Below are 139,927 nucleotides of genomic sequence, written 5' to 3' on the forward strand. Positions count from 1 at the left end.
TTGTGTTGTGTGTGTAATTTAGTTCTGGTACAAGCAGCGAAGAGACGCAGAGAAGAGTTAGCTCTTTAACGGACGGGAGGGCAGCGCAGCAGGGCCACTCGGCCCGACTGGGAGACGTGTTTGTATGTTGTATAGTTTTATTAATTACACTGATTTTAAAGCTGCCCTATTTTATAATGCAGGACTTTTGTAACATTGATTAAATGAGGAAAAACTAGTGTTGTGAATTTTCTGATTGTTTGTATCGAGGCCACATTACTAGAACTGGTTTGGTTTGTTTTCTGGGAACTGGATTTAAGTTGAAAACTTTCCTGTTTCCTTATTTTCTTTATTTTTCTTTATTTGCTTTCCTTTTTTGTATGTATTTAAGGACATTTCCTCTTTGATGGTATAGCATATTCCTGTACTTAAAAAGTATAGGGCGCTGTGGTGATAAGACCATTGTAAATGGATGTTACAGTATGCTCTATGTTTGAAGGTTATTTGTTGCATCAGTGTTGATGAAGCTAAATCTAGGTAATTCTGAGGAAAATTGGTAAGAAAAGCGAGCGTTTTTTATGCATTTTAAAAATTTAGTTTTAGGCAGGAGACAATGACATAGCCAGCCAAAGGATGCCCCTACTATAAATGCATCTAGGCATCTTTTTTTGTGTTCACCATTCCATGCAGGAAAATAAACAGCTTGATTATGCAACATGATTCTTTTTCTTTTCCATCTGTTTCTTTCTTCACTGGCCCACGAGATCACCTCCTCCTCCTCCTCCTCCTCCTCCTCCTCCTCCTCACCCAGCCCTCCCCCCCTGAGCCTGGAGGTCCACTCTGATCTCCGTCCATCCACACATCCACTGCTGCTCATCACAGCATCACATGCATGGAGCAGATAATCAGCCGAGGAACGACAAGTCGACAGGACGAAGGACGAGTTCGAGTGAGATCAGAGTTTCTGCTCATTTCTCAGATATATTTACCTGAGATGACCTGTTGGCTGAGTTTGTCTATAGTATTGCTGTGAAGTAAGAAGTATCTTTTGGCAGCGCTCACGACCCCAAAATACAATCGGTGCAAAAAATAGACCTGGTGTGTAGAAGTACATTTAGCGTTTGCAGGTTCGCCTGTAGCTCCCACGTGAAATCCAGGCCGTTTGACAAAAACAGCTTCACCTCCAGTTCTATTTTTATTTTGGAGTTACACGATCCTCAGCACGATCCTCGCTGCAGAGATTCAGAGGATTCCTCTTTTGTTGTCGACTCACAACCTAAATTTCAAAGTTCAATCTCGACCCTGGAAACAGCAGCTGCCCAAAAACAATCTCACCTCGACCTCGTACTTTTATTTATTTACTGTTGTTTCTGTCGACCCGTCGAGAACAAACCGTATGCAGTTTTGCTAATGAAAACTGAAGTATATGTCAATAATTTGTTCAAATCCAAGAAATATAATCGAGCCCTGAGATGGTTGGTGGTAAAAACCCAGCTGAAATTTATCCAATGTAGACAAACCCAAAGAACTTAATGTTAAATTTGAGTAAAGCTTTTATCGACTCTGAGCCCAATAAGATTTTAATACTTCCTTGTCCGGATGACATATTGTCCTGTGATCACATTAACGCGATCTGCATTCAAGATAACTGCTGCACATGAGCTGTGGATTTATTGAAAACAAGATAATAATTCGTATGGCAAAGTTAAAAATATTAATTTCTGAAATTCCAGTCTCGACAAGATATAGTGTCGACCTGAGCATCAAGAAAACTGAGAACATGCAAACGTTCTCCTCAAAATCCACACGAGTGTAAATGAGACAATCACGCAGCGTTTTTACAAATTTTACTCGTCAACAGGTAAAACCCCTTTATTTTAAATTCGAGTAAAGTTTTTTTGTCAACATTTCATTCTGTGTTCACATTAACACTTTGTGTATTCAAGATAACTATCGCTAGTGAAAACACGATAATAACTCGTACGGACAATTTAAAATATTCAGAAACAGAATATGTTGTTGTTGTTTCAAACCCTTTTCTCTACATTTAAAGAAATGTTAGTAAGTTTATGTTAAAGAGCGTGTTGCTTTGGTTTGTGGTTGGATCTTATTGTGGAGTCTAGGGTCAAATTAAAGAACGAATAAATGAACGAATGCAAAGAAACGAGCAGAAACTCAAATCCCACTGGAGCTGGAGTCCTTAAAGGGAAGATGTGGTGTTATTTTAAAGCTGTGGAGAGCCCCAGTTCACCGGGTGGTGGTGGTGGCGGTGGAGGCTGGGGGAGGGGCTGAATGTGAAGCTCGCTGCATGATCTCCTCCAACAAACCAAGTCAAAGCTGAGGCTGAGAGAGCGATGAGCCCATAAGGCCAAACGCTGCGTCCAACAAACACCAGCAGGGACAAAAACCGTCATGAATTTACCTGAACCCTCCTCCGCCACCAAAAACCAAACCTCTGAGCTTCTACGCCCGCTGAATCCTGCAGCTTCCTCCACCCACCCCAAAATCTAGAGACTCCAAAGTTTGTTCAACCAGCAATATGACAGAGCTGGAGACAAAGACTGTCTTAAAAACTCCACTTGCATTCGCCTCCCCTCCTCTTCCCTCCTCCCTCCTCTTGCTTCACCCACCGCCTCCCCCCCTTCCTCTCCTCCCCTCCCTGCCAAGAGTTGATTTTTGGATTTTGACTTTGAGGAATTCTGCCGCTCCGTCAGGAAACAGGGTTGAATGAAGGCCGGGGCTTTTTATGCTAACGCCTTTGTTGTCTTCACGTTTGTCCAAATTCTCCTGGGCAGAGATAATCCCCCCCTCCATCTCTCCCTCCCTCACCCTTACCCTCCCCCCTTCAGCACCACCACCACCACCTGAGATACAAATCCATCAGACCGGACTGCTGTGCGAGTCTGCGATGTGGAGGGGGGTCGGAGATAATCGAATTTGAACGGCTTGTCATGAAGAGGGGCAGAATTCTTCAGGCTTAGACCAGGGTATTTTTAATCTGCCCCGAGATGAAGTAACTCTCAATCACTTTAGAGACCTGAGTATGTGAATTATAGTGACGCTGAACTGATCTGAACTGAACAGTACTTGTAGAAACAATCGTGCAAGGAAACCGGAGAGAACGAGCTTCAGCGACACCTGAAATCAACCTCCTGCAGCTTTTTAATTCGCTGTAGAAAAACACTGCCGTTTCCCCCCGTCGCTTTTCTTCTCGGGCACTGAATCAGAGCCGAGAGCGGAGCCTGAAGGAAGACGTCCTTCACCGTGGTCTCGGCCGTTCCCGGAGTGCGACGCCGGGGGGAAATGAGTACAAATGGCATCACTTTAGAGAGATGAAGGAAAGTCATTTGGACGAGGAGGCAGGTAACGCTGAAGCTGCTCTCCCGGTGCTCAACTGTAATGAATTACAGTGTCACTGCTCCTTTGCAAAGATATTTATTTATCCTGTTGCAAAACCATTACATGGTGCTAAGTGTTAAATCAAGCCAGTGAAGGGGAGGTAAGCTGGAAAATGTGACAATTTGAACTTACTATCATGCTTCCCGACAGCGTATCAAAGCATAGCAGTCTAATCTGCATGAGAACTATGCACTGACTAAAAACAAACATCCACCCACGTGCACGCGGGCGCAGCGGCAGCGTGGCGGCCTCACGTGGACTTTGGTATCTACTTTGTGAGTAAAAATTTCAGCCTCTGCCTTCTTTTACGATCGATCCTTCCGTTTTTTCCAGATCCCAGCTTCTACGGACCGAACGAGTCGAGTTATACGGAAAAATCTGAAAAAGAAATGAAAAATAAAAACAAAAAACCAGCATATTACATGATATATTGAAAAAGATCAAATGTAGTGCCTGTGAAAACCTGTATTATAATGCTCTTCTGAATACTGAATACAATAATTGTTTGTAATTGTTGAAATTTCTGAACACCAGTAGCCTTTGCTGTCTGTCAGGCCCCTCTGATTATAGCTAATGTACAATAATCATAAGATATAACTGCATGCTCTTCCATAATCGCCTAGTAAGCTGTTACAAAGACAACAAATGAGAAAAAAATTACAAAAACCAGATTGTTCTGTTACTGTTTTGGTTCCTCTCTTCTTTTTCTTACCTCCTCCCTTCTATGCCTCAAACTGTCTCACCTCCTCTCCTTCATCCTCCATCATCCTGGGACTCTTTTTTCATCCCGACATGAAAACACCACCCGGTTTTTCTACTGTGTTGTCAGTTTGTTGTCATTGATCTGATGGGTGTGCCACCATGATGGCTGCCCCAGGCCATCAGCGGACTGCTGCAGCCTCGCGGGGGGTTTAATCCGACAATCTCCAGCTAACTTTTAACATCAGCAAACACCCGGCTGGTCTGGCCTCCCCCCTCTCCTCCCCTCCTTCCTCCCCTCGCCTCCATTGACCAGCAGGCTGAGAAATCTCTGCATGGCTCTGGGTGAATCCTCCTCCTCCCCAGGCAGTTTCCTGCAGGAGACTGAATCGATGGCCTCTGCCTTTTTCTGCAGCGCTCAGCATTATCCAGGACAGAATCCCCCACCACCACCACCTCCACCACCTCCTTCCTCATCGAGCCTCTGCTGCGTCTCCCCTCCCGGCCAGGACTTCAAACGAGCCGCCGCTCCTCCAGGATGAGAAAGGTCTAGAAAGAGAAAGAGGTAGCCAGCACCTGGGAGACTCCCCCCCTCACCCCTTCTACCTCTCCCCCCTCCTCTCCCAGTCCCAGGCCAGCTGGGGTCGATTGGCTTGTCTAGCTCACCTCCAGTGGCTCCTCTCTGTTTTCGACTCGCAGCCTGTCGATGCAGCTCGGCTCTTTGAAACTAAACAGTTTCTTCGACTTGTGCATCTCTTTTAGAAAACTTTGGGTTGACAAACTTTGTTGATGATCAGACTGTTTTGTTAAAGGACGATGCCGGTGAATTTGAAAAGTTTTCTTCTCCACGTTACTGCTGAAGTTTTTCAAAGACATGCAGACGTGTTAGTGCTGGGTATCTAATGGTTGAATAACTGATTCTACTCTTTGCTAATTAATCTGTCAATAACTATTATTTTATCTGTAAAATGACAGAAAACCACGGAGCCCGGAAACGGACACAGAGAGAAAAAAGATCTGAAGGTTGAAATTTTAAAAAAGATGTACTTTTCCGAGATCCCGAGAAAGTTTCTTGAGCTCTCACAGAAGTAAGAGAATGTTTCTTGGAATCTCGCAAAAGTTAACTTCTTTATTTTTCAACCATCAGAACTTTTTTCCTCTTTGTCACCTCCTGAAACAACTTCCAAACCCAAAGACATTCGGTTTGTTTTCAAATATGTGAAAGAAAAGCAATAAATCTTCACATTTGAGAAGCTGGAACCAGAGAAAGTTTTCTGTGTTTTTGCTGGACACATATTCACTAATGTTGCTCATTAAAACAGACAAAAACACTGGCATTGTCCTTTAAAAGGTAGAATAGAGTAGAGACAATAGAAATCATAGCGTCAAATTTTCATCACTGTGTTCAAGTTGAAAACAAAACCAGGGATTCCCAGAACTGCCCGACACTCGTTCTCCAGCCTGTTGATGTTTTGAGTATTCGAGCCGATCACCGATATCGATAATCGATCAACTCGATTAGTTTGCCTTTCTTCCAGCCCTCTGGAGGCGACGCTAACCGTAGCTATCCCACGACAATCTCGAGGACGGAGAGCTTTATCTTTTATCTTTTACCTCCGCGAGCGTCGCCAGGCTGAGACCGCGACCTGGAGCAGTCTGAGTCACACATTCACATCATCATCATCATCATCATCATCGCATCCCATCATCCCCTGCTCACTGCCCGAAACACCACAGAGACCAGACCACGTCCTCATCCAGACCACCACCTGTTCGGTTCCTCCATCGTCGTCATCCGACCATCGACCTCCATCCTCACCCAGAACTGACTTAAACCTTGTGCCTCTACAACTCTTTTATGGAACAGGGCGGCGTTTTCTGCCGCCGCCGTCGTCACACCGGGTCCACGACCTGGTGTTACACTTTTGTTCAATGTTAACTAGTTTCCATTAGTTGTGTCCGGTGCCATTGTTTGTCCATCACGTTCTGAAGCTGTGATTTTGCACTGACTTCTCCGTCGTCCTCTCTGACTTACTGCTGTCAGTGCTTCTGTTGTCAGTCACTCTGTTGGTCTGTTTTTTTGTTTTCTTTCTGTTCTTCTCTTCTCCGACTGTTGTTTCTGTTGAACTGGTGAACTGTAGGCCCATCCCTTCTCGGCCCCATTAGTGACTTCATGTCCACGCAGATTCAATTTACTGGAAGCAAGATGTGCATTTCCTATGCAACAACGACAAAAAAATAAAGACGCTAATGCTCTATCGACCGTCTCTGAGTGTTTCTGTGTTGTGTTCATACGTGTACTTCTACATGTTTGTGTTGTTGCTGCTTTGTCCAGAATTTTATATTTTAGAATTAAAGAAAATTTACTTTTTGCTGCAGAACCACTGGGAATTTCTATGTAGTGTTCATGCCTTAGATTCAGAGATGATTCCTGTCTCTTTATTCATCCTCATCCTGAACCTTCCACAGAAATATGACAGAGGCCGGGAGGAGAAAGAAAGAACATACAAGGCTGTTCAGGAACACTTGTTTAGCAGAATTTGACAAAGCAAAAGCAAACCCAGTACTGGGGATGTAAAGGTGCCGTAAGCAAACTGGTATTTTAAAATTCTAACGTTATCTGTGCAGTAATAAAATCTGAAGTTTGTAAGGGTCCAGTCCTCAGACGGATTTGGTCTTTTATAGGTTTTGTTTGGGCTTTTCTCATCCCACAGAAAATTCAGGGCTAGACTTATAAGGACGAACGACTGATAAAGGAAGACTGGAAGATGGTGAAACTGCTCAGAGAAATTGGGAAGATCATTTAATAGCTTCAGGTAAAAAAGAGTCTGGATTTCTGTCCACCATGATGGACATCTCTGCTTCCAAGATGATGATGACATGATGAAGATAAATCAGTTTTGGTCAAAACTCCAGCAACATTTAAACTGTTAAAGACAACTTTATTTATTCAATACAAGGACCAGTTTTTATGACTTAGTCATAAAAGTTTCCTAAATTCTATTGTATTTATTTATATAACACAAAGATTTATTTAATTAGTTGCAGCAGCAAACAGGGATTGTAAAATAAAAGAAAGATCAATGTAAAAAAAAAAGTAATAAATATTAGAAAATGCAAAACAAGATATGAACAAAACAAGATATAAACAATATGGATAATATGAACAGGATTATATAAAGTTCAGTTTTTTTCACAGTTTTTAACTCAAACAAGTTTCCTGTCTGAAAATTATGTTTACTCATCATTAAGAATCAAAGGGAAATCAATGGGAAAAAATAGCAAATATAAAGAAAAGTCAGACAGATTCAAACAGATTTCCTGAAAGATGAACAGTCGGTTGATGTTGGATGTTTTCTGATGGAAAGCCTCTGGTGTTTGATGATCTCTGGACTGATCCCTGGCTGCCTGATGTAAACCCTCCCACCTCAGTTTGGTTTTATGTGATGTTTTCTGAAATCCAGGCAGAGTGAGACCTCTGTTTCCACTGTTCAATCTGCGTCGTAACAGAAACACTCTCGTTATAATCCGGCCTCTCGGCGGTCAGGAGTGCTGATTTCAGCAGTCCTCTGTGTGTGTGTGTGGTATCTTACTCTGTTTCACATCACGAGGATTTCTGGGATTTCACTGTCTCTCGTGGTTAAAGGGGAGAAACAAGGGACGAACGAGTGAGAGAGTTCACAGGTGAGTTCATTTATCACTGTATAAAAAGTTACATTAAAATCTCGATATTTCTTCAGAGGGACAGATGTTCACTAGTTATTAGGTTACAGTACATTTTTGTGGGAATTTGTCCAATAAGATTTGAGACCCGAGTTTAACCCCTGAAGTCCAGGTCCTTTGACTAGTATGATTGCTCTGTGCTGTGTTTGATCCCTAAAGTCCAACTCGTGACCAAACACAGTCGGACACTGGTGCAATGTGAGTTCACCCTGAAACCAGGTGCTGGTCTGAACTGAACTGGTCTGTTTCTGGTCTCCTGGTGATGAATGAGGCCGTTAATCCAGACTGACCAGAGAAACTGAACATGTTTTATATCACAACGATCAACAAACTGTTCAGCAACACACACGAGCCTCCTCTCTCTCCCTGTTAGTTTCCACAACCCCCACTCCCCCCCTCCTCCCGCCCTGGGTGCTGGGTGGAGGGTGGGAGCCGCCTCACCTTCTCCTCTCAGGTTTCAGGGAGGGAGACGACCGCAGAAGAGCGTGAATAATTCAGCCAGCCGCCAACATCGGGCATCGCCTTTCTACAACACACACACACACACACACACACACACACACACACACACAGCCGTGACCTGATATGCCCCCACAGCAAACAAGCTAAAGGTCAGGAGGTCAAATTGTGAACTTGAACTTGAGAGACGACCACACCCTGTCTCTGTACACGATAACTTCAGTTTTAATAATTTGAAACGACATAATTTTATAACTTTTACATTTTAAAAATCACATAAACTAAAGTTCCCTTTGAAAACAATGAAAACTATTTAAAAGTCTTCTTTCATTCTTTGATTAGTTTTTACTTTAACAAACATTCAGGGAAATAATTTTCCACAGAATCCTCTGTTTATAAATAAAACAGCTGCTGGAAATTTCTCCTCAGAGGTGAATTTATTCACCAGGTCATTGTTTGTCAAACACCACTAAACCTCAAAGAAGAAGAAGAAGCTCCGCCTCTGGCCACACCCACCCACACCTGAGTTTACTTCCTGGTCAGGTGGATGAGGAGTGGAAAGGCAGAGAGGAGGGAAAAAAGTTTGAAAAGAAGTAAAATGTCTGAACCAGTGAATCTTTGTCAGTAGTAAAAGTTTTAAGGTGGACTTGGAGTTTTAAGGTGGACTGATCCTGTCTGAGTCTGATCTACATCTACACCTGGTAAGATGACTCCATGTTTAATTATCTAATGTGATGATTTTAGAGGAACTTCTGTTGGGTTTATTTCTACGTAAAGTTTATTTAATACTTAATAAAAAACAATAGAAGAGAAGCAGCAGAAAGGCCGGTCCAGGCTTCTGCTGCTGGTGTCTCCAGATCTGGATCCAGTAGATCACCTGTGAACATGAATGTGCAGCTGACAAATCTACAGAAATGATGGTTCCTGGGTCTTTAGAGTTTAGAGAAACCAGGTTCCTGCAGTTTAAACCTCGGTAAAGTTCCTGAGTTCATAAAATCGTTTCTATAAAAGTTCCCTCCGTAACTCACCCTGACAGTTTTGACGGTGGAGTCGAGGAGCCGGTAAATAACGAGCTGACAGGAGGATTTACGGGGTTAATGAGGGAGCCGGGGCTGCTGGGATACGAGCGGCCCCAGGTGACGACACGCCTGACGGACTCGTGGCTGCAGGCGGTGCTGCGAGGCGTGGAAACAACCGAGGAGGGAAAAACAAACACAGACCTGATCAGCTTCTGTTTCTGTTTCTGTTGAAACTGGTTCTTTATTCTCTCAGCTTGTTTTAGTGGAGCAGACTGTTAAATTAAAATCACTCAGGACAGCATCAGAATGAGTCTCCAGTGCTCCCCCTCAAAATGACTGATTTTAAAAAAGGATAAGGAAAGAAAGAGACGGATTTGAAATAGTAACGGATTATTACTTCAATTACAGTTACTCATTTCAACATAAAAGTAATCAGAGTACTCTGATGCTGTGACTTGTAGTGTGTTACCCTGAACACCGTCTCTATGGAAATAAACACAGCATTTCAGTTTGTAAAGATAAACAGGTCTGTCATCAGCGCTACGAAGAAATAAAAATTCACTCATTTGAAAAAGATGAAAATATTTCCAGTTTGTTATGAAACTGTGGTGGATAAATCAGACAGTGTCCGGATGATGGTGCAGAATTCCTTCTTTCTTAAAACCCTGCAGCTGTGAACTGTCCAGGTGTAGCGTAGCGTAACGTTTGAGGCTGCGCCGAGAAACAAACGTCCAGACTTCCTCTGGTTCTCAAAGTTTATGATCTTTTGAGCGGTTGAGGAGAAAGTCGAGGGACAGACGGAGATTCATTCATACTTTAATGCAAAGTCCACAAACTTAAAGACCTGAGTTCGGTTCCTGTTTGAACTCGACAGTTGAACCTAACCTGGTTGTTTTTATGCCTGAACCATGACGACAGAGCTCCGATACACCTGCTGCCAGGTCGTATCTGAGGGTAAGAACAGGTGACCTGTGTGGTCGTTCAGGTCCGAGGACCTGTTGGACTCGTTTACCTGTCAGGACCTGGACCTGGTTGAGTCTCTCTGCTCTCATGTCGTCTCTGCAGGTTGAAGAAACTTCAGGACTTTTCCTCCTGCAGTTTAAATGAATAAAAGTTTGTGTGTGTGTGTGTGTGTGTGTGTGTGTGGAGGGGGGGTGATGCGGCGTCCTGCCGGTCTCCTCATCCATTCACATCGAGCCGCGATAACCACGGTGACACCACCCTTAACGAAGGGCCACGGACACGCCCCCTGATACCCCTCAGCCATAATAAAAGACCAATTAGAGAAGAGGATTAAGGCGCTCCACGTCCACACACAAATTAGCATTAATCAAAGAGTGTGTGTGTGTGTGTGTGTGTGTGTGTGTGTGTGTGTGTGTTCTCCACAGTGAATAGTGATGAGCTCCAGACTCAGTATGAAGTCGTATAATTGCTGCTGGTGTTTCTGATCAATACCACACCCACCACCGCGCTCAGCCAATGGGAGCAGGCGTCCAGCAGGAGTGTGTGTGTGTGTGTGTGTGTGTGTGTGTGTGTGTGTGTGTGTGTGTTGGTGGCTGATCAATGCATCAACTTATTTTTTGCAGCGGTAATAAAAACAGGAGCGTCTGTTCTCGCTGGAAAAGTTGTTCAGAAACGACAGAACTAAGTTAAAACTCTGCAGTGAAAACCTGTCAGATTGTTCTCAGTCTGACAGCATCAGGACAGGATTCCTCCAGAGACAGAGCTTTTTATTAAAGAGGAAGATCCTTTACTTTAACCAGAAACATTGTTATCATGTGTTACTGTGTGACTTTCAGTGCTGGAAGAAGTAATCAGATACTTTACTGCAGTAAAAGTACCACACAGTAACACAGACACAGTAACAGATGGAGGCAGTGGTATTCCAGCAGCTCCTGGTTAAATCCCTGTTTTTCTCTATGGAGTCTGGTGGCTGTGAACAGAGGCCCCAGATTAAAAAATCCCAGGATTATCTTTTAAGTATTTGAGTAAATGAAGTATTTTTAGTTTTGTCAGTGGAGCAGAAACTTCACTCACACACTTGGTGTCCGTCATGATTGATTCTCTGACAGCAGTGGTGTGAGATGTGAACTGATGCGATCGGTGTGTGTGAATCCTGAAGGTGCAGCTGCAGAGATATTTCACTTTAACTCCACTGAACCAGTAGAAAAGAAAGAAAAGAAAGTCTCCAGTTGCTCTGAAAGTTTCCTGAAAGTTTCCTGAAACCTCATTAATGCTCCGTCACGTGTCGTAGTTAAAGTCTGACCGTGACCTTTTCATGTCAGCGAGTTATTCAGGTCAGGATCAGGTTTTTAAAGTTTACATTCAAATCATTTCAAAGAATCCAGGACTTCTGATCTGTGTAAACTCTGCAGGACGTGGATATATTACTTCAGTAAAAGTAGTGTAGAAATACTCTGTTACAAGTACTCAGAAGTAGAAAAGTTTTAGCATCATACTTAAAGTACCAAGAGTAAAAATACTGATTAATTTCTTATTTAAAGATTTTATATTAATCAGAATCTGCAAAGTAATCAGTAACTAAAGTAATCAGAGGAATGTAATGGAGTAAAAAGTTTGATAAAGGAGCAGAAAATGTAAAATACTCCAGTAAAGTACGAGTAACTCCAAACTGTAATTAACTAGGTCACAGTACTTAGTTACTTTCCATCTCTCTGAGTACTCAGACTCTCAGTAATCTGATTACAGCTCGTTCAGGTGAGATGTGATGAGTTAAAGAGCAGAATACGACAGGAGGAGTTTGCTGATGAAGAGCTAATGACCCCCCCTTCCTCCTCCTCCCTCCCCCTCCTCCCTCCCCCATCCTCCCTCCTCCTCCCTCCCCCCTCCTCCCTCCTCCTCCCCCCTCGTCTCCTTCAAGGTTCTTCAAACAGAGCGCTGGTCGAGGATTTAAAGCGTCTGATCTTTAAATATGATTTTATCTCCCTGCAGAGGAGACATTTACTCTGACAGGTCGACGTCTCCCCTGAGGAGGAAACTTTCCCTCCTCCTCCCCCTCCTCCCCCTCCTCCCTCACCTCCTCCTCTCTTATTATCTCATGTCATCTCTCCTCCACATCCTCTCATCTCTCTTCATCAGCTCATCTCTTCTTCTTCTTCTTCTTCACCTCATTTCTCCTCTCTCCTGTACTTACAGTGATTTACAGGCTGACTCACCCCCTCCCTCCCCCCTCCCTCACCCCTCTCTCCCTCTCTTTATGTATTTCTGTAGACTGACTCAGGATCAGTTTGTCGTCTCATAAACACAAGCAGCTCAGGTTACTGAGGAAACGTCTGTGAAACTTTTTAAGCTGCTTCAGTTACACTGATCGTCCTGAAGGGGGCGCTGACAAATATTTCACTCTTTTTATTTTTCATTTCTTTCTTTGTTTTTTGTCTCTTTTTCTCCTCCTGTGCAGAAACAGACGGTAAAAACTAAATACGACCAGTGTTACAGTCGTTTCAAATGAGAGGAGCTACGGAAACTCAGGAGGGACAGAAAAGGCAAAGTGCAACGTTGTCGTTTCTGACAAAAAGAACTCAATGAGATAAAATAACATCACAAAAATAAATCAGGAATGATTTTTATTCATGTGCACACACACACACACACACACACACACACACACACACACACAGCTGAGCCCAGTAATAGGCCGAGTGTGAATATTGAACTGACTTATCTGGTTACACACCAGGTCTGACCGTCCAAATTAACACACACACACACTCAGGGATTATAGAGACAGAGAAAGACCAGAGCTCTGGGATTTCTTTATTTAGTCGAACCCCCCAACACACACACACACACACACACACACACACACACACACACACACAGTTTGATGAAGGTTTGCGTGAAGCCTCCGTCTTATCGGTAAAGTTTCCTCCTGTGCTTCGTTCCGACTGACGCAACTGTAATTTCATGCCTTCTGTGTTTCCCACTCTGTTTGTGTGTGTGTGTGTGTGTGTGTGTGTGTGTGTGTGTGTTTGGAGAGGACTCCCCCTTTCCTCCCTCCCTCCCCTATCACCCACCCAGGATGTAAACCAGGTTGATTATTATTCTAATGTTTTGTCTGAACACGACAAACACGACGAGGGAAATAATTAAAAAACAAAACAAAAACACGTTTCACTGAAATTAAACCGACAAAAAAACATGAATGACTGAGGTGAAGGTCTGAGGTGTTTAAACCAATCAGAAGCCTCCTCTGACGAAGCTGCAGTTCCTCTAACGTCCACTAGATGCTGCTGTGAACAAACTGATTCTACAAATACACATTTATTTAGTTTATCTAACGGTTATTTACAGACATACAAACATGAAGTAACAGCCACAGGATTTAAAGCTTCACTCTGTCTATAATTTTAAAATACGTAAAATTAATCGAAAACACAAACGATGCTAAAATAAAGTGACCGTAAAACAGACTGATCCACTTTAAATCTGTTCAACTTGATCTAAATGATCCAGTCGTCATCCAGTTTGAGTTCATGTTAAACCTGAACTGAAAAATACATTTGTCCGACTGAGGATTTACTAAAGGGCTCCTTACTGAAACCCTGAGAGGAACCAGCATCTCACTGAGAATCTGAGTCTGATTATTTAGACTTTCATTTAATGAAATGATTAAAACTTGACATGATTTATTTGTTAGGTGTGTTATTAACTTCTTGACCAATATCATCAAAACGCAGATGAAACAAAGTTTAATTTATACACCTAAAAATAAATTTAAAAAAACGCTGAGTTGTTGAGACTCAAACTTTGCCTTTTAGAGAAAGGGGAAACTCCATGAGTCGGCTCTTTGAGTAAAAATGATTAGTTTCTGATCCAAAATCATGAAAACAAATTAAACAAAGCTCAAATGTAATTTATACGTCTAAAAAACTTTAAAAATCAAATCAAAAAAATTTTAAAGAGATACAAAATTTCACAGATGTGTAGACCCAAACTTTACCTTTAAGAAAAAGAGAAAACAGAAACCAAAATCCATGGGTTGACTCCTTCAGTACGTTATTGGCTTCACACACACACACACACACACTGTCCAAAATCATGAGAAGTATAGTATGTAATTTATACACTGAAAAAATTTGTAGTAAATTGTTTTTTTAAATTAAGTTTCCCAGGTGTTTAGACCTAAATTTCACCTTCTAGAAAAAAGAAAACAGAATCCAAACTCCATGAGTCAGCTCCATAACATCGTTTAATTTTGAAATTGAAAATGAAGAAACTTAAATAGTCCACAGAAACTTTAACGAGCTGAAACGGGACATTATTGTTTTTTACAACTAAATCTGAATAAAATCAGCGTTTGTTTTATTGTGGAGCTTTTCGAAACTTTTTCAAAGCAACAACCAGCAGAGGGCGACGTAACCTGTAGACTCATCGAGTTACATCTCCCTCTGCTGGCCTGGAGTGGTACTGCATCTTCAGTTGTTTTTGCAGATCATGGTGAACGCAGAACTGTTTTCAGAACTGAGGGTCTGAGGTTAAGATTCAGGTCCAGGTCCAGGTTCAGGTTCTGGTCTAGTCTCCAGTAAATGAACATAAGTCAGTGTAATGTCCTCTGAAGTGATGGAAACACAACTGTGTGTTTCTGTGTGTGTTTCTGTGTGTCCTGTGAAGCGTGGTTCAGTATGATAATTGAATTTTGATGAAAGCCACATGGCTGCTACACAAACACACACACACACACACAAACACACACACACACACACACACTCAGTATCTGGTTCCTGTGTTTGTGGATAATAATTAAACAGAAGAAAAAACAGTCGCTGCTCGTTAGAAAAACTTCAACCACAGCTGGAGTTTAAACAGTCTGTCTCATGATTAAAGTCGACGTCAGGAAACAACCTTTAAATAACCTTTAACTAAACACATATAAACTCACTGCTTCAACAAGTTTCCTGTTCAAATTTTCAGACAATAAACCTGAATTCAAGGCTCATTGTCTCATTTAACTTCAGTTTTATTGATATTAATATTAATCTTGTTCTACACTCTTAGTTTTCAGTCGTATTCAGTTTAGTCTGTCTGAAACGTCCTGCTCCGATCTACTGTGAAAAAAATCTAAATTTACCAGTAATCATTTTTAAAAAGTTACAGAGCTCAGAAGTTATTTTCCTGATAATTACTGACAGTCAATGAAAATGCATCATCTTAAAAAAACCCGACTGTTACAGAGACAACTCAACTGATCAAAAATAAAAAGGTAACAGCAGATCAGTTCTCATAACACTGTTGTTTTTTTGTTTGTTTTTTTTAAATAGGGTGATTGGTTTTCATTGACTATGTGTTGAAAACTACTACTACCAATAATACTTCCATATACTACAGGTCCCTGTAAATCACAAATGTTCTTGCTCTTGTTGTTTGACACATGAAAACATCAACATCTTTTCGTTTTACAGATTGAGACGTCGTCGTCACACAGCTGCTCTGTCTGGATCAGAAAAGGTAAAAACAAAAAGTAAACAGGATTTTATTGGTCCTGTAAATCCATGTTAAACTGAGGTAAATGTTTTTAAAGATCATTTTAAAAAATATTTCTTAACTCTGAGACATGAAAATGTTTATTCTTATTATCTTATATTATTCTTTAACCCTGAAACCAGGAAGTCAGTTAGCATGTTAGCATGTTAGCTCTTCCTGTTCCTCGTCCAGAGTCAGTGTGTTTCTGGTTAAATGTCTGAAATAAGGTCTGTGGTTTTAACACAAGCTCAAGACATTTTCAGGTTTTGATTCTCCGACATAAAATGGGTCAGTAAATCCCCCACTCCTGATGTTTGAAGCTTTTACGTGTCTTAAAAAAGGCGGTTGCTAACGAGTGTCTAAATGAGACTACAGAGGTTGTCAGGGACGTTAACATGAAAACCAATAATTAACGGCCACATTAAAAATAACGAGCAGGTTTCATACGTGGATCATCACAAAAAGAAACTTTATTTACATAGAAACATCATAACTTAAAGACACGACAGCAGTGAAACAGCATGTTCCAATGAAAATCGGAATAAATATATCAACAGAAAACACACAAGAGACTGAACAGCCGGACAGATGTGAGGATAGAAACGTGACCTGAGGACTACTGTATTTAAATGTTTGATTTGAGTAGATGAAGCGAAACTAAAGGAGCTCAGTGTAAAATCTGATGAATGATTTGGAAACCAATCGTCAGGAATGTGAAGGTTTACAGGAAAACAAACAGAACGGCCCTTTAAACGTCTTCTGATCGGTCGTGTTGATGCAGGTTTGAATGAATTGTTGTTTAACTCCTCTGTTTGTTGATGTTCAGACTCAGAGTGTCGATAAAGATTTCAAAGCATATCCTCAGCTCTTAAATGCTTATGGAGAGACCTGAAGAAAGACAGGAAGAGAGAGAGCGAGAGGATTAATACATTAATATATTATCACTCTGTATCAAACTAAGATGTTAAAGATAAAATATAAAAATTAAAACTACATCCATCCAGGAGGACGAGAGACAGAGCTTTTTATTAAAGAGGAAGATCCTTTTAGTTTAACCAGAAACATCTCTATATATCTCTACCAGACTCCATTGACAAAAACAGGTATTTAACCAGGAGCTGCTGGAATACCACTGCCTCCAATCTGTTAGTGTGTCTGTGGGACTCTCAGTGGTGGAGGAAGTAATCAGATACTTTACTGAAGTAAAAGTACCACACAGTAACACAGACACACTAACAGATGGAGGCAGTGGTATTCCAGCAGCTCCTGGTTAAATCCCTGTTTTTGTCAATGGAGTCTGGTGGCTGTGAACAGAGGCCCAGGTTCAATAATTCTGGAGTTATCCTTTAAGTCTTTGAGTAAATGAAGTATTTTTGGTCTCGTCAGTCGACCAAACTTTCAAACAAGACTCGGACATTCAGAGAAAAGTTTGTCTTTTCTCTCACCTGTGTTCCTGTGTGTCCAGGTGTGTTCACAGAGACAGGTGAGGCTTCCTGTACGTCTGGTTGGTGATGGAGAGGCGGGTCAGCCGGGCGCCGTAATAATCCACGATGTAGTTTGATCCGTCTGCTGGACCCACAATCTGCAGGACGACACAACAACAGGTGACGTTTAATAAGAGGAAACTACAGCTGAGTCAGAGCTGAACCTTCAATTCATGTCAGTCATGTGGAATTTAATCGATTCGTTCATATCAGCGAGGTTGAGTCAAGAGTTGGAACCGTTATTGGATCAATAAAGTATATCTATTGATATCTGAAAGTTAAACACAGGTGCTGAGCAGCTGCAAGCAACTGTTTCCCTTTAGAAATGCTTGTTACAACTTTCCTCAACCCAAAGTGACGTCTTCAGCCGTAGGTAGAGTCTGTAAGAACCAGAAAAAATTCATATCTGAGAATCAGAACAGGAACATTTGACTCAGATAATAACGCTTTAATTTTGTGGAGAAAATAAATCGTTTGTGGACTTTGGTTAATTGATTCCATTAGCTGCTGTCACAGTCGTTCTTCTCACCAACAGAGAAGTTTAAAACTCTGCGATCCGTCAAACGTCGACCGTCCACTCGCATCATGTCCAGGTTTAAACAGGCCATTAGTCCGACCGACCATCCATCCATCCATCCATCCATCCATCCATCCATCGCTGATCCCCTTCACACCTTCCCCTGATGGATTTCCAGCCTCTATTATCTAAAACACTTCAACAGGAAGGAGTGATTCGTCCCTTCGTCTCCGGTCTCCCCTCGCTCCATCCGTCTGCCTCCGTCCTCTCTCAGAGTCCATTAGAAACTTCTGGAGGCATCATTCATCCCGAAGGCCTGAGAGAGACGCAGCGCTGCGCGATGGATGGGCGTAAATAATAATCAGACGGCCGACGCCTGTTTATTCATCAGCCCCGCCGCTCCTCCCCCCCACGACCGGGCAGTTAGACGCTAAAATATGAGGCTCCGCCGCCGCGTGCCGCGCTGAAATGGATCCTCCGGGAAACAAGGAACTGTTCATCACAGGTGTCACTCCTTAAGAGGACATGAAGGCGTCTGTGAGGAGCGTAAAGAGGTGAAACCACTGATCTCAGATCAGTTTAAACAGTCAGGACTCCAACTAAACTCATTCTTTCCATAAAGGCTGGGTGATTTTTTTCTCCATATTGATCGTTATCAGTATTTTCGGTCCAGTGGCTCATTAGTTAAAAGACTAATTAATTTATTAACAAAAACAGATCTGCTTTAACTAAAAATTAAAAATAAACTTCTCTTGTAACTGATCAAAAAACGTGAATAAAACAAAGGCTCCTGCTGTGGACGGACAAACAGCATCTTCATCCTCTGTGTGGTCGCTGAGATGAAACCTTTCCAGCTGGTTCTGAAGATGTGTTGTGTTTCCGTCTTTGTTGGTACCGACCGGCGACATGTCAGACCAGAAACCAAACCACTTCCATATAATCGGCAATCCTCCTCGAGAATGAAAATACCAATGACAGCAATTATTTTTCTGTTGATCAACTAATCAATTCAACTCTACCTTTAAGTATTGATCGACTATCAAAACAGTTGCAGATTAATTTTGTTTTTAAATCAATTGATCGAGATGACTTGTAAGTAAAGTACTGTTTTACTGGTGATGTTTGCTTCAACATCTGACTCAGACTGATTCTCTGTGTACTCTGTTCACAGATGAAGATGTGGCTGAAAGATCTGACAAAAGGCACTAAATGGACCTTAACTTAGGAGCTTTTCATCAGCTGCCAGGTCAGTGTGAAGTGGCGTTTTAACTAATATAACATTAATTACTGAGCTTTAGAGGAGCTGTGGGTTTGTTTTCTTACCTTCAGACAGAGACAGGCTAACAGACAAACTATTCCTTTATTCTGCTCTTTGGCTCAAGATTCTTTAATGTGAAGATTTTCAGTTTTTCTTTGGTTTTTATCTCAAAAAAATCTTTGTATTTTAGATTTAAAAAGACCTTTAAAGACGTCTAATGTTTTACCTGTTTTCTGACATTTACGGACATTTCTTTAGAGAGGAGTCCTGAAAGATGAGACAGGCAATGACCTCTGTTTATAAACTGGATGTTGACCAGTACCTGACCGGGGTTGGCTCTCACCTGCATGGCGATCAGTATGAAGTCGATCAGAGTGCCGATTCCACAGAAACCAACGGTGCAGAACTTCAACAATCCTGAGAGGCAAAGAGAGCTGTGGTGAGTTCGTATGACAGGGTTCTGCTCTGTAAAATTGCTGGTTTTGTCAATGGAGTCTGGTATTGTTAAACGGCTAAAATAAGGTCCAGGTGCAAAAATATTATTTAACAGAGTTAAAGGATTGTTGGAGCTGCCAGAACTCTGCAACCCTCGGCCATTCCTGCACCAAGCACTCAGTGATCACCCCACAACAGGAAATATTGAACATCGATCATCTTCAGAGCAGATCACGGAGGGTAAAATCAGTGTGAACACACCTCACACCACAGGAGAATCTGACAAGATCATCTTTACAACCATCAGATAATCATCAGACCTGAGGACTCTAATCAGGGGGGGGGGGGGGACAACTCCACATTAGTTTACAAACTGTAGTTTCAAATTGTCTGATTTGCTCCTGAACTGATAAATCATTCACTTCAGGGTCAAGCCAAAACCTCCACTTTTACACAAGAAGTATAAAAATCTAATGCAGAAATGTCCTGATCATGTTCCTGCTCCTCAGAGGATAAATCCTTTAGGTGTTAATGATCCTACGACTGTTCCTCAGTACAGTAGAACTTAACGTAGGAAAATTTATATCTGGATGTTGTGTCTGTAGTTACCTCTGCAGCCTGTAGGGGGCGCTAACTGTTAAATATTATTTAGCCTCTTCTCTGTTTGTTTATTCTGTGCAGCTCTGTAACAAAGCTGCCTGTAATATGATTTTTTTAGAAATTAATCTGACTTGGCTCGGCTCAGCTTGGCTCGGCCCGGACCAACCTGTGCCAAATCAGGCCAGGTGTTCGTCAGCGCAGCTGTCCCCCATCCAAACCCCCCCCCCCCCCCAGTACTCACCCCCACCCCCCCTCCAGCCTTTCAGCCTTTGTGGTGTTGCAGGTGTCTCATTAAAAGAAGGATGAGAGGGGACTCGGTCTGCTGATAATAACTCGTCCTTGTTGTGGAAATCATAACTGTTATTCTTGGGGTTATTATCGTCCATTGTGTGTAGATCAGTCACAAACAAACACTAATTGGATTCGGTTTGAATTCAGGCTGGAAAAAACATAAAATGTGGAAACGGTTAAAGGGCGACGCCGCCTCATTTTCATCAGTACATTCAGAGTTTCTGAGAGTTCAGCTCGAGGAGGAGGAAACAGGAAAGCAGCAGCTGGAGGAGTTTTCAGCTGCTGTTCCTCTACTGTCCACTGGGTGTCACTGTGATGAAACTCTGACTGTGTTGAAGCAAATGGAAAAACCTTGACTTCCTTCTACAGATAAAATTATGGTGCGTTCCAGTTTAAACCAGAAGTCTGAATTTTGAGTTCCCAGTCAGAAGTTTGAACCTGAACGCCTCCTTGAATTCGGAGCAACTCCACCAACCCCGACATCAGAATCCAAGATGGCTGCTCCTCATCAGCAGCAGTGAACTCTCTGCTAATGTTCCTGTTTATAGCAGCTCAGTCTCATTAGTTTCACATGAAGTCAGTCAGACACAGAGAACTGTTCAGGTTTTATCTGTCGTCATGTTGCTACGCGGCTTTTTACACAAAAATCTCGCTGATAAACTGACGAACGTTCTCCAGCCGCAGCTGTTCTGGAGCTTTCGATCACATCACATGATCTTCCTCAGCAGATTGGTGATTTTTCCTGTTTGTTTTTCTGACAACTTTAAAGGATAATGCTGGTATTTTTGAACCTGAACCTTATTTTCCATGTTTTTGGGTTTAAATGATTAATCAGGACAAAACTCAATCGTCCACGTCAAAGTCCGTCCACTAAAGTTCTTATTCTTGTCTGACAGACTCAGATTGTTGTTCTCAGAGTCTGACAGCATGATGATGGGATTCCTACAGAGACAGAGCTTTTTATTGAAGAGTCAGATCCTGTTAATTTAACCAGAAACATCTCTATATATCTCTACCAGACTCCATAGAGAAAAACAGGGATTTAACCAGGAGCTGCTGGAATACCACTGCCTCCATCTGTTAGTGTGTCTGTGTTACTGTGTGACTTTCAGTGGTGGAGGAAGTAATCAGATACTTTACTGAAGTAAAAGTACCACACAGTAAATACCTAGAGCAGGATATCCCAGGTAGAAGCGATCCGCCCCGAGCCAGCCCAGAAACAGAGACAACGCCACGGCGACTTTATAGGAATAACCACTCCTGAGAGAAAATACACAGTCTATTATTCTAATCAATATATCAATATGATTGATATATCTTATAATCAATCACAACAGCCATGTGTGAGTGAGTGTGAGCACTCACACGTTCCTGCAGGAGATGGTTTTGTTGAAGCCGACCTCCCTCCCACTGAACCTGAACTCCGTCCCGTTGGAGAGTCGACAGCTGATGTTCGGAGCTGGGAGGCACTCCACTGAAAACACACATGCTTTTATTTTGAAATCCAGATGTACTTCCTGCTGTGATCTGCAGCAGTTTTAAAGTGGCCGACTTCCACAGATCAAACTGTGTCTAAGTTATGATACACGTGAGATTCTTCTTCAGCTGAGGATGTAACGTTGACGTCGGTGTCGTACTCACCCCAGGCCGTCGTGTCCCTGCAGTTCTCCGGCTCCTGAGTGGCTTCGTCGATCTTTGGATCGTTACAGAGATACGTGAACAGAGTGAAGGAGTCCAGACGTAAACACACAGTAAACCAACAGCAGGCACAGTTTAATATCATCAGAGAAAACTGGACCCAACCAGGACTAAATACTGGACCCGAACCAGGACTAAATACTGGACTGAAACCAGGACTAAATACTGGACCTGAACCAGGACTAAATACTGGACCGAACCAGGACTAAATACTGGACCGAACCAGGACTAAATACTGGACTGAAACAGGACTAAATACTGGACTGAAACAGGACTAAATACTGGACCCAACCAGGACTAAATACTGGACTGAACCAGGACTAAATACTGGACTGAAACAGGACTAAATACTGGACCGAACCAGGACTAAATACTGGACTGAACCAGGACTACTGTTTACTCTGTTCTTAAAGCTGAACATTTTAAATATCAACATCACAACCACCGACCAAACACATGTACTTTATGCTTGTATACTTCATCTACTCCACTACATCCCTCTTGATTTGTACTGTGGTCCCTCAGAGTCTCTGTCACATCAGAGATTATTTTATCTCATTAACGTTAGAAACAGATACAAACAGATCTGTACAGGGAGTTTGTTTTTACATTTATCATCTCATGATGATCTGTTGGCCCTTTCCAGAGGCCAATAATCAATAATCTTACATATAATAACACAATAAACAATAAATATCACAGGACATTTTACTGCTGTACTTTTACTTTGGATAATTTAAGTACATTTATGTGGGAATACTTCTGTACTTGTACTGGAGTATGATGCAGGACTTTTACCTGTAACAGAGTACTTTTAGATTGTTGTCTCCATCAGACTCAGTTTAGAAACATCTGAGGAAGCATGAGTGTCCAAACAGATCATAAATAGTTAATAAGTGGTTTATAACGTAAATATACCTCTGAGTACACACAGTAACTGCAGTATTACACTGGTATATATGAGTATTTATAAGGTTTTAGCTGCTAACATTAAGCTAACAGTAAGCTAGCAGCCGTTAGCCGCCTCCTTCAGGTGATTTATCTCCCTGTAAATCAGAGTTACGCTGGTAAATATTAATTGAAAGGATATTGTCCGAGTCTCAGGTTTTCGCAGCTCTGAACCTCCTCAGTCAGAACCGGCTTCAGATGAGAGTAAACACAGTAAAACAACAGGCTCCACATCCCGGAGCGTAAACAAACCAGCCGTCTCCGGGAGGACGCCATGACTGAGTCCGGCTCTGTCACGTGACGGGGTGCTACCTTCACGACGCGGCGAGAAATGGTGATTCAGAGTTCTGTAGCTCTGAGTTGTGTTCTGAGAGGTGAAACTGTTTTATTTATTTATTTAAGCTCTTAAGCCTTTATACTTTTTATATCTTTATACCTTGATCTAATGATAATTGTTGATGTGATATTAAGTCGAAAGCTTTGCAAAAAATGGGTAAAATGAACCTTGATTTTATATTTCTGTTTCCAGATGAACTTTTCAGATTGTTCCGTTTCTTTTAGTTTTATCTTTATATTTTGTTTTTGTTATTTCACTGACTTTTAACACCTTTACTTTTGTTGTTATCACTTAAAAGTCAAATATACATCGTTAAACAAAAAAAACTTTATTTAGCAGCAAAAGTTTCCCACATCACCCGAGGTCGCTAAACACACTGTGAAAGTTACTATTTCCGACAGCACTCGAACGCAGCATTAAAGCGACACTGGTGCCAAACTGGATCCAGTTGATGTGAGTTTTTCCACCAGTTCAGAACCCGTTTACATCGCGGTGTGTTTGATGAGTTCACCGCTGACAGGCTCCTTCATCCTTCGGCTGTTTGTCCCGCGGAAATAAAACCACACGAGAGGTTTTATTTTTTCTTCTTCTGACGCTGTTTGAGAAGCTACGTTAGCATGCTAGCGGCTAGCGCGGGTGTTAGCGGACGGTTGAGTTGCCGTGAAGTTGTGAAGCTGATGGAGCAGAAGTTGTTTTAACGTCGTTTCGGTGAAGTTACCGGTCGTAAAGACGCGGAGCAGCGGGGTTTGGTGTCGTCGCTGAGGGGATAAAGTGAGTTTCGAAGCTGTCGCAGCAGGTTGGAGCTGGTTTTTTCTCTGTTTTTAAACTTTGATGCACCTGTTGCGAGTTGAACCTGTCGACGGATTTAAACCTCCTGATTAAAAACCTTTTTAAAATAAACACGACACACAAACTGGTGGATTATTTATTGATTTAATTCCACATTTGGTTTCACCCCCCCACCCCACTCTGAGCTGCTGAGTTTCACTTCCTGTTTTCTCAGGTGAGCTCACAGGTGAGTGTCCCCCCTCCCTCCGCTCACAGTCAGTGATTTAACGCAGTGAGACCTTGAGGCTGGTTTCTGTCTCGCTGTTTGAGGGACAGGTGCGGGAATGCGGTGCTGTGTGTTTTCCTCTGTATGTGCTGATAAAGCTAACAGGCTGATAACAGGCTGAGACACACCTGAACGCAGCACGGGGCGGGGTGGGTCACACCGTTAGGCACGAGCTCTGAGCACAAGTTAAACTAACACACACATGATTTATAGTCTCAGTTTAATAAAATAATATTACAGATTACTGCCATTAAATGTAATCTGTAATCTCAAAGTAATGTAGTTTAAATACTTAGATTACTTCAACATTGTCTTACATTATTATTAAATACACCACAAATAAAACTCGGTGGATTTACAGTCACAGAACATTTAGTTTCCACTGCTGTTTTCATTCTTTCAGAATAAAAAAATAAAATACTGTTTTTACTTTGAAATGAGTGAAAATATTTAAATAACAACATGAAATCATGTGAATCTGCTGCAGAGTGAAGAGGCTCAGATACTAAAACAGTTGTTTTAAAAGTCAAACCCAGACCTTTAGGAAGGTATATTTATGTTACTGCATATAAATAATGTAGTTCACATCATGCGTGTTGTAAAGTGGCTGCACTCAGCTCTGTGGTTGGTTTGTTTGTCAGACCTGCTCAACGAGTTAGTTTGTGGTTTAGAGTCTCTGTTTGTTTTTCTGTCTCTGTGGTGGTTTAGTGTCTCTGTGGTAGTTTAGAGTCTGTTGTGGTGGTTTAGAGTCTCTGTTGTGGTTTAGTGTCTCTGTGGTGGTTTAGTGTCTCTGTGGTGGTTTAGAGTCTCTGTTGTGGTTTAGAGTCTCTGTGGTAGTTTAGAGTCACTTTGTGGTGGTTTAGTGTCTCTGTTGTGGTGGTTTAGAGTCTCTGTTGTGGTTTAGTGTCTCTGTTGTGGTTTAGAGTCTCTTTGTGGTGGTTTAGAGTCTTTTTGTGGTGGTTTAGAGTCTCTTTGTGGTGGTTTAGAGTCTTTTTGTGGTGGTTTAGTGTCTCTTTGTGGTGGTTTAGTGTCTCTTTGTGGTGGTTTAGAGTCTCTTTGTGGTGGTTTAGAGTCTCTGTTGTGGTTTAGTGTGTCTTTGTGGTGGTTTAGAGTCTTTTTGTGGTGGTTTAGAGTCTCTGTTGTGGTTTAGTGTCTCTTTGTGGTGGTTTAGAGTCTCTGTTGTGGTTTAGTGTCTCTTTGTGGTAGTTTAGTGTCTCTGTTGTGGTTTAGTGTGTCTTTGTGGTGGTTTAGAGTCTCTGTTGTGGTTTAGTGTCTCTGTGGTGGTTTAGAGTCTCTTTGTGGTAGTTTAGTGTCTCTGTTGTGGTTTAGAGTCTCTGTTGTGGTTTAGTGTCTCTGTTGTGGTTTAGTGTCTCTGTGGTGGTTTAGAGTCTTTGTGGTGGTTTAGTGTCTCTGTGGTGGTTTAGAGTCTTTGTGGTGGTGGTTTAGTCTCTCTGTGGTGGTTTAGAGTCTTTGTGGTGGTTTAGAGTCTCTGTTGTGGTTTAGTGTCTCTTTGTGGTGGTTTAGTGTCTCTGTGGTGGTTTAGTCTCTCTGTGGTGGTTTAGAGTCTTTGTGGTGGTTTAGAGTCTCTGTTGTGGTTTAGTGTCTCTTTGTGGTGGTTTAGTGTCTCTGTGGTGGTTTAGTGTCTCTGTGGTGGTTTAGAGTCTTTGTGGTGGTTTAGTGTCTCTGTGGTGGTTTAGAGTCTTTGTGGTGGTTTAGTCTCTCTGTGGTGGTGGTTTAGAGTCTTTTAGTTGCTGTCTCATAATATTTCTTGGTAGAACGTTCTCCACTGAGTCATTCCAGCACAGATGATTAATGGTGTCCAGTATAAATAAAAGTGAAATAATGTAATTGTGTTTGTTCAGACTGATCCAGAAGGACAGACAGAGGCAGAGGGACGACGATGTTTGAAAATGTCCCGACAGGTAAAACTGATGTTTCCTCTTTGTTTACATTCACTGTGGTTGTTGCCTCCACGTGATGAAGGTGTGTGTTTGTGTTCAGTGTCGTCGGTGGAGCGTCAGCAGGTCCTGGGGGCTCTGGACCGTCTGCACTCCAAACTGGTCCAGAGGGAGGAGTGGACCCACAGCGACACCCTGGGGAACCTGAGGGACACCCTGCAGAGTCCTCTGTTCAGCCACATCCTGACCCTGCAGCACTCCATCAAGCAGCTGCGAAACCAGGTGAGAAACACCTGTAACTCTGTGGTACTCAGAGCCCAGAGATTTTATTTTGGCGTTCTCAGGCGTCTGCGTCCACAAATCCACCGGCTGTCGGCCAATAAGATCTCTCCTTCCTTCTGATCCTTCAGAACAACCGCAGAGAAATAATTATTGTTGGTTACAAAGAGAGAGATTGTTGACGTGTGTCATAGCAACAGTGATGTGATCCAAGGTAGCGGTGCATTCAAGTTCCTCTCTGAAGTCTGATTTTCGAGTTACCAGTCAGAAGTTTGAACCTGAACGTCCACAACCTTTTTTTATTTCACACATTGTTCAGTGTCTTTCTCCCCTTCTGCATCAACACAGCGCTGCATTCAGGTGCATTTCCACTGATCACAGCAGTGCAGTCGGTCTTCTTCAGACAGTCTGAGAACCTCTGTCGTTCTTGTCAAGATTTGTTTGTGGGCCAGAACTTTCAGTGTGAGCCGACTCTGTCTTGATGAAGAATGAAACATCTTTCTTTGGTCTTTTTCTTTATCAGTGGAGACCAGTTCTGCTCTTATTCTGAGTCCTCGATCATTTCCAACAGTTTGTTCAGTTTGTTGAATGTCTTCAGAAGTTGTTGATGTGCAGGACGTTCATCGTCTTGGACGTCCTCTCTGCCTTCACTAAATCTTCTGTGCCATTCAAACACACATGCACATGACATGCAGTGTTCCTCGTACGACGTAAGAAAAGATTCAGCTGCTGTTTTGTTCAATTTCACCAAAAAATTTCAAGTTTTAACACGTTGCTCAACTTTTTAGCAAAAACCAGTTCACTCAACCTTTAATGTATACCTCTCAGTGTGACTGTGAACCAGGTGGTTTTATTTAGAAGCTCAGTCTCATTATTTAGTAGCCATAACCTTCAGTGAAGACCTGTTGGGTCCAGGTTGTTAAACCACAGGACGTAGTGAAGTCTGAGAGCTTCGTCTTTTGAACATGACTGTTGAGTCTAAAATGAACCTGAACTCTTCAAAGTTTCAGCAGGACGTTGTTTTCTCTGTGTTTCATGTTGAACCGGACTCATCGATCGGCCTGGTTCGTGGTTTCTTTCTGACACATAATCTGGAGTTTGTCCTCCTCTGGTCACACAGTGTAAATGTATATTAGTGTTTTACCAGCTGTGTTTAACATCAGCGCCGCAGAGTTAATGAACGTTTCCCATCAGATCTGACATGTGGAACTCCGCCCAGGTGTCGACAGCCTATCAGGTGCCGGCGTTCCTGCCGCCTCCTGTCCGGCACGGTGACCTGGGACGTCGAATCCCCCCCCTCCACCACCCTCCCTCTCTCTCTGCATCGCCATCTGTATTCAGCTCCAGCTCGTACTGACGTGGAGCCTTTACAATAAACAATCTGCAGGCCAAATTAAGATAATGGCAATAACCGACGCTGGGCTTCATATTCTAAGTGCTGCGAAGGTCAGAGCTGAGTCTATGAATGCGTCGGTGGAAGCCGGTGGAGGGTATATGAAGCAGGGACTTCTCTCTCTTTCTTTATTTATTTTCCCTCCCCTCCCTCCCCCGGCTCTCTGCGGATCTATCAAGCTTTAATATCTAGTGTCTTGGTTTGAGTAACGGCCTTGTCGAGGCGGTATTGATGAAATGGCTCGGGATCCTGCTCCGTCAGCCTGGCCTAAATAAGCCGCAGACTGATAAGTTTCCACAATGTGAGTGTAAAGGTCATTAATACATTACCTGTTCAGAGAGAGAGAGCCTGCAGAGGAATCTATTGATTTTTTTTTCCCTTTCTCCTCCCCACTTACCCCCCGGCCTCTCCGCTTCATTTTTTTTCCTCCATGTCTTTCTTTCTTGTCGACAGCGTCCTTGCATATAAGGGCGCCTCCCCATCTCTCTCTGTTCTCTGTCTCTCTGTCCGTCCCCTCTCGCTTTATCAGCGCTGGATCTTTGTTTTTGTTTTGGTCGTAAAACCCTGAACGCAGGTGGAAGTTCGTGGCACAAGTTCCTACATGGACTTCACACTTGGTGATCACAGGAAAATAAAACACACTGTGGTCAAACGTTTGTGGCTGGGACTCAGATTGTTGTTCAGAGTGACTGACAACATTATGGAGAGGATTCCTGCAGAGATAAATCTTTTATTAAAGAGGAAGATCCTTTTAGTTTAACCAGAAACATCATTATTATATTAATACCAGACTCCATTGACAAAAACAGGGATTTAACCAGGAGCTGCTGGAATACCACTGCCTCCATCTGTTAGTGTGTTTGTGTTACTGTGTGGTACTTTTACTTCAGTAAAGTATCTGATTACTTCTTCCACCACTGAAAGTCACACAGTAACACAGACACACTAACAGATGGAGGCAGTGGTATTCCAGCAGCTCCTGGTTAAATCCCTGTTTTTGTCAATGGAGTCTGGTAGAGAGATATAGAGATGTTTCTGGTTAAACTAAAAGGATTAATGATGATGATGATATTAAAATGTGGAACAGAGATTAGAGTAACTGCAACCAGAGAATCAGAGAGTGTCTCCTCAACAGCTGATATAATTTATGGTCAAATTTTATTCAGATATTTTCACAATTTTGAATCTTTTCTGCAAAAAAAAAAAAAAGTTTGCAAAAGAAGTTGAGCTGCAACTAATGATAATTTTCATTACTGATTAATCTGCAGATTCTTTTCTTGATGAATTAGTTTGTCTATAAAATGTTAGATAACAGTGAAAGGTCCTGAGATAGAAAAAATAGATATAGACTTTATTGTTCGGTAGCTCACAGAGAAACCAGCAGCAATAAAGGAAATGTAATTAGAAATATAAAAGATACAAAAATACTCCAGTAAAAGTATGTGTCTTCAAACTGACTGTTTTATTAAACGAACTAATAAAATAAAGAAGAAAAGCAGCAAATCCTCACATTTCAGAAGCTTCAACTAATAAACGTTTCATTTATTAATAAAATAGTTGATGAAATAAATCAAAGAATAAGAGAAGAAGAAGATAACAGAAAAAAAAAGTCTTAATTGTGCTTTAAACTCATTGATCGGCACCAAAACTAATCAATATGTGCGTCGTTATCATCAGTTTCAGATAATCAGATGTTTTAATGAGTTCATTTACAGTTTTATATGTTTCAGGTCTAAACCAGTTTTATTGTAACACTCGTCCACAGCAGCTCTGCAGAGCATGTATCACCTCCTATCTGACAATCTCCTCCTCCTCCTCCTCCTCCTCCTCCTCCTCCTCCTCCTCCTCCTCCTCTGTAGCTGAGCAGTATGCCTCCAGACTCCTGCAGCGAGTTCAGTTTCTCCAAAAAGGGTCAGCTGATCATGAGCGCCGTCGATCGCGCTGGCAGCTCGGCCCCGCCCACCCTGTCTGCCTCCTCCTCCGTCCTGACCAATGGCTCGTCTCCGCCCGTCCACCAGACTCCGCCCCCGTCTGACCTCCTCCAGAAGTGGATCCTCACCACTGCCAAGGTGGGCGGAGCCACGACACACCCACAGAACACACTGCATGCATATTAAACAAACAAACTACAGCGTGAACAGAATATCAACACACGACCAAACCCTGTGTGTGTGTGTGTGTGTGTGTGTGTGTGTGTGTGTGTGTGTGTGTGTGTGTGTGTGTGTGTGTGCGCAGGGCCGTCAGACGGAGCTGGTCAGTCTGACCCGGCCTCTCTCCGGAGGTCTGGGCTTCAGTGTGGTTGGTCTGAATCCTGCAGGAAGCAGCAGTCAGGGAGTCTTCGTCAAACACATCCAACCTGGAGGCATCGCACACAGGTTCAGCTAACACGTCTTTGTTTCCTCCTGCTCGAGCAGAGGGTCGTCATGTGACCATGTGTAGACGTCATGTGATCAAAGAGACACATCAGTCACATTAGCATTAGTATATCAGTCTGGTTTTGTCAGTTAAAGGTGCTGTATGCAGATTTTTGCTATTGATACATAGCTAGCATTAGCATTAGCAGCTGTTTCCTCACCAGTCTTCAGAAACTTAATTCCTTTACTCACCAAGAGTTTGCCTCCAGAGGTCCAAAGTTTAGCTTCTATTTCTATCGCTTCCTGTTTTTGCCTGAAGTTAGCATGCTAACAGCTAGCCCTGTCCCGCTTGTCTCGTAATGCCACTTTGCTACAGTGAGTCACTGTAGTGAGTCTGTCCTCAGTCCAACGACGAAGCAGCTCTGCTCAGAGGATATAATCTAACTTCTTGTGTTGTAAACACAATGATGCGTGAGGCTCTTAGTAAAAAAGCAGCTGTTAATGCTAACATTAGCTATGTAGCAATAGCAGAAGTGTACATACAGCACATTTAAGATCTGATTGACATTAAAAAGCAATGCAGTGAAATGAAAAATATAAAAATTTGGTTCTTTGGTTCACTCTCTCAGCTCTCAGCGTCGTTTCAGCTGTTAGCAGCATGTTATCATTTAACAGCGGCTGTACACAGCTAGCTAATTAGCTTTTAGCCTCCTAGCTTCAGAGTAATAAAGGGTTAGCTAGCTGGTTAGCGTGACTGATATTGGGTCATGTCTGCAGGGATGGGCGTCTCCAGGAGCGGGACCAAATCCTGGTGATAAACGGCAGCCCTCTGGAGACGGGGATCAGCCAGCAGCAGGCCCTGACCCTGCTGCAGCAGCCCGGGGAGACGGTGGAACTGGTGGTGGCCAGGGAGCGCCCGCCCAACGCATCGTCACCCACCGCGCCCATCAACACGGTAAGAAGTCTGATGTTCATCCTCAGAGACCAAACTGTGGTAGGTTTTATAATAATGTTGTTCGTCAAAGTCTGAACCTTTTGTGATGAATTCTTTGATCAGTGATCTATATTTTTTTCGTCATGGAGACAGTTAGCTTACTCAGCAGATGCTAGCAGCAGATTGTTTTATCTGGAATAAAAAATGCAGTATAACTCCAGATGGAAGGTGCTCGACTGATACTAAAGTTTTACTACCAGTTGTTGAGAGAAACAGAGGAAAACAAGAAAGGGTCATGAAATCAAACATCACACATGTTTAACCAGAAACATCTCTATATATCACTACCAGACTCCATTGACAAAAACAGGGATTTTACTGGGAGCTGCTGGAATACCACTGCCTCCATCTGTTAGTGTGTTTGGTTATCCGGTGACTTTCAGTGGTGGAAAAAGTAATCAGATACTTTATATAAAGTAAGAGTACCACACAGTAACACAAACTAACTAACAGATAGAGGCAGCAGCTCCTATGTTCTGTTTGGTAAAATTCCTGATTTTGTCAATGGAGTCTGGTATTGATCAATACTGTGCTGATTCCAGAGATTTTTGTCCCTATCAGTCATTTAAACCCAAATCCATGAGAAAAAAGGCTGAAAAACACCTGAATTATCCTTTAAATTCAGGCTGAGTTTAGCACATTTGTTCGTGGTTTGGTTTTATAGCTCAGTATGAAATTATCTTTAAGGCCTGATCCTAAAACAGCAGCAGCGGTGCAGAGGAGCATCGCTGAAATCAGCTTTATCCTGCAGTGTGTGTTCAGCCACACACACATATATACATCATCCAGCATCTTGGCTGTCACTCAAAACAAGCATTGCTGAGAGGGCGTCAATCATAACTGGAGGTCACTTTGAGGCCACGCCTCTGTATCAGAGTGAGACCTCCTGTTTTATGACGAGCTGTAAGTCTGCTGACATTGACTCGGATGATTTTTATGACCTTAAAGCCTATAGGAAATCAAGTTAGTGCTCCACTTGCAGCATCGCTCCTGACAATATGTATTTAAGTCTGAGAGGAGCTGCGATCAATGAATGTCGACATGACGTGGGGGAGGGAGGGAGAGAGGGAGAGAGGGAGGGAGGGGGGAGGCAGAGACAGAGATAAAGAGACAATGGCATCCCCACCTGTGTCTGTCCTATCAGAGGTGAAAGGTCAGAGGGTCAGATAATATCACCTGCAGTGTATTTAGAAGACGGAGATGAGACAGAGACGAGTGAGCAAGGTGTTCTCCCTGCAAAGCATTCTGGGTATTGGAGTCTAATGTTTGAATTCTGAGTTTGTACAGTTATTCTTCTTCTGTTTTCCCAGATTTCTCTGATCTGGTTCCAGACCTCAGAGCGGTTCTCAGGTCTTGTTTTATGCTCATTGGCAGCTTTTTAATTATTTGAAATTCATGATGATTATGAGGCTGAGATCTCACATTAGAGAGCTCCCAACGAGCCGACTGGCTGCCAAGTAAAGTCCGGTTTTATTTATTTAATCCTCAGAGGGCCTCACAATCTGCACAGCCTACAACACCTTCTGTCCTTAAAGCTGTGTTCAGATACATAAACTCGACAGTGATTCCCACCGAGGGTTTTACTTTCTCGTTTATTCTGGTTCACTTGATATGTAAATTATGTACAAGTCGTGTCCTCCTCCTTCCTCCGCTGCCATTTTCACAAGTTACGTTAGTGGTGCTTCCTCTTCTGCTACGTAGCCAAGATGGCGACTGTTATGGTTGGGAAGCGTCCGTCATTCCTCACTCAAAATCCTGGTTCTTATACAGAGCTGCAGGAATCAGTGAGGACTTAAGACCAAAGATTGAGGACTAAAGACTGACGACTGACAACTGAAGACTGAGGACTGAAGACTGAGGATTGAAGACTGAGGATTGAAGACTGACGACTGAGGACTAAGACTAAGACTGAAGACTGAGACTAAGACTGAAGACTAAAGACTGAAGACTAAAGACTGAAGACTAAAGACTAAGACTGAAGACTGAGGATTGAGGATTGAGCAGCAGAGTTTAAATAGAGGCTTTAAATGGTCAAACCCACTGAAAACACTTGTTAAAAATCTGTTTAAATGAAGCTGTTTGGAAGATGAGAGGTGCTGCTGGAGTTTCTCGTTTTAAAACAAAGGTTGGGAACAAACACTGCAGCTGAGCCAAAGTATTATTAAAAAAAAAAGTTAATGTCTGAGTTATTGGAGTGAATAACACGAGAGCGCTGACATTTAAATAACCAGGAGAGGAAATTTCAGGAAGAGAAACGACGTGGTGACGAAGCAGAGCAGGTCTGGACTGTTAATGTGAGCTGAGGATCACAGGTTAGCTGCAGCCGTAATGATTCTGCCCTGCTCTATTGTTGGGTCATTATCGCACAGAATTACACTGTCCCTCTTGTTTGTTACCCTCCTCCTCCTCCTCCTCCTCTCGGCTCGTTGGACCGGGGCCACGTCCTGAATACCAGGCCTCCGATCCTCCCGCTTTTGTTTTATTCATGTCCCGTTTCTATCGAGGTCACGTTTAATGGAGCTGAGGGCATAAAAAACACAACTCTGGACCAGGTTTTATTGCCGCTCGCCTCCTCAGGGCCCTGGCTAACTATCCGTCTCCCAACGCCAAGCCTCCTCCACCGAGGCAGATCCAGATCCAGATCCAGGCGACTCTGACCGAGGTGTCTCAGCTCCTGTTCCTGCTGGAGTCAGTCTGAAGCGTCGTCGCTGTAAAGTGTCTCATAAAGACAGGAATAAATCAGCCAGTCAGATATGATTTTTACAGCTTTTGTCTATTTAGTGAATATTATCCCTCGATCGATTAGGACAGTGTGTCGGAGAACGCACTCAGGAGTTTAGAGTTAATTTATGGCGCTCCTAAAAATGATGAAAAGCAGAGAGAACAGGGATAAAAAATAACAGATTGTCCAATTAAAGAAACCTGGAGGGGCCTTTAAAACTGCCTCAACTCACAGGAAATGAACTTAAAGCAGAAGTTAACTGGATGAAGTTGGAAAACTTCTGAACTCGTTATGATTCTGGTCACGTGACCCAGCCTCGTCCAATCAAAACGTCCAGGTTGAGTCACATCTGAGAAACTGACTCTTCACCTTTAATCTGCAGAGAAATATGTTTTTTTTAGTTGGGATGGAGGCAGGTGTCAGAGTCTGAATGATCACCTGATCCACCTGGCGAATCACACTCACCTGAACTTTGATTTTTACCTGGTTTTTCCTCCAAACCAGCCGTTTGATCCGGTTCTTTTTCTGCTTCCCAAACCTGTGCCTGTGGTTTTATTCATTATTTACGAATCTCACACACTCATTAGATCTTAACACTCATCAGCATCTGTAGAGAACATTTACTCCCTGAAAGATGATCTGATCAACCAAACCTGGAAGGATCAGAAACTTTAGTCGGTCTCAGTTTATTTTCTGGAATAATCCAAAACACAATGAAAAAATCCCACTGGTTTTTTGTGGAGGAACCAGGCTGATGCTGACTTCAGGTTGGACTACAGAAACACATCATCACTGACCGGATTCTTGACTTAATACCTGGGCTGTGGTCAAATACTCAAAAAAATCTCCTTTCCTCACCAATGTCATGAGGTGAAGGAGAGGTCAGACACATTTAGGAAAGGAGAACTGCAGTATTTAGAGAATCTGACTGCACTTACACTTTTAAAGTAACTTTATTTCTAACACATTGAAGACCTGTACAGAGGCTACAGTCCAACACATTTATCAGTTACTGACAGGAAACAACAACAAAATTAATACTGTTAAAAGTAAAAACAAACAGGATTGAAATGTTTCAATAAAATAATAACATGAGAGGAAAACACAAGCAGAGAAAGTTGAGTCATTAAAATAATGATTTAAGAAATGAGGAAATGTGCGACGGGTCCAGAATTAATTATATTCTGATTAAAGTATATAGAGTTTTGTATATGAGTTTTGTGCCTCTTTCCATTGGTTTCTGATCGTGTCTCAAACATAAAACAGGAGCTCTGTTGTGTTGACATGTTTGTGGATCTGCCGCCATGTGTCGCTTTAACGTTGCTGCTGCAAAGAATCATGGGACGTGATTCTCTCCTTTGGTAAAGGAAGGTCCAGTGTCTCCTCAGTCAGTGAGAGAAAGACTCGACCTTCTACATCCTTCCCTCATGTTTACCCACTAACCTCTGCTTCCTCCTGTGTCGACTTCATCTCAGCTGCAGGATGCTAGCAGCTAACACCGCAGCCTCAGGCTAACCAATCATCCAGACTCTGCAGGGGTCAAACCAAAGCTCTTCATCCATAACAAGCTGATGTTGCTGTGAACTCTGATCAAACTTCTTTCTCCTGGGTATTGATTTGAATTCAGCCCTGATTTACCTCTCTCCATATTTTCACCAAAACAAACTGGAGACCCAGGTGTTACCTTCCCCCACATTAACCTGAACAGAGCGTCGGCGGTAACGGATCCTCTCCTGTGAAAAGACCGAACTTCTATTGGAGAGCGGAGCATTCAACACATTCAACGAGTGAGTCGACTTTCATTAGACAGAGGAAGACCTCCTCTATCAGATCGGAGCCGTAATAAGAGACCACAGCCACCACCTCTGATTACAGCCACTTCATAAAGACAGCCTGAGAGTGTGTGTTAGCAGGTTTCTGCTGCAGCCTCTCATTGATCAGCAGCTGGTATCAGGGAAGAGGAAATGCTCTCAGCTGGTAATTACCTGCTGAGGTTCACTTTAACGACCTTTCACCTCAGGACAGATAGCAGAGAGTCTGCTGCTCTGCTCCCAGCAGAATAAAGTCAAAATAATTAAGAATGCAACGATTCAGTCATGATTTGTTTCATCTGCATCAAATCGTACTGAGAGAGGAAGAGGAGCTTTCATCTGTCCAACTGGAACATGTCCCAGTCAGACCTTATCTTTCAAGCTGAGTCTTATTTACAGCTGTTTTCTCACTCTGTTCAAAGCCACCAGACTCCATTGACAAAAACAGGAATTTTAACTGAGCAGAACACAGGAGCTGCTGGAATACCACTGCCTCCATCTGTTACTGTGTGACTTTCAGTGGTGGAAGAAGTAATCAGATACTTTATATAAAGTAAAAGTACCACACAGTACCACAGACACACTAACAGATGGAGGCAGTGGTATTCCAGCAGCTCCCAGTAAAATCCCTGTTTTTGTCAATGGAGTCTGGTAGTGATATATAGAGATGTCTCTGGTTAACTAAAGGATCTTCCTCTTTAATAAAAAGCTCTGTCTCTGGAGGAATCCTATCATCATGCTGTCAGACACTTGGGACACATTGTGAGTGTGTGTGTTGGATGGTTTATAAAGAACTGGTTCTGATTCTTTTTTTCTTAATCGTCCTGATGTAAATAAAGTCCTGTCCAACACTGATGTCTCTCTGTGTCCTCCTCTGTCCTGTGCTGCAGGATCAGTGGGGTCATGTTGAAGAGATCGAGCTGGTGAACGATGGATCGGGTCTGGGCTTCGGGATCGTCGGGGGGAAGACGACCGGGGTGGTCGTCAGGACGCTCATCCCAAACAGCGTGGCTGATAAGGTATCGTCACAATCAGCTGGTTAGATTTATATCAGAATATAAAACCTCTGGGTCAACGTCATGAGCTATAATCTAATCTGAAGCCACAGCAGCTACGTTTACAAAGCATTTCTCTGTTGTTTTTAAAGCTGAAGATCATTTGAAGTGAGGCTGTATGAGGTGTTTCTCCACAGTCAGTTTATTACCTGCAGTACATTTGGGTCGACGATCTCCCAGTTCAGAGACAAAGGCAGGAGCAGTGATCCCGTCCCCTGCTGTGGAGAAATGCCCGCCTGAGGAACCAGTATCAGTCTCAGTGTACGTTATATTCAGAGTATTTTTTCTGAGCAGCAGAAGAGGACAGAGCACAAAACTACAGGAGATGATGTGTTTAAATGTTGACTCCCATCTTCACGTCTCCAGCCCTTGAGCAAGGCACCACGGCCTGGTCTTCCTCTGTGGATCCGACGGCAGAAACGTGAGCTGTCGAAGCAGAAATCAGAGGCTGGTGGATGTTTCCTGCATAAATAACAGTGGAAACAGGAGCGGTACATTAGGACAGACAGCAGGCAGCAGCAGGATGAATCATCGCTTTGTAAAAGAGGATTAATTAGATCAATTAGATTAATTTCCCCGCAGAGAGGAGGGAAAAAGCTTTGACACTGATGTTTTTAACCACTCGGCTTTTCAACTCCCTTCCTCTCCATTTGTTCAAATAAAAACTCCTCCCTCCTCTTCTCCTCCTCTCTCTCTCTCTTTATGTTCATCCCTCTCTTCTTTTCCTCTTACTGTTTCCTCTTCTCTCTCCTCCATCTTTGTCTCGCTCTGTTTTCTGTCTCGTCCTCCTCTCATCTGTTTTACTCCCCCACAGCAGGTGTCAGACACCGACTGGATTCATTGGCTTGTAGCCGACGTTCATGTTTAGTTTGGTGTAAAATAAAACACTGGGAAATCAAAGTTTACTGAAGTACAGTCAAGGCTTCAGGTTATTTAAATCACCACAAAATCCAGTCGACAAGTACGAGCTGAATCTCGGGTTGTGAGGAGCTTGAACAAATAAAGTTATCTATGTTTTCAAAGCAGAAATCCTGTTACTTTGATTCAGCCAAGTCAGTAGTTTCTGTCTGGATGTTTTCTCTGCAGTATGACAGAGTCCAACAGTGATGATGTGTTTCTGTAGTCCAACCTGAAGTTAGCATCAGCCTGGTTTTGGATTATTCCAGGAAATAAACTGTGAGCCAGCTAAAGTTTCTGATCCTTCAGGTTTAGTTGATCAGATCATCTTCACAGATGAACACCACTGTTCTGATGTTTGAAGTAAGAAGCTAATGTTAGGCTATAAACCAACTACACCACGGTCACATGACGTCAACTCAAAAATAAAACTGAACTAAATCAAATGTTTTTAGTTCAGATTTACTAATGTCCAGTTTTTCAGACGTGATCAGGAAACATATGAAACTTTCCCTCTGACCGCCTCTTCTCCTCCAATCAGGACGGCCGTCTCCGCACAGGTGACCACATCCTTCGCATCGGGCCGACGCCCACCAGCGGCCTCACCAGCGACCAGGTGGTCAAGGTGCTGCAGGGGTGCGGGAGTCACGTGACCATGCTGATCGCCAGGGATCCGCGAGGTCAGAGGTCGACGGGTCCTCCTCCCCCGCCACCTCCAGACTCCGCCCCCGTCTCCTCTTTACCCCCACGACCCCCCGAACTGCCCGTCCAGCGCCCCGTCGTGGCCCCCCAGCGCCGGCTCAGCAAGACGGTGAGCAGGTTTTAAATCCTGGTCTCTGGAGAAGGAGTTTGTTTCCTGTCTCCTCTCAGACTCTGTTTGTGTTTTTCAGCCCAACCTGGAGGGATATGAGATCCACGAGGTTCCTCTGACCAAGAAGGACGGCCAGAGCCTCGGCATCTCCATCATCGGCTACAATCCTCTGACCAGCCAAGGTAGGAGAGGAAAGAAAAAAGTTTTTATTTTGAAGCAGCTTTGGGGCTTTTACTGTGAAGGGCTGATTTATGTGCATATTTTTCAACACTTTTTTTCTTGGTCTTTGTTGGGACTTTTTAAACATTTATTAATAAATAATTTCTAAATAAAATCATGAGTTGAAAAATCTTTGTTTTCTTTTTCCCGTTAAATTCCATCTCTCTCTCTCTCTGTTTCTCTCACTGTGTGTCGGTGTCTCTCGTCCCGTTCAGATGCAGTTGGTGTTTTTGTCAAACACGTGGTTCCGGGCAGCGCCGCAGATCAGAGCGGAAACATCCGAGTCCATGACCGACTGTTGGCCGTAAGAACGACATTAAAACCTGAGTCAGCATTCACTGACAAACTTCTTTTTAATCCTCAGAGTTTCGCTGCAGTTTTTAATGTTGATTTAACAAATTTAGATTTAATGTATTTCCAGCCCAGTCCTGAATCCATGATGTGTTTATCTTGTCTTCCTCTGCATCTTTCTCTCCTTTATTTCACAGTTGGACGGCGTCAGTCTTCACGGGATGACCAATCAGGAGGTGTTGGAGGTGATGAAGCAGACGGGTCAGACTGTGGTTCTCACTGTGGTCAGGAAGAAACCCAGAGCCCTGGAGAGATCCCTGGATAAAGGTAGAAACTTGTTCTGTAAAAAAACCCTGTGCAGCAAAGATGAGATGTTTACAGCTGTTTTACCACTCTGTTCAAAGACACCAGACTCCACTGACAAAAACAGGAATTTTACTGAGCAGAACACAGGAGCTGCTGCCTCCATCTGTTAGTGTGTCTGTGTTACTGTGTGGTACTTTTACTTCAGTAAAGTATCTGATTACTTCTTCCACCACTGAAAGTCACACAGTAACACAGACACACTAACAGATGGAGGCAGTGGTATTCCAGCAGCTCCTGGTTAAATCCCTGTTTTTCTCTATGGAGTCTGGTAGAGAGATATAGAGATGTTTCTGGTTAAACTAACAGGATCTTCCTCTTTAATAAAAACATGGAAAACATGACCCAGGTTCAAAAATACCAGAGTTATCCTTTAATATTTAGTATGTCGTACTTATTAATTAAGATCTGGTAATTTGATTGTTCACAGTTTTTAGTGTCTGCACAGTATAAACTGAAATAAATAATGACTTAAAATTCAAGAGAAAACCAGGTATCATCTTACAGTCTCTGCTAATGTGTTGGCAAGGCTGTATGACCACTAAAGCACAACATGCTCTGAAACAAACAGCAACACGTCGAACCTGCAGGTCTGAGCTTCAGGACTCTGTCCAGTTGATAATCCAGACTCAGCCCTGTGAAAAAATCCAGTGACAACTCAAGATTTTTCTCTTCAAACGCTTTCACAGTGATAAATATCTGTTCTGAAATACCAGCACGCTGCCTGTGATGGATGTTTTTCTCCCATAATGCATCATGTAGCAGAGGAGGAGGAACTGCTCCAATCTGTGAAAGAAATCAGTCAATTAATTCATTAAATACTGAGTTCATCTTTATTATTATGTTAATACATGATGGGAAACACTGATATCAAACAGTTGTGGAGTATAATATAAATTTACCTTCTATAGAGTCACATATCTCAGGCTAAAACGAGCTGAAGTGATTCTCTGTGAGTTCGTGATTACATGGTATTAAAACAATAATCTGCTGCTGTTAGAGAAGTTTTAACTCTGTTAAACTTATCAGAGCCGTGGTTCTTATTTCCTGCCCGAAGCCTCTCTGCCTCTGTCCTCTCACCCAGATTAAGATGACAAATTTGTTTACAACTCGGTGTAATTTTCCAGAACTCTCCACAAAGAGCCTGCAATTCCTCCTCCTCCTCCTCCTCCTCCTCCTCCTCCTCCTCCTCCTGCTCCTCCTGCTCCTGCTCTACCAGCAGCGTCCACAGAGATTAATACTCCCGGTTCAGGGTCATTTTTTTGTCTTGCGATCGGCCGGCGGCCTGCACCGGTCAGCCTCCGGGGGCCAGAGAGGAAACAAGTGATTTTTAAAGGAGAGCTGAAGGAGCATAGAGGCTCTTATCTCCTCCAGACGTCTTTTATTCCATTACTGAGAAAACACAGAGAACTGGAAACCAGCTGAGTTCAGCCTCAAGTTTTTAACTTCTTATATTCTGGTCATTTCTGCAGCTCTCTTATCTACACAGACTTTGGGATGAGTTAGAACGAGTCTGACAGGAAAATAAACTTCAGACCAGTAACGATCAGTCAGGAGGTCAAAGGTCAGAGCGCCCTCACTGTGCTCACATGCAGTTAAGAGTCTAAATTTCCACCTGCCTGAAGAAATTATTAACTGGACACAAACTAAACTTCAGTTTCACATTTTATTTATGCGTTTTTATTTCCATGTTTATACGTTTGAGGCTTGTTGAGAAGCTTCGGGTGAATCGATGGAGCACGAGACTGAAAGAACAATAATGATAATAAACTTTATTTACAAAGAGCTTAAAGGAGCAGTCTGTAGGATTTAGTGACATCTAGTGGTGAGAATGCAGATTACAGCCGAGTGTCCCCTGAACTTTGGCGTCAACAGAAGCATGGTGGACTCTGTGGAAGACCTGCTCCCTGTAGAGTTATAAACTGCTCATTCTCAGCAAACGAAAACACAATGACCAGTTTTAGGTGATTACACACTGATACAAACATGTTTTTGTAGATTAAATTCCATTTCTGCCCATAGATCCTGTCAATGTTCCACACTGGAGCTTTAACAGAAAGAAAAAGTGAATTTAAAAACAAAGACAAATAGAGAACAGAATAAAGTTAAATGGAAATATAAACTGTCAGAGTTTTAAAAGACACCAAAGGCTCAGTCAGAAGCCGAGCAGAAAGAGATGCATCTTCTTATATCTCCTCTTTGTGTTTGTGTGTCAGTGGAGAGGCAGTCGTCTCATGTGTCACTGCGGAGGTCCCTGGACATGAGGACTCACTCGTCTGGGTTTGGCTCCTCAACGATGAAGCTGGAACCGATGTACCCGAACGCAGCACAGCTGAGCAGAGCTGAGTCCACGTACTCGTACAGTTCAGACAGTGAGTAATAAGACACATCTGTGTGCTCCTCAGTCTCTCAGTTTTAGGATGTTAACGTCCCCGACAACCTCTGTAGTCTCATTTAGACGCTCGTTAGCAACCGCCTTTTTTAAGACACCTAAAAGGGTTATCTCCAGAATATAGGGGAATGATCTTCCAGCTGTTCCCAGCATCTCCTCCAACACAGGCTCCTTCCTAACTCACCTGTCTCCACACATTTTAACTTGGTGGAGTCACAAAATATCTGATCATCCACCAACTAAGCTCCCTCCAAAGAGTTGGTGGAGTTTTTCTCCCTGTGAGGAAACTTTATTTGGCTTTGTCATCTAATTAAAGAGCATGTAACTAAACGTACACACCTCCCTGAGAAACACATGCACAACAACCATGTACATTTACAAGTGAAACTGAAGACATATTGAACAACTCCTGAGGCCAAACAGTGTGTTACCTTTTAGAGATTAACTGCTGCTGTTATAAATGAATGTTTACAGCCACAGACACAACTTCTCTGCCAAGAGAAACACTTCTACCTTTTTATTTCTGCTTTATTTTTACAGGCCACTTTACTCATTAGTATTTAAACATTATTTACTCAGAAGATTAAGAAAAATTAAACATTTCCTAACAAGAGTGAACTGTAGGATTCACGGAAAGAGCTCCGACTAAAGTGTCCTTAAATCTAAAGCCATGATTATCAGTGTGTAAAAAAGTGTATATCCTGCAGACATGTCAACACAGGCCTCTAACAGCACTCCTGTCTGAATTATTTCCTCTCTTTTTATTCCTCATTAGCTTTACTAAGTGGCCAAAACGCCACGCTAACACTTAGCATGCCGCCTGCCTGCTCCTGGCCGACAGATGTAAAGTGTCTGAGCTGCCTGACAGCCTCGCAGCGATGTATTACCCTGTTTATTCAGCCAAACGCTGCAGATTAATTGCGCTGCGAAGGCCAGGGTTAGCAATGCTAATTTAATCAGAGGCTGTTGTTGTAACACCGCCAAGACCTGCTGCAAAATACCTCAACATGAGAGGAGATTTGTGAGAACATGGAGGTGTTTTTCTTGAGCTCAGCAGTGGCGGTTTCCTCCCTGAATCCAGCCCGAGGGGGTTCAGAGGGAGCAGACCGGCGACTGTTCAGCAGGTTTTTCTCACAGCGTCGGTCTGTAATCTGCTCCGACTGTCAGTGTTTCAGTCGCTCTGCTCCGGAAAACCCATTTATCCTTCTGAGATTTAAGATGGTATTGTTGCAGAGGCATTTTTGTGTGTGTGCGTGCATTAATGCAGTTAAACACACACATCCACAGTCTCCTCGGTTGAAGTTGCTTACTTTACACTTTAGATCTGAGTCATTTAGCTTTTTGCTTCTGACCAGTGAATTCCAATGAGGTGACCGTCGTCCTGGAGCAGAGACCAGCTGAACTGTTTATACTGCAGCAGAACCAGAGGAGAACCTGTTCTCTCTGGTTCTGCTGCAGCTGAGTAACAAACCAAATACTTTACTGTTAGTACTGTTCCTCCTGCTGAACTACTGCACAACTACATTTCATCTTTTCACCTCGACCCACCTCTGACTGATTCTGAGACATGAATGAACACATGAACATACAGAATGATCATGACGAGTTCAGGACCATATTTATTTAAGTTTCTGTTTTTTCTACTTTCTGCTTCAGATCCAGAGAGAATTATGGGATGAGGTGCTACTGTTATGATTTTTTTCTTTTGGGATATTTTAAAGATAATTTTTATTTGCTTGCAGTTTGGGTTATAAAGGGGTTGAAAGGTTTCCAGTAAATTTCCAGAAACTCTCCACGGGATGTTAAACTGGGGAATTTGGGAAATATTCCAAGTTGTTAACTTTCCATGGAAATTAACACAAATTAACAATAACTAAGGCAAATTCATTGGAATCAATGCAAATTATCAGAAATGATCAAAAATTAACATAAATTAATGCAAATTAATGTGAATTAAACTGAGATAACCTGAAATATGGGGTAATTTAGACAAACTGTGTCAGTTTAGTCTGCAAACTAATAAACATTTTAAAAATGACATTTTAGACTTTGATTTATTTGTGAGTAAAACTTTAATCACTGAACAAGAAAAAAACATGCTGAATCAAACTGTAACCTACAGTTTTGTATGAGAACAGAAAACTGGCAGAAGAAACCATTATAGTTCAGCTAGCACCATGCTAGCTAGCCTCTTAAACTGTCAGTGAACTGCTGTTAGCTTACATTTAGCATCTCTGATTTAGCAGCTAGCTGCTTTATAAACAGATATAGATGTATGTTGTTGCTGGTTAATCTTTAATATGACAGATCAGATATATTGATCAGTGTAATGTGACCCAGACTGACTGACTGGATGTAGTCTGTGGGCTCAGATACAGTAGTAGCAGGAGTCTTCTGTTCAGAGTCTTGAGTAAAACGCTGGAAACTCTGCAGAAAATGAAATGAAAACATTTGGAGCAAAGAATCTGAATCTGAATCAGCGAGAAACTCTGTAATCACAGTGGAGCTTTAGAGAAACCTGATTTCCCAGCCGTCCTTACAGGGAAATACAGTCAGAAATACCACGTCTTCTGTCCATGTACTTCTACACATACCACCACTGTACTACAGTATTCATTCATGCTGCAGTACTACTGGTTCATTTGTTACAGTGCTGGAGGTTTGAGTTGATGAGCTGCAGGAAGCTGCTGTGTTTTAATGGCTGAATTGTAATTTTGCATCTGTTCCACTGCTTACACAGGCTGTTCTCTATCTGTGTGTGTGTGTGTGTGTGTGTGTGTGTGTGCAGCTACAGAGGCAGAACTGAGAGCTAAATGGGATCAGGCTCTGGGACCACGGTACCAAGTCCTGGTGAGACCACACACAGACAAACACTTTCACTGATAACATCCATCTTGGATTATTGATTAAGTGTTACTCTATGATGTACGAGGTGAGATCAAAAAGTTCAGAGACTGCACCTTTAACAAGCAAACACCGTACCTGATATTTATTTAGCCACCTTTGTCTTCAAAGTAGCAGACCAAACAACATCAGGTGGTGGAATACAAACCCAAACATCAGCTACCTATAATACAGTCCTGAGATCCTTACTCAGACGGTTCAACTGCCATTCACACGTCGACCCATGTGATCCTAATGATTCACATGAGGACAGGGTGGGTTAACGACTCAGGACCACCTCCAAGAGGTTAAATACCTGGGACGCCCCAACCAGCTTTTAAAACTAAGGAGGCCTTTTGCAATGAGAGCTGAAACGTCTTCAGGTAAACTAAAAGAGGACCCGTTGCCTTCGACTCTACTCTTAGACTGCCATGATGCCTGGAAGCCCTGCTCTGAATGATGACCTTTCAGCTTGAATTTCATCTCAGGGGAGAGGAAGAAGTCGCAAGGAGCTGACCATCTGCTGCAGGACTCCTTGTTCTTCTTGTCTCTGAAGATAGTTCTTCATGTTTGGGCTCTTTGTCCTGCTGCAGAGTGAATCAGACGCCTCCTGTAGGGACTGATGATGGAGAAGAATCTGAACAACTAAAACCTTTGCACATTCGCTTTACTTCGTTTATAACACCACTTAGATTCAGATCCAGACCTTATACTGTGTGTGTGTGTGTTTTCAGGTGGTGAAGTTGGATCCTGTCATTGAAGATGATGCAGAGCTGCAGAAATCCTCCAAAGTGAGAAGTTCTCTTTTTCCAGTCTGATGACTGTTGGATTAAACTGTATGAGTGTGAGTTTGGCAGCTGAATCATACGATCTGATCCTGTACCTTGTATTTTATCACACAGCTGTTGCCCGTCCACACTCTGCGTCTCGGTGTGGAGTTGGACTCGTTCGATGGTCACCATTACATCTCCTCGGTGGTCCCCGGAGGCCCCGTGGATAAACATGGAGTGTTGAGACCAGAGGACGAACTCCTGGAGGTAAAAACATGTACACAGAAAAGAGTTGGATCCACTACAGTTTGGTGTTTATATTTGACCAGCAGAGGTCAGCACTGAGGATCATTGTGTGTTTGTAGGTGAATGATGTTCAGCTCTACGGTAAGTCTCGTCGAGAGGTGGTGTCGTTCCTTAAAGAAGTGCCTCCTCCGTTCACTCTGGTCTGCTGCCGACACCCGACCTCTGACCTGGAACCAGAACCAGAATCTGAACCAGAGTCCGAGCCTGAACCAGTGTTACAACCAGGACGTGGACCGGCAAGACCACGAGACCTCCAGCCCAGTGTGGAGGAGGTGAGGGCATCTGGGAACGTCGTTCATGATCATTCATAAGAGAAATGTTTGTTGATATAAACGGTGTCGTGTTTTTGTCAGATCGAGTTGAAGCTGTCGTCGATGCTCGGCGGTCAGACGGTCCTGAGAGACGACAGCGGTGAGCAGCAGCAGGCAGTCAGACAGGTAACACATCTCACCGGGCACCTGGTGTGTTTGTTTGATAACTGAATTTTGAATTTTGCTTTTAGAGCTTTAACCTAGTCTGACGGTCTCTGGTCATTTCTGTGCATTAGGAGCAGGTTTCTCCTGTGGAGGAGGTCCAGAAGGAGGAGAAGATTCAGTACAGCCGTGAGGAGGAAGAAGATGAGAAGCAGGATGAAGACGAGGATGAGGATGTGGATGAAGATGAAGAGGAGCTGGCTCTGTGGTCTCCAGACGTTCAGGTGTTGGAGCTGCAGAAGGAGAGCGATAAAGGCCTCGGCTTCAGCATCCTCGACTACCAGGTAACGACGACTCTGATCTCTTCCTCCTCCTCTTCCTCCTCCTGTCTGCCTCAGCTTTCTCTTTTTTTCCTTTTATGATGAATAGTTTTTACATTTCAGAAAAAACAACATGGATAATGCTCATATGAAATGAGTAGTTGGTTAATTGATTAGTCGACTGACCAAATGTCTGTTGGTTCCAGCTTCTCAATTGTGAGTTTCTGATGCTTTCTTTGGTACGTTACAGTAGGGAAGGGACGATTTTAATGCCCATCACCAAAATGCAGGGTGTGTAACCGTGCTGAGGAAAACACAACTATACTTGAACCAGGGACGTTCCTGAAGTGGAAGGCTCCTGATGTCTGTACAATATTTCAGAGTCTGTTCAGTACTTGTTGATATTTTCAGTCTGGACCAAAGTGGTGGTCAAAGTTTAGATGAGTCTGTTTCTTACACTTTAAACACTGTGTCCTCTGTGTGTGTGTGTGACAGGTACAAACTGAAATACACCCACACAGAGTTAATTACCTCCCTGTGGTTGTTTGGTGGTGAACACATGGCGAAGCTTGCCTGGCTCAGCTCGCCGGCTCTGTGGTCTGCCGATGGAAAATAAACCAAACCGAACGATCTCTGCAGAAAAGTACAGAGAGGTTTATGAGTGTCAGCTGTGGACAGCAGGACGGAGAGTGACTCATCTGCTCTCAGATCAGCAGGAACTGTTCTTCTTCTCTGTTTGTCTGCTGCTCTCAGCGTCACAACAGCTTCTGTGAAAACATGACACAACTTCATGTTTTCACTGGTTCTGCTGTTGTTTTTACTCAGTGTTACTCTGACTACAGAAAACAGTCAACACTTAGTTCATTGGATTTAACATTTAGCATCAAAGATGAAATAAATTCTCTGACACGTGATGTATAACATCACAGTCTGACACAATATAATAATCTGTAAGGCACACCTTTATTTTGAAATTATCCTGGCACGTGTTCTTTCAGTTTTCTTATATCGAATGTGAAAAATTAAATCTCAGAATGTGGCCCTTTATAGTGAACAGGATTTATCTATTTTTATCAAAAGAGAATTATGTTTCAGTTAAATGTCTGGTTGAGCTCAGGAATAAAAATGTCCGTTGATATTTTAGTTGTTTGTGATTGGATATGAATGGAAGTGATTGTGTTAAATCAGCAGATGATACTGTCTCATATCGATCACTGGCTCCTGAATCGAATCGAATCGAAATCATATCATAGCACAGTTTATGCAATCTGCAAAAGTCGAATCATTGTCCATTGAACTGATATAATGTTGTACCGGTTTAGATTAGATTTTGGAGGTCAAAGGTCACTGTGGGAATTCACATGCTGTTCCGTCAGTGTGATGGACGGCTTTAAATACAACAATACGCCGACGACTTCATATTAATAATTGCTAATTGTATGTTAAACTTTGGACAGCGGTTTCTCTCTGCTCTCAGTCTTTTTTCTGTTTATGAGATTTAACATTTCACCATCAGAAAGACAGAGTGTGAATGAGTGTGTTTCAGGAAATGTTGAACCCTTTAAAGTTTAATCTGATTCATGTGAAGTTAAATCATCTTGTTTTGTTAAACTGAACGTTTTCAGGGTTTGAGACGATCCCAGACTCCATCGCTGTCTGGGGAGTAAATTTGGGAAACCCTGGTCTGCTGTGTTTTTCTCCCCCCTCCACCCCTTCACTTTATCTCTAGGCACAGCTTCACCTCCCAAGACCTCTGCCTCCCCCTCGCCCCTCCTCCCTCCTTCTACTTCCTCCCCCTCAGTCAGATCCAGCTGAGGCGGTGCAGGGAGCTCCAGGTTAACTCCCTGTTGGTCCACATCCGTGTCAGCCTGCACATACAGTATCTTGCCCAGGAGGCCTGTGTGTGTGTGTGTGTGTGTGTGTGTGTGTGTGTGTGTGTGTGTGTGTGTGTGTGTGTGTGTGTGTGTGTTTGTTAGCAATATGGTGATTTCAAATTTTCAGGATAATAATGATAAACTCTCCTAAAATATTAAATATTGTGAATATTTTTTTAAAATAACTGTAGCTTCGAGTTTAACGAAGGCAGAAACAAACATCTGTCCTGACTCACTTCACTCCTCCTCCATCCATCCCTCACTTTCCTCCCTCCTTCCCTCACCTCCTGACAGTATGAAGGCAGAGCCGGTTGTGTAGCTGACCTCTGACCTCTGCTGTAGGAGGATCACAGTATCATGGAGGTCAGGATCAGGGTTGTGGCGGCAGACAGTCTGGCAGACTGAGCAGCTGTAGGTGTTCTGGGTCTAAGTGTTGGGGGGGCCTCCAGTGGGGGCCCATAACGGAGATAAATGAAGTGATGTTGTGATTTTGCAGCTGTGAAGCTTCATATCATCTCAGCTGGACAGGTCGGCATTTACTAGAACTCCCAGTCTGAACTGGGCTGTGGTTTCACAGGGAACCTGTTCAGATTTACCTTCAGGTCCAGGTCCAAGACCAGGATCAGGTTTAGGTTCAGGCTCCAGCTCAGGTTTAGATTTAGGTCCAGGTTCAGGTTCAGACTCAGGTTTGTTACCATTAGACGTTAGATTTATAGTCTAAATTAAGTGTCTGTGACGTCCTCTTGTTTAAACCACTTGCCGCCATCTTGGCTCTAACTGGAGTACAGAGGTTTTATTGTAGTTGTATTATTTTAAAATGTGTGTAGAGTTGTGAAGCCGTATCTCTGTCTGTCTGTGTGAACTCAGATCAGACGGCCAGTGTCTCAGCAGGAAACTCTTCCTCTAATCTGAGACAGTTAGCAGGAGAAGTTAAGGAGACAAGATGAGACGAGACGGGTAGAATATGGACGGACATATAGATGGATGGATGGATGTATTCAGATGGATGGTTGATGTAATCAGGACAGATTGTGGTGTTGTTGGGCTGTTGGCCGACAGCCCGGGCTCAAACAGCCGAAACTACTTTAACTCCACACAAAACCTGGACAGGTGGACTGTGGTGGGAGCTCAGGTGTAATTTTCTTTCAGTTTTATAATCCTTGGCGCCAAACCTTTTAAAGCATTAGGAGTATTTTTTATTTTATTTTACGTTAATGTTGCCTGAAAGGAATGGTTCGCCCCAAATCAAAGAACAACCAAATGTATATTTCCCCCCTTATCTCTGGTGGTGTCCAGCCATGTGGATAATTTACATTCTTTGGTTGAAGCTCTAATATCAGCTGCTGAGGTTTCTGTTGCCAAAACAACAACAAAAGAGCTGCACAGAATTTCATTTTCATTTTTAAAAAATGACAGTCTTAAATTTTTAGAGATATAATTATGTCCACTTTCTAAAAAGTTGTCACCTTTCTCACTTACAGCATCAAAGTTATTAGTTTTCCAGAACATTTCCAGAAATGATTCCACCTCACAAAAATCTCCTTTTTTTCTGCACTTTCTTTTTTCTTATTATTTTATTTAACCAGGAAGTCCTTTGAGATTAAATCTCTTTTTCAAAAGGAGGCCAAGACAGCACAGCATGTCCAGGTTACAAAAATGATAAAAGTAGAGCTCATTAAACAGAAACAGTTGAAAAGAATAGAGCATGTTCAGAACAAAGGAGAAGCAAAAGATACATGAAACAAAATGCCAGTTTAGGAACATTATTCTGCTTCTGCCTTTTAAAATATGTCTTCAGTTTTAGAAAATGTCACTGTTGTTCTCCACAACAAGACAAGATGAAAACTGTTTTTTGTAAAGGGTGTCGCTGACATAAAATATTGGCTTTTAATGTAAAATATCTCACACACAAAAGTGAGAATACTCTATAATAATAATAATCTAATTACTTTCATCACTTTAAATGAATAAAAAACTCAAAATAGCCAAGAAAATATTACTGCTTCTACCTCCCAGTAATGTCCTAAATTTCCAAAAATATCTTCACTTCCCATCATGTCCTTTACTTTCCAAAAATGTCCTCATGTTCCAAAATTGTTCGTACTTTCATCACTTTTCATCACTTAAATGAGAAGAATCAAAATAACCAATAAAATATGATCGTTTTACCTTCCAGAAATATCTTCTCCTGTCTCTTGAAATGTCCTTGTTTTCCTAAATTCTCCCCACTTTGCAAAAATTCTCCTCACTTTTGTCCTCAGTGTTTTTAAATGTCCTCACTAATGTTCTCATGCTCTAAAACTCACAAAGATAAAGTAGAAACACAAGAACCAAATCTCTTCTCTGAGATGGAGATTTTATTCATTTATTTCCACTCACTCTATCTTCTGTGTTAGTGGAGAGTGTACAACATGTACTAATGTTTCCACTGCATCATTGGCATATTTAACAAAACATTACTGTCTCAGAATAAGATGGAACAGACTTCTTGAATTTTTTGAAAAACACTAAATAAAACAAAATCTTTTAGCTGTGTTGTAATATTTAGATAAAAACAGAGTAAACAACAACAACAGTTCTGATCTGTTGTTGATTACATAAATAAAATACAGTCATAAAGACGTCTTAAAACTTTTCCTCCCAGTTTAAATTACATGAGGTTAAAAAAGAGTCAGAAACAGACTCGGGTTCATCTGAGTGAAACCGACCTGCAACACAAAATAAAGTGAATCAAGTTCTCTCACAAATCTTCACTGTCCTCCCCCTCTCTCCTCCCCTCTCTCCTCCCCTTCTCTCTCTCTCTCTCTCTCTTCTTTCCTCTATATCTCTCGCCCAAGGGCATGTCGGTGCGGTGTTCCTGCCAAAGTGTTTCCTGTTACTGACTCTGCGGCTGTCAGAGTTGAGTGAAAGATGGTTGGAGGCAATAAGAGAAGAGCTGATCTGATCTGTCTGTCTGGACTCAGGGGCTGAAAGTTTCCACTATAACCTGACACCTTTACAAAAAAAATGTGACCAGTTTCATACCTGAGAAATGGGTTTTCTTCTTTTCTGAGCGGACGAACGTCTGAAGAAATACTGATCATCAATAGGACAGGAATTGACTTGTTGGATCAGGTTTAGTTAGGTGGCTCAGGTCCATCCAGTGTCCGTTTTTAATGTTATCAGTTACACCTGTGGTTTACTTGCCAAAAATGTCTCCTGTGGGGCGGGTGGGAGCTCTTCTACAAAAGCCTTTCTTCTTAGAAAGTTAGTGATAGTCTGAAAGAGCGTGAGTAGAAACACAACGAGGCTGTAAAGGTGGACTGGTGAGTAGATGGGTTTTCATGTTAACGTCCCCGACAACCTCTGTAGTCTCATTTAGACACTCGTTAGCAACCGCCTTTTTTAAGACACGTAAAAGCTGATATCCAGCCAGGAAACTTTGAAAATATCAAGAATTAGAACCAGAGTTTTGTTTGTTACAGCCACAACACTTCCTGCTCCAGAAGCTGGGGATCATGGGTAATATACACTGTTTTTGGTCCCATTCAGATGCATTAGAGAGTCAGTGAGGTCCAGGACTAATGTTGGTGATCAGGTCTGAATCACAGTCTGTCAGTCAAGTTCCTCCACACTGAATTGGGAAAAACATTCCTTTATGGAGCTGGTCAAACACAAACTGTTTGCACAAAGCTAGAAGAACAGTATCATCTAAAACATCATTGTTCACTGAAGCAGTAAGAGTTCTTTGGAACCAAGAGGCTCAAACCTGTAGAAACAGACCTGGACTTAAGTTTTATTGACAGGAGTTTCTGAATATTTTTGCCCATAAATTGGATATTCATTATGAGAAAATGTAAAAAGTATTGGAAGCATTTTGTTAATCTTCTCAAAACTCAGAAGCTCAGAGATAAAAATATTAAATCTAAAGTTCAGTCTCAGAGCTCCTAAAAATACTTTGACTCTGTGTTTATTTCAGTTGTAAAATCAGAGTTTCCATCATAAAGGTCTTAAAAAGTCCAACTCTGTGTAGACACCCTGCAACCTACATATCAAAAAAAACAAAAAAAACAAAAAAACAACCCCAAAACGTCCTCATTGTTATCTGTACTTTTGGCAAAGTATGTTTTTAATTTCTTTTTTCACACTTTCTCCTACGTTTTTCTGATTTCTCCTCTCTCTGACAGCAGAGGCCTTTCTTTTTCCGGAGGATCTTGTAGGAGTAGAGGACTTGAGTTCTGACTCCTCACCACCTGTAGCCATGTTGCTCGGTCTAAAAATACAGCGTGGCTTTGTTCTGACAGCCTGAAACTTGGCACAGCAGCTCGTACTGCAGCGCGGGCGATGCCCAGGGTTCAACACTGGGGAATTCACAAAATGTACATCTACTCCAACCAGGAGAGGGTTTTGTGGTTGGTATATGAGTCTCTGAGGGGGTCTCTGGATTCTGGCAGGACTGGGCCGTCCTCATGGTTTCTCTGATTAAACAGACGAGTTTATCTGCTCACAATGTCAACTTCTGGATGAAGTTAGACAATCGTGACTTTGCTCCAGAGTTCTGGTATTTTAAAACTTCTGGACTTAAAAAAGACAAAACATATGCATTTAAAAAAGCTCAAACTAATGTCTAACAGAGGAAGAACAGTTTATTTTGCAGGTTTGTAAATTTATAATAATGGAGGTTTCAGGGAAACATCTCATTTGGTATAATTTATTATACAGCTGATGGATTAATGCCAAACTGTACAGTAGGTTGGTTGAACTTGCAAAAAAAAATGTCACTTCTAGAGGTCAGCATATGAAGAATAAAAGAAGAAGAAGAAATTCATGATGAATAGATATTTTCTTAGATTTAAATTTAGTCGTCTTTGAAGGAAGGTCCTCTAGAAATTAACAACTGCTGCGTCTCCTCAAAGTTAATTCAGTATTAGATGATCTTCTTTTTTTCAAGAAATTACAGAATAAAGCACCACCCAGTAAAACCAGAAGAAACATTACACTGTCTATGAGGTCTCACTGTCTGAGAGTCTGTCGACATTAAGCGTTGTCTTCTCTCTGACTAAAACTACCTTTTTTTTTCTCCGTCCTCTGCGGAGCTTTCCCAAAACGGCCTCCAGAGTCTCTGAGTCTTAAAACATCCAGCTCAGTGTTTCAGTTTGTTCTGGGTCAGTGGAGATTTTATAAAACAAGCTGTGGGACAGTAAAGTTTAGAAGACGAGCTTCAGTCCTCTCTGACTTTCTCTGTGATTGTTCAGGTTAATTGTTCTTGTAACAGAGCTGTGGTCATTCACCTGATTCATGTGGATTTCGTCAGACAACTCTGTGATTATTAAAAAAGGGATTTTATCAGCAGCGTAATTAAATAAGTATTAAATAAGTATTTCAAACAACAATAACAGAAAAATATCTAAATGAGAAGAACTATATATATAAAACAGAGAGAGCAGGAAAACTCTGAACACACATCTCCAACATTTTCTTCAAACATTCGTCAGCTGTCTCTCACTTCTGATGTTGGCTGTGATGCGGTTTTGTCTTTTTCCAACTGAAAAGAGGATGAAAAGGAAGAGATTTAACTGTTGTTCAGGTGTTTCACTGTGGACAGAGCTGAAACCATCAGGAATCACTGATGTGGAAACTGTTCAGTTTAAAATGTACATGCACACGACGTCGTCTTGAGTTTCAATTAGTTAATAACCTTTGTCGAGTTCATAGCAAATAACCAAGACGCTCTGAGTAATTTAAGACCCAAGTCTCAGGTTGAAGGTTGACAGTCTGTCGCACCTGTAACCACACCCAACCATCCAGGTGAGAAACCCCTGAAACTCAGTGAAAATAAGGTATTTAAATTGAGCTCTTTGAAGCTTCATCTATAATTTGAGTTTGGAAGTTCTGAGAATAATAATCCGAGCTGCTCGTATCAGTCATTCAGAGCTTTGAGCTGCATCTCAGTCTTTAGCAAACAGAAGTCAGAATCCACTGTTGTACAGAGACGAGGATTACGACTTTTACACAAGTGATGTGTAGACAGTACGCACAGAGACTGAAGGGTTTGTTTCTTCTGACTTCCTGATGATTGATTGTGCACAAAAGGAAAAAAAAACATGATAAAACATGTTACCACTCAGACAGATCAGATTTCTAATTATCCACAGCCTGAAACTTGAGTATATTGTGATATTAGATGTTATTTTAACCACTGAGAGCTGACGGGGAACAGGTTCTGTCATGCTGCGTTCGTGTCACATCAAACTCTGTTGTAGATACAAGTGTCTGACTGTGGCGGACATTCACATCGATCTCCTGCAGCTGAACCAGAGCTCAGTTTCACTGACGCAGCAGGAAACTGTGTCTTCACATGTTCCAGTCGCTGTTTTAAAGTCATGAAACTCTCCATGTCTCCAGCTGTTCGACAGACAGGAAAACTGCTGTTGTGCACTCACAGGTTTCAGTTTCACCATTTAAATTCGCCCTCTGAAGTCGCCTCCTGTCCTGTAGTTTCCTCCTCCTTCCACATCTCTGATTCCTCCATGTCTTGTTTAGGAGCTTTGATCTTTGACCCCCTCTGTGCAGTTGGTTGCTGCTAAATTGGATGATTAGAAAGTGAAGGATTTTCTTCCTCTGCATGTTTGTATGTGTGTTGTTGTGTGTTGTTGTAAATGGATTATCTGTCATTTTTCTGGTCTCTGTCTCCCCCTGCCTGTCTCTCTGCTGCTCTGCCTGAGATCTACCCTCTGGATGATGAAGAAGAGTATGTCCTCTTCCTCTCTCTCCCTGCTTTTCCTTTGTTGGTGGAGTGATGGGAGGAGCAGAGGTCATAATCTAAGACTAGTTGTTTATTTTTAATTTTAGTATTTTTTATTGATTCTGACTTTTCTCCCTCATTTAAATCTGTTTCTTGCTCTCTTTTTCTTTTTCTTTGTCTCGATTGTCAACATTGTTCAGATTATATTTGTTGTGTAAATGCTTTGTCACTATATCGCCAAAGATCCCTGGATCTTCAACCCTGATGAACCATGGGTCATCCACTCATCACACACGCCTGTTGTTTATTAAACTCTCTATATGTTTGTACAGTCTAGAATATTAACATTTGGTCTTTGGACTTGGGTTTGAATATTCCCCTCAGTGGCCATAGCTTAATGTGGTATGTGTCTGTTGGTGACATAGTTCAGGACTGTCCACCTGTAGGAAACGATGGTTGTTTTGTTGGACTTACTTAAAAGCCTCCACCTAATAAATACAATGTTCTTCATCTGTTCAGGATCCATTAGATCCCGGTCGCTGTGTGATGGTGATTCGTTCTCTGGTTCCTGGTGGTTCAGCTGAGCGTCACGGTGGACTCCTTCCTGGAGACCAGCTGGTTTCTGTCAACCAGACCCAGCTGGACCTGCTCACCCTGGCCCAGGCTGTGGAGGTCTTGAAGTCTGCCCCACCTGGAACAGTCCGTCTGGGTATCCGGAAGCCTTTGGTGGTATGTCTAGACCTTCTAGTTTCAGGTCCAGGTCTTATAATTGTATGTTTAAGACCTAAACCTTCTACGTCTTTGTTTGGGACTTCAAGGATGTTGGTCCAGACCTTCTAGTTTTAGGTCCAGAGTTTGAAGGTTTGGACCCAAATTAAGAAGGTCTGGACATAAAACCACAAATAGTGTATCCTGACCTTTGGGTGTTAGGTCCAGATCTTCTAGGTTTGGGTCCAAAACGCCTAGTTGTTGATAGAATCCATATAGGTCCAGAATTTCTAGCTGTTGGTCACAAACTTCTAGTTTTAGGTCCAGACCCAGTAGTGTTCGGTCCATTATAGTCCAACCTTTTCGTTGTAGCTATGGTCCTGTAGTTTCGGGTCCAGACATTCCAGCTGTACTTTAAGACATGTGGTCAACTAGTTGGGACGGGGAACACATATGATGGAGGTTTTATCCTACCAGGGAGATCAGAGACCGTGACTGAACCTGAGCAGCAGAGGAGTTGAACCTCCAGCTTCATGTGTTGAATTAACTCTGATCTGTGTCCTGTTGGTGCAGGTGGAGGGACCAGAGAGGAGGAGCGAGGACAGCAGCCAGGTGTCTCTCAACAACATTCACCTGTCCGTACCGAAGGTAACACACTCACCTGTAGACTAAGGACCAGATTAATGCCCACGTTTCTGGAACAATAACAACACGGATCTAATGTTGGTGTTGGGTTCAGTGTATGTGACAAAGTAGTCTCAACCAAAGGTGAACGAGCTTCTTCAGAGCTCTCACCTGTATTTCATGGTCTTCATCATGAATGGAACTAGCTCAGGTTTTCTCAGGATGAGTTTTTCCAGGATATAGAGGTATGTTGTAGACACTGTAAATACCTTTGGCGACAGTTTAAATAAAGTTGATTTGAGGACATTTATATCCAGACACCATCTTTACCCAGAGACTGTGGTCATCTGTCTCCATTCCTCTCTCTCTCTCTTTCTCTGAGATGTTAATCAAGTCCATCCACACTAATTGGACCATTAAGATTTTCTCCTCTATCACATCATTCACTCCCTGACTCCTCTGCTCCCCTGCTCCTCCCTCTTTCTCCTCCTACATCCTCCACTCTTAAATCTCTCATCTCTCTCTCTCTTTATCTCCTCTCTTCAGTTTGTTTTATTGGTGAGGATATCAGATGAACAGCGCTGCCAGAGTGTTTGACTATAAAGAAAAATAAATGGGAGAAATAAATAAATGTAAATAAATATGTAGGAGCGTGACGGGAGTGAAGAGGAACGGCTGCAGAGTGGATTTATCTCCAAACCTCCAACAGGTTCAGGGTGAATTTACACTGCTGTAAAACAACAGGAGAGAAAAAACAGATAACTGATGGAAGACGACCACTGATATGACAAATACAACTTGTTGTGTTTGTAGACTAATGTAGGTAGGGTGGACAAAATATTAGAAACACCTAGTATGATATGTAGAGTTGAATTAACACCTCTCTGAAACAGGAACTGAACATTAAAACATTACAGGACTGCTGACTCGGTCCCAGGGTTCCTAATGAACTGGACACTGACTGAGATGAAGGATTAGAATAAGATAAGAGAGTCAGGAAGTGTTTTGGTCGTTAGTCTACGAAGCTTGTGCAGCTGATCCTGAACAATTCTGGATTTTTGAGGAGGATTTAAATCTGATACCTGATGATCTGATGATATATCGTTTTTCTGCATAAACACTCAACATAAATGATCCTTTTTGATGAGGAGATTGTAAATTTGTTTAGTAAAAACACAGTTTTTACTGAGTATGACATTTTTCTAAGATAATTTTTGGCCTTCATTTCATAGTTTAATTGTGGAGACACAGGAAAGAAAACAAGTTAAATGTCGAATGTTCAGAGAAAAAATTAGTTTCAGAAGACAAAGTATGGTGAAGGTGATCTGTGGTGGGAAACACAAAAGTAAAAAAAAAATCCAAGGCTCTTCTGGCAAAAAAGTTAAAAGGCCTTGAATGCACCTTGAAGAAGGCTGTTTGTGCTGCCATGTGTTGTTACTCAGCTTTGTTAACATGTATGTGTCCTTGATTTCATGGATTTCATCGTGAAATAGCTGAATATCTGAATAAAGGCCCTTTAATGTTTTTGCCAGAAGAGTGCCTTAGGTTTTAGTTGCCGTGTGTCTGAAGCACGAAGCCGACCAGAAAAATAAACTCCTCACTTCTCTGTGTTGGACAAACTGTTTCTAAAAGACCTTAAACATATCTTAAACATTTTTGAACCAGGACTGAAGAACATGCAATACAAATCAGATTGTGATTATTTTGGCAGATGTTGTGATGTACCACAGTATTAGTCTGTTCACTCACATCTGGAGGGTGATTTATAGGCCAGATAACAACACAATGCTTCATTTAGAATTTATAATGTTGTGACACATTTTACCTTTTAGCAAAAAAAAAAAAAAAAAAACAAAACTGCCGCTCCTGAGAATTGGCTGTAGCACTTGGCCAAACTTCAATTTTCACAATATTTCGATTAATTCTCAGAGCCGCAGTTTGAGCTGTAGTCTTATTGTTACTTATCAGCCAACTTGTATACACTGGATGTATAACTGTGATGAGCTAAAACCAGCCAATAATATCTGCTGTGTCAATACACTGTTGAGTTTTCCTCCGTTACAGACTGACTCGACCTCCAGGGCCACGTTCACTTTAAAACAGGAGATTTGTTGGTGGCTGATCTTGGTAAACTTTGTTGATTTACTGAAGACAAATCTAAATTAAATAAGAACATGCCACACCTAAAGAAGTGAAAATTTAACTCTGTGTAGGTGGAAATGATGGCAGCATACAGTATGTAGATGGTGTTAAGTGTTGGACCAGTGCTTTCACTGAAAAAATGAAGCTCTGTGCTTCAACATTCAGGAAGTTTTAGCCACGTTTTTCTCTGTAAACGTCTGGTTCTGTTTTCTGCAACAGAAACTAATGAGTTCTTCTTCAGAGTCCATGAATCTCAGCAGAAATCTGTTGAGTATTTTCAGTGCGTGAGCAGTCGGAGAGAGGAGACTGAAATCTGAGTCTTTGTGGTGATAAATCAGTGTTTGTTCTGCAGGTCACAACAGACACGCTTCTCTTCAGGAAGCCATGTTTTCCCGTTTGAGAAGCTTCGTGTTTTATCTTCCATATTCTCTTCTTCATCTCTCCTCTCTCTTTCACCTCCTTCCCTCCCTCCCCTCCATCATCTCTCCTTCTCCCCTTCTCCTCTGTCTTTTCCCTCTCCTCTTTTATCTTCTTCTCTCCTCTCTTTCACCTTCTTTCACCCTCTCCTCTCCCTCCTCCTCCTCTCTGTCTCTGTGAAGCTGCTGACTCAGCTGGATGGTGGATGGTATAAAGTGCTCTATCAGCTCAACCAGCAGCATCTCTCTCTTAAGTGAGTCGGGGGGTGGAGAGGGGTTGGGGGGTACTCTGAGGACACTCCAGCATCAGTACACTCAGTACTGCAGTACCCACAGTAAATACTACTGCAGTACTGATGAGATGAGCTACAGTTTATTAAACTCTGAGTGAAGGTGGAAATCTGCAGCAACAATTATTAACTGCTAATTGTAACTATTACTTTTAGGTTTTTATTTGATTCTACTAAATCTACTTTCTGAAAACAGGTTTCAAAAATCCACACAGATGTACTGAGTCACTCTGTTATCGTCTCAGTTTTCAGTGTGTTGTGTTTTTATCTGAAGTCTCTGACCTCTCAGAGGATTTCTTTTCTTTTGTCCACATAAGATATTCATTTCTCCACATGCAAACTATCTTGTGCCAAAGCTCAAAAATTGTGCACTATGTTTGGGATAAAATCCAACAAGTTGTGTGATCCATGACTGTAATGGACGACATGAACCAGCTGAGGTTTAGAGGGTTTTATCACACTTATCCCACAGCTGCTTCCCAACAATCACTGTAAATAATTAAACTAGAAATATTCATAATTTACACACAATTCACTTTGATCTTGTTTTGTTATTCTAAATATCATATATCATCATATTTCCTCTCCGATCTTTTCTCCTTTCCCTCAGACTCAGGCTATCACCGTGGCTGTCTAATGGTTACAGAAATAACCGTAGCTCCAAGCTCTTTATCTGAGGCTCAACTGTTGCTACAGTTTAATTCAAACATCTACATCACAGGTGTTAATCCACACCTTTCCACCAATCAGAATCCAGAATTTTCAGGCCATAATATTATTTAGCCTAAAATAGATTATTTTTTAACCCTTGCACTCAGGTTTTTAAAATCCTGACTTAGTAAGATTCTTATCTCTTGAACTGAACATGTCTGTTAATGTGATAATAAGCTCAGGAGATAAAAGCTTCTTCCTTATCACACAAGATTCTTATCAACAGCCATGTTCTCTGCACACACTTTATCATCATCATTAAACATTATAATTTCTGTGCAAACTATTATTCTGTGGAAATAACCTGTGCACTCAGGTCACTGTGTCATTCTGCACATCCTGTGCATTGAGGTGATAATTTTACAACACAATAAGTTCTGCAAACAAATTTAAAACGACCTATAAACCTGAGTCTAACTAGAGTCTACTTCACTTTTACAGCAGCTTTTAAGAGCTGAGACGTCACAAAGTGTCTCTCAGAGGAGATAAAAACAGACATACAGGCGTTAAAACACACATCTTAAATCCAAGGGGAGAGAGCTCCAAAGTTTAGGAGCCACAACTTCAAATGCAAATTCACCTTTAGTTTTAATCTCGTTCTAGGAGCAACCAGCAAACCCTGATCAGACTGTAGAGACCTGCTGATAACACAGGGCTGCAGCAGATCTCTGATCATGTAGATCTCTGCAGGTGATCACAAGGACTTTGAGCAGGACTGGAAAAAAGGATTCAAACAAACATCTTATTGGACTTCACTGTTGTTCCACCATCATCAATACTCCTCGTCTGTAGTGTCTTCAGCTGAGCTCTACTGTACTCTGCTGAGCTCTACTGTACTCTGTTGTGTTCTGCCGTGTTACTTTCTGTCCTCCGTGCTGTATCTGCCGCGGCCCGTCCTCTGTGCTGCTGTTTTATTTCCTGTTTTATATGCAGCCCATTTGGCTGAAGAGGGTTTTTCACAGCCCACAGGTCTCTGATGGGTTTCCATAAAGACAGCCGGGTCGGCGCTGTCACTTCACCGCCCGATCGTTCTCTGTCACGCCAGCCCGCTGACCAGAGAGAGACCCCCGTTACACATCCACACCTCGTTAACTTTTAGAGGTCACACGTTAGAAGACGGGCTGCCGCTGTAGTTAGAGGCTGTCATCACATTATTCTGATCTGCTTTGTGCAGATAAAGAGCTGCTGTGACCACAGATCAAACTGATTAAAACATGAGTGCAGGAGGAAAAACAACAAGCTTTACAGTCAGCAAACGGCGCCTAGGTAGAGCTGGGACCACCACAACACAATAACACAGATGACCGGCTGATTCTTTAGACTGAAACGTCATCTGTTGTTACAGAATCTGTCCTCTCATCTGTCAATCTGACCTGACACTTGGCTGAAATAAGGTACAGAGTACAGGAGAACTGTAAACTGAGGTTTTAGAGTTACGGACTAAGACATAAACTCTGATTGATCCATCAAGTTTTCTGCTGCTTCCCCTGGTCTGGGTCCAGCTCTGGGATCCTGAGGTGTTCCCAGGCCAGATGGGATATACAGTAAAATCCCCTCTGGTTCTGTCCATCTTCTGAAGGGAGGTGTCCAGGCGGTGTACTGATGGACACCTGGACCACCTACAGAGCTCATCGGTGAGAGCTGGAATGTAGATCAACCAGGAAATAAAGAGCTTTCACGCCTTCAGCTAGCCTCTAAAAACCGCTAAGTTTAGTCTCCATTTTGAAGCCATCCAACAGTTTAATCTGCTGTGTTGGTTCTCTTCTTCTTCTTCTGTGGTGCCTTTTAAAGGCAGTTCTGTCTCCTCCTGTAACCTCCTCGTCAAGTATTTAGCAAAGAGCTTTGAAAATGAGGATTCAGAGATGTGTTTCCTCTGATGGTCTGAATATTTTCAGTCATCCAGGCTCCAGCGAGTGTACAGTCAGAAACAGCCGAGGAAGTGGACATGATGATGGACATGGAGGTTTATTCCTGTCACTGTTCAGTGACCTTTCTGATTAGGTTAGCTTAGCCTGCTAGCATTGTCACTGGCTCAAGAGCTCCCCATCAGTCTGAAGTGCTAATGTTGAAGGCAGCTGGACTTCTTTTTAGTTTTCCTGAAGACGTTTCATCTCTCATCCGAAAGGCTTCCTCAGTTCTAGAGACTTGTTGGGGAGTCCCAGGTATTTAACCTCCTGGAGGTGGTCCTCCATCAGTCAGTCATAGACCCGGGTCTTTTATGACATACTGGTCCCTCGTGATCTTCTGATGCTTTCTTTGTTTTTCCTAGTCTGGAGCTCTTATTTTGATTTTAGCTTGAGATATAGAGATAGAGTCAGGCGACCTTAACACAACATGGCCTGGTTTATTTTTATTTCTTTCTAAAAAATGTGTCAAAACTTTGAGAAAAACAATAAATAAATGGACAGAAGCTTTGTACTGTTGGTCGAACAAAACAAAAGATTAGAAGAAATCTGGGAAGTAAAACTGGATATTTTTCAGTGTTTTGAACTCAGACTAAAGCATTAACATCATCATTTCCTGATCACATGTGGAAATGGGATCTAGACCGTGACCAGGCACAGCTGTTCATCAATTATCATTTATTAACCTAAGAGTTGGACATTAGATTCCACATGTGCAGTCATCAAAAAAACATTAAATCACAGCATTTAGCAGTGGAATCTAGATCTATGAACCAGAATCCTTGGGTCCAGTTTGAACCTGAACGTCTCTGCAGCCTCCTGAGACGCTGCAGAAAGTCTGAACCAGCCGACTCGTCATCTCAACTGTCCTCATCGTCTAATGGCAGAGATATTAAATGACAACGTCTTTAAATCTTATGAATATGAGGCCAGGCAGTCACGGCCAATACACATCAGTCTGCAGAACATCCTGTTAGCGTTATGAGCTCTCTGCTGCTGCCGCCGTCTGCTCCTCACCTCCATTATATGGCTGTGATGGGCCGGCTTCCCAGGCCCAAATTAAAAGAAGAGGAACAGAGTCCTTGAAGATGAGGCTTCGTCGATGGAAATTAGCCTAAGTGTTGTCATTAATATTTCCCAGCGCGGGCTAATGTCTGCATCGTAATGTTAAGAACAGGATACCCCCTCAGTATCTGCTGAGGAAGGCTCTTTGGGGAGTTGGAGAAAACCTTTATGTGTTCAGAGATAAAGGCTAATGTTCAAAGTAAGTCGAGTCTTAGATTTAGTGCGAGCTGCGGTTTCTTCAGCGAGGAGACGAGCCGAAGGCAAACGGCTCAAAGTTTTACTGATTTACTGAGTCCATTCTCTTGATTTACCTGTCGCACAGGTGCAGAGGTGACCAAAGAATATAGAGAGCAAGATCCAGAGTGTTTTATTCAGTCCTTTTGACTTGTTTCCAGTTTGGTTTAAATCTCTCAAAGTCTCTTTTTTGATTCAGTGATATCAGACATACAGGTGTCTGACAGCATGATGATAGGATTCCTCCAGAGACAGAGCTTTTTATTAAAGAGTCAGTTAGTTTAACCAGAAACATCTCTATATCTCTCTACCAGACTCCATTGACAAAAACAGGGATTTAACCAGGAGCTGCTGGAATACCACTGCCTCCATCTGTTAGTGTGTCTGTGTCACTGTGTGACTTTCAGTGGTGGAAGAAGTAATCAGATACTTTACTGAAGTAAAAGTACCACACAGTAACACAGACACACTAACAGATGGAGGCAAAATTCATGTTTTTGTCAGTGGAGTCTGGTATTGATATAAAGTGATGTTTCTGTAACTCTGACATTTGTTTCAGTTACTTTGACCCTTGACCTTTGACCTTCTAACTGTTGGTTAATGCTGTATTGTTTGTTTGTGTCTCAGGGTTTCGGTGACGGCTCCATCTTGCCTGAAGACCTTCGACAAGGAGAGGAGGAGGAGGAGGAGCCGGAGCTGATCCTGGATGGAGGTCTGCCTCGCTACACCACCTCCTCTCTGACCTCTGACCCCCTGCCTGGAGAGGAGGGCAGGGAGATGGCTGTGGACGAGGAGGTGGAGGAGGTGAAGACAGAGGAGAGAGAGGAGGAGAGGATGAGCTCTCTCCCCAGGAAACCTCCTCCGTCGTGGGAGGAGTGGAAGCTCTCCTCCTCCAGCCGGGCCGGAGCAGAGGAGGTGAGTGTGGAGTTTTTGTTTTCAGTAAATGTTGTGATGTTATTTGTATAACCCCTGACGTGCAGTGTTGTTGTTGATCTGAGTGATTTCTTCTGTCAGAGCTGGAGACGAGAGAACAGGAGGAGCAGAGCGAAGACGACGACCTGCAGAGATCAGAGAGAGAGAGCATCGTTTCTGTAGGAAATCTGATCCTGGGTGAGACAGAGTCTGAGTCTTTATTACCACTTCTAAAATAACAGTTTGTACTGAGAGAAGAAATTTATCACTGCATCTGGTTTTAAAATACTTTAACACAACACATATAGAAAGTTTAAACAAAGTGCAGTGGTCGTTCATATATTTAATCATTTAACATTTAATCTTTGGTTCTGGAGAAACATTATCTGGTTTAAATATTAAAAAATCAAAAATCTGCAGCTTCTCAGCTTCAGTGAAGAAGGCCGTGTGATGAGGCTGAAAGCTCCGGTATCAGTCACAGTCTGAAAACTCTCAGATCACAGCTGGTGTTTAAACTTTAAACCTTTATTTTAGAAAAGAGTCACAGAGCAGGAGATGGCGTCAGCATGAACTCTGACCTCTGACCTCTGACCTCTGCCCTCTGCTGTGTGTGTGTGTGTGTAGGTCTTCCAGAGTCCAGAGACAGTGAAGCAGACTCTGAACTCACTCTGACCGACACCGACACAGAGTCAGTATCTGCTGCACCTCCTCTCCATCCTCCTCCTCCTCTTTTTCCTCTTCCTCCTTTTCCTCACCTTTTTCCCTTTCTTCTCATTCCTCCTCCTCTTTCATTTCTTCTTACTCTTCATGGTGTCCTCCTTCTTTTCTTCTTTTTATTCTTCTTCTCCTTCGTCTCCTCCAGGTGTTGTATCAAACATCTGTCCTGTGTCGCCCTCTGCTGGTCAGTTTTGTTGCAGCAGTTGATGTTTTCACAGATTGACTCCATCAGTAACGGTGTTAACGAGCTGTTACTCAGACTTTTAATGAGGGTGGAGTCTGAAGAAAGATTCATCTCAAAGTTTAATCTCTGATAGGAACTGTCGTCTCCTCCTGTGCAGGTCCATCAGGATGATTGACATGCAGCAGAGGAGGAAGAGGCGGAGCCAGGGAGGAGCCTCTCTGCCAATCAGAGGAGGCCACAGGTAGGAGACCTGCTCCACCTGCAGTCAGTTAAAACCTGCTGCTAACAGCTAACAGCTAACAGCTAACTCTGTCCACAGTGAGCTCCCTGAGAGAGAGGAGGGGGAGGGAGAGGAGACTCCGGCCTTCAGTCACTGGGGACCCCCCCGCAGGTAAAACTCTGAGGCTTCATCCTCACTGATGTGTTTTAGTTTTAAAACTCCAGGGTTGTGTAGCAGGTTTTTGGTGATTGACTTTATTTCATGTTTTCTGTCTGTGCACCAACACTATAGTTTGAATGTCCAGATAGAAGCAGCTCATCAGTTTAGTTCAGGAGAAGTAAAAACCTTAAAGATCATATTTTTTATCCTTCATATGTCGCCTCTTTTCTCTCTGCTGGTGATGTGGTGCCTCGAGTTTTTCATTCTTAGTCCGTGGTTCTCGATAAAATGTTCAGACCAACGTGTTTGGTTGAGTGTGTACAGGCCCACAGGTTTACAACAGTCTGACATGTTGAGGGTCAGATTTTTTAAATGAAAAACACAGAACAGCTGTGCAGGTTTTCCACAGTGAGTTTGAAATGTCTGATTGTGAGAACAGCTGGTAAAAGGTAAACGCCACCTTTCAGTTAGTTTTAGAATAAAGTGTGGATGAAGTCTGGTTTGACAGACTCTTGTTGGATGTTTTTATGCAAGACCTTCCCTCAAGACCTCAAATTCACAACTAATTCTGGGTCAGTTAAGACTTGTTTTAGGAAAACCATGCGTCCAGTTTGTTTCCCTTTAGAGTCTTCAGGGGTAATAAAGCGTCTCTCCTGCAGGGTGGAAGTGTGGGCGGAGGAGGATCAGTCTCTGGGTCTGAGCATCGTGGGCGGTCGTCACGTCATCAAGCGCCTGAGGAACGGAGAGGAGCTGAAGGGAATCTTCATCAAACAGGTTTTACCAAACAGTCCCGCCGCCAAGACTCGGTGTCTGAAGACCGGGGACAAGATCCTGGAGGTGGGGCTCGGTCTAATTCCTGCAGCGTTGCAGTCTTAGAAGGCGGGGTGAGGTCTTTGTCTGTAAGTCACGATGTGTTTCTGCAGGTGTCAGGTGTCGACCTCCGAGCTGCGAGTCACGAGGAGGCGGTCAGTGCCATTAAATCAGCTCCGAGCCCCGTCGTCTTCATCGTCCAGAGTCTGTCTGCGACGCCTCGGGTACAAACACACACACAGAATAAAACCACATTCACACAGGAAGGAACAGGACAAAGACTAAACCAAAGGCTCCTGCCTTTAACTTCAGTATCAGAGCTGTCTGAACATCCATGAATACAATTTTAACTTTTTCCATTTTCACATCAAAGTCAAATTTCACTCTGAAAACAGATCAGATCAGCTCACACACACATTTACACCTGCTGTTAAAATATTCTGGACCACATGAAAGTACAGGTGAGGTCAGAACTGGGAGTGAAAAACATGGACGCTCACAGGAAGTCTTTCAGAACTAATGTGCTCCACCTGAAGAACACCTCAGAGTCAGGGGGCGTTCAGGTTCAAACTTCAGACTAGGAACTCTGAAATTCAGACTTCTGAGTAGAACTGAAACGCACTGAGGACGGGCTGTGATCTGATTGGCTGAATGCGATAACGCATGTGTAAATGTAATCAGAATCATATCTAGATAATGTCTGTGATTATGATATGAATGGATGAAGGAGAGTGTAGATATACGTGAGAGTGGTAGAGTAGGTAGGTGGATGTGTTTAGTTTAATTTTAAAAAATCATCTAGATACTACGGAGCCCTGGAAGGGACATGGAGGAAAAAAAATCTGAAGGTGAAAAAAACAAGATGTACTTTTGAGAGATCTCACAAAAGTTTCTGGAGAAACTTTCTCAGGATTTTACTAAAGTATATCTGTTAACCTTCAGAACTGATTTCTCCTCCAGGACTCTGTAAGATACATATCGTCTGTAAATACAAACACATACTGTAAACATGGTTCATACTGAAGTCTCACAGTGTGTGTGTGTGTGTGTGTGTTTCAGCCTGTCTCTCTCACAGCTCCCAGCTACAACAAACACAAAGCAAAGAGGACAGAGTCTCCGGTAAGAACAGAAGATGGACGTAACATCTCCTCCTCTGTCTTTGTCTTTATATGTATCACCAACAAACCTGGTCTGACACTGGGTCTGAAGTCTGGTCTGTTCAGTAACGTCAGACTGAGAGTCCTGTAGAGTCCTGTAGGGTCCTGTAGAGTCCTGTAGGGTCCTGTAGAGTCCTGTAGAGTCCTGTAGAGTCCAGCAGGGGGCAGCACAGCCTCAGCACAGAGGACGACTGAGACACCAACACCTCACTAAAACTGTTTGTTTCTCTGCAGAATCCAGGAGTAAACCCACCTCCTCTGAGACAGCCCCCACCTTACAGACCCCCCAGCCAACAGGAGCATGAGCTGACCTCTGACCTGGAGCAGGCCAAAGGTCAGTAACACACACACACATGCAGCTGTCAGCAGGTTGTAGAGATGGAGCTGAGCTGATTCTAAAAGAACGAAAACACAACAATGATCAGTTTTAGGTTTTACACCCTGATTGTGTCGCTAACATCAGACATGTCTTTGTGTCACATTGACACTTTTCTCTGGGTTTACAATAAACCCACAGTTTGATCATGTGTGGATGCAAACTGTATCAAAAGACACTGAAATTTACCAATGTTTCATAAACGCCTCACTTGCAGGCTATTGGTAGACACTACAGTTTACAGATGTCCCTCAAATGCCTCACATGCAGACTGTATCAGTAGACACAACAATTTATCAAACACCTTACGTATTCCAGTGTCAGCAGACACAGGAATTTACAGATGTTTCCTTAATGCCTCACATGCAGATTATAGTTAGATGCTGCACTTACTGCTGTCCCCTACACTTCTCTGCTCCTCAGCAATTCACAGATGTTGTTTATTCAGTTCATTACGTTACTGCCTGATGATCCCTGATAAACCACCTGCTGTATCTGCAGGAAACCTGTTCATCGAGACTCTCGCAGAGCGAAGAGTAAAACTTTAGCTGCTGCACACACACAGTGTTTAACCCTCCATGTACAGAGTGATGGATCTCTGCCTCCTGATCCAGCACAGTGTGTTTCCATCCTCTTCTTTCTCCTCTTTAATATTTAGTTCAGGTTCAGTCTGTTCCTCCGTCTCTTCCTCAGTTTTACTCCACTGAGCTCAGCTCCTTAGAACCTGTCGACCTTTTTCTAAAATACACAGGAGGAATTTCTTTACTTTGTTCCAGTCCAGGATCAGATCTGATATTTATATTTTCCTTCATCACATTCTGAACATGAAAACCCATCTACTCACCAGTCCACCTTTACAGCCTCGTTGTGTTTCTACTCACGCTCTTTCAAACTCTCACTAACTTTCTAAGAAGAAAGGCTTTTGTAGAAGAGCTCAGAGACCGGGACTGTAGACATGAATCTGGTGCTGGTCCTGAGGACTGAACACTAAAGACTGAGGACTGAGGACTGATGAACTAAACCTGAAGGATCAGAAACGTTAGTCGGTCTCAGTTTATTTTCTGGAATAATCCAAAACACAATGAAAAAATCCCATTGGCTTTTTGTGGAGGAACCAGAGTGATGCTAACTTCAGGTTGGACTACAGAAACACATCATCACTGTTGGACTGCAAACTGAGGAGGATTATTTGCTTTGTGTGTGTGTGTGTGTGTGTGTGTGTGTGTGTGTGTGTGTGTGTGTGTGTGTGTTGACTCACTCAGCTTCAGACAGACTGAACGTGACCATCTGCCATGTTGGAGGAGAGAGAGAGACGTTTGTTGGTTGGTAAACACACACACAAGCTGCTTCCTGTGTGTGTGTGTGTGTGTGTGTGTGTGTGTGTGTGTGTGTGTTGATGCATTGCTCTTCTGCCAGATCTCAGTCAGTGTCTGTATAATTGGTGTCAGTTTTTCAGCTCCGTCCAAACTCACTCAGTTTCTCTTTGGCAGCGTTCGAACCATAAAACTCTGAAGTGACAGTGATGAAGAGGTTTCAGCCTCAGATCATCTCACAATCACCTCATCTAAGGTTTTCGATCTGTCTGGTAGATGGATATATCTACTGGTTCATCAGTAACACTTCATGTTATGACTCCTGTATTTTCCAGCTAATCCTACAAACTTTTTTCAGAATTTCCTACCAGTTTGGTGATATTCTGCTGCATATTCTAAACACATTTCTAAGAGAAGCTGATGCAGTTATGAAATTAAAGTATTAGCTGCTACAGAGATGAACTTCCTCCTCGTTAGGGTTTTTATCAGAGTAAAAACAAGGAAATAATGTGGAAGGTCAGTCAAAACAAAGAATTTACAGACTTTATCAGGTGTGTGAACAAGCATTACAGCAGCTCCATATAGAGGTAGATGGTTGATAACTTGTCCAATCAGAGGATGACAATTCTTTTTTTTCTTTAAAACACACCAACTGTGGATTAATCCGCCGCTGAAAATAGTCCCCAACAACAACAACAACAACAACAACAACTCTGTCTCCTCCTGTTTGTTCAGTTAAAAACTACAACGAGCAGCTGTTTTCTTTATGTTTGTGAGGTGTTTTAAAGTTTTACATCTTCAGTAGGAACCAATGGGCTTCGGGCTGAGAGCCACAGACAGGAAGTGTTGAAAGACGGACGAACACCCTGTTGGTTTGAGTCTGAACATTGGATTCGTTGACCGTAGTGGACAGAATCAGAGCTGCAGTGTTGGACTGTGTCTCTGTCCTTCCCTCATTGTTCCTCTCATTATTATGAGCAGGTTGTGTCTTTGTTTAATTCAAATCCATTGGTCCATTAGAGCGTTAAACAGCCGTGACGGCACCTTCCTCCATCGCTGTGTGTTTACTGAATCACAAAGCTCTTTTCCTGATGAGCTGGTTGAAGGAAATCAGAGCCATTTGTCATTTCCCTTGTTTGGTGGTTCAGTGTCATGCTCCAAGGCACTTCAGCAGCAGTGGTGTAGTAACAGGACAGTCTACGTGCTGTCTGAGTTAGCGTTAGCTTGGCTCAGATGTCAGCATTTTCTGGATTTATATCTGAACCAGCCTCTGAATCAGTCGTTACATGTCTCAGGTTCAAACCACACAAGTTTCTAAACCTGCAGAATATGAACAGACTGATATACACATGGGTATCTCAAAATATCTCAGTTTATCTCAAAATATCTCAGTTTATCTCAAAATATCTCAGTTTATCTCAAAATATCTCAGTTTATCTCAGTTTATCTCTAAAGAATCTCAGATTATTGAAGTTTTCCTCAGAGTATGTCGGGGTATCTCAGTATCTTCATCAGGATCTGAAAGCATCTCTGTTTATTTCAGTATCATATTCTATCTCTTCGTATTTTAAAGTATCTCATTTTCCATTAGAGTATCTCAGTATCTTGTTACATTGATCCATCCATCAGTATCTGAAAGTATCTCTTTACTTATTTCAGTTTATGTTAAAGAATCTCAGTGTGTCTCATTGCATCTCATTGTATCTAAGTGTTTAGTTTCAGAGTGTTTTGGTTTCTCTCTGATTATCTCATTTTATCTCAGTTTATCTTGATGCATGTGTGTGTTTTGCTGTTGCAGACAGGTTAGTGCAGGTCAGTGCAGCACTGTGTTAATGTGTGTGTTTCTGTCTTTGCAGGGCTTGTTTGAACCAGCGGCCTGTTACAGCACAGAGTGGAGGATTTCTTTTTGTTTTCATTTCTTATTCCTTCTGGCTCTCTCTCCAGTCGGTCTTTCTCTGGGTTTTGGGGTTTTCTTGCTGCCTCTGCCTCCCTCTGGGTTTGGGTGCGTTTGGTTTCGTGCGTTTGAAGCAGACGGACGGAGCTGTGGGGAGGTTCCTTCTTGTTTTTCCAGGCTGCTGGTTGGAGGGTTTTAGGTGTTTTGATGGAGGAACTGTATTTGCTGCTGGTATCAGTGGGATCTGGTGTTTGTGAGGTGGGATCTAAAGCCGCTGTCTCCTGGTCGGGTGCTTTTATATCAGCTTGTTGTTTCTCTGAGCTCGATTTATTTTACAAATAACATCTGTCCTGTTAAATCTACTTTTGTTCTGGTAGCACTCATATATCTGTCAATGAATAATGTACCAATTTATTTATTTTTCATCTAATCTTTTATTAGAATTTCAATTCCCTTGATTTCTTTCCTCGATTTTCCTGAGAAAAAGAAAATCATCATCTTTTCCCTTGAGGCTATAAGACACAGTCACAGATTATGTACAGCCAGTAAGGTTACAATTTAAATGCCCACTTTATTATTACTTATCCTCTATGTCTTTTGTTCATGCAGCAAAATGAAAGTCTGTATTCAAGTCACATTTACTGTCCAAATCCAAATTATTAACATTCATTTTTAAAAAGTATGAGCGATTTTCACAGTGAGCGGATAAAATGTTGTTAAATAATTTCCATTAAAGAGAAAAGCACGATAAAGTCAAGGATTCCTCAAAAGCAACTAATTATAAAGCCAGTTAAATGGGATATTGATTCACTCTGATTAGTACTGACAGATGATGTCTGTGTGACCTCTGTCTGAAATGTGTTTGGTCATTTTATGGAAGAATTTTTTAATTTAAAGAGATTGATATGATGATCTCTGACATGATTAGAAATCACAGGATGAGTCCAGCTAATGTTCGTCTCCTGAGAATAAGATGATTTACACCACAGTCACTAAACCCTCCACTGAAATGTAGTTACGTTTAAATTATGTCTGAATTCAACTTTATAGCACATTTAGTTTAAATGAATAAATGTGATTTGTTCAGTCAGAGCTGCAGCTAAAGTTTGTTTTAATTTGTTATTTTAAGGTGTTTGATTTGTAAAGTGTGAGTTAATTGTGATTAGTTGTGAGTTAATTATAGATTAAGACATTATAAAAGTGCCAACACAGAAATGAACACTTGTTTTTACTGAATAAAACTTCCTGTTAAAATCAACATTAACTTAAGTCTCCAGCAGATTCATTTTAGATGAACAATACTCATAAACATCCAGTTTTTAGCCTGAACTCTGGGACAGTTAGGGCTCAGTCTCTATGGTCTTCAGACTGGGACAACCAAAGCTTAGTCCCTTTGGTATTTATCCAGTTGTAGAGTCTTTATCCACAGTTTTAGACAAACTGATACTGGTCTGCAGCTTTTTGATTAAGTGTGTTCAGACTTTAACACAGATAATTTGACTGAGTCACAGCTGATTAAACATCTTCCAAACATATCATGTTTGGCATCATGAGGGAGGGAGCATCTGTCCCGAGGATTGCGCCAAAAGCACATTTTTATGGCTTGTTGTTGTGTTTCCTGCCAGCTGTCTGATTTTATGAGCTGATTTGTGACTTGATAGACGACAACAAACACATTTGTGAAATGTATGAGACTGGAATGGAGTACAGCTTCTTTGCCAGACATGTGGTTCCTGGTGGTGCTGAGGGATTTTTCTGACACAAATACAGTAAAGCCACTTGTTTGTGTCAGTGTGTGATACACTGGGAGGGAATGAAGTCGCCTCTCATTTCTCTGTTGATGATAAATCAGTGTTTGGTGATGGTGCTGATCAGTGCTGCTCGTCTCTCAGACCGTCTCCTCTTTTCTTTCGGTTTGTTGTCTTATTTATATTCCCCGTGAAAAATTATATTGGCCGCTGCAACAATAATAAATGATTCCATTTAATTCTGAATGCTGTTTGAGGTTTGTTTTCCTTAGAGCAGAAGCAGCAGAGCAGCAAATATCCAACAGTTTTTACTGTGCAGCAGCAGCTGCTGTCAGACTGTGTCAGGATGTGGCAGAAATAATTTTCCAAAAGTCATGTTTCCAGTTTACTGAATGTCTTGTAACTGAAGCTGAAATGTCTGATGCTACAGATTTCAACGTAAGACTGTTCAAACACCTGAAGTGACCTACGTTAACTGACGAGTCACCTCCACAGTATAATGTTTTTATAGAGCTTCAGAGTGGATGACTGAGCCAACAAAGTGCAACTTCTAGTTTATTTCCTCTGTGGAGATCTTCAATCCAAAATAAACTGGTGGAAAACCTGATGTGCATAAATTAATCTGATCTGAGGGGGGACTCAAGAATGGGGTTGCAGAGGGGCAGAAAATTTCTGCAGAATTACCAGAAACTTACCGTGGGAATTAATGGAAATGATTTGGAAATTTGGGGTAAATCTATACAAATGGTATCATATACAAACATAAATATAACAAATATACGAAAACAAATGTAAAGTCAGAGAAGAGCTGCAGACATCAACCTGTGAGGAGCAGAAAAACATCGCTGACGATCATCCTTTGATGGAATTAACTTAGTGATCGTGACTAAACCTGTGATCAGAGCTGATGATCAGGTCCATTGAACATACTGACCCAGAGACATGAGACTGGACCTGATTAGACTGAGTAGACTGGTCCAACTAACATAAACACCTCTATTTCCTATAGTCAACACTAATTTGATTACAATTATCCTGTCAATGATTTGATTTGATATCTCGACGCATGACGATGTGTTGCTTTCATCAGTGATTAAAAGCAGTCAGATAAATATGAACTCCCTTTTTATTATTTAGAAAAGAGCTTCAGAAATCAAGGTCATCAACGTCAAAATCAACAAGCAGTGTCAGGAAGCTGTAATCGATGATGATGTGTCACTGCATCGATGCAGAAAACACTCAACACTGGTTCCCTTTAACCATGACCAACACAATGCTACTGACAGGAGGTGGTTAGCTTAGCATAAAGACTGGAAACAGAGAAACACATTCACCTTCCAGCTCCTCTAAAGCTCCATCAGTGTTCATCTTCTGGGGACCACGAATGTCTGAACCAAACCTCTCAATCCGTCCAGTCGTGAAGATATTTTGCTCTTTAGCAAAGTTTTGGACGGACAGAGTTTTTCTGTCTTTACAGCTGCGTCACTGTTTGTAACAGAGCATGAAGGAAACACAACAGGAAACCAGAACATTAAATATCTACAGTTTCCAGCTGCAGCTTCACTTCATACAGCAGAGAAGGTAGACGACACACAGGCAGGTGGATAACAAGGTGTGTTACTGTGTGTGTTACTGTGTGTGTGTTTTGGAGGTTTCTTCGCTCCACTGCTCACAGTCTGGCGGATGATTGACAGCTCAGTGAGGAGCGAAAGGAGGAGAAAGATGTTTTTAAATGTTAAGGGAAGATGAAGAGGGTGAATAAGAAGAAAGAGAAGTCACACAGGAGCTTTAGAGGCTGTCTGAGTGTTGGGGGGTATTAACAGAGCTTTACCTCAGTGAGTTGCTGCCTGCTGAGCTGCAGTCAGACTGATGGATGGATCCAATCTGTTCCTTAATTATTAACTGAGATCTCTTCTCGTTAAAGACGTCATTGACCTTTCTCACTGTGGGTGTTAGTCAATGGTCCCACATCTCACTGAGACACATCCAGGACTTTACATGTGTTTTATCTGAAGGTCGGAGATAGAAGTAGTTTGTTTGGTTGCAACATCATGTTTCATCTGTAGGTTCAGGTTCCTTCAGTGTTGATGGTTCAGGATCTGAATCCTCCACAGAGGTCTCCTCCTCTCCACAACAAACAGACCAGCTGATTAAAACCAGTAAAAACAGTTTCAGGTTAAAAACTGAAGTTTCTCTGTGAGGATCAGGACGTGGAGAGCAGCTGTTAGCTCAGCTTGTTTCTCTGATTACTGAAGATCCAGACGTCTGACGACTAAAATCCTTCATCTGGTTTAAGATCAGAGTCAGAACATTAGAAAAAGAGACGGAGACGTGAAACAGAGAGAAAGTAGTCGACTGAAGATGTTTTCACGTCCGACCAACAGATGGAAAACCCTGCATAACAATTGTTTTATGAACCAGAAACCATCTCTATAGATTTACATCTGCTCTCATCAGCTTTAGTGAGAACAGAGCATTTTGTGTCCGTCTGAGCCTCTCCTTTGATTGGCTGACTGTTTTCTGAGTGACACACAGCCAGGCCAACCACAGGTGACAAACTGTAGCCAGCTGTAGTTTGGTGAAACTCACCTGTAAATGCAGGTGGTCAGTCAGAGCTGAAATGATCTGAAGCTGAACTTTAACCACAGGATGTTTCTGTCCCTGGGGAGTGGACAGAGATACACTGGCTTCATGACGTCTGACAGAAATACAGTTTCGTGTTGTGTTGTTGAGGAAGTTACAACTGCAAAAGAAAAGGTTGGACGTTGGGTTCAGGTCGGCCATGCTGGGTCAGTGGCCGAGGCTTTTACCGAGGTTCTGACAGTTTGTTTAGCGCCAAAATTCCTTTAAATTATTTGGTTAATTTCTATATTTTTATTCGTTCTCCAGTAGCCCAATCCGAACCCTAAACCTGAACCCACGAACCAGGTCTGAACCCTCCAACATCCTCTCAGAGATAGAAGCTCAGTTTATTATCACAGCAGACGATCTGTTGTTGAAGTTCTGCTCCAGAGGCACTCGATTCCTCAGCTGCACAGTCCTTGACCTGATTGTTGTGGCCTTCTTCTACAACACACACACACACACACACACACACACACACCTGCTTCCTGTGTTACAGAGAGAGAGAGTCCTGTATTCACACCGGGCGAGCTGGGGCTCCTGATCAGGGATTGTGATTTTAAGGTTGTCAGCTTGAATCCCCAGACCGACGACCTCTGACCTCCTGATGCTGCTGCAGTCAGACTTTACTTTGCAAACTGCAGCCTGATTATTATTCCACACACACACACACACACACACACACACACACACTCTCCGAGTCCCTTTTGAAGTTTATTAAAATCGCAGACGTGTCCTCCCCCAGGTGATACAGCTGTCCTTGAGAGGAGGATGAATCCCTGTTTCTGTTCCCTCTCTCTCTCTGGCCTTGTTTCCTGGAGTTTGTACTGTACTCGTTCTGTCGGGTCCTCAGGCAGGATCAGACAACGTGGCGTCGACCTGACAGTCAGTCATGGATCTTTAGGGACTGGAACCAGCGTGGATTACAACTGTTACTGGTTTTATTCCATGCTGATCCACCACTGTGATCCAGACTGGAACACCTCCGCAGCGTCTGGATGGATTGTCATGGCGCTTTGTTCAGACATTCATGTTCCCCAGAGGATAAATCCGTCTGACTTTAGTGATTTCCTGACACGTCCAACTCCACTGTCAGCTCACAGTTGTCAGTTATTCTGTGAAATAACATGTACCACCTCCATCCACAGACCATCCTTTATGGTCTCTAGACAGAAAAGGTACGACAGCAGGTCAATGGTTCACCTTCCAGCTCCACAATAACACTCTGCTAATGTTCCTGTTTATAGCAGCTCAGTCTCATTAGTTTACATGAAGTCAGTCAGACACAGAGAACTGTTCAGGTTTATCTGTGGACATGTTGCTACGCTGTTTGTAGAGCGTTGTTGTCAACTGATGCTAACAACAGCTAGCTCACGTTCACATTTGATTTGACCGTCTTTTTAAGAACATTCTTAAGTGTTTGTTTTAAAATCTAGAGAGCAGAAAGCAGATTTGTTTTAAAGTCATTTATACTCCATAAGAGCAGCTATAAAGGCGCTGTGAGCGTCCATGTTTTTCAGACTTCTAAACTGGAACACCGTTAACTTGGAGGTGACGTCGCTCCCAGTTCTGACTGCTGACCTCCGATATAACACAGGAAAGATGTTGGTTTACATCTGAAAAACTCTATGCTGAGTTAAAATGGATGGATGTGGATGTGTGATGAATCATCCAATCCTTCACTGAAGTGGTGTAGTTTCCTGAACACAACAACAATACTCAACAAGTGGGACAAAAGATGAGAACCACAGTATCTGGTGTCAAAGTCCTCAGAAGATGAACCCTTCTTAAAAAAGTTCCCACTTATTCATTGGCCAGATTTCCCTGACAAGTTTTGATCTTATTCCTGCTCCTCTGAGGATGAACCCCATGACCTTCCCTGTAGCGCCCCCCCCTCAGGACACACTTTTCTTTTTCTCTCCCCTGTAGCTGTAACTGTAAGAATAGATGCATCCTGAGGTGTTTAACCTACATTTCTGGTCCAGTTCCTGATGTGTTGAAGCTTAAATCAGATCATATCTGCACTCTTCCTGTCAGTCCAGTTTGTTTAAACTGCTCCATGAATATAAATCTATACTCACAGTCTTTACAAAGTTAATTAAATCAGATGAAACTTGATTGAGCCTGTGGGAGAAACTGGGTCGTTGCAGCAGCGACAGCCGACAGCCACAGGACACGGCAACCAGACAAACAGAATATAAATAGAAACTGAGCAGAAACAGAGTCACACGGTTTCATCACTGCAGCGCAATTTAATGCAACTGTGAAAAAGTACGAGTGTGGAGGAAGACGGACGGGAAGAACTGAACAAACTGTGTAAACTATTAACTTCATAAGATCTTAGTGGATGTGAGGAAACGAGTTGCACTGTTTTAACTCATAGTCCTCTGGTGTTTACTGCTCATTAATATTTAGTGGCGTGTTCTGGTCTCTAATCAAATCACATGAGAAACAGTGATATTGGATGATTCTGCAAAATCCAATGTTCAATGACAATCAAATAATAAATGTTTTAAGTATTTAAAGTCACTACATCTGCTTCACCTGTGCATAGTAACTGTAGGTCGACTGATTCTGGATTTTTCAGGCTCATAATGAAATCTGTATTTGTGAGATCAGTGAAACTGATGGCTCAGACTTCAGTGTTATTCTTTGTTAGCATAGTAACAACAAGACTAAGTAAAAACCTGGGACATGGTTGGACTGCGTAGGTGTGTAGGTGTCTCTCCTGCTGGGCTGCTGACAGTGTCGTCAGTTGGTGTTAACTCACCATAACACTGGTAGTTTCTGCTGTAGCTGTACGCCATCTTGTGATGGGCGGACGACTCTCAGCAGGTGTAACACCTGACACCAGAGCAAAAACAAGTTGCACTCCTCGATGACGCAATTAATTTTTTGTGAGAGTGACGCCCAATAAAAAGAGTCCAACAGCCGGCCGATCAATAGTGTAACTCTATCTCACTGAGTCGCAGACAGTTGTGTTTAATGGGCTGACACTGCTGCTGTGATCCAGCTAAAAACAGGACAGTGGCTCAGCTGTTACTCACAGTTTCCAGGTGATTTGTCAGTTTCCTTTGTCAGATCTGACACTCGACGTCTTGGGTTTTCCAGAAGCTTGATTTTCACCTCATCTTGTTGGTGTTGTTGTAACTGTCACTAAGATTAAATATCCTCATCTGAAATAACTAAAGATAATTAATGATGATTGATGATGAAGAATGTTGGATTAGTTTCTTATTTCATGGGCTGACTTTGACTTTGTTTACCAACAGGCAACAAAGTTTCAGTGCTTTGAAGTATTATTATTATTATTGAGTTTATTAAGGAATAACACGTTTTAATGAACCTTAAAAAACACACACAAATTATCGGTTCAGGTCATTTTGTTTGTTTCTTGTTTAAATTTTTCCCAAATGTGTCAGAAAATGTAAAGTTTGATTTCCAGTATTTTTCTGCTTCACTGATCTGACCCTTTTTTATCAACAACTTTTTATCCTGACGCGTTAAAACGAACTCGCTGATGAGTTGAAATGAGGCGTCTTTAAATATCTGCCTGTAAAATCACAACCAGACTAATTAGCATTTTCTTAATCAGGCTCCTCCATGAATACACACAGCTACACACACACACACACACACACACACACACACACAGTTTCCACTGCCTTTACAGCATGAAACAGTCTGTAACTCCTCAGAGATTTCTTCCTCCTCCTTTATTTCTCTACTATTTCTCCCACCTCCCCTCACTTCGTTCCTCCTCCTCCTCCTCCTCCTCCTCCTCCTCCTCCCCGTCTATTAAACTGCAGTGGTTTATCTGCGGTATCTCTCTGGAAAACTGTTGACCAGCTGCAGGTTTCTGCCTCATATTTTACATTTTAATGTTTTTTTTCCTTCCATATATTCTGGTCATTTTTCAGACCCTCTTATCTTCAGCCTCCATCGAAGCCGACGCAGGTTCATAGCCATTTATTTTTTTTCCATCATCCTCTGAGGGAACTGAAGCACTGCAGCTCTACTTTTTGCTAACACTAGCACATCATGTGTAAGAAATGCTCGGTGAGCATTAAACAGTCACATTTCAGTCTGAGCTGTTTATCTGATTGGTGTTCAGGCTGCAGAGCGTCGCTGCTCAGCTGAAATCATAATGTTTTTTATCACAATGTTCACTGAACAATGAACTTTAAAGGGATAGGGAGGGTCTGATGACAGAGCAGGGGCATTATGGGAAATGTAGGATCCAGTTTTTGAGCCGTGAAATCAGGATGTCTCCACCTCTGTCAGTCTGTTTTTAACCTGCAGCTTCAACTGCAGTTTCGGTGAATAAAATGCATTTTACCAGTATTTTATTGGTTATATTCTGGCTACAGGACATGCCTGTTTGTGATGCAAAGTTCTGTTATACTGCGCCTCTGTATATTGTTGTAGTTTCTGATTCATCATAATGATGGTATTAAGAGGTGGCCTATCGGTCATTTTGGAAAACACTGACACTGAGGTTTGACGTTGGTTCTGCTGTGTATTTTCATCGTCCTTGTTGTCGTAAAAATACGTCTTTACTTCAACATTTGAGTCTTCTCTCCAGCTCCTCCTCAGGAAATAAATATTTTATTCTGTATTTACTCGTGGCCAAAATCCTCACAATACTGGACCGGCTCCAGCAGCCTCCTCCAAATCAAACAAGGTGGTCCCTCTGAATGGAGGCCGTCCAGCTCAGATGCTGCTCCACAAACTGGTTCCAGCTGTGACAGATTTCAGTAGTTAACTAATTTAGTAGCGACAAACCGGTCTGTCATGCTGCTGGAAACCAGTTCAACACAGACCAGCTTCCATCCAGTCCCAAAACAACAGCAGGAGCTTATACAGAGGGGTGTGTGTTGGTGTGTGTTGGTGTGTGTTGGTGTGTAAGTGGTCTTAATTGAGGCTGCTCGCTGCTCTCAGACGCTGTGATGGCTTGGTTGCGTTTGATTTGTGAGTCATGTCGAGGCAGAGGGGAGGTGCTGGTCTGAATAATGATGAGGGGACAATCTCAGCTGCCACGTGTGTGTTTGTGTTGTTTACACAATAATTGTATGATGATGAGGTTTTTATCTTTATGTGTGTGTGTGTGTGTGCATCCATGGGTGTGTGTTAGAACAAGCTGTGTGTGAGTGTGTGCAGATTCAGTCGCGCATTTGTATTTTGTGTGTGTGTTGGATCAATAAGCTATCATAACAGAACAGTTGGCTGCCTGAATCAGCTCCCCATAGACTGTTACAACACAACACACTGTTCTGAATTAATGCCTGACTGACTGTGTGTGTGTGTGTGTGTGTGTGTGTGTGTGTGTGTGTGGTGTTGATGCAGATTAGTCTCCGTCTCTGTTTCCTGTCCTCATCTATCCTCCACCCCTCCCCTCTGATTGCTGCAGATCATGTCTGTATTAACTGGATCATTTATAGCTTATATGTGCTGAATATGTAAATCTAAGCAGTGGTTGATGAAGCAGGGGACCCGGGGTCTTCCAGGAGTTCCAGGAGTCCTTGAGGAGGATCCGTGAAGTTTTCGGACCAGTAACAGTTACATAGGTTTTTAAAATGGTGTTTACTGATGTAGCATTGGCTCGTATTCGACCAGTCAGCACTGTACACAATTCCTAATGCTCAACATGTTCTCGAGGAGGTTGAAGGAGGCTGTGAGGAGGATGCAGAAGTCTTAAATGAAGTCCAAGGTTGTCCTGAAGGAGAATCCATAGATAACTGAAGATGCTAAAGGTTGTTGAGGATGATCCAGGTTTGGAGTGTCAGAAATCTTCAGAAGAACTGTTGTGGAAGTTGAGGGGTCTCTGAGGAAAGTCCAGGCTTGAGGAGGTCCTTATGGAAGTTTTCAGTGCAACATGCTTTGGGGGTGTAAGGAGCCTGAATCCTCTCAGGTGGGTGGATGGGTACCTTAAGTCCTTAAAAGTGGAAAAGTGGAGGTGTAGTTTCCAGGCATCCTTGAGAGGATGGAGAGCATCTTTGAGGACATTGCAAGAGTTAAAAGATTCTGTTGGGTACTAAGGTTCCTTGAGGATATCCTAAAGATCTTTGTGGGGATCTTTAAGGAGGATCCAAAAGTACTCGAAGGGGCCTCTCTGCTTATTGGTTGTTAAGTAGACTCTTAGGGGCCAGGGAATATCAAAAAGACATCTTTGGGGAGAATCCCAAAGTCCTTGAAGATATTGTAAATATTTATTAAAAGGTCCTGGGGTTTGATGGCTGCTAAGGTCCACAATGATGTTCCAGATGTTTAAGAAGAGGTCTTTGTGGAGGACCCACGAGTTCTTCAACTGCTCCCCTTCTTATCCATGACAAGGTTTCAAGGATTCACAAGGAATTCACGAAGTCAAAACCAACAAAGTTTTAAGCACTTTTTAGAAGAATGAACAGTTGATTGAGGAAGGTCAAGAAGTCTAAGAAGTTTTTTGTGTCCTAAAGTTTAGTAAATCCTTAAAGGTGTCACTGAACCTCTTTGAGAGGGCGAGAAGGTCAGTCCTGGGATCCAGATGTGTCTGAGGACATTGTGGGAGTTGGATTCTGTTTGTGACCTTTGTATTTTTGGGAGGTTCCTGAGATTCCTGCCAAGGTCAGAGGGTTTGGATCAGATTCAGATCTGCTGGCAGGTGTTTTCTGTTTTTCATGATCCATGGATCCTTCGTCTGGAAAACATTTAACTGCTTGTCTCAGACTTCGTCACCCAGATCTTAACGGTGCGAGCAAGGTCGTTACTACTGGGAGAAATGATGGTTAGAGGACAAAGTTGGAATGAACTAGAATTATTGCTTAAGTCGAGTAAAGGTTCAGTGATCGAATGGATTGTAGATTTAGATTTATCTGTCTTTACGAGGCAGTGATGAATCTGTAAGTTTCCATTCCAAGTGGATGTTTGGCATCGAACGAGGAGGAAAAATAGATTTTGATGGAGTGAGAAAGATGGATGGGAGAGAGAGAGAGAGGGAGAGAGAGAGAGGGAGAGAGAGGGAGAGAGAGAGAGGAAGAGAGAGGGGGGGGGGGTTAGCAGCAGGAGGAGGAGGAGGGTAAAGAGAAGACTGGGAGAGAGAGAGAGAGTAATCGAGGTTGGAGTGTATAACAGAGCTGTTCGTCGCTCTCTGCCTCAGTATCACAGCAGCCGGTCGACACACTCACACACACAGACACACACTCACACACACAGACACACACATCTCATTTTCTGGATATCAGAGCGTTACGACAAACCTGAAACTGAGACGACACACACACACACTCTCAGAGCTACATGTGGATTTATCTCGGTGTGTGTGAGGACTGAAGTATGGACGATGTTGCCGCCGGGTTTGTACGCTCTCTCACTCTTTCTGTGTGTGTGTGTGTGTTAATGTGTGTGTTGTGTTCTCGAGTGTCGGTCACGGCTTCAGCGTGAACAGCTGAGTTATGAGATGACAGACTGTGTGTGTGTGTGAGTGTGTGTGTGTGTTTTCCCACCATGTTCCTGTCGATATGTTGAATCCAGGTAGAGGTCACCTTTCACCTGTCTGTCTGCATTCGTCTGGAAGTCTGTACCCACCTGTTTCTATGTGTGTGTCTGTTGTGTGTTGTTGTGTGTGTGCAGTGAGACAGCAAACAGCATGTCATGATTCATTCAGCTGTGCAGGTCAGAGTGTTTTCTGTGTGTGTGTTTTCAGTGTGTAGCTGATGATGACTAGCGCAGATTGACTTGGCGGACTCCCCAGGTGACGCTGCATCACTCATTCAACCTCCCGACACACAAACAATGACACACACAGATGTAGAGGTGTGCCAAACACACACACACAGACACATTGTATTTCTGTCTATTTTTATTTCTGTCAACTTCAAATTGAAATATTCTGCATTTGTATGAATAATATCCGTCGTTATGCTCCTTTCTGAACCTTATTTTTAACAAATAATCAGAACTCAAAGGTCTGATTTCAGTGCCTCAGAGTTGAAAGCAAATATCAATCAGGCAATTACATAAATAAGTCATTACATTACATTACAAACACTCACTGTTTGTGTGTTGGACAATCTGAGTCACATGAAAAGAACCTGCCGTCAGCCTCACTCGCTCTGTGTTTGTAGACGTTGCTGCTGCAGCGCTGTTTTTGTTTTTCCACCATTTAAAAATCTCAGGTGCTTCACAACCTCGTCTGACTCCAGCGGAGCCGATCCCTCACAGCGTGTACTTAACAAACCTTTTTTCACGCCTCTCGTTTTGGCTCGTCGTAGCAGGTGTTTTTTGGTCACGTTAAAAAAAACGACTGCAGTCCGTTTGGATCCAGAGTCCTGGTGTCGTTGGATGCTGGTTCACTGTCATGGTTTGTGAAGACACCTGTGCTTTTCCTCCTCTGACGAATTAAAATGTCAGTGCTGTTGAAAATGTTGACTGTGTGCATCAGGGTTTTATTCATCCTCTAAACACTCGCTGTCCCAAACAACTGCAGTGTTTCTCCACACAGTTCATCCAATTTCCAGCAAACTGGAGCAGTCCAGACCTCCTTCAGGTCCAACAAGTCCTTAAAATAAAATGATAAAATACTTTATTCATCCCGTCCATTCAGGTGGACAAACAGTAAGTTGATCTAACGTCCCTGCACCTTTAACTCAGACCGTTCTCTTACCTGAAACCTAATTAACCAGACAGGGTTTTTCCATCAGCCCTGGTTGGTCTGTTTTAGCTGAGCCGAGCCGTGACGAGGTTTCTGCTGCAGCTGCACAACCTCAGTACTTTTATAGCTTCTACCTGAATCTCTGTGGTTTCAGAGTTTTCACTCCTCAGCCTTATTTTACTGTTTACTGATTGTAGATTTCAGCTGAATCAGACCTGAGTTCAGTCACTGCTGACGCAAACCAAACATTTCATGCTGTGGCTGCTTCACATTCAAACTGCCACAGTCGCTCATTTTTATGATTTCCATCTACAGAACAGGTTTATTCATCGACTTGGTTTATCAGTGTCATTGAGGAATGTTTATCAATCGTTTACACCTTCCATTAAAATGCATAAGATTGTCAACTGACTGCTCCAAACCACCATCTTCTTCTGTCTTTTATTTTGTTGTTTCATTGAGAGGAGGATGTGATGTGAGCTGGACAGAGCGAGCAGATCTCAGTGTGGACACATATTATTACCATGTGTACATGTCATCAGGTTAAAATCATGACGACAGCCAGCATCACGTTTTCAGGTCGTCCGTCTCATTAACTTCATATCTCTTTAACACCTCGAGAGAGTTTCTTCAAATTTGGTCCAAACATTCACTTTGACTCAAAGATACAGTGATTAGATTTTGGTGGTCAAAGGTCACTTTGGTCAGTCCTTACTGATGTATTACAGCCTCTTTCTGGTGAATACGAGCTGTTACCATCAGGACAGAGGTGCAGGGTACCACCTCTATGGACCTCCTGTTCCCAGAGATTGTAATATTGTTAAACAAATCTTGAAGACATGAGCCTGCGTCATACTAAATTCCTGATTGCAGATTGTTGTAAAACACGCTGTTCCTGTGTGGGTTCTCTCTGGTTCTCCGGCTTCCTCCCGCAGTCCAAACAACTGGTGACTCTAAATCACCTGTAGACTGGTGATCTGTCCAGGGCACTAGCCTCCCAACAACCCTTAAGGATTACTGGTATGGACTGACTGTAGCTGGACTTGTTGGTGGAGATGTACAACCAGGAGGTGGTGATTCTAGTTTTCTACAGGGTTTAATGTGGAGAACCTGTTGGTTCTTTAATAAATCTCTTGGTGTCACTGCAAGACCTCAACTGAGCTGTAAAAACAACCAAGCCATTAACTTATACTGGTAGTAACAGGTGTGTTCCAGTTGTACTCTGAATTTCAGAGTTCCCAGTCAGAAGTTTGAACCTGAACGCCTCCTGAAGTCGGAGCAACCCCGACATAAGAATTCAAGATGGCGGCTCCTCACATCAACAGTAGTGAACTCTCTGCTAATGTTCCTGTTTATAGCAGTTTGTTTCACATTCAGTCAGTTTAGTGTTTTGGTATCAGACAGATTCAACTGAATTTTAATGAAAAACTTTCCTCCTCCTCTGAAGTGTTCTTCATGTGGAGCAGATTAGTTCTGATTCTCCAACAGAGAAACAACAACAAAGACTTTCCTGTGAGCGTCCATGTTTTTCTGACTTTTCAACGGGAATGCCATCACCTCCTAAACTGGGAGGTGATGGCATTCCCATGATGGCAGTGGTAATGCTGGAGCTGCTCCAGTGTCTCTGCAGAGAAACTTCCTGCTTCAGTCTGTTGTTGCTAACTGGACCAGTTCAGGTTCTGTTAGGGAGATTAATGCCACCTCCTCTGGGAATCTGTGAGCGTTGTAGTGCTGTGGTGTAGTGGTCTGTGAGGTGTAGTGTTGTAGTGAGTGCTGTAGTGTTGTAGTGAGTGCTGTAGTGTGTCTGTGTGTGTGCAGCAGCAGCAGAGCTACTGTTGCATTGCAGTGACCTCCAGGAGTTACTGCAGCACTGCTTCATACACACTGAGGGAGGATAACACCGTCTGCTCCGTCTCTCTGCTTCTTCTGCTCTCAGACTCCAAACTGTAAAAACCTTTAGATAAAAGCTCAGAGCAGCTTCACATGCAGAGAATCCAGGAAACCTTAAAGACGCAGAGACCTTTCATTCACTGCATGAATGTGTTTTAACCCACCCTCTGATCAGAGAGCCTGTGGCTGTTTGTCTGAAATATCTGCATTATTGTTACATGACTGTGTTTTCATCAGGGTGGGTTTACAGACAGCAAACTGCTGCTGCAGGGAGGCAGAGATGTGAAGTAGATCACCCACAGTTTTCACAGGAGTTCAGTGATGGAGCAGGATCAGGAGAGAGCAGCGTTTCTGCTGCTGCTGTTTTATTTCCAGCAGCTTTTCCACTTGAGTTCAGGCTTCAGTCTGTTCCACACACACACAGGTTTTTGTCCTATTTCACCCTCCAGGGCACATTACTATTACTGCCAGTTACATTAACATCACACACACTCTCTCAGACTCGTGTAATCCCAGCAGCAGCAGTCTGTCCCTGATGTGGATAGATTTGGTTTTAATTTCGACTGTTTTTACATCGACCTGGAGAAATCTGGAGAGGTGGTTTCAGCCTGGATCATATACCTCTCCTCTGTGTTCAGGTTCCTCTGCTGCTGCAGGTGGAGCTGAGCTGAATCTGTTAGAGGGTGTTTTTCAGTCTGTTTCTAATCAGTTTTTCAGCGTCTGTCGGCCCTAAAACTGTTTGTTTGGTCCAGATTAACCTGTGTTGATCCACAGAGGAAATAAATTCATCAGTCGCTGTCAAAGACCTGAGATTTTCTGCTGTCAGAGAGGACGAGGAGCTGAAAAAGAAAACTGGTCTGACAGGAGTCAGGATGTGATCTATGATCTGATTTACAGGTGTTTTATTTCAGGTTTATTTACTGTATAGAAAAGAAAAGGGTTCGATGATGAGTTCTACTCAGCTCCTGTGTTCTGCTCTGTAAAATTCATGTTTTTGTCAATGGAGTCCGGTAGTGATATACAGATAAACTAAAAGGGTCTTACCCTTTAATAAAAAGCATAACACCATAATGTTGTCACCTCTTTGATGGAGGGAAAGGATGTTGGAGGACCTGCTGATGTTTAGCAGGTATAAAGTTCATGTTAGCATGCTAACATTTGCAATTAGCATCAAACACAAATCACAACTGAAGGTGTTTGTCCATGTTTTTAGCATCTTAGCATTTTCAATTTGCACACAATAAATGTGAGTAAAAAACAAACGAAACAAAAAAATGACAGACATGAAGTGTTTCCACTGACGAGACTAAAAATACTTTATTTACTAAAGTTCTTTAAGGATAACTTCTGTCCAAAGCCACCAGACTCCATTGACAAAAACAGGGATTTAACCAGGAGCTGCTGGAATACCACTGCCTCCATCTGTTAGTGTGTCTGTGTTACTGTGTGGTACTTTTACTTCAGTAAAGTATCTGATTACTTCTTCCACCACTGAAAGTCACACAGTAACACAGACACACTAACAGATGGAGGCAGTGGTATTCCAGCAGCTCCTGGTTAAATCCCTGTTTTTGTCAATGGAGTCTGGTAGAGAGATATAGAGATGTTTCTGGTTAAACTAAAGGATCTGACTCTTTAATAAAAAGCTCTGTCTCTGGAGGAATCCTGTCATCATGTTGTCACTTTAGTGGACGTACTTTTAGTCAGATGATCAGTAACGTTATTAGAGTTCATCCTGAGGGGAACATGAACCACGTTTCATCACAGTCCTCAGCCGATGAGATATTTCAGTCTGGACTTCAGTAACAGACTGAGTGATGTTATCGTCCCTAAAAATAAAATGATTCCTCTGAAATTCAGGGTCAGAAATAGAAAGTGTCCAGAAATGGAAACAGTGAAGGAACAGAAGCTGTAAACTGCAGAGCTGATTTGTTGTCGATGTTTGTGGGAATGTCAAGTATGTCCTTCAGTGTGTGTGTGTGTGTGATGAGTGAATCTAATAAGTGTGTTTCACCTTGTCGTCACCTTGTTCGTCTGTGCAGAGACAACATCCAATACACACACACACACACACACACACTCGTCTGTGTCACTACACTGGTGAGGACCGTCATTGATGTTTTCTCTAACCAATCAAATCAACTCTATTTATAAAACTCGTCTAAAACAAACAGATCGTTTTATTTAAAGGTACAACAGCAGCACAAACTGCAGCACTGTGAAGACACAAAAACAATGTTAGCTACGCACGTTAGCTAACATTAGCTTGGTTTTTAGCTCAGCTGAAGAAAATGTTTATCTCACTGTCTACAACCGGTGTTCATGTACGTCTGAAGTTCTGTCTTTAAAGTGTCAGTGGAGGAAAAACATTTGACTGAAGAAGAAAACTGTGAGTCATGGCTCACAAAAAATACCCTAACAGTACACGAAAAAATTCAAAAAAATACAAAAATACAACAAAAAACAAACAAACCAAAAAAAACTAAAATAAACAAAAAATACAAAAGAAATTCAAAGAATCACAAACATACAAAAGACAGAAATTCAAAATTAAACGAAAACAAAAATACAAAAACAATGAAAGATAAACAAACAAAAAATACAGAAAGAGCTCTGAGCCGCTGTAACCAACATGTGCGCCGCCATCTTGGAAATAAACAGCTCCTGTTCTTTATCTGAAGATATGAAGAGTCTGAGCTTCAGCAGCAGCAGCTGTTGGTCGACCAGGCAGAGAACAGTCTGGAAGCTACACACACACACACACACACACACACACACACACACACTGTAGTGTAGCCGGGGGGAGCTACAGTTTCCACTGCTGTATTCACAATGAGAGGCTGCTCAACCAAATTCAGCAAGTGTGTGTGTGTGTGTGTGTGTGTGTGCGCGCTGCTAGCAAGGTGACTTGTCACAGTAAATCAACACACACACACACACACACACACACTGCAGGGTTGTATAGAATGACAGTGTTCATCAGTGTGTGACAGGACTGCTCTGCTGTCAAACACACTGCAGGAGTGTGTGTGTGTGTGTGTGTGTGTGTGTTACATCCATATACATACACTCTGCAGTGTTACCTGAAGAAACATTATTTTTAGTCGATGACCTCCAGTCCAGGTGTTGTGGCCTCTGAACACACAGAGAACCAGATGTTTGACTCCTGTTCTTCAGACTCCGTGTGTGTGTTATTGGTCAAACAGCCTCTGCAGCCTGGAGGCTGTGTTTTCCTGCAGTCTGAGGAGCAGTGAAGGCTCCTCTCTGCTGTCTGAACGTGAGGGATGATCACACATAAACAGTCTGTCGAGCTGCAGACACAGGGAGGTTTTATTTTGTCTTTGTTTCTGAGTCGTCTCTTTCTCTGCTCCTGTTTGAATCTGATTTTAATACGAACCTGAACCCACACTGATCTGCAGCACTGAGCCTACAACCAGGAAGTCAGTTAGCATGTTAGCATGTTAGCTCTTCCTGTTGTCAGTGTGTTTCTGGTTAAATGTCTGAAATAAGGTCTGTGGTTTTAACACAAGCTCAAGACATTTTCAGGTTTTATTCTCCGACATAAAATGGGTCAGTAAATCCCCCACTCCTGATGTTTGAAGCTTTTACGTGTCTTAAAAAAGGCGGTTGCTAACGAGTGTCTAAATGAGACTACAGAGGTTGTCAGGGACGTTAACATGAAATTTTGATGATTCAAGGAGATTAAACATTATTTCAGGGAGTTTCAAGGATGTGTCAGGTCATTTCGTTACAGGTCATTCAAGGAGATTTTAAGTTTGTTTCTAATGCCTTGTTTAAGGGAGATTTTCTAATGTTTCCAGGTGATTTAAGGATATTTCAGTGACATCCAATGATCTTTTTCAGCTGATCCAATGAAATTTAAGGATATTTAAGGGGCTTTGTGGATGTTTCTGCTGATTCAAAGAGATTCAATGATATTTCACAGAGAGACGCTCAGAGAATTAAAAATACAGGATGAAAACTGAACTGAAACTAAATCAGAATCAGGTCCAAAATTAGCATTAGCAGCAAATCTCCAGTTCAGTTTGGTGTGTGTGTGTGTGTGTGTGTGTGTGTGTGTGTGTGTGTGTGTGTGTGTGTGTGTTACAGACTGATGGATGATTTCATTACCTGAGTCCACCTGAGTTCGTCTCACAGCGGTCTGTCTCTGGACTCGTCTCTCCTCTTTCATTTTGAAAAGAATCTCGTCTCCGTCACCGCCGTTCATTCATGAATCTCTGCGACTGATTCAGTTACGTTTTCTGACTCTGCTCTTTAATAAACGAGGTCCTGGTCTCGGTCAGTTCCCTCAGGTCTCAATGAATCGGCCTGAACTGTAACTGAAGCTCTTTCCTGTGTGTTTCCATCAGATCACTGCAGGAACATCAGCTGCTAATGAACCAACAGTTCCTCTCTTCCATATTCATCACACATCATTTCCTGTTCAAACAGTAAATCTGCACATTTTCAGACCCTGACAATCAGTCTGTTAACTCTGGAGAAAAGTCTTCATCTGGATCCTCCTGTGTGTTATACATCTACCTGTTGATCAGTAAATATTAACTGATGTTTATGCTGCATGTTGACCTGTAGTTTTATAATAATTAGACTGATGATAATCAACAAATTAAACTTCACTAACTCAGCAGTTCAAACATATGATTTCTACCTGATTTCCACAGACTGGATCTGCAACATAAAGTGATTCAACATTTTCTGTCTCATCAATAATTAATTAATTCTCTGATGGATCCTGACGTCTCTTTATGAATTATTCTTTGTGCATCTTCTGCATTATTTACTATGTTTTTCTTAAAAACTCACATATAATGAGCAGATGTTTAATAACTGCAGCAACAAAATCTTTCTTTTCTTGGAAATATTCTCAGAATTTACAGATTAGGGAAGTTTCGAGGTGCAATCAGAAAGTTCTGAGACTGTTCCCGCTGCGAGCCGAGGCAGGTATTCAGCAGCAAGCGATCAACATGTGTGAGACGTGTTGTTGTGCATTTGTGATTTAACCACGGAGCAGAATCAGCACAGTGTTGAGGATCTCTGTCCTCAGTCCCAGGACGAACCAACCTTCACGTTCAGGATCATCACCAGTGACTGGAGTTGAGGATCCAGAGACCAAACAGCAGTGGAAGAGCTGATGTCTTTAAGAATGAAGAAGAAGCTTTGGGTCAGGAGTGCGACCGAACGAATGCTCGACATTTTCTACGACATTCGTAGGTTGAATTCGTCTCCAAGCATCAGACCATCAACACCAAGTTCTGCTTCATCGTTCTGAAGCGTCTGACGGACGATGTTCAGTACAAACAACCTGTTTCCTGGTCCAACTTCTCTCAGTCTCTCCTGTTTTCCAGATGCTGCAGTGCTGTATCTGTGTTGTTTGAACAGATCTGAGTCCAACAAACTGCTCAGAGTCATTCTGCTGTTTTGTGTAGACTGGACTGTGCAGATCCTGTAAACCAGGCTTCAGTCTGTTCACCTGCACCTGTTTATCTTTGTCCTGTGCGGACGCTGTTTGTTCAGATAACTGCAGTGACCTTTAAATCTCAGAGCTGAGCTTATTGCTGCAGCTGTAAAGAGTTCACATCACATCAGCCGTCAGTTTAGAAAACACAAACCCTTCATATCTGCAGGGCAGCAGCCGTCCACCAACAAAGACAAGTCGCCTCGGCTGCAGCTTTTTATTCCAGGCAAAAGGTCAGGAACCATGTGAAAGTTTGGGCTCAACATCCATCTTCAGTGTTTTTGTAAACTAACTAAATGAGTTCCAGCTGTTAACGCTCTGATCCTGAAGGATGTTTTTAATCTCTGCTTCATATTTCGCTTCACGTTTCCTCTGTTTGTTTATTTCACGGACTGTTACACAGCATTTTGTTTGACACCAAATTTAATTCTCTGCTCGTCTCCTTTTCTTCATCCTCCTCTCATTCATTTCCTCTGCTCGTCCTCTCTCCTCTCTCTGATATAATTATCTCCTCACCTCTTCTCCTTCACCTCTTAAATCCTCCTCTTGTTTATTCTCTTGTTTTCTCTCCTCTTCCCTCCTGGGCTCACTCATCACATCTTTTATCCCATCCTCCCTTTTTTCCTCCTCTGTCATCTGTTTTTATTTTTATGCCTCTGCAGCCTCAGCATCCGTCTGTCTCATTCTTTTGAACGTGATATCTCAGTAACGCCTCGAGGGAATTTCTTCAAATTTGGCACTAACGTTCACTTAAACTCAAGGATGAAGTGGTCTGATTTAGGTGGGAAAAGGTCAAAGGTCAAGGTCACTGTGACTTCCCAAACCTTGACCATAACTGAAGAATTTACCTGTCAGGGTGTAGCTCCTGTCTCCATCAGTTTCCTCCTCTTTCCTTCCTGCAGTTAGGTTTTTTTCCTGTCAAAACATTTGAACCGTCTCATATCACAGAGACGGAAAATAACAGCCTGTCGTCAACAGTTTGGCCCCTGATAGACGTTTACAGAGAAACTGCTGCTGCGGAGTTTTGATAAGTTTATAGTAGAGAACATTTATAACATCTAATATATTAAAATCTGCTCCCATTTGAAAAGAGATGTGAACTCCAGCTGCTGTTTCTTGTTCTGGACACAGTTTCTAAAATACAGTCTGAAGTAACAGAAACTAAATAAGAGTAGTAACTTTATACTTTGTCTTGTTGAAGGAAAAACTGTATTTGCTGTTTAGCTACATATCTAACGTTTCCTGACTAAGACCAAAAACAAACATTTAGATAAACGTCAGCGTTGGTATAACTAAACCAAGACTCTACGTTCAGTCACTGACAGTAACGTTAGTTAATTTTACCTGGAGTTCGGCGAACAGAGCTGGATTGTTGTCATGGAGACGGGAGCTCAAAAGACGCAGGGCTCCCCCTTGTGGCGATTCAACATAAATCAGTGCAGGACTGTGTGTTGGCGAGATGTTAACATTTATCCTGATGATGGAGAATCACTACGATCAACTTATTGCGAGTGTTTTTTTATCGCGATGGACGATAAATCGTGCATCGCCTCATCTCTCATGTGGATGATTGTTGTTGTTTATTCAGCGACTTCGAGAGTTTAACTTGGTTTTAACCTCAGGTGTGTCTCTGATGAGATGTTGTTTAACCCTCCTCCTCCTCCGTCCTCCCGCTGCAGAGCGTTGGTGTGAGCGTTATGGAGACCTGCGGGGGGAGCTGCTGTGCGTGGAGCTGGAGAAGGAGCGACAGGGTCTGGGTCTCAGTCTGGCAGGAAACAGGGATCGTTCCCGCCTCAGCATCTTTGTGGTGGGACTCCATCCGGGAGGAGCAGCCGCCCGAGACGGACGCATCCGGGTCGGAGACGAGCTGCTGGAGGTCAGAGACGTATCACCACAGTAATCTGTTACATTAGAGTACTTTAGATTACATTACACTGTTACATCAGACCTCATGTTTCTGTGTTTGTGTCTCTACAACAGTCATAGAGGAAATTAGATCACATGACAATATCTAATCACATGACATCACAACATCTGTAATAAATCAATAAGCTGTGTGTGTGTGTGTGTGTGAGTGTGTGTGTGTGTGTGTGTGTCTCTGCCTCGCTCGCCCACTCCTCCTCATTACAGCTGTGTCAGAGGCTCCATGAAAAATTGATGCTGAGCCGAGGAAAAGACACACAATATACACACAATACACACAATACACACACACAACACAATACAACACACACTCACATTTATTTGCATATATGGATCACACATACGATCTACAGCACTGCACATACGTTGTACAGAGTAAAGGTGAGGATGCTGTCAAAAATAATCCTGTGATTAATTTTTATTCATCAGTTCCTGCCTCATGCAGGAAACAGAATCAGATCAGTGTCTCCTCTGTGTGTGTGTGTGTGTGTGTGTGTGTGTGTGTGTAGAATGAACATGAAATTCAGACACACACAGCTGACGTGACACAACATGAGGTTCATGTGTAACAGAAACGTTTTCATCATTAAACTGACTCAGACAAACAGAGAATAAAACACAAAGAGAAAGAAAATAGAAGCAAAGAAAGACTCTAATCTATCTTGGTTTTTGTGTGTGTGTGTGTGTGTGTGTGTGTGTGTGTGTGTGTGTAGATGAGTTATTGATTTAACATTTGGAGGTTGCTGCTCGCCTCTAACTCGCTAGTTTACGACCTCACAGCTCGATGACCTTTCAATTAACGCCTGTCTCAATCAAACCTCTGTGTGTGTGTGTGTGTGTGTGTGTGTGTGTGTGTGTGTGTGTGTGTGGACATTACCTGGTGACGTTTGTGAATTTAGTTTAAATTCCAATGACTGCATTTTTGTTTTTTTCTGGCAGATTAACAACCAGATCCTTTATGGGCGGAGTCACCAGAACGCCTCAGCCATCATTAAGAGCGCCACCTCCAAGGTGAAACTCATCCTGCTCAGGTAGGACGGCAAGGCTGGAAAATTAATCATCAGTTATCGATTCATCATTATTATTTATACTGAAAAGAAAACAGGAAGTGTGTTTCTCCTCAGTGAAGAAATGATCAACAACAATCCTCTGAGACAAAGACGTTAAAGTCGAACAGGAAGTAAAACAACAAAGATCTATGACGCTCCACAGAAACACCACTGACAGGCTGTTACACACAATACTAACAAGTTATCAGTCCCACGCCAAAGTTCCTGCTGGTCGCTGCCACATAGAGACAATCATTATACTGCTTCAAGACACACAACACAACCTCACTGATGGTAACGCATCAATTCCATGGGCTCGATAAAGTCTTTAGCGATCAATAATCGATCATTGATTAATTATGCTCGTCCTTACTGTACGTGTAGACGACAGTGCAGCGAAACAATAAAGGAGTCGGAGGTTTCAGGGAAAACGGCCGTAATCCTGATTTATAGTTCTGCGTTGAACCAACGCTGTAACAGACGTCTTCTCTCTTTTCTGCCACGTAGTCATTTCAGTAAAAGTGGCTGTAACTCCATCGCCATCTAGTGTTGATGGTGGTGTAACTGCAGAGAGACATGAGTAGAAATCCACACGATAGGTTCAGTATTGATCGTACGCAGAAGTATAAACCAAACTTTACAACGATGAGTAAATGAAAATGATGTGAGAATCACCCTGACAGAGAAAACCCACTTCCTGTGTCACCCTCTAGTCCACAGAGGTCCAGGACAGGAGACGTCAGGTTTTAGGTGTTGGTTCATTTATTGTACGTTTTACATGTCACCATATTTTAAAAGTTGGTGACATGGATGGAAAGATTTGAGACAGTAAACAGAAAAACGAAAGCAGTCTGAGACGACTCTCCTGCAGTCAGACGGCAGCCATCTTGGCTCTGAGCCGCTAGTTTCCTTCAGGAAGCCTCCAGCTGCTGCAGCATCAGGAAACTTGGCAGCTTCTCCCTCTGGGAAGGTGTGAATTTACCTGTTTCATTGTTTCCCAGTGCTCTGATTACTTCTATTCTCGTCTACACCTCTGCTGCTGCGATGACCCACTTTCAGCACAGAGGATCAATACAGTTTGATTTAATCAAATCCAGAGAATCAGTGAGAATAAAGGCGGAGGAGTCACTGAGGGAATGAAGACTGAGTTGGTGGTGGAGCGTCTGGCAGCTCCTGCAGCTCTCTGAATAACATGCTTTCAGGGATGTAAACACACTTTTCCCTCCATCACCTCCGTGTTAAAAGGCTGGAGTCTCTATTGTGCTCAGAGAAAAGGAAGCGCCGAGGAAAAAGCAACAAATCTCCTCAGCTCGTCTTCCACGGGGCGGCTCCAGCGGCTCGGGGAGGTTAGGTGATGGCAGCAGGTTAGGCTGCATGATAATTGAACAGCGAGTTTCTGTTTAAGAAACGCTTCACGTTCTCTGCTCCCTGAACACATGGCTTCCTGCCTGTCTCTACCTGCTCAGAAAAACACTCCTGTAACATCAGCAGTCCTCCCCCCGGATCCTTAATGTCCTCCATACACAAACAGTCGTCCTCATTTCAGGTTCACAGTGTTCCTTCAATCACTGCAAGTGTTTGTCACATATGAATTCTGGGCCTGCATCATTTCAGTCTAATGTGAAAGTGAAGGAAGGTGTTTTATCCTCAGCAGAAGCAGAGTTTAAAGGTGTCAATTAATCGATTGTGTTTTTCTCTGCTGCTGGACGTGGTTTCTCACCAGGAGCAGGTGATGGTCGCTGCCTCAGCCACTGTTTACAATAAAAGAGGTTAGAATACGTCATCTGAGCAGCTGCTTCTTCAGAGCAGCCTGGAAGCTACAGTGAGACACTATCGGAAAGTGGTGAGACAGCTGGTTAGCATGCTAACCTTCAGTGATAGAACTAGAAGCAAAATGTTGGGGTTACTTTCCACCTCTGGAGACAACTCTTAGTGAGTATAGGAATATAGTTTGATCGCTGAACTCACTTTTCTTCTAGACTGGAAAGTCTTCTAGGCTGCTAACATTAGCTACTTGCACATAGCTCCTTTAAATCCTCAGTGAGCTTATAAATCAAAGTGCAATGTTAAGAATCTGTAAAGTCACAGAAAAACTGAATCATCCTTTGAACAGACAGAGATTATTTTCTGTTTCATGCCATCAAAGGTGATGGGAAAAAAGAAATGAAGGAAAATATTTCATCACAGTTTCCATTAATAAAATTAAAGGTACCCTGTGGAGTTTTTGACCTTGAGTACAGAGAACTGTTATTATGAGTAAGTCCTCATTTTCTTTAGCTCACACCCTGTCAGATTTCTACTCCACTGATGGACGAGTAATGTTAATGTGCCCTGTTTACTGACTGTACACTTCGTTGTTGTTGCTCTCTCCAGCTGGAATAAATGTATTTTTAAAGCTTGAACAACAAAACACCTTCCTGGAGTTCACTCAAAGATCCTCCTCTCAGGCAAAGACCACACGTCCTGCAGAGACAAAGCAGCAAAGTGAGATGGAGTCGACTCGTAGAAAACAGACAGACTGCTTCCTCACAGTCCAAATTAAAACCTGGTGTCTGATCTGAGGGAAGAGTCGAGACGAAAGCTCCGTGTTTGGCGTCAAACCGTCACAAAGCTCTCAGTTAAAGACGCCGCTGAATTTGGAGTTGATGAAAGCCAACAGGAGGAGACAGTCCTTCACTTTGTAAGACGAGTCCTTTGAGACATGAGAGGAGCTGAGGACGGGGAATCTCTGCAACAGAAGATTAAACTGCCCCACCGCTCCTCCTCCTCCTCCTCCTCCTCCTCAGCTGCAGAAATGAGCTTTCTGCTGCAGGATTGATTTGCAGCTTTGAAGTGAGCAGGTGTGGTGTATTTTACCAAGGTCTCATTAAGAGTAAAGCCTCCGGTGTCAGGCCGGGTTAGCCTCCCTGTCAGACAGGATTTAACCTGCAGGCCGAGCAGGACTCTGCTGAGAGTCAGGGAGGATGATGACACTCAAGTTTTTCTTCTTGTTATCTGCAGAGTTTGTCCATGTTTTCATTTATAGAGCTGCATACAGGCTCTCCACCTGACTGTAAAGGTAAAGGTTGATGGTGCTGCATGTAGCCTGAGCACTTTGTTGTTGGTTAATGTTTTATTGACGGTTAATATTCCAGTAAAAAGACGGAGGAATTGAACACCAGATAAGACAGTAAAGGTCTGAGTCAAAGATGTAACAAAGGCTTAAAACACAAAAGATAAAAGATAAAAAATGGTTTCAGGTGAATGTGTTGTGATTTTAATCAGCATTGTGTGTGAAGCAGGAATTCTTGATATCTAGATATCTGGACTCCATTTTCCCTGATCATTGGGGTTTGTTAATCCCTCTTAGACCAACAGAGAGCTACAAGAATGAGCCTAAAACCAGGAAGTCAGGTAGCATGTTAGCATGTTAACACTTCCCTCCCGTTGGCTTTTTGTGGAGGGAACCAGGCTGATGCTAACTTCATAAACATTTGACAAACAGTTATTAAAAACTTCCTCATAATCTGTCTAATAATTGCTTCAAACTGAGCTGTTTGTCTCAGTAACGTGAAGATTTAAAGCTGTGCTGTAAAGACTATTAATTCAATAAGAAGCCAAACTAAGAGACAGAGTCAGGAGGGAGGATTTATTAATGCTCAGACCGAGAGAGTCAGAGTTATAAATCCACAGGACCATCAGTCAGACAGCAGCAGGATCCACTGAAAACAACACGTATGTAGGTTGTTTTATACGCAGAGATTTGAGGTTGTAGATCACGTGATGGAAACCAGATAAACATTATTTAATGCAGATTATTGCAGCTGAGAAAAGATCTGAGTCACATCACAGAGAGAAGCATGAATATTAATCAGGACTTTAACTGTCTGCTTCACTGGACCTTAGTTCTATGTTGCAGAGTTGAGTTTTTAGATTCTCCCAAATGTTTCCAGTTATTTTCTAATCTGTAATTTCAATCAAAGTAACATCTCATTTCGTTTGGTCGCCTGTTAATGGCGTCATATCCTCTTTGTACATGGGTCAGTGTTGTGGTCATCAGAAGCGTCAAAATAAACTTCTTATCCAGTTTTAAGCGTCATGTTGAAGATGGACTTTTTAGATCTTGATGGTTTTTAACCAGATGAAGGATTTTAGTCGTCAGACGTCTGGATCTGAAGTTCTTAAAGAAACAAGCTGAACAAACGTTAGCAGCAGAAACTCAGATTTTTAACATGAAACTGTTTTTCTCAGTCGCAGTGTTTTTACTGGTTTTAATCAGCTGGTCTGTTTGAACGACTGGATCTGAAAGAGTCAGAGAAACGAGCTGAGCTAACATCAGCAGCAGCTCAACTCACAGCCCCTACAACGTCATTAAACTACATCTTTTGTTAAAGTTTTGATTGAGAGACACTTGAATAACTCTTCATGTGGCTGCATTACGTCCTGGATTCTCCACAGTTCATCTTACACAGTAAAGCATCTTCCAGTCTGTCTGTTCTTCTTCAGCAGACATGAAATGAATGACGGCTGAATCAGTTTCATGGTCCTGGCTCGGTGAAAACATGTTTGCAGCTCATTTCTGATCAACACAGTAACAGATACTTTGTGGTTTTACTTCTTTCACCTTCTTTACTGTGTCTTGTATCTGGATTTCCTGAATAGTTCATATTACCAGCATTAACAGAGTCTCATTGTCATCGTTGAACATTAATCTAGTCCAGTCACAGAGCTTTCTGATGTCAGTACAATGACTTGAATGGCAGCAGCTCGTCTCTGGCAGAGACTTTGAAAAGAGGTCGTCTGTGAAATCTGGAGATAATCATCCATTCTTTTAGTTTTTGCAAAGAATGAACCCTGTCAAAAGGTTTCCACGCAAGATGTAGTAGATATTGATGCTACTATCAAGACAAATTTGCTCTTAACTAACCTTTGTACTTGTACACATCTCAAAATCATTGAAATCTGTGAAAATTGCTTTTCCCGCGAAATGAAAGATTTCATTTATGGACAGCTCTTGAGTTTTCCCTCCTTCAGATGTAGACATAACTGACAAGATATAATTTGTTGTTGAGGATCAGTACTTAAGGATTTTAATGAACTTTTCTCCTCAGGGAAACTCTACACATTTAGCTCTGGTATTGTTCAGGCCGTGAGTGAGGATAAATCATCAGTGTGTTTGTAGAATCAGTAATGAACCCTGCAGCCTCTGCAGCTGAATATTTAAACATCTGCGTCCTCGGTCTGACAAATGGAGACAGACGAGCGTGTCAGGCTGAGGAGAGACTCTGCTAAAGACCTCCGTCACTCTGACTGATGAGCTGTTTGTTGTGTCGAGGCGTCAGGATGAAGGGCTCACGAGACGCCCACGTGTCAACACGCGACATGATTCACTATCACAACAAGTCATTACAGCTGTGACTGAGCTGCTGTCACGTCAGGAGTTGTTTCATTTAGTCAGAGTCGCTGCAGAGTCTTCAGATGATTTGACTTCTGTTTTTCTTGTTGGTATCGTTTTTCATCAGCTCAGAAGAAAGACGTCCAAACAACAACCTCACCTTTTTAAAAAGAGATCTACACTAGATTATGACAGAAACTTTATCATAGTTGTACAACAAATCCAGTTTTTAAACAAACTTTCCTCTAGAATAAGGCTGATATGGTCAGATTCTTTTCTACCTTCAGCCCAAAAACAGAGAGGAGAAAAAATAACCTTCAGAGAAAAACAACACAGATGAAACTTACTTGACAAACTTCATCACTACCAGACTCTGTTGACAAAAACAGGAATTTAGGTGAGCAGAACAGAAGCTGCTGGAATACCACTGCTTCCATCTGTTAGTTTGTTGAGTTAATGTGTGACTTTCAGTGGTGGAAGAAATATTCAGACACTTTACTGAACTAATTCCTGCAGGCGTTGTACTCGACCGAAGAGGAAGTTTAAGCTGTTGATTTACCAGTTGTTCGATCTACGTTCCAGCCCTCACCTATGGTCATGAGCTTTGGGTCGTGACGGGAAGAATCGTGAATACAAGCAGCTGGAATGAGTTTTTGGGCAAATACAACTTGTTCAGAGACCCGAGGGTAGAACCAGAGTGTTGCTGGAGAGAATATATACATCCTATCTGGTCTGGGAACAACTCAGGATCTCTCAGGGGGGAGCTGGATAGGGATATCTGGAATACCCTGGTTAACCTGCTGCAACCACGACCTGACTCAGGATAATTAACAGAAAATGGATGGATGGATGGAGGAAATGCATAGGAATCCTGAACCCTGATGTAGAAAACAGAAACTGAAACTTTTCTGACCCTTCATGGTTCTGCTTTTCAATCTGAATATTTGTGTGGGAGAGCGCAGAGCTGATCTCCTTCACCAACATTTACTTGACACATGTTGAACATGAAGTCTTTTAATAGTCGTGTGATGTCGGCATCAGTCTGTGTTTCGCCGCCGGTTACGATCGACGCCGCCGACGTTCTGTCACATTCAAACACAGCAGCTGTGTTGAATGTGACAGTGATGGAAATGTCAGAGTGCTGCTGGGTCACAGACCTGCAGACAGGACCAGAGTGTTGACGGTTTACTATCAACACTTTTCATCTAAAAGAACTTCACTCAGACCTGTTGACAAACTCCAGAACCATTCCCACAGGAAAAAAGCAAAATCCTCAACTCATCTGGCCCAAGTAAAGGGAATGTTCATTTCTCATAGTTTTAAGTTTTTTTGAGTCTCAAGACTTTAAAGACAGCTGTAAAGACGAGTCCTGAGGTTGTTTGCACTCAACAGACAAATGACTGAAGGTTTTGTCAGAATCCTGACTGAACAGAATCAGGTGGATGAGACTTGTGCAGGTTGATGTGATTTGTTCAGGTGTATGTGACTCGTTCAGGTTAAGGTGACTTGTTCAGGTGGAGGTGACTTGTTCAGGTGACTCGTTCAGGTGTATGTGACTCGTTCAGGTTAAGGTGACTTGTTCAGGTGGAGGTGATGACTTGATTAGACCTGAACTCGATTGCTTCCTGCCATGATTCCCTCTCTGTGTCTGCAGCCCGTGTTGCATTCACTGCTCTTTTCTTGTGTTATGATGTTGTGGGATTTTTTTCCTCTCGCTCTGATTGAGGTCGGCGTGTCGTGGCAGGAGGACGCTGCCGCTGCCTCCTTTTCGCCATGTTCAGCCAGGTGACAAAATCTTGTTAAAGCCGTGTCCATGGGCTGCCGCTGAATGATTTATCTGTGGATAAAGGTCGCCACAGCAATGAGCAATGGGCTGTCGACGGGGCAGGAGCCTGGCAGCACATCGCCATGGAAACAGAAACAGTCCAGCATCCCCCCGCTGGCGTGGTCACCAAACAACCCCCCCCCCCCCCCCCCACACACACACACACACACACACACACGCCTGACTCACTGTGTGATGACATTCAGTCTCTGAAGCAAAAAAAACATCATTGTGCTGGTGTATATTACCCATAATCCCCTTCTCCTTTTGGAGGAGGCTGTACAAATCATCCTCATATTTTCAGAGTTTCCTGGCTGGATATCAGAGACGAACGCTGGTTTTTAATGACTTCTAAGCCTGAGTTCAGCATTACTTTTGAACTTCCTGGGCCTGATTCCAGCACTTTAAGCCGCTGACTATCACTCATTTAGAGGGAGATTGCACCTGCTCGCCAGGTGGAACTGCATCATCTCAGGAGGTGAAGCTGCAGTGAAGAAAAAAACCTGATTTGTTGAAGTGTGGGTGTAAAACTGAATAACCAGCCGACCTATAAATCCAGTTTCCTGTCAGCTTCACCTTGACCAAGGAGACAAAAACACATTAGGGGTAATTGGGAACGGGTCAGTAACTGAGCAATAACAGGTAATGGAGGGATGATGGGGAGGGTGGGAGGAGGGGGGGGCAGTGAGGGACCAGGACAGAAGGAGGGAGGATGTTTCATTCAAGTTCGTCTTGTTTTAACTCGTGTTGGACGATCAGCTCTTATTTCTTTTTGTTGTTGTTGATATTTAACTTTTCACACTTCAACAGGACGGTGAGTTTGAGGTCAGATCATGATGTTTTTGTTTGTTTAAACGTTCTCTATGGAGAAATCCAAAAACTCTTGTTACTGACACCTGTGGCCGTTAAAACTGAATGAATGAATCAGATGCCAATGTTGACGCTAGTTTTTCCTCAAAGTCGGCTCAATTCATGTTTGGCCAAACAAGCTTCATAAAGTGTCATAAGTTTTTTTCAGCGGCACAGAAGAGAGACTTTTATTGTGGCGAGGCATCCTGAAAACTCGACCTGAGTTGCGTAGAAATGAGTCTATGGAGAAAGTCAGGGAATGGCTCATTTTTTATTTCATGTTACAATCTTTTCACACATCGGCAAAAAAGCAAACATTCCATGTAATTTACTACAAATTCTTCCATACAGTTCCTTTAAATTTCTGTTGTTCACCCCAGTCAGACATGTATTGACGTTCGGATGACTGAGACCTGGAACCGAAATTATCAGAGGACTTTATTTTAAACTTTATTTTAAATCTTCCAGCGGAGCAGAGACTGGCCTCCGTCTGTGAAGTCTTGTTTTTTCTCCTTTTCATCTTTAATGTCTGTTTTAAAATGAATGTGACATAAAATGATTCATTATCTAATCATCCACGCTTTGATAGAAGAACTTTAATCAGACTGGAGATGACATCTTTTAGACAGAACATTAGATAATAATAATCATAGAGTCTTCTGATGGAGAACAGCTGATTATAATTTTCTTTTATTATGTTCAGGACGTCATCTCGGCTCTAATTTCCCTCCTGCTGCAGAGCAATATGTCAGACAGTGTTCTTTCTTTTATCACTCTCTTCTTTTGTGTCTGTATCACAATGTTTCATGACCCTGAACGCCTCCTGACAGCATCCACATGCTTTTCCACTTCCTGTGTGTTGACTGTAAATGCAGCACTAACAGATACAAACACTGTTTTTATCAAATATGTACAACGCTGCAGCTTTGTCATCTTTCGCCTTCTCAGATTGACGGATCAATCAGAGCTTTGCGGGCGAGGTTGTGGATGCTAACCACCCGGCTATATCCGTGACAAATGGCCGTGAAAAGTGACGGCTGAAAACAGAAAAGATCTCACAGACATCTGTTTGATCAACGTGACAAACGTTAACTGCTCCTCACAGCTTCTGTCTGGACTGAAAATGATGTTGTCTGTGGGATGGATGTGTCACTCTCTACTGATTGGTTTGGGCAAAACAAAACAAAATAATCCCTCTTCCAAACAGAAAATGGAGCGTAATGACTTTGATGCATGAAACCAGAGTCTCCGTCCTGTCACAGAGCTGCAGTTCATCTTCACTTTTTAAAAATGTTTCTCTGAACTTTACCAAGTCTTTTAGTTGTCTAACTTTAACAAGGAGGGGACATCCATGTTTATATTTAAGTGTTTTTAATGTAGACTGTAAAATGATAAAGTCTTTTATCTGTTCTCACATTCTCTATAACTGCTTTGTCACTGGAATATCGAGGATAAAAATCACCTGAGCCATATAGTGAAGGTGACTGGCGAGGTGCCCCACAGATCGCCATATTTAACCAGCAGGTCCTCCACAAAGCCAGGTCTATGGAGCTCCAGGCGTCCGGTGACTCGGTTTGTTTACACCGCCATGTTGGCAGGAAAAGCCTGAGTAGTATCCAGACCATAACACACAGGTCTAAAATACCTTTTATGGACATTGAACTGTTATTGTTATAAAAGCATTTAAACTAAACAAGATATTAAAGTTAGCTGGATTCTGTACCTGATACAGTCACTGAAGAAGCAGAATCTGTTGCCTGTTGGTTCCCATCACTCTGTTTTCTTCTGCTCGCTTCAGCTCATTTTATGGCAGAAATCCATTTCTGTCTTTCAAGATTCTCGTGAATCTGATAAAATGCACAGCAGCTTCCACCATGTTCACCTTTTATAAATACAGCAGAGAGACAAGTTAGCTGCAATTAGCAGTTGACAGTAATTTGAACAGCACGCTTTCCTGCCAATATGGCGGGTGTTTGGACTTTGACTGTTGCATGCTGGGATTGCATGACGTCAACTCCTGAAGCTCTATTCTGTTCAGCTCAGATCAGCCCCTTCACTGTGAGTTTGAAGACTCAGAGTACAGGAATTAAAAAATGCTTTGTTCCTTATGTAATAAGCTTGTTAAATCTGCACATTTAGTTTTATATGAATTTAGCACATTTTAGAAAAGGATTTTTAGCAACTATTTTAGAGTTGTTTTATTGTTTTTGCACTTTGTACTGGAGATATTTCAGGTCATATTTATGTACTATGTGTTGTTGTAGCATCACCTGACTGCATGCTAAGTTTCCATCTGGGATTAACGTGGCCTGTTCCTTTTTCACGACACTGCCAGAAACAAAAAACTGACCAGTATCAGTGTTTTTGTTTGGTGATCAGGTTGATTAGTCCTCGTGGTTTTGGGAGAATCTCACACCTGCTGAAATGCTCAGGTGTCCACATACGTTTGGCGATGTGATTTTTTAGAGTTCCTGCAGCTGCAGAGAACAAGCCTCGGTCCCGCCCTCACAGTGTGATTGACAGCTGATGTGTGTGACCGTGCAGCAGCAGTGATGCAGAGTAAATATAAAAACAGAACGAGGATCTCTGACTCCGGTGTTTTCCCTCTCCTCTCATGTTAATCTGGGAGCTCCACAGATGGCTCCATTTAGTCCTGATGCCTCAAATCAAATGAGCCGGCTTCAAACGGCTCCGCGGCGGGTTTCTGAAGCGCCCTGACGGAGGAGTCGAACCATATGTTGTCGCGTAGCAGATGTCTGACTCCAGGTATCAGCTCCCTCCTCGCCTCCTCGCCTCCTCGCCTCCTCCTCCTCCTCCTCCTCCTCCTCGGTGACTCTTTGCTGTGTGTTGTTGGTTCAGTCATTTTCTGCTCCATCACCCAGGAGGCTTGTTGTTGTTGTTGTTGTAGTTGTCGAGATGCTGATATGATTAAATCTAATTTCTCCCCCAGTCCTCCTCCCCCCTCCTCCCCCCCTCAGCCAGGGCCTGGTGGAGCTGTTTCCAGACGACCGGCTGATGTTTGACTGTTAGTGTGAGTTTAGATTACAGTGATGTTCCCGTCAGGAGCTTTTAGTGAGTCACAGCTGCTGGGAGAGGAGATGGGGGAGGGAAGGGGGGAGGCAGAGGGGAGAGGAGGGGAGGAAGAGGCCGTTATATTACCCTGTTATAGTCAATCACCTGAGGGAGACAGGAAGACACATCAGTACCTGGACAGTGATGACTGGGTGGGGGAGAGGGGGGAGGGAGGGGACATACTGAGGTGAGATGTGATCCCTCCATCCTCACCCCTTTGGTCCACACCTCCCCCACAGTGCAGGAGCGCAGTGACACCTCCCCCCAGCGCACACACACACCTGTAGAGGAGATGGCGAGCAGGTTTCCACAGGAACCATGATGAGAGCTGAAGGAGTGAAGCATGAACATTCGTCTCCCCTCACCTCCCCCGCTCTCTCCCTTCATTCATTCATTTCTCTTCTGTTAGTTTCTAATAAACGTCCAAAAAAACAAAAACAAAACAAACAATCAAAAGATAAAAGCAGCGACAGTCATGGAGTCACGATGTTTCCACATCGTCCGTCTCATTCTCGTTAACGTGATTTCTCAGTCACACCTTGAGATAATTTCTTGAATTTTGGTACAAACGTTCACATTGGATGAACTGATTGAATCTTGGCGGCCATTTTGAAACTGAAACTTTAAATGTTGTAGTTTTTTGATGCATCTACAGCCTGTCGACCAATCAGATCACTGGAAAATGCTTTGTCATTCTGACTCATGGAGGCCAACTGAACATCAACAGTAACAATCTGCTGTATCTCTGCTGTCCCGTGTTGTTTGAACAGAGTCCAAAAACTATTCAGTTTTTAAATGAATGAAGAAAAACAAAGTTTGAGTCAGCTAACCTAGCTAACGTTAGCATCGGTTAGCACCCACCAGTTAAAGTTCCTTTTTTTCCAAAAATAGCTAGCTATGGTCGTCTATTTTCACCTTATCTGAGTGAAGATAGCTTGCTAACACCTGCTGTTACCAGCGAGTGCTAACGTTAGCTTGTTTTGCTAATCTTAGCTTGGTTTGCCACTGTTAGCTAGGTTAGCTGGCTAACGTTAGCACCTGCTGGCATCAAACTTAGTTTTTCTTTAATTTGTATAAAAATTGAAACTTGTGTGTCTGTAGATGTTGTGTAATGAAACATGGAGCTGACGTGTTAGTGTAGACTGGAGAGGAGTGTGTGTGTGTGTGTGTGTGTGGAGGCTCAGGTGGTGAAGCTCTGCATTAATAATAAACTCCATCAGCTCCTGAAGAGACGAAAATGTTTTTATGTTGCAGCCAAAAAACCTGGACTCACCCCGTCCTCTCCCTCTCTCTCTCTTTCCTTCTCTCCCTCCCTCTTTGTCCTCCCCGTCCCTCCATAGAAATGATGATGCTATAAACCAGATGGCCGTCCCCCCCTTCCCGACTCCCCCTCCTCCCCCCCTCCTCAGCCCTGAGGTAACAACACCCACACACACACACACAAACAAACAAACAAACATATGGATAAAAGTATGTGGACGGTCACCACCAGACTCCATTGACAAAAACAGGGATTTTACTGGGAGCTGCTGGAATACCACTGCCTCCATCTGTTAGTGTGTTTGTGTTACTGTGTGACTTTTAATGGTGGAAGAAGTAATCAGATACTTTATATAAGTAAAAGTACCACACCGTAACTCAAATAAAACAAAAAGATGGAGGCAGCAGCTCCTGTGTTCTGCTCGGTTAAATTCCTGTTTTTGTCAATGGAGTCTGGACATACACAAAAACATGAAGACCCAGGTTAAAGAATAACAGTAATAACAAAAACCATAAAGAATGACAGATCTGTGTGTGTGTGTTTCAGTGTGTGTCTCCAGCTCCACCTGGTGCCCCCACCCCCACAGACGGACCCCGCCCCCCCAACACCCTGACGCTCCACCCGTTGTCGGACGCACCGGTCAGTCTGAACCTGAGGGCAATTAATGATGAACTGATTGAGCAGTGGAACTGAAGAGCAAACTGATCTGTGGTCTGTTTTCCACAGGATGAGATGAACAATGAGGCCGAACAGAACAACAGGAACAGAAACAGGAGCAGCAACAGTAACAGCGCCCCCCAGAGTCTGAGAGAGGCAGACACACTGAAAAAGGTACCAACCAAAACCTTTAACCATAACTGATCTGTTAGTTAAAGAATGAATGAAACAGGAGTTACTCCATTAAAGGACCAGTGTGAAGGGTTCAGAACCATCTAGTGGTGAGAACACAGATAACCAACTGAACACTGAACAGTCTACGGTGGCCCTCAGGTGACAAACATGGCATCAACTCTGTCATCGACCTGTCTGTCAAATGAAGAGGTTCGTTTATTTAGCTCAGTTTCTTCCTCTTTGTCTTCATGTACTCTGGTTTGTCCGCTCTGGGCTACCGTAGAAACATGGCAGCCTCCATGGTGAGGACCCCCTACAGCTCATTCTAAGCAAACGAAAACACGATGATCAGTTTTAGGTGGTTACACACTAATAAATATATATTAATGTTTATTATATTACATTTCTGCTGATAGATCTCATTAAATGTTGGTCCTATTTAATCAAATTTTGACAGAAAATCTGATCAAAAATTGTAATTAACCTATAACTAATTTAGCTAATTCAGCTGCACTTCCTGTCTGTTCAGTGTGCAGGCTGTGAACAGGTCATGTTATTGATTATTGATCAGAGGAGTCATCCATCATTATAATGAGGAGAAACCTGTTGTTTTCTTGGCTGCTGATGATAAATAGACTCGTTCTGAAATATCCCAGAAACCTGTTTCTTCTGACTGAACCAGGACACTAACATGAGTCCTTGACCCAGTCTGCTGTGTGTGTGTGTGTGTGTGTGTGTGTGTGTGTGTGTGTGTGTGTGTGTGTGTTGCAGAGGCTGAAAGCTGCAGAGTCTCCAGAAAATGAGCTTCAGGCTTCGAGAGCGTCGCTGGAGCAACAGGTAAAAACAGAACCGCTGAACTTACAGAGTTCACCTGCTGGAACAGTAATCAATCAGGTTTATTGATATTAGCATTGGAATGATTATTGGAGCCAGCTCAACCTGAACCTGAATCCAGCAGAGGTTCTGATGTGTTTCCTGGTCCACAAAGTTTTATCAGACCCTGAAACGTCAACGTTATCAGCGTTTATCGACTCGAACTGAACTGATCTGAAACTCAACAGAACTTCAAAGATCCAACTGACCTGTGGTTCAGGTTCAGGTTCAGGTTCAGGTTCAGGCTGAGGCTCAGGTTCAGGTTCAGGTTCAGGCTCAGGTTCAGGTTCAGGTTGTCTGTTTCGATCAGGTCCACAGACGTGTACTGGACATTGTGTTTTCAGTTTTTTGACAGAATTTCTTCAGATTCAGCAGAAACGTTCACCTGGACTTAAAGACGACCTGTTTAGGTTTTGGTGCTCAAAGGTCAAAGGTCAAGGTCACTGTGACCTCACAAACCCAGTCGCATTTAATGTTTCAGTAGCTTCAGTTCTGTCTGCTGCTTCACCGAGCCGATCAATACTGTAATCTGATCTGTGTGTGTGTGTGTGTGTGTGTGTGTGTGTGTGTGTGTGTGTGTGTGTGTGTGTGTGTTCAGTCCTGCAGGTCACATGGCAGCAGCTCCAGTAAACAGACGGCGGCATCTCCACCTCTGATCAGCCCCGACCTGCAGACCACCACCAGAGGTACACACACACACACACACACACACACACAAAGAACAAGGATATTAAAGATGGTTTGTGTCAGAACCAGCTGACCCTGGTCAACTAACCACTGACAGGATTATAGATCTGGTTCCTGGAGGTACAGGTGAGTCAGGTGTCCTGACGGTAACGAGCGACTGTGGGATGACGAAGACGAGCTGCTCTCGTTAAATCACAGCCTCCATGACAGGTGGTTTGGCAGCAGGTTGTAAACAGGTGTTGAAGTTACGGTTGCTGCAGGACTGGTTCACAAACAGCAGCAGAATAATCAGGTGGTCGTAATGTTCTGGCTCCTCACTGTGTTTTCCCTCCATTAAACACTGTGCCCAGATCGAAACCGAAACATGATCAATATTATAGATTTTAAAATGATCCTTTAAAGGGAGTAATCGAATCCTCCCCCCTCTCCTCCCCCTCCCTCCTCCTCCTCAGACCCATCATGCTGTGCGGTGGTTCCTGGTCAGGAGACGGTGTTGGAGATCTGTAAAGGTCGATCAGGTCTGGGACTCAGCATCGTGGGAGGAAGAGACACACAGCTGGTAACACACACACACAAACACACACAGTAACACAAAGTCCACAATCACAATCACAATCTGGCTCTGGTGTCTTGATGTTAAAAGATAATGCTGGTATTTTTAACACCAGACTCCATAGAGAAAAACAGGGATTTAACCAGGAGCTGCTGGAATACCACTGCCTCCATCTGTTAGTGTGTCTGTGTTACTGTGTGACTTTCAGTGGTGGAGGAAGTAATCAGATACTTTACTGAAATAAAAGTACCACACAGTAACACAGACACACTAACAGATGGAGGCAGTGGTATTCCAGCAGCTCCTGGTTAAATCCCTGTTTTTGTCAATGGAGTCTGGTAGAGATATATCAGAGATGTTTCTGGTTAAACTAAAAGGATCTTCCTCAGGAACTGAACCCAGGACAGTTTTCTACTAACTGCAGCAGCAGTCTCCTGTTAAACCACAGAGAGTGAATGAGCCTCATCAGCAGCTCTTGCCTCAGTATCACAGTTTGTGCTGATTAATGCTTCATAAAACAGCAGCTCAGCAACGATTTATCAGCAGCAACACACACACAGTAACCAGCTGGAGGAGATGATATACTGCCACCTCTCTCTCTCTCTCTCTCTCATTGTCTGTCTGTGTCTCTCCACCAGGATGCCATAGTGATCCATGAGGTTTATGAGGAGGGAGCTGCAGCCAGAGACGGACGACTGTGGGCTGGAGACCAGATCCTGGAGGTACTCAGATCCTCCACTGATACTTTCTGATCCTTCAGGTTTAGCTGATCAGATCATCTTCACAGATGAACACCACTGTTCTGATGTTTGAAGTAAGAAGCTAATGTTAGGCTATAAACCAACTACACCACGGTCACATGACGTCAACGTCTCCACCACTAAGCTTCCAACTGGTCATTTCATTTAGCTCTGAGCTCTTCTACAAAAGCCTTTCTTCTTAGAAAGTTAGTGAGAGTTTGAAAGAGCGTGAGTAGAAACACAACGAGGCTGTAAAGGTGGACTGGTGAGTAGATGGGTTTTCATGTTAACGTCCCCGACAACCTCTGTAGTCTCATTTAGACACTCGTTAGCAACCGCCTTTTTTAAGACACGGAAAAGCTTCAAACATCAGGAGTGGGGGATTTACTGACCCATTTTATGTCGGAGAATAAAACCTGAAAATGTCTTGAGCTTGTGTTAAAACCACAGACCTTATTTCAGACATTTAACCAGGAACACAACAGGAAGCGCTAACATGCTAACATGCTAACTGACTTCCTGGTACTGTTTTACTACTTGGCTGCTGCTCAGTGTAAAGCAGCAGTAATACAGTATTATAACACAGTAACAGTTAACAGCAGTAAAAGTAAAATAAACAACACACAGCGAGTCCTAAAATCACAGATTCAGCTCAGACCAGAGACTTTCAGAAAACAGAGAATGAAAATACAACAAGACAAACTACATGTAACCCTAAAGAGATAAAAACAAACAGCAGCTTGTATAAAACAGAATGATGGTTATAAAATGATAAGTCAGACCATATCTCCCTCTGCTGGTCAGACACTGATGGTGCATCCACCTGTGTGTGTGTGTGTGTGTGTGTGTGTGTGTGTGTGTGTGTTCGTTCAGGTAAACGGCGTGGATCTCCGTGGAGCGTCCCATGAGGAGGCAATCGCCGCCCTGCGTCAGACACCGGCAAAGGTCCGTCTGACGGTGCTGAGGGATGAGGCCCAGTACAGGGACGAGGAGAACCTGGACCTGTTTAAGGTGGAGCTGCAGAAGAAGAGCGGCAGAGGGCTAGGACTCAGCATCGTCGGGAAGAGGTCCGCCTTAAATAACAACATGAACAACACACAAATACACCTGCTACACCTGCATAATACACCTGTGTGTGTGTGTGCGTGTGTCAGGAGCGGCAGCGGTGTGTTTATCTCAGAGGTGGTCAGAGGGGGCGCTGCTGAGCTGGACGGTCGACTGATGCAGGGAGATCAGATCCTGACGGTCAACGGAGACGACACAAGACACGCCTCCCAGGAAACTGTGGCTGCCATACTGAAGGTGACACACACAGAGTTATTAACTCACCTGTACGAAAACACTCACCTGTAAAACATGTTCACATGTCACTGATCTGAATTAATTATGTACAAAAGCACCAATTAAAAGTAACTTGAACATTTCTGTCAGCAGTAAAAATGGCCTCAATGAGACTAAGAGTTAATCAGCCAATCAGAATCAGCTTCGTCCACCAGAAACTGCTGAGTCATCCAACTGCTGAGTCACTGGTTGCTATGGTGACCCCACTGTAGCCCCAGGTAGACAACAGCTCAGAAATCAAAACTTCCCATCAAACAAACCTTCACAGCTCTAAAACTACAAGTCCCATCAGCCCAGTGTCTCCACTCTGAGCTCCACAGAGCTTCAGAGCTCAGTTTAACATGGCAGTCTATGGGACTGTGGGTCAGCGCTCTCTGTGTTTGGAGGAGATTCATTCACAAACTGTGAGTCATGTGAATCAGACTTTTATGGTAAAATGTTCAGAGGTGACAGTTAGAGTGATGATGTCACACAGTCTAACCCTGAACATTCCGCGCAATACACACCCATTATAAACTCTGACACGGGAAAATAAAAACATAAAACTTAAACTGTGATTTCATTAAAACTATAACAGCTATCAACATGAAGATTTAACTGAAAACAGGCTCAGGTCATGTGACCTGTTTAAAGTTTCAACCATGTTTCTGTGTGAAAGTATGAGGAAATAATGTGGCTCCAAAGAGGAGTGGGTTTGACTGTTTTCACAACGACTTCCATTGATTTTTAAAAGGATTTTTTTTGCAGTTTTTTGCAATTTACGTCGTCATGGTTACTTAAAGATGTAGCACACCATTCGTGATCAAACCACATGTTCTGATGTGAGTTACGCACTGACGTTTGTATGGAAGAGGAGGAATAAGAACACACAACATTTTGTACTTAATAACAGAAACTGTTCAGCAAAGTCGAGACAAATGTTCAGCATCACAAATGAAAGGTTTGTGTTTGTGTGTTTGTGTGTTTGTGTCACAGTGTGCTCGGGGTCCGGTCCTGTTGGAGATCGGTCGACTCAAAGCTGCATCCTGGATCTCATCCAGACACAACTCACAGGGAAGTCAGGTGTGTGTTTCTGAGGATTAACAGTTCATATTAAAAACAAAACCATGTTTCTCTCAGGTTCATTGTGGACGTAACAGGAGCCTTGTTTCTCTTGTGTCTAAATATTAGTTTGTTGTTTTCACAACAAAAACTACGGTGGCTGATAAGGGCCAACACAAATGAAATGAAAATACAAACCAGTCCAGGTGTAGGTGTGGTGGATGTGTGGATGATATAAACTCTCTCTGTCTCTCTCAGTTGAGTCATGTGAGTGGGAACTGCTCAGGTGTTGTGGCTCCACCCCTCACACAGACCCCGGCCTCACCTGACCCCCCCACCTCCGACCCCCCGACCACGACTTCTGCCGGGCCCCCACCACCCCTCAACAACAACGTGAAGTCGTCCCCTGATGTCACTTCCTCCTCCGCCAACAGCACAGGTACACACCTGCACCTGATCACTGATATTGATCATCAGACCTGAACTGATCAGAAATCAGTTTTTAATTCTCACTGGTTAAATATTGATCGACTTAATTTTCCTCTTTTGTCCATGTGTGTGTTCAGGGGCTGACACAGGCGTCCGAACAGTGGAGATAACCAGGGTAACACACACACAAACACACAAACACATGGCTCATGGTGCGTTTGATGTCAACTGGGAAATCTGAAACTCTGAGTCCCCAGTCAAAACTCTAGTCTGGAGCTCGCTCCCTGAGGTCAGATTTCTGCTGCTCTGTGCATCAGCAGAAGTTGAAGCTGGAATAATTCACTGTTTATCAGCACTTCTATCAGTTATCAACTGCTAACAATGACAACAACAAGCTTCCAACTTGCAAACTGAAGAGTCTGGAATCAGTGTGCAGGTCCTTTGACCTCTGACCTCTGTACATGATGGTCTGTCACAGAATAGAGAGTTGGGATGATGTATTTTTGTTACCCTGAAGTTAGCATCACTCTGGTTCCTCCACAAAAACCCAGTGAGAGGGACGAGGAAACAGGAAGTGCTAACATGCTAACATGCTAACTTACTTCCTGGTTTGAGGATCAGTCCTGCAGGACTCTGTTGGTTCAGTCTATTCTCCTCAAATCTCAGCACTCCCCCCTCACCACCTCGTCTTCTCTCCCCCTCTCAGGGTGTCAGTGACTCCCTCGGGGTGAGTATAGCCGGGGGGAAGGGCAGCCCGCTCGGTGACATCCCCATCTTCATCGCCATGATTCAGGCCAACGGAGTCGCCGCCAAGACACATCGACTCAAGGTAAACGGACAGATCAAAGGTAGACTGTTAGTGTGTATGTGATTGGTCTGATGTTTGTGTAACTGAAGCTGTGTGTGTGTGTGTGTGTGTGTGTTCAGGTCGGGGACAGGATCGTCAGTATTAACGGTCAGTCTGTGGATGGTGTGACGCACAGCGAGGTCGTCGCCATGTTGAAGAACAGCTATGGAAACATCAGCCTGCAGGTAACAGTCCAGAGGAGAGAGTAAACAGATAAAATAAAAAGTTTTCAGTCGCATCAGTTCGATCAGTTCAGGTCGACCTGATGACTGTTGGATGGATCCAGGCTCCTCCCAGGATGAATCCTCCTGACTCAGGTCTGACTCAGGGTCAGGAGGTGGAGCAGGTCGTCCACTGACCGGAAGATCGATGGTTCGATCCCCGACTCTTCCAGTCTGATACTGTATCATCACTGTGTGTAAGAGGGTGAATGTTCCTTTGAGTGGTCATAGAAAACCTCTGTATAAAACTTCTCTACCATCCTGACTTTTCCTGAGTCACAGGCAACAACTCCTCAAAGTACCGAACCAGGATCTGTAACAAAATGTTACTTTCCACCAAATTCCAGTGAAATTTCTGGACATTTTTTAACATTCAGAAAGAAAAACACTGAACAATATCATGTGATGCCTTTAAACCTTGAGATCATCGACTCCCAGGTCTCATTTATTTACACTGCAGGAGAAAATCTGAACTCACAGACAGCATTCATAAATCATCATTATTATTGTGTGTGTTATCAGTGTGGTCCACGGGCTGACTGTTGCATGCAGAACAGGACTTCATTCAAATAAATCTTTTATCAGCCTGCAGCAGATTCACAAACACACAAACACAAACTCTGTTTCTTCCTGCGTCTTGTTTCTAACTGAGTAAACACAGACCGAGTTTGTGTTTGTCTGATTCACTGTCTGTTATTATCCTGACTTTCAGTCCAAACACACTGGATCCTACATTTCCCATAATGCAACTGGGAAATGTAGGATTCAGACGTGATTCAGGAGGCCGTGGTCAGAGCAGATAAACACGGCTACATATTTGTGGTCGTTTAGTGAAACCAGATCCAAGTTTTTGGACGACTCGACTTCCTCCTGAAGCCAAAATATTCAGGATACGGCCGCTGCCATTTTGTGCTGCTGACGTCATTTGGAGTAGTAGTGATTAGGGGGTGGAGCCATTGGATCAAAGTTCTGCCCACACACCTGTCCAACCAATTAGGAGGCATTTCATGATGTCACCCTCTGCTTTTGTGGCATTATCTGCTCGTTCAGTCTGACGACACGACCGACTACAGTCCTGTTTCCTGGTTCAACCTCTTCTGCTGTTTGTGTGTGACAAGAAAGAGAAGAGGAAATGGCTGCAGCTTTGATGCCAGTGCTAACGTTAGCACCTTAGCAGGTAACAGCGGGTTCCCCTGATATAAGCTCTTGGTTTTACAGGGAGCACACGTTTAGCTAACGTGAGCTAGCTAACCTAGCTAAAGTTAGCACCTGCTGGCGTCAAACTTTCTTCATTTGTCTAAAACCTGTAACCTATCAGCTCCAGCCATTTCCTCTTCTATTCCTCGTCACAGCAGCAGAGCAATAGAATGACTCTGATCTGAGTCCAAAAACTGTTCAAACAACACGGACACAGATCTGCAGCATCTGGAAAACAGGAGAGACTCAGAGAAGTTGGACCAGGAAACAGGATTTTCATCCGATATGACGTCAGATTTAACAGTAAAACTAACACCTGAACAAACATTAATGTGATTAGAACGATACAAATCAACAGAAAACATCTTTAGGAAAATTTGTGAGTTGATTTTTAAGTTAATGTCCTGTCCACCAACATGGAGGAGGTTTATAACCTATACTGCACCCAGCCACCAGGGGGCAGTCCAGATGTTTTGGCTTCACTTTTAGGAGCTGTCATGTCGTCCATCTTTATACAGTCACTGGGATTAAAGAAGTCTTGTAGAGTCTATATGTTGTTACCTGCTGTGAATTTATGAGACTTTTGTTTCTCAGGTGGTAGCGGACACCAACATCAGCGCCATCGCCACTCAGGTGGAGAGTTTGTCGAGCAGCTCTGGTCTGTCGGCCAACACTGACACACACACCACAGAGCCAGAGTGAGTACACACACACACACACACACACACAGGTATGTACAGCATGTAATGACAGGTAATATTCACCTGACACGTCCCCTCCCCTTCCTCTCAGGGGTCCAAGGCCCCGCAGCATCAGTCTGGAGAAAGGCTCTGAGGGACTCGGCTTCAGCATCGTCGGGGGGTTCGGCAGTCCACACGGAGACCTGCCGATCTACGTCAAGACCGTCTTCAGCAAGGTCAGGACCTGTTGGAGCCAGGCTAACAGTTTCCACCTGCTTCCAGTCTTTATGCTAAGCTAGGCTAACCAGGTCACACAGACAAGAGACCAGATCTGGGAGTGTTTCTAAAAACATGGGACTATTCTATTGTATTAAAATCCAACTTTAACGACTGAGGTGTTCTTCAGGTGGAGCAGATTTGGGCGCTAGTATGGCTGTTTGTTTGTTTGTGTAACTGACATCATTCGGGGTGTGTGTGTGTGTGTGTGCCTGTGTGTCTCAGGGAGCGGCGGCGGTGGACGGGCGTCTGAAACGAGGCGATCAGATCCTGTCGGTGAACGGAGAGAGTCTGCAGGGAGCGACACACGAACAGGCCGTCGCCATCTTGAAGAAACAGAGAGGAACTGTCACACTGGACGTCCTGTCATAACACACACACACACACACACACCTGAAAAACACCTGCACAGCTCCTGTGACGAGTTCAGGTGCATCACACACCCCCTGACTCTTAGATCAAGAACTCTGAACTTCCCAACATGCAAAAAAAAAAAAAAAAAAAGGAAACTGCATCAGACAGTGCCAAGACACACACACACACACACGCAGTAAAACTACCTGCAGCATGATCAGCGTCACCACTTTAATATGTGTAACAGAGTTTCTCAACCTTGGGCTTGGGGGCCACATGTGGGGTCACCTAATGAGCAGAGGTGTTGATGCTATGTGTTAGCATGCTAACATTTGCTAATTAGCAGCAAACACAAAAAGGGAAGTCATGTTTTTTTTCTGGTGTTTGGTCAAGAAGCTATAGAACCTCTACAGCTCTCCATCCACACTTTTGGCAAAATGAGACGTTTGAATTTGTCAGAGATAAAAATGCACATTTTTCACTTCTTTCTGACATTTCATGGAAGGAGGCATTAAAATACAGAAACAAACAATAAAATATGGAGATTTAAGAAAAAGGTGATACCTGGATCCGGCGTTACGAGTCAGAGATGGTTGAGAGACTCTGTTACGAGACTTGCTTTGATTCAGAATCTCATTTAAAACAAGAGTCTGTGGCAGTGAAGTCGTTTAAATCCTGCACCGGTTAACAGACGGACTCAGAGGACGACAGGGACGAAGGTTTTAATGGAGGAACTGTTTATGATCCAGAGGAAAAAAAGGGAAGCGTTGGTGACTGGACAGAGACGCGTTAGCTTAGCATCTCCTCTGTGGTTAGCCATTAGCCATGGAGTCGCGGTTATTGTACAAGTGGAAACTGAGACACTTCCTCATCAACATCTGCTGTCGTCAGAGCAAACAGCTGTTACAAACCCAGAGAAAACAACAATTATCCTCTCTGATATCACTAATAAATTCACTAATTGTGTGGGGCCTTTAAACTGATTTTTAAAGCTGCAGATCTTCCTCTAACCTCTCACCGCACTGCGGTGATGTCACAGTGTACTCCAGGTAAGCTGTGACATCACAGTTTGGGCGTGGCCACAGAGGATGGAGGAAGCACTGAGGTGTAATTAAATCTTAAACCAAACAGACAACACAACACTACAGTCCCCTCGTGACAAACTTCAGAGTTTATCTTCACATATATGTTAAACCAAATCAAATTAAGTCAGCTGTTTAATTTAGCTTTTCAGCTCTTTATTTAAGTGCCATCATTTATAAAATTAGCTGTTTTTTTATTTCAGTTGTGAATATTTAATTCCTCTCACATAAAGATATTAAAGATGAAATTAAACTCATGTTTTTCTTCCATTTTTATTCAGTAATGAATCCACACGACACAGAAATGAACATTATATAAATAAACATGAAACACTGATGAGACTCTCAGGACTTGGTCGGCATGGAGACGCCCTGTCGCTCCCGGCAACAGATACAGTGTCTTCCACATGATTGTTATCATGGAGAGAAATTATCACGAATAATTAAAGATTCTTTTTTATCATTTTTTAGAAGCAGGTGTGAATAAAGACAACAAACTGACATTTAGTGAAACCTTCTCGTTCTCTGATATTTAGCCTAGCTTAGCACAAACACTGGAAGCAAAGGGAAACTGTTAGCCTAACCCTCCAACAGCTCCAAGTCTGTCCAAGTGTTAACAGGATTTTTAATGAGTAATTCACAGATGAACATTAAAAACAGCCCTGAATTTTTGTTATCTGCGTCCATTACCATGAAAGCGACTCCTGAATTTTCAATGATAGAGAATTTTTTGGCCTTTTTTTATAAAATAAAATAACAGATTTTATTTATGAGCTCAGTAAAATTAAACCACACAGAAAACCCAGTAAAAATATCTTAATTAACCCATTCATCATCTGAAAACCCCAGAAAACACCAAAATTATGGCATTATTAAAGGACCAGTGTGTAAGGTTTACTGCCATCTGAATACCCACCCACTCCCTTTCCAAGCGTATTGGAGAGTCTACAGTGGCCTTCAGGTGACAAAATGGCATCAACCCAGAAATCAAAAGGTTCAGTTTTTCCGTTCTGGGCTACTGTAAAAACATGGCGGGCTTCGTGGAAGAGGACCTGTTCGCTATGTAGATAACAGCTCACTCAAGGTTAAGGAAAACACGGTAATAGTTTTAAGTGATTATTTTTATTCCATTTCTGCCAATAGATAATTCCAGTAAATGTTACACACTTGACATTTAATAATTAGTTAATTGATCAGCAGAAATTGTTTCGATATTCTAAATTGTTTCAGTCGTTTTTTCAGACAGACTTTAAGCTGTTTAAGGTTTTTAACAGTTTCTTTTTGCTTCTTTACATTTTGGCAGAAATATTCAGATTCACTAATCTCACATATTTGTCGTCATTATGTTTTTTTGTGTGTGTATTTATTGTACAAAACCTTCAGGTAGCAGGTTTCTCATTTTCAGACATGAAACTTTAAACCTGCTCAGAAACACTGGATTTATCTCAGACAGGGAACAGGAGGGTTTATCAAACGTTCAGACTGTTGTTTTCAATGTGAAGGTAACGTGTATAAAGTTTAGTTTAATACCACAGACACCTGAGTGAAAAATTAACATCGGCTGCAGACGTCAGTCTCGACAATGAAGTGAGAACAGTTTGTTTCTGTTCTTTAAACATATCAATCAACTGCAGAACACTTTATGTTCTAGATTCTTGTGTCATAATTATTGTCTTAATTTTTGGCTCTTTATTTGTAGATGAAATGTAATTTATTTTTGATTTTGCTGGAAATTAACAGTGTTGTTGTTTTATGATGATGATGATGATGATATGTTTTGTGTGAACTGTCAGAAACCACAACAGAAAACCTGCAGCTGTGTCGAAGCTGTGGTCGCTCTTTATTTTATCTCATTTATTAATAATTTCCTCTTAACAACCGAGCGATTTAATTGGTCCAACCCATAAAGAAAACAGAGATATCATTTAGTTTAATGTTATTCATCAACAGCTGCATCTAGACTTAACACAAATCCAAACTAATCAGTGATCGATCGAATGATCAATTCAATCAATAGTTTGAATTTTCTTTTCTTTTCATGCAGTAAATGTACTTGTCTTATATCACCAGTCAACTTCACAGGAAACTATTAATAAATTACTGGGATGTACGAGGGCTGATTGATCAGTCTGTGTCCTGAGGTCAAAGGAGATGAGTGAAACCGCTCAGGTTACATGAACGTTGAGTTATTATGGACAAAGTTTGGTTTTGAAAAGTTGCTCCAATCCAAAAGCAATGTTGATATTTGTCGCCAGTTTTTTTTGTTCCCTATCATAAACTTTATGTCTCTAATCTCTGTGAAACTGTCTAAATGTTGACCTGCAGGTTAAAGCTGAAGACTGTGACTGGACTTCGTCAGCTTCTAAAAAACTAAACAGACGTTTTGTTGTTGTTTTGACGAGAACAGACGATCGGTCGGGTTCAGTTTGTGGTTTCTGACTTTTCACAGTCTGTGATGTGTAGGTTTATTTTTCTGCTCTGATGTGAACTCACACAGTTAATGTCCAACATGTGGCTGCTGTAGCACTCTGTGCCATCCATCCATCCATCCATCCATCCATCCATCCATCCATCCCTCCATCCATCCATCCTGTAGCACCTTTCAGAGCTTAGACCTGGTCCAGGATGATCAGACCTCTGTTGCTGAGTGGCTCATAAACCTTGTTACGGCTCATAAATCATGTTACAAGAGGTTGAAACTATAAATTCAGTGGACATCAGTCAGAGTTTAGTGTCATTTTATAATCCAGTCTGTGATTCAAAGTCTTATTCAGTCGTATGAAATATTTACCAGACAAACACTGATTCCTGTTGAACCTTTAGAAGAAAACAACATTAAAGCCCTCACATCTCATTCTGACTGTAGAGTTAAAATATTCAAATTAGTTAGGTTCATTTGTTTGTTATATTATTACATGATTTTATTTATGTTACAGTTTTTGCATATGACAAAGGTGCGTTTGTTTTCTACTCCAGAGCACCTGGTAACGTTTTGGACCAACATGTTTTCTTTACATAAACATAAACCGACTTCTTTACTCATCTTTATTATGTTTATTTGTCTTAAATCACACAGTGAAGTAGAAAACATGATAAAAAAAATCCTTGGAGTGAGGTTTTAACTGATTTCCTCACTTTTATCTTTATTGTATTTTCTCCCAAATTCCAGGATATTGTTTAACAAGTGAAACTACAACATGTATTGAACATTGCACAGTAAGAAGACTGTGACTTTATTCTTGAAGAATAAAATTGTCTTCACAATTTTTCCCAAATTTAAGTCTTGCTTCCTGATCCTGTTTGGACCCAGGATTTACAAAAATACCCAGAGTTTCATTCATCTGAATTCATCTCTAGTCCACCAACAATTGAACTGAGGCAAACTTAAGTTATCATGAAATTAAAGATGTTGTAGCATTTCTTCTACAGTCAGAGACGAGCCTGAAACACTTTAACTTTTAATCCTGTCATTTTCATCATTTTTCTTCTGGTATTTGACGTCAGGACCTCAGTGACGAACCTGTGTTCGTGTTCTGGATCAGGTCTGATCACAGCTGCAGTGCCATGAAAATATCCATCTCTTGTTTTCTGATAGTGAATGATCTCATCTTTCCTGTTGTTTCCTCGTGTTGCAGCCACAACACTAAAATCCCTTTAAAGAATCTTTAAACACCACAAACATCTGTCTGTCTTTTCATTCATTCAATGGGTCGATGAGTTTTCTGCAGGTTTTTAAGCGACAGGTATTTTTAGATTTCCGCTTCTTGTTTTTAACATTTCACCCCCAAAAAATCAAAAACACAAAGAAGGAAAACTCAGACTAATGAAATTAATTTCCTTGCAGCCCTTACAGAATTTATCCTGTGGAGCTGCAACAAAATAAAAATAATCATCTCTTCTGATAATTAATGATTTGCTGGTTTCATCTTCTAAAACACAAAGATTTTCTGCTTTTTGCTGTTTAATGTTACTGTAGAGGGGTTTCTGACTGAAGACATTTTTCATTTCATCCTGATATTTTACAGCCTGAACAATTAATCAAGACTTGAGTGAGCTATCTTGTCACTACTACAAAATCTTTACTCAACAAATCCGCTCGTTTTTTCAGTCCAGTTTAGACAAAACCACGCCCACTTCCACGTGACGACAACCTCAACGAATCGGCTCTGAAAGAACTCGTGTGAGCGCGCTTTCCATGGAAACGCAGCCTTCAAGTACTCTGCCGTGACGCCGGAGCGGCTTTCGTCATACGGAAGTGGGCGTGGTGTCATTTAAACCGCGCTGGAAAACACAATGGAGGCGACGCGGACAAACACCTGAATCCACAGGTAAATAGAACTTTACTTTACTAACGGACTGTGCGTAGTTCAGCGTCACTCATGCCCAGACATCAACTAACCTGCTGCTGTTGCGCTACATTAAACAATGGTCGTCCGCCATGATGTGGTAGTCCGAGCTAAACTCAGCTAGCTAGCTAACATCAATGCCTTCCAGGTAGAATCAGCTAAACAACAACACAATCCAGGTATAATTTAAGTCTAATACTATTCGATTGTACGATTATATTAATGTTGCTTTTTATTTTATTTTATTTAGTTTGTGTTCTGGTGGAGAGGTTGTAGTGAATCAGAAACTGTTAAAATCCTAAAACCTGCAGCTCAGTCTCACCTGACCCAGATTCCGTCACCCGACATCCTCATCGTTCACTGATATTGATCCAAAGAGGCTCACTGTTGGCTCTGATGTGGCTGTTGAACGAGCTCTGAACATGTTTATTGGTTGTTGATCGTCCACTCTGTTAAACTCAGTGATCTGTGTTTTAATAAAATGTGAAGAGAGCACAATCCGCTACAGCTGCTCGAGTCTTCCTGTCGCTTTTTTCATTCGTGAAAAGTAACCGAGTTGATTTACTTGGCCACTATAGCCTACCTAAGGACAATTTTTAGGTTAAGTCCAGAACCTGAAAACATATGAGTGAAACTGATCTGTGTTTCTGACGACCCCTCAGATTTACCTGATGACCCTGCAAGAAAAGTACTTTCATCTAAGATATTTTGTTAAAACTTTCTTGTGGTTTAAACTGGACACGTTTATCTTATTCAGAGGACAGGTTCACAGTCTTTCACATCTGTTTTAAATACTGTACTATACTAAACATTGGTCACTCTGAATTGTCCATAGATGTGAATGTGAGTGTGAATGGTTGTTTATATGTGCTGGCCCTGATATGAACTGGGGATCTGTCCGGGGTATACCCTGCCTCTCGCCCAATGTCACGTTGGATAGGCTACAACCCCCCACGGCCCTTAACGGACAAGCAGTATAGATAATGAATGAATGAATGAACAATTTTTTTTTTTTTTTTTGGAAGGTTTTGATGCTTCAATATACTAATGCCAAAAAATATATTGATCATTTTTTCCTTGTATGTTTCTCTTTGACTTCCTCCAGGTGTCACTACTTCGTCCACGACATCATCCATGATCACGGAAACGTCGTTCATGATTGGAGAAACAAAATGAAGAATAAGGTAATTCACAAACCTTTACGTCAACTGTCCAACACAGAGCACTGACATTAAAAGACATTAGCAATATTAGAAGTAAGAGTCAAAATAATCTGTTATGAAAATAATGTATAAGTAGTCTGTATTAATAGAAGTAATGTAAAAAAAAAAAAAAAGCAAAAAAATGGCCAAAAAATGTCATGGTATACTACAGCATCAGAAAATGTAATTTTCCTTTGTATGTTTCTATTTGATTTCCTCCAGGTGTCACCACTTCGTCCACCACATCATCCACGATCGCTGAGACATGGTCCATGATCGGAGAGACATTGTTGAGGATGAGGGAGACATTGTCCACGATCAGAGACATTGTCCATGACTCGTGGTGACTTGGTCCCCGATAAGTCGGCATTGCCGGCGTTCAGAGAGACATTGTCGATGATCGCAGAGACTTTGTCCATAATCTCAGAGACATTGTCCGCGATCTCAGAGACGTCGTCCATGATGGGAGAGAATCTACGTACAATGAAGAAGTTCTTTGAGAGCAGGACAGAGGCCTCCAGGTAATTAACAGCTTTACATCAAGTGAGGCATCAAAAACTGTCACAGTAAGGTGTCAAAATGATTTGTGAAATGTTGTGGTTGAGCTGTAATGTTGGATATTTCTCTGTGTTTTCATGGTTAAACTGTTGATGAGGAATAGGTAGTAGTATATTGATCATTTTCCTTTGTATGTTTCTCTTTGATTTCCTCCAGCTGTCAGCACTTCGTCCATGACATCGTCTCGAGACGTCGTCCTCGATCGGAGAGACATTGTTGAGGATGAGGGAGACATCGTCCACGATCAGAGACATTGTCCATGACTCGTGGTGACTCGGTCCCCGATTAGTCGGCATTGCCGGCGTTCAGAGAGACATTGTCGATGATCGCAGAGACTTTGTCCATAATCTCAGAGACATTGTCCGCGATCGCAGAGACGTCGTCCATGATGGGAGAGAATCTACGTACAATGAAGAAGTTCTTTGAGAGCAGGACAAAGGCCTCAAGGTAATTAACAGCTTTACATCAAGTGAGGCCTCAAAAACTGTCACAGTAAGGTGTCAAAATGATTTGTGAAATGTTGTGGTTGAGCTGTAATGTTGGATATTTCTCTGTGTTTTCATGGTTAAACTGTTGATGAGGAATAGGTAGTAGTATATTGATCATTTTCCTTTGTATGTTTCTCTTAGATTTCCTCCAGCTGTCAGCACTTCGTCCATGACATCGTCTCGAGACGTCGTCCTCGATCGGAGAGACATTGTTGAGGATGAGGGAGACATCGTCCACGATCAGAGACATTGTCCATGACTCGTGGTGACTCGGTCCCCGATTAGTCGGCATTGCCGGCGTTCATGGAGACATTGTCGATGATCGCAGAGACTTTGTCCATAATCTCAGAGACATTGTCCGCGATTGCAGAGACGTTGTTCACGATCGCAGAGACATGGTCCATGATTGGAGAGACATTGTTGAGGATGAGGGAGACATCGTCCATGATCAGAGACATTGTCCACGATCGCAGAAACCTTGTTAAAGACGAGAGAGACATTGTCCCATGCTTCGCGGAGCTCTGCGCAAGAATCGGTAGAGACACTGTGGTTCCTCGATTCGACGGCATGAACCCGTTCATGGAGACTTTGTCGTTGATCTCAGAGACATTGTCTGCGATCACAGAGACATTGTTCATGATCACAGAGACTTTGTCCATAATCTCAGAGACATTGTCCGCGATCACAGCGACGTAGTCCACGATCACAGAGAGTCTTCCTACAATGAAGAAGTTCTTTGAGACCAGGACAGAGACCTCCAGGTAATTCACAAACAGCTTTACATCAACTGTCCAACACAGAACACTGACGATAAACTGTTCATGTTCAGAATTTGATCTTCAGTCCAAATTGTTCATTATTTGCCAAAAATAGACTTAATTCACGAATGAATTTATTCACATAGTTCATGTAAGAACAGTTCAAAGAAAAGGAGGAATTTAAGGATAAAATGAAAATATCAAAACATGTCATTGTATAGTACGGCATAAAAAAGTTTTGTTAAATGTTCTAGTTCAACTGTAATGTCGAATAATTATCGGTTTTCGTAGTTAAGCTGTTGATGAGGAATAGGTAGTAGGGTACTGATCATTTTCTTTTGTGTGCGTCTCTTAGATTTCCTCCAAGTGTCAGCACTTCATCCATGACATCGTCTATGATCGCCGAGACTACGTCTTCGATCGGAGAGACATTGTTGAGGATGAGGGAGACATTGTCCACGATCAGAGACATTGTCCATGACTCGTGGTGACTTGGTCCCCGATAAGTCGGCATTGCCGGCGTTCAGAGAGACATTGTCGATGATCGCAGAGACTTTGTCCATAATCTCAGAGACATTGTCCGCGATCACAGCGACGTAGTCCACGATCACCGAGAGTCTTCGTACAATGAAGAAGTTCTTTGAGACCAGGACAGAGGCCTCCAGGTAATTCACAAACAGCTTTACATCAACTGTCCAACACAGAACACTGACATTAAAATATTAACAATATTAGAAGTAAGAGTCAAAATAATGTATAAGTAGTCTGTATTAATAGAAGTAATGTAAAAAAATATATATATATATGACAAAAAATGTCATGGTATAGCAAGACGTCAAAAATGATTTAAAAAATTGTCATTGTATACTACAGCATCCGAAAATGTCATATTTCTTTGTATGTTTCTGTTTGATTTCCTCCAGATGTCACCAGTTCGTCCACGACATCGTCCACTATCACTGAGACGTCGTCCATGATTGGAGAGACATTGTTGAGGATGAGGGAGACATCGTCCGCGATCAGAGACGTTGTCCATGACTCGTGGTGACTCGGTCCCCGATAAGTCGGCATTGCCGGCGTTCATGGACACATTGTCGATGATCGCAGAGACTTTGTCCATAATCTCAGAGACATTGTCCGCGATCTCAGAGACGTCGTCCATGATGGGAGAGAATCTACGTACAATGAAGAAGTTCTTTGAGAGCAGGACAAAGGCCTCAAGGTAATTAACAGCTTTACATCAAGTGAGGCCTCAAAAACTGTCACAGTAAGGTGTCAAAATGATTTGTGAAATGTTGTGGTTGAGCTGTAATGTTGGATATTTCTCTGTGTTTTCATGGTTAAACTGTTGATGAGGAATAGGTAGTAGTATATTGATCATTTTCCTTTGTATGTTTCTCTTTGATTTCCTCCAGCTGTCAGCACTTCGTCCATGACATCGTCTCGAGACGTCGTCCTCGATCGGAGAGACATTGTTGAGGATGAGGGAGACATCGTCCACGATCAGAGACATTGTCCATGACTCGTGGTGACTCGGTCCCCGATAAGTCGGCATTGCCGGCGTTCATGGAGACATTGTCGATGATCGCAGAGACTTTGTCCATAATCTCAGAGACATTGTCCGCGATTGCAGAGACGTCGTTCACGATCGCAGAGACATGGTCCATGATTGGAGAGACATTGTTGAGGATGAGGGAGACATCGTCCATGATCAGAGACATTGTCCACGATCGCAGAAACCTTGTTAAAGACGAGAGAGACATTGTCCCATGCTTCGCGGAGCTCTGCGCAAGAATCGGTAGAGACACTGTGGTTCCTCGATTCGACGGCATGAACCCGTTCATGGAGACTTTGTCGTTGATCTCAGAGACATTGTCTGCGATCACAGAGACATTGTTCATGATCACAGAGACTTTGTCCATAATCTCAGAGACATTGTCCGCGATCACAGCGACGTAGTCCACGATCACAGAGAGTCTTCCTACAATGAAGAAGTTCTTTGAGACCAGGACAGAGACCTCCAGGTAATTCACAAACAGCTTTACATCAACTGTCCAACACAGAACACTGACGATAAACTGTTCATGTTCAGAATTTGATCTTCAGTCCAAATTGTTCATTATTTGCCAAAAATAGACTTAATTCACGAATGAATTTATTCACATAGTTCATGTAAGAACAGTTCAAAGAAAAGGAGGAATTTAAGGATAAAATGAAAATATCAAAACATGTCATTGTATAGTACGGCATAAAAAAGTTTTGTTAAATGTTCTAGTTCAACTGTAATGTCGAATAATTATCGGTTTTCGTAGTTAAGCTGTTGATGAGGAATAGGTAGTAGAGTACTGATCATTTTCTTTTGTGTGCGTCTCTTAGATTTCCTCCAAGTGTCAGCACTTCATCCATGACATCGTCTATGATCGCCGAGACTACGTCTTCGATCGGAGAGACATTGTTGAGGATGAGGGAGACATTGTCCACGATCAGAGACATTGTCCATGACTCGTGGTGACTTGGTCCCCGATAAGTCGGCATTGCCGGCGTTCAGAGAGACATTGTCGATGATCGCAGAGACTTTGTCCATAATCTCAGAGACATTGTCCGCGATCTCAGAGACGTCGTCCATGATGGGAGAGAATCTACGTACAATGAAGAAGTTCTTTGAGAGCAGGACAAAGGCCTCAAGGTAATTAACAGCTTTACATCAAGTGAGGCCTCAAAAACTGTCACAGTAAGGTGTCAAAATGATTTGTGAAATGTTGTAGTTGAGCTGTAATGTTGGATATTTCTCTGTGTTTTCATGGTTAAACTGTTGATGAGGAATAGGTAGTAGTATATTGATCATTTTCCTTTGTATGTTTCTCTTTGATTTCCTCCAGCTGTCAGCACTTCGTCCATGACATCGTCTCGAGACGTCGTCCTCGATCGGAGAGACATTGTTGAGGATGAGGGAGACATCGTCCACGATCAGAGACATTGTCCATGACTCGTGGTGACTCGGTCCCCGATTAGTCGGCATTGCCGGCGTTCATGGAGACATTGTCGATGATCGCAGAGACTTTGTCCATAATCTCAGAGACATTGTCCGCGATTGCAGAGACGTTGTTCACGATCGCAGAGACATGGTCCATGATTGGAGAGACATTGTTGAGGATGAGGGAGACATCGTCCATGATCAGAGACATTGTCCACGATCGCAGAAACCTTGTTAAAGACGAGAGAGACATTGTCCCATGCTTCGCGGAGCTCTGCGCAAGAATCGGTAGAGACACTGTGGTTCCTCGATTCGACGGCATGAACCCGTTCATGGAGACTTTGTCGTTGATCTCAGAGACATTGTCTGCGATCACAGAGACATTGTTCATGATCACAGAGACTTTGTCCATAATCTCAGAGACATTGTCCGCGATCACAGCGACGTAGTCCACGATCACAGAGAGTCTTCCTACAATGAAGAAGTTCTTTGAGACCAGGACAGAGACCTCCAGGTAATTCACAAACAGCTTTACATCAACTGTCCAACACAGAACACTGACGATAAACTGTTCATGTTCAGAATTTGATCTTCAGTCCAAATTGTTCATTATTTGCCAAAAATAGACTTAATTCACGAATGAATTTATTCACATAGTTCATGTAAGAACAGTTCAAAGAAAAGGAGGAATTTAAGGATAAAATGAAAATATCAAAACATGTCATTGTATAGTACGGCATAAAAAAGTTTTGTTAAATGTTCTAGTTCAACTGTAATGTCGAATAATTATCGGTTTTCGTAGTTAAGCTGTTGATGAGGAATAGGTAGTAGGGTACTGATCATTTTCTTTTGTGTGCGTCTCTTAGATTTCCTCCAAGTGTCAGCACTTCATCCATGACATCGTCTATGATCGCCGAGACTACGTCTTCGATCGGAGAGACATTGTTGAGGATGAGGGAGACATTGTCCACGATCAGAGACATTGTCCATGACTCGTGGTGACTTGGTCCCCGATAAGTCGGCATTGCCGGCGTTCAGAGAGACATTGTCGATGATCGCAGAGACTTTGTCCATAATCTCAGAGACATTGTCCGCGATCGCAGAGACGTCGTCCATGATGGGAGAGAATCTACGTACAATGAAGAAGTTCTTTGAGAGCAGGACAAAGGCCTCAAGGTAATTAACAGCTTTACATCAAGTGAGGCCTCAAAAACTGTCACAGTAAGGTGTCAAAATGATTTGTGAAATGTTGTGGTTGAGCTGTAATGTTGGATATTTCTCTGTGTTTTCATGGTTAAACTGTTGATGAGGAATAGGTAGTAGTATATTGATCATTTTCCTTTGTATGTTTCTCTTTGATTTCCTCCAGCTGTCAGCACTTCGTCCATGACATCGTCTCGAGACGTCGTCCTCGATCGGAGAGACATTGTTGAGGATGAGGGAGACATCGTCCACGATCAGAGACATTGTCCATGACTCGTGGTGACTCGGTCCCCGATTAGTCGGCATTGCCGGCGTTCATGGAGACATTGTCGATGATCGCAGAGACTTTGTCCATAATCTCAGAGACATTGTCCGCGATTGCAGAGACGTTGTTCACGATCGCAGAGACATGGTCCATGATTGGAGAGACATTGTTGAGGATGAGGGAGACATCGTCCATGATCAGAGACATTGTCCACGATCGCAGAAACCTTGTTAAAGACGAGAGAGACATTGTCCCATGCTTCGCGGAGCTCTGCGCAAGAATCGGTAGAGACACTGTGGTTCCTCGATTCGACGGCATGAACCCGTTCATGGAGACTTTGTCGTTGATCTCAGAGACATTGTCTGCGATCACAGAGACATTGTTCATGATCACAGAGACTTTGTCCATAATCTCAGAGACATTGTCCGCGATCACAGCGACGTAGTCCACGATCACAGAGAGTCTTCCTACAATGAAGAAGTTCTTTGAGACCAGGACAGAGACCTCCAGGTAATTCACAAACAGCTTTACATCAACTGTCCAACACAGAACACTGACGATAAACTGTTCATGTTCAGAATTTGATCTTCAGTCCAAATTGTTCATTATTTGCCAAAAATAGACTTAATTCACGAATGAATTTATTCACATAGTTCATGTAAGAACAGTTCAAAGAAAAGGAGGAATTTAAGGATAAAATGAAAATATCAAAACATGTCATTGTATAGTACGGCATAAAAAAGTTTTGTTAAATGTTCTAGTTCAACTGTAATGTCGAATAATTATCGGTTTTCGTAGTTAAGCTGTTGATGAGGAATAGGTAGTAGGGTACTGATCATTTTCTTTTGTGTGCGTCTCTTAGATTTCCTCCAAGTGTCAGCACTTCATCCATGACATCGTCTATGATCGCCGAGACTACGTCTTCGATCGGAGAGACATTGTTGAGGATGAGGGAGACATTGTCCACGATCAGAGACATTGTCCATGACTCGTGGTGACTTGGTCCCCGATAAGTCGGCATTGCCGGCGTTCAGAGAGACATTGTCGATGATCGCAGAGACTTTGTCCATAATCTCAGAGACATTGTCCGCGATCACAGCGACGTAGTCCACGATCACCGAGAGTCTTCGTACAATGAAGAAGTTCTTTGAGACCAGGACAGAGGCCTCCAGGTAATTCACAAACAGCTTTACATCAACTGTCCAACACAGAACACTGACATTAAAATATTAACAATATTAGAAGTAAGAGTCAAAATAATGTATAAGTAGTCTGTATTAATAGAAGTAATGTAAAAAAATATATATATATATGACAAAAAATGTCATGGTATAGCAAGACGTCAAAAATGATTTAAAAAATTGTCATTGTATACTACAGCATCCGAAAATGTCATATTTCTTTGTATGTTTCTGTTTGATTTCCTCCAGATGTCACCAGTTCGTCCACGACATCGTCCACTATCACTGAGACGTCGTCCATGATTGGAGAGACATTGTTGAGGATGAGGGAGACATCGTCCGCGATCAGAGACGTTGTCCATGACTCGTGGTGACTCGGTCCCCGATAAGTCGGCATTGCCGGCGTTCATGGACACATTGTCGATGATCGCAGAGACTTTGTCCATAATCTCAGAGACATTGTCCGCGATCTCAGAGACGTCGTCCATGATGGGAGAGAATCTACGTACAATGAAGAAGTTCTTTGAGAGCAGGACAAAGGCCTCAAGGTAATTAACAGCTTTACATCAAGTGAGGCCTCAAAAACTGTCACAGTAAGGTGTCAAAATGATTTGTGAAATGTTGTGGTTGAGCTGTAATGTTGGATATTTCTCTGTGTTTTCATGGTTAAACTGTTGATGAGGAATAGGTAGTAGTATATTGATCATTTTCCTTTGTATGTTTCTCTTTGATTTCCTCCAGCTGTCAGCACTTCGTCCATGACATCGTCTCGAGACGTCGTCCTCGATCGGAGAGACATTGTTGAGGATGAGGGAGACATCGTCCACGATCAGAGACATTGTCCATGACTCGTGGTGACTCGGTCCCCGATAAGTCGGCATTGCCGGCGTTCATGGAGACATTGTCGATGATCGCAGAGACTTTGTCCATAATCTCAGAGACATTGTCCGCGATTGCAGAGACGTCGTTCACGATCGCAGAGACATGGTCCATGATTGGAGAGACATTGTTGAGGATGAGGGAGACATCGTCCATGATCAGAGACATTGTCCACGATCGCAGAAACCTTGTTAAAGACGAGAGAGACATTGTCCCATGCTTCGCGGAGCTCTGCGCAAGAATCGGTAGAGACACTGTGGTTCCTCGATTCGACGGCATGAACCCGTTCATGGAGACTTTGTCGTTGATCTCAGAGACATTGTCTGCGATCACAGAGACATTGTTCATGATCACAGAGACTTTGTCCATAATCTCAGAGACATTGTCCGCGATCACAGCGACGTAGTCCACGATCACAGAGAGTCTTCCTACAATGAAGAAGTTCTTTGAGACCAGGACAGAGACCTCCAGGTAATTCACAAACAGCTTTACATCAACTGTCCAACACAGAACACTGACGATAAACTGTTCATGTTCAGAATTTGATCTTCAGTCCAAATTGTTCATTATTTGCCAAAAATAGACTTAATTCACGAATGAATTTATTCACATAGTTCATGTAAGAACAGTTCAAAGAAAAGGAGGAATTTAAGGATAAAATGAAAATATCAAAACATGTCATTGTATAGTACGGCATAAAAAAGTTTTGTTAAATGTTCTAGTTCAACTGTAATGTCGAATAATTATCGGTTTTCGTAGTTAAGCTGTTGATGAGGAATAGGTAGTAGAGTACTGATCATTTTCTTTTGTGTGCGTCTCTTAGATTTCCTCCAAGTGTCAGCACTTCATCCATGACATCGTCTATGATCGCCGAGACTACGTCTTCGATCGGAGAGACATTGTTGAGGATGAGGGAGACATTGTCCACGATCAGAGACATTGTCCATGACTCGTGGTGACTTGGTCCCCGATAAGTCGGCATTGCCGGCGTTCAGAGAGACATTGTCGATGATCGCAGAGACTTTGTCCATAATCTCAGAGACATTGTCCGCGATCTCAGAGACGTCGTCCATGATGGGAGAGAATCTACGTACAATGAAGAAGTTCTTTGAGAGCAGGACAAAGGCCTCAAGGTAATTAACAGCTTTACATCAAGTGAGGCCTCAAAAACTGTCACAGTAAGGTGTCAAAATGATTTGTGAAATGTTGTAGTTGAGCTGTAATGTTGGATATTTCTCTGTGTTTTCATGGTTAAACTGTTGATGAGGAATAGGTAGTAGTATATTGATCATTTTCCTTTGTATGTTTCTCTTTGATTTCCTCCAGCTGTCAGCACTTCGTCCATGACATCGTCTCGAGACGTCGTCCTCGATCGGAGAGACATTGTTGAGGATGAGGGAGACATCGTCCACGATCAGAGACATTGTCCATGACTCGTGGTGACTCGGTCCCCGATTAGTCGGCATTGCCGGCGTTCATGGAGACATTGTCGATGATCGCAGAGACTTTGTCCATAATCTCAGAGACATTGTCCGCGATTGCAGAGACGTCGTTCACGATCGCAGAGACATGGTCCATGATTGGAGAGACATTGTTGAGGATGAGGGAGACATCGTCCATGATCAGAGACATTGTCCACGATCGCAGAAACCTTGTTAAAGACGAGAGAGACATTGTCCCATGCTTCGCGGAGCTCTGCGCAAGAATCGGTAGAGACACTGTGGTTCCTCGATTCGACGGCATGAACCCGTTCATGGAGACTTTGTCGTTGATCTCAGAGACATTGTCTGCGATCACAGAGACATTGTTCATGATCACAGAGACTTTGTCCATAATCTCAGAGACATTGTCCGCGATCACAGCGACGTAGTCCACGATCACAGAGAGTCTTCCTACAATGAAGAAGTTCTTTGAGACCAGGACAGAGACCTCCAGGTAATTCACAAACAGCTTTACATCAACTGTCCAACACAGAACACTGACGATAAACTGTTCATGTTCAGAATTTGATCTTCAGTCCAAATTGTTCATTATTTGCCAAAAATAGACTTAATTCACGAATGAATTTATTCACATAGTTCATGTAAGAACAGTTCAAAGAAAAGGAGGAATTTAAGGATAAAATGAAAATATCAAAACATGTCATTGTATAGTACGGCATAAAAAAGTTTTGTTAAATGTTCTAGTTCAACTGTAATGTCGAATAATTATCGGTTTTCGTAGTTAAGCTGTTGATGAGGAATAGGTAGTAGAGTACTGATCATTTTCTTTTGTGTGCGTCTCTTAGATTTCCTCCAAGTGTCAGCACTTCATCCATGACATCGTCTATGATCGCCGAGACTACGTCTTCGATCGGAGAGACATTGTTGAGGATGAGGGAGACATTGTCCACGATCAGAGACATTGTCCATGACTCGTGGTGACTTGGTCCCCGATAAGTCGGCATTGCCGGCGTTCAGAGAGACATTGTCGATGATCGCAGAGACTTTGTCCATAATCTCAGAGACATTGTCCGCGATCGCAGAGACGTCGTCCATGATGGGAGAGAATCTACGTACAATGAAGAAGTTCTTTGAGAGCAGGACAAAGGCCTCAAGGTAATTAACAGCTTTACATCAAGTGAGGCCTCAAAAACTGTCACAGTAAGGTGTCAAAATGATTTGTGAAATGTTGTAGTTGAGCTGTAATGTTGGATATTTCTCTGTGTTTTCATGGTTAAACTGTTGATGAGGAATAGGTAGTAGTATATTGATCATTTTCCTTTGTATGTTTCTCTTAGATTTCCTCCAGCTGTCAGCACTTCGTCCATGACATCGTCTCGAGACGTCGTCCTCGATCGGAGAGACATTGTTGAGGATGAGGGAGACATCGTCCACGATCAGAGACATTGTCCATGACTCGTGGTGACTCGGTCCCCGATTAGTCGGCAATGCCGGCGTTCATGGAGACATTGTCAATGATCGCAGAGACTTTGTCTATAATCTCAGAGACATTGTCCGCGATCACAGCGACGTAGTCCACGATCACCGAGAGTCTTCATACAATGAAGAAGTTCTTTGAGACCAGGACAGAGGCCTCCAGGTAATTCACAAACAGCTTTACATCAACTGTCCAACACAGAGCACTGACATTAAAATATTAACAATATTAGAAGTAAGAGTCAAAATAATGTATAAGTAGTCTGTATTAATAGAAGTAATGTAAAAATATATATGACAAAAAATGTCATGGTATAGCAAGACGTCAAAAATGATTTAAAAAATTGTCATTGTATACTACAGCATCCGAAAATGTCATATTTCTTTGTATGTTTCTGTTTGATTTCCTCCAGATGTCACCAGTTCGTCCACGACATCGTCCACTATCACTGAGACGTCGTCCATGATTGGAGAGACATTGTTGAGGATGAGGGAGACATCGTCCGCGATCAGAGACGTTGTCCATGACTCGTGGTGACTCGGTCCCCGATAAGTCGGCATTGCCGGCGTTCATGGACACATTGTCGATGATCACAGAGACTTTGTCCATAATCTCAGAGACACTGTCCGCAATCACAGAGGCGACTTCCACAATCGCAGAGACATGGTCCATGATCGGAGAGACATTGTTGAGGATGAGGGAGACATCGTCCATGATCAGAGACATTGTCCACGATCGCAGAAACCTTGTTAAAGACGAGAGAGACATTGTCCCATGCTTCGCGGAGCTCTGCGCAAGAATCGGTAGAGACACTGTGGTTCCTCGATTCGACGGCATGACCGCGTTCATGGAGACATTGTCGTTGATCTCAGAGACATTGTCTGCGATCACAGAGACATTGTTCATGATCACAGAGACTTTGTCCATAATCTCAGAGACATTGTCCGCGATCACAGCGACGTAGTCCACGATCACAGAGAGTCTTCCTACAATGAAGAAGTTCTTTGAGACCAGGACAGAGACCTCCAGGTAATTCACAAACAGCTTTACATCAACTGTCCAACACAGAACACTGACGATAAACTGTTCATGTTCAGAATTTGATCTTCAGTCCAAATTGTTCATTATTTGCCAAAAATAGACTTAATTCACGAATGAATTTATTCACATAGTTCATGTAAGAACAGTTCAAAGAAAAGGAGGAATTTAAGGATAAAATGAAAATATCAAAACATGTCATTGTATAGTACGGCATAAAAAAGTTTTGTTAAATGTTCTAGTTCAACTGTAATGTCGAATAATTATCGGTTTTCGTAGTTAAGCTGTTGATGAGGAATAGGTAGTAGAGTACTGATCATTTTCTTTTGTGTGCGTCTCTTAGATTTCCTCCAAGTGTCAGCACTTCATCCATGACATCGTCTATGATCGCCGAGACTACGTCTTCGATCGGAAAGACATTGTTGAGGATGAGGGAGACATTGTCCACGATCAGAGACATTGTCCATGACTCGTGGTGACTTGGTCCCCGATAAGTCGGCATTGCCGGCGTTCAGAGAGACATTGTCGATGATCGCAGAGACTTTGTCCATAATCTCAGAGACATTGTCCGCGATCTCAGAGACGTCGTCCATGATGGGAGAGAATCTACGTACAATGAAGAAGTTCTTTGAGAGCAGGACAAAGGCCTCAAGGTAATTAACAGCTTTACATCAAGTGAGGCCTCAAAAACTGTCACAGTAAGGTGTCAAAATGATTTGTGAAATGTTGTAGTTGAGCTGTAATGTTGGATATTTCTCTGTGTTTTCATGGTTAAACTGTTGATGAGGAATAGGTAGTAGTATATTGATCATTTTCCTTTGTATGTTTCTCTTTGATTTCCTCCAGCTGTCAGCACTTCGTCCATGACATCGTCTCGAGACGTCGTCCTCGATCGGAGAGACATTGTTGAGGATGAGGGAGACATCGTCCACGATCAGAGACATTGTCCATGACTCGTGGTGACTCGGTCCCCGATAAGTCGGCATTGCCGGCGTTCATGGAGACATTGTCGATGATCGCAGAGACTTTGTCCATAATCTCAGAGACATTGTCCGCGATTGCAGAGACGTCGTTCACGATCGCAGAGACATGGTCCATGATTGGAGAGACATTGTTGAGGATGAGGGAGACATCGTCCATGATCAGAGACATTGTCCACGATCGCAGAAACCTTGTTAAAGACGAGAGAGACATTGTCCCATGCTTCGCGGAGCTCTGCGCAAGAATCGGTAGAGACACTGTGGTTCCTCGATTCGACGGCATGAACCCGTTCATGGAGACTTTGTCGTTGATCTCAGAGACATTGTCTGCGATCACAGAGACATTGTTCATGATCACAGAGACTTTGTCCATAATCTCAGAGACATTGTCCGCGATCACAGCGACGTAGTCCACGATCACAGAGAGTCTTCCTACAATGAAGAAGTTCTTTGAGACCAGGACAGAGACCTCCAGGTAATTCACAAACAGCTTTACATCAACTGTCCAACACAGAACACTGACGATAAACTGTTCATGTTCAGAATTTGATCTTCAGTCCAAATTGTTCATTATTTGCCAAAAATAGACTTAATTCACGAATGAATTTATTCACATAGTTCATGTAAGAACAGTTCAAAGAAAAGGAGGAATTTAAGGATAAAATGAAAATATCAAAACATGTCATTGTATAGTACGGCATAAAAAAGTTTTGTTAAATGTTCTAGTTCAACTGTAATGTCGAATAATTATCGGTTTTCGTAGTTAAGCTGTTGATGAGGAATAGGTAGTAGAGTACTGATCATTTTCTTTTGTGTGCGTCTCTTAGATTTCCTCCAAGTGTCAGCACTTCATCCATGACATCGTCTATGATCGCCGAGACGATGTCTTCGATCGGAGAGACATTGTTGAGGATGAGGGAGATATCGTCCACGATCAGAGACGTTGTCTATGGTCGCAGAGACTTTGTCAAAGACGAGAGAGGCCGTTGTCCATGATCAGAGACATTGCCCATGCTTCGCAGAGCTCTGCGCAAGAATCGGTAGTAACACTGTGGTTCCTCGATTCGACGGCATGACCACGATCATGGAGATATTTGTCAATGGTTACAGAGACAGCGTCTATGATCTCAGAGACATCGTCCACGATCACAAAGACATTGTTCATGATCGCAGAGACTTTGTCTATAATCTCAGAGACATTGTCCGCGATCACAGAGACGTAGTCCACGATCACAGAGAGTCTTCCTACAATGAAGAAGTTCTTTGAGACCAGGACAGAGGCCTCCAGGTAATTCACAAACAGCTTTACATCAACTGTCCAACACAGAGCACTGACATCAAACTGTTTATGTTCAGTAGTCAGTGTATCAGGAAAGTGTAATAATAGAGGTAATCTGCAATATAAAAGTAATGTACAAGTAGTCTGTATTAATAGAAGTAATGTCAAAGTAATTAGAAATATAAATAGTAATATATAATGGTAAAAGAAATCTAATATTAGAGGTAACAGTAAAAGTGATCTATAATATAAAAAGCCATGCATAAAAGTAATAGTAATTCAAAAAAGTAGTAAAAATGTTAAGTTTATAGTAAGGGCATCAACATATATGAAAAATGTAATACTATAATAGGAATTTTTAAAAAATGTCACAAAATGTCATTGAAAGGTGTCAAAAGTGTGATATTATATTAAGCCTTTAAAAAAGTTAAATAAATTACACTAGTAAGCCATCAAAAACTGTCAAAAATGTCATAATGAGTAAGACAAAAAAAATGTCATAATATATTCAGGCATCAAAAATCATCAGAAAGTGACATAGTATAGTAAGGCTTCAAAAATCATCAAAAAATGTCATAGTATAGTATGACATCAAAAATCATCAGAAAATATCATAGTATACTAAGGCTTCAAAAAATGGTCAAGAAATGTCATAGTATAACATTTCGTCAAAAACCATCAAAAAATGTCATAGTATAGTAAGGCTTCAAAAATCATCAAAAAATGTCATACTATAGTATGGCTTCAAAAACGGTCAAAAAATGTCATACTATAGTATGGCTTCAAAAATGGTCAAAAAATGTCATAGTATAGTAAGGCTTCAAAAATCATCAAAAAATGTCATACTATAGTATGGCTTCAAAAATGGTCAAAAAATGTCATAGTATAGTAAGGCATCAAAAACGGTCAAAAAATGTCATACTATAGTATGGCTTCAAAAATGGTCAAAAAATGTCATAGTATAGTATGACATCAAAAATCATCAGAAAATGTCATAGTATAGCATGGCTTCAAAAATAGTCAAAAAATGTCATAATATATTCAGGCATCAAAAATCATCAGAAAATGACATAGTATAGTAAGCCATCAAAATTTGTCAAAAAATGTCGTAGTATGATATGGCTTCAAAAATCATCAAAAAAATGTTATAGTATGGTAAGGCATCAAAAATGGTAAAAAAAAAAAAAAAAAAAAAGTCACAGGCATCAAAAATGGTCAAAAATGATCAGAAATGTCATAGTATAGTAAGCCAGCAAAATTGGTCAAAAAATGTTGTAGTATAGTAAGGCATCAAAAATAGTCAAAACACGTCATAGTATAGTAAGGCATCAACAACTGCCTGGTGTAATAGGTGCCACTTTGTGGCCAGTGTGTAGCAATAGAGGCATTTGAGGGATAATTAAACTTCCCTTTTCTTCTTTGATTATTTGTAACAAATTTTCAGGATGTGAAGCTTTGGACAGTTTCTGTGATTAACATATTCTGTCTCTCTGCAGGAGGAGGAGACGACGGCATCACCTCAAGAGGACAACAAATGAAGATGTTAGAAGACTGAAGACTAATAAACATATACTCATATGTGATCAAAATTACATTAAATGTTGGGTGAGAGAATAAAACAAAGTGCCTCCAAACCAGTCACTGTTTTTGCTGTGGGTTGTTAAATGTTCAATTCAATTCAATTTATTTACCTAGTGCCAAATCACAATAAAAGTCACCACAAGGCACTTTTCATATACAGCAGGTCTAGACCATACCCTTTAAAATAGGTATTTACAGAGAGAATGTTGTGTACAACAGAATCAATAAAGTTTTTCTATCTTTTGAGTTGAGTTTCTCTATTATCAATTTAATATCATAAAAATGATCTGGCTAACAAACCTAAACCTAACCATTATCTCTGGCTAAAAGTGGCAACCCTAACCCTAATTGTTGACTAAAGGGTGCCCTAACCCTAACTTCTGGATAAAAGCCATAACCCTAACCCTAATTTCTGGATAAA

The 139,927-nt window shown here is 42.4% G+C and overlaps 3 protein-coding genes and 1 long non-coding RNA gene across 13 annotated transcripts in view; 3 read left to right on the forward strand and 1 right to left on the reverse strand.

Annotated features, from left to right (window-relative positions):
* The window catches only part of nfia (nuclear factor I/A), a 168,706-nt gene extending 168,007 nt beyond the window's left edge, over positions 1–699 (forward strand). For all 5 annotated transcript variants that reach the window (XM_051076951.1, XM_018676179.2, XM_018676194.2 and 2 more), the window contains one exon: positions 1–699. This exon is cut by the window's left edge and continues 4,646 nt beyond it. The gene's annotated coding sequence lies outside the window, so the exon portion shown is untranslated.
* A 15,511-nt stretch (positions 700–16,210) lies between these two features.
* tm2d1 (TM2 domain containing 1) lies at positions 16,211–23,299 on the reverse strand. The gene is made up of 7 exons (XM_018676169.2): positions 23,132–23,299; positions 21,985–22,058; positions 21,709–21,817; positions 21,512–21,603; positions 19,361–19,434; positions 17,204–17,340; positions 16,211–16,646 (listed from the first exon to the last, which is right to left on the reverse strand). Exons 1-6 carry the CDS (start codon positions 23,263–23,265, stop codon positions 17,230–17,232), a joined length of 594 nt encoding a protein of 197 aa, XP_018531685.1. The 5' UTR covers positions 23,266–23,299; the 3' UTR covers positions 16,211–16,646; positions 17,204–17,229.
* A 399-nt stretch (positions 23,300–23,698) lies between these two features.
* Positions 23,699–121,534, forward strand: patj (PATJ crumbs cell polarity complex component). 6 transcript variants are annotated; one of them, XM_018676132.2, is made up of 48 exons: positions 23,699–23,779; positions 26,243–26,302; positions 26,382–26,560; positions 29,810–30,019; positions 30,186–30,325; positions 31,082–31,259; positions 36,722–36,850; positions 38,325–38,594; positions 38,674–38,776; positions 39,029–39,117; positions 39,302–39,431; positions 41,684–41,839; positions 44,648–44,709; positions 45,477–45,533; positions 45,645–45,779; positions 45,878–46,090; positions 46,172–46,255; positions 46,366–46,575; positions 55,669–55,878; positions 56,431–56,505; positions 63,871–64,158; positions 64,287–64,353; positions 64,780–64,843; positions 65,214–65,297; positions 65,376–65,447; positions 66,095–66,272; positions 66,359–66,469; positions 67,305–67,364; positions 67,637–67,736; positions 93,030–93,226; positions 94,213–94,304; positions 106,783–106,858; positions 107,250–107,342; positions 107,430–107,534; positions 108,306–108,371; positions 109,006–109,093; positions 109,547–109,653; positions 110,286–110,369; positions 111,261–111,454; positions 111,542–111,689; positions 112,704–112,790; positions 113,028–113,208; positions 113,336–113,373; positions 113,905–114,027; positions 114,126–114,230; positions 116,058–116,161; positions 116,256–116,379; positions 116,645–121,534. In XM_018676132.2, exons 2-48 carry the CDS (start codon positions 26,281–26,283, stop codon positions 116,789–116,791), a joined length of 5,835 nt encoding a protein of 1,944 aa, XP_018531648.1. In that variant the 5' UTR covers positions 23,699–23,779; positions 26,243–26,280; the 3' UTR covers positions 116,792–121,534. The 6 variants fall into 6 exon arrangements, with proteins under 6 accessions (XP_018531648.1, XP_018531678.1, XP_018531658.1 ...); XM_018676142.2 differs by having other exon boundaries at positions 23,744–23,897; XM_051077392.1 differs by lacking the exon at positions 23,699–23,779 and adding an exon at positions 23,904–24,122.
* A 16,176-nt stretch (positions 121,535–137,710) lies between these two features.
* On the forward strand, positions 137,711–139,562 carry LOC127143499 (uncharacterized). The gene is made up of 2 exons (XR_007814972.1): positions 137,711–137,934; positions 139,422–139,562. It is a non-coding gene; the product is annotated as an uncharacterized LOC127143499 (long non-coding RNA).
* The last annotated feature ends 365 nt before the right edge of the window (positions 139,563–139,927 follow it).

The sequence above is a fragment of the Lates calcarifer genome, linkage group LG17, assembly GCF_001640805.2.
Source record: "Lates calcarifer isolate ASB-BC8 linkage group LG17, TLL_Latcal_v3, whole genome shotgun sequence".
Classification (NCBI taxonomy): Eukaryota; Metazoa; Chordata; class Actinopteri; family Centropomidae; genus Lates; species Lates calcarifer.

Bases quoted from the DNA above. Each gene is read 5' to 3' on its own strand.
- tm2d1 (XM_018676169.2), bottom strand. From the start codon at position 23,265: ATGGCGTCCTCCCGGAGACGGCTGGTTTGTTTACGCTCCGGGATGTGG. The intron at 21,818-21,984 runs GTGAGTACGACA...GTGTGTTTTCAG, and splicing joins CAGGGACACGACGGCCTGGG to TGGAGTGCCTCCCAGCTCCG. The intron at 19,435-21,511 runs GTATTTACTGTG...TTTGCCTCTCAG, and splicing joins CCTGGGATATCCTGCTCTAG to GATTGTTGAAGTTCTGCACC.
- patj (XM_018676132.2), top strand. From the start codon at position 26,281: ATGTTTGAAAATGTCCCGACAG. The intron at 65,298-65,375 runs GTAGGAGACCTG...CTCTGTCCACAG, and splicing joins CCAATCAGAGGAGGCCACAG to TGAGCTCCCTGAGAGAGAGG. The intron at 107,535-108,305 runs GTACCAACCAAA...TGTGTGTTGCAG, and splicing joins AGGCAGACACACTGAAAAAG to AGGCTGAAAGCTGCAGAGTC.